General features: G+C 42.7%; 2 long non-coding RNA genes across 5 annotated transcripts; both read right to left on the reverse strand.

Moving 5' to 3' along the window:
- Nucleotides 1-4,341: 4,341 nt before the first annotated feature.
- LOC128328400 (uncharacterized) lies at nucleotides 4,342-32,097 on the reverse strand. 2 transcript variants are annotated; one of them, XR_008309189.1, is made up of 3 exons: nucleotides 31,975-32,097; nucleotides 11,809-11,995; nucleotides 4,342-5,009 (listed from the first exon to the last, which is right to left on the reverse strand). It is a non-coding gene; the product is annotated as an uncharacterized LOC128328400 (long non-coding RNA). The 2 variants fall into 2 exon arrangements; XR_008309190.1 differs by lacking the exon at nucleotides 31,975-32,097 and adding an exon at nucleotides 13,214-13,296.
- A 20,512-nt stretch (nucleotides 32,098-52,609) lies between these two features.
- On the reverse strand, nucleotides 52,610-113,103 carry LOC128328014 (uncharacterized). Of its 3 annotated transcripts, XR_008308949.1 has the most exons (11): nucleotides 112,933-113,088; nucleotides 94,434-94,550; nucleotides 91,662-91,783; nucleotides 86,113-86,173; nucleotides 74,527-74,590; nucleotides 74,070-74,128; nucleotides 70,874-70,932; nucleotides 63,095-63,182; nucleotides 59,268-59,378; nucleotides 55,809-55,958; nucleotides 52,610-52,871 (listed from the first exon to the last, which is right to left on the reverse strand). It is a non-coding gene; the product is annotated as an uncharacterized LOC128328014 (long non-coding RNA). The 3 variants fall into 3 exon arrangements; XR_008308950.1 differs by lacking the exon at nucleotides 94,434-94,550 and having other exon boundaries at nucleotides 63,095-63,136; nucleotides 113,061-113,103; XR_008308948.1 differs by lacking the exon at nucleotides 94,434-94,550 and having other exon boundaries at nucleotides 113,061-113,103.
- Between the last annotated feature and the right edge of the window lie 31,076 nt (nucleotides 113,104-144,179).

The following is a 144,179-nucleotide window of genomic DNA, read 5'->3' on the forward strand; positions in this document are numbered from 1 at the left end:
GCAGCAGCCTAATTTTCATGATTTGCAGTACAGGAATAAAGGGTACGAGCTGGCAAGAACTTTACCCTATAGGAATGTCTGCCATTCACCCTTAACTAGAAACATATCTTCAGAAAGTAATGAAAGAATTAAGAAGTCATAGCCCATTGGGTTACATGTAGAAAATGAGCCTTTAGGTAGCAGATTAAATCATTTTCCAGTAACAATTTGCAGGCCTCGGACAGCTTCCTTGTGTTTTTCCATTGTAATAGCATTTCTCTGTGCTGGTGTGTGTGTGTGTGTGTGTGTGTGTGTGTGTGTGTGTGTAAGTAAAATGGTCTATCATAAGCAAGAGAGCTAAAAAAAAAAATCACTTTTAACAAACACTTTGGGCTGGTTTGAACAATACCACCTGAACTGGGACCCACCAGAGGATTAGGGACAGGATCATGCATGTCCCGCACCTCCATACAGCATGCCATTCCTGGTTTTCTAATTGCATAGGGTGAGTGTCCATACTGCCCCTTCACATGTAATCCAAACAGTATATTTTGGTTACGTATGAGTGGGCAGTTCAAATGAACTTCCCATTCCATGTCATTAGGGACCGGAAATGGCACACTGGGAAGAGGTGTGAGATGAACGCAATCCTGCCCCTAATTGCATGGGGGGTCTGTCTCAAATGGTATCATCTGAACTAGCCCATGAGCCCATTCACATGACTAGGTGGGCAGGTGGCGGGGAGGCAGGGTTCAACCTGACTTCCTCCAGACGATTACTCTTGCTCTGTTGGGCATGCAAGCCGAGAGCCCACATGACCTGCACTTTGGGAACAGTGTTGATGACTATTTGTGCTGCTCCTGACAGTACAGAACAACAGAGGGCAGGACTCGTTTTCCTGGCCTCCACATATCCCACAAGGCACCACACCATGAGTGTGGTGCCTTGAGGGATTCCCCTGTCAGATGGGCACTCTAGGCGCCCGACTCTGTGTCTCCTTGGCTCCATGGAGCCAAGGAGACACACGAACCTGACAGCCTGGTTAAGAGAGTGCTTGCTGCTTAAGCTCAGCTAAGAGCCGGGTTTAGGAGCGGGGTTAGTCTGGGTGGGAGTGCCGGGATGCTCACACAGAACCTGGTGCTCCACACAAGCAGCCTAGCCCAGGATAGGCTGCTCAGGAGAACAGCCTCCATAATTGTTGGCACTGAAGATACAAAATTACATAATTTTTCTTACAGAAAAGTTGAAAGCAAAATTGGAGCTTCCCATTTAGAATATGGGAACTTTTGATGCAAGATCACAGATCAGAGCTTCTTTTAATCAGAGCTATAAAAATTGCTTTCTGGAGCAATGCTTTGCCATTCTTGAACAGTATTGATCCCAACAAATAATTTTACACAGGACCTGAGCAACTGAGACCAATTTCTACTTTGTACTGCAATGCTTTTGCCTCTTACTTAGTGAAATAATATTAAAACGATAGCATCATTTGGCTTATTGTCATTTGTGCTTTGAAGTAGATACCTTTATCAAATAGTCCTTTGTATGGTATTGGATTTTATAAGGCTGAGTTGGTTTTGGTTCTATTTTCTTTTTCTGCCTTTCTTGCTCTGGTTGTGAAACTGGCATAATTTAAAACAAAACAAAATACAACAGAGAGGTTTTTTGGAAGGAAGGAAGGAAGGAAGGAAACTTTGGCTTTCCTATCATGCCGAGTTTTGTTCTCCTTGGTGACAACAAATATTTATATACAGCTTTCAACAAAAGTTCCCAAATCAGTTTACATAGATATAAAAAATAAATAAATAAAATGGCTCCCTGTCCCCAAAGGGCTCACAATCTTAAAAAAAGAAATATAATATAGACACCAGCAACAGCCACTAAATGGATGCTGTGATTGGGATGGATAGGGCCAGTTGCTCTCCCCCTGTTCACCTTTTCTGTTCTTTTGCTAAACTTAAGCCTGAAGAAGAGTTCTGGGGAGCTCAAATTGTTATGTTTTATTCATTCCTTTAAAAAAGCACCCCCCCCGGGGATTCTTCCCAATGGACCAATATAGTTGCAATTTTTTAAAACTATCTGAATTTCACAAGGGGAGGGTTGCATATTCCTATTCAAAATTAAGGCTGACAGGATGTGCAGTAGTATGGCACTACGGTACACCATTTTGGTGTAAAGCCCTTACACTGCAGAGAATGAGTGGTTGCTGAAAGTGCTACCTAAGGTTGCAAATGAGAGTACAGTAACTGTGGTAGCACTGATTGCACACCTGTTCAATCTCTGAGGTGCCAGGGCTGCCTTAGTGATTTGCAACAGCCCCAATATGGTGTACAGTGGCAACGTATAGAAATCAATCAATCAATCAAATAAATAAATAGAAATCAGATTTCTATACTGATATTTCTATATCTGATTTCTGTACTGAAATCAAATTTTGGTATAGAAATCAAATAAATAAATAAATAGATAGATAATGTGCCGCTGTGCGTCATGTCAGACCTATATTTTTTACTGGACCCCAACTTTGTAATATATTGTAATAAACTTTGTAAAATACAAATATTTTAACTTTACATATCAAAAAGCTTGCACACCCTCACACTGAATGTGGGCTTTTTTTGAAAGAAGGTATCCTATACCATAAAAGCCTTCGGTGTGCGGCCGTGCTGCCCGTGTCTTTTTGGCCCATTCTGGGCATGCGCGGAGCAGAGCGCATGCCCAGATCGGGCCAAAAAGATATGGCCGCCCAGAGACGGGCGGCCATGTTGGCTCTAAGCAGGGAAAGGCGGCGGTGGCAGGAAGGACTGGCCCTGCTGCCGGAGAAGCCTGGCCCTGCTCACGGCAGCGGCGGCCGCCGAGAAGACTGGCCTTGCTGGCGGTGGTGGCGGCCGCCGAGAAAACTGGCCCCACTGGCGGCGGTGGTGGCCGCCGAGAAAAATGGCCCTGCTGGCGGTGGCCGCCGAGAAAAATGGCCCCTGGCTGGCGGCCGAGAGGAGGAAGAAGGGGGGGCCTGATCCAGCGCCCCGGACCGACCGGGCGCTCTACAAACGGGCGGGCGGCACAGCAGCGGGATGTACGCCCGCCCCCTTCCCTGCCATGTCTCTGCTCTGCAAAAGCGTTTTGGAAGGAAGCCTTCTGCGCGTGCGCGCGCAGAAGGCTTCCTTCCAAAACACTTTTGCAGAGCAGAGACACGGCAGGGAAGGGGGCGGGTGGGAGTACATCCTGCTGCCGCGCTGCCCACCCGTTTGTAGAGCGCCCGGTCAGTCCGGCCCGAGACTTAAGGGGGCGGCAGCTGCAGGGGGCTTCAAGCGCGGGAGGGGTAAGTAAAGCCCCCCCGCCCTAAATAGAACCCACCACCCCCATGCCGAAACAAAACCACCCCAAGTCCGGGGGACTGGGCCCGCTGGCAGCCCAAGGTGAGGCTGAGAGCAGCACCCCCCCCACTAGAGCCCGTTATTGAAACGGGCTTAAAAATACTAGTCATTGTATATATTGGGGGTGTTCACATGACTAGCTCTACCCAGGCTTGCACAGCCCTACCGAGGTAATGTGGAGCACCGGGATTGGGACTGATCCCAGTATGGCCCTGCCGGGTAGCCAAGGTTTTTTAGCCCATCACTGGGCTAAAGTGTGATGTAGGAGGGCACACACATACCCTCCTACCCCATCACCCAGTCATGTGGCAGCATGGACTGCCTGCAGCCCTGTTTGGGCTGCCAACAGCCCATGCTACCATAGAGACAGGTGGAAGGAGTGCCCTGGCCTCTAGAATGTCTTCAATACAACACACAAGCAGCACAGTGCATTGTGGGCTTTCTGAAGGCTGGGCGTCCTCCCCTTGACCTCTCTGTTGCTGTGCCACTCTCCACATTGTTGATCATCTGGGAGCATGTCGATCATCCAGGGTGGGAGCAGCAGTCATGTGTGGGGGAGGGAGGACCAATCCTGCCTTCCCTTTGGCCCTCTGCTGGACTGGGAAATGAGGTCATATGAAGAACCTCATTGTATATTTTATCCTATGAGATGAAGACAGCAACAGTTATCTACTGAACTCTATTTTACCTCTCAAGAATAACTTAAGATAAGGAGTGTTGCATTTTATGTATGTATGTATGTATGTGTTTGTTTGTTTATTTATTTATTTATTTATTTGAATTTATATAGCACCTGACTCCAAAGGCTCTAGGTGGTTCACAAAAATAAAGACAATAGAAACAGAATAAAACCAACTTTTAAACAACAATTAAAATTTAAAACATTCAAAGATTGCAATTTAAAAAATTAAACAACAATTAAAAAATTTAAACATTCAGGGATTACTAAAAGCCTGACTAAAAATGTTTCCCTTAAGTGTGTCTTATGTACAGTTCCTAAAGTTATGAACAATTGTATCCTGTTAGGGAATTTCATTGCAACTGAATGGAATTGACACTTATGGAATGTCTAAATATCTCAGATGTGTGAAGAAGAAGAAAGTTGCACAATTAAATAAATGTACAGAATGGGAAAGGATGAACAATCTTGATACCTTGGCAGTGTGTACAAACGGTTTAGACCAGTTCTCACTATTTCATTCTTGAACTGCCAGGGCAATTGTAATTCAGATTTAAATCTCAATAGTACTCATTATTGGTCAAAATGCATGGTGCCCTCCTTCCAAAGGGTGGTGTCATATGTAATACTAGAAATAGGTCAATGTACTTCAGAGTCTGTATCTTGTTGTGTGCAATATAATATAAAGTGGAGTGTTCATATTATATTAGAAACAGATGCAGTTTCTTGTAATCCATACTGATTGGGCCTTTCAATTAGTTTTTTCTTTAGCCTTTCCAGAATTACTTGTGACATTTTATTCACTGGCATAGTAATCACAGGTCATTTTGAGTGACCCATAACTAGCCCCTTGCCAAGGAGGTTTCGGATAAAGTCCATTTTTTCCTTCAATAAATTTCAAGTCTGGAGTAAAGGTTGTCCAGGAAAGGATGAGTTAAATTCCACAGTGCAAATCTCATGAACAGATTTCCATCTGACTGTAAAGATAAAGATAAAAAAATATGGTATATAGCAATAAATATTGGACTCCCCAACAGGATTTTGCCTTTGCTGAGAATTTCCTATTTCTGTTTTGGAACTGGAAACAGAACTGAATAGTAGTTCAGTAGTAGAGCATCTACTTTGCATGCAGAAGGTCCTTGATTCAAGCCTTGACATCTCCAGTAGGGTTAGGAAAGACTCCTCCCTTAAACCTTAGAGCTGCTGCCAGTCTTTGTAGACAATACTGAGCTAGATGGACTCTCTGACTCTCTATAAGGCAACTGCCTATGCTTCTATGAGGCTGCTTCTGAAGGCAATGTAAAGTGCAGGTTGAAATCCTCTCATTTCACCTTCACCATCAATCACCAGACAGATTTATTTATTTATTTATTTATTTGTTTGTTTGTTTGTTTATTTTTAAAACACCTTTAAAATTTGGTGTTTATGCTTGTCAGGCCTTTAATGAGCTGGTTAAATAATTGGTCGGGGGACAATCGGGCTTGTTTGGATGATACCATTTGGCTGGCCCACCCATCACATGGTTAGAAGTCAGGGTGTCCTTCCCCCAATGTGAGTTGCAGAGTAGAATGGTGTGCTGAGTGTGGGGAACATGCATGGTCACATTTCTAATCATATGGTGGGTGGGCCATACTATCCAAATCAACCCATTGACACCTATCAGATAGGGTAAGCTATGTCTGTTAAATTCCTCACAGTTTCTGCTGTTAGTCTATTTGATATACAAGAACATATTTTTTAAAAGTTAACACATTATTTTTTAAAAAAAATCTAGACTATTGTCACCAGTTAAGTAGGCTAGGAGAGAGATTTCTGCTTGGGGGATGTAAGAATGTATCAGTAGCTCTGCTGGATGAGGCCAAGCAACCAAAGAACCATCCATCAAGAAACCATCAAGAAGCCATTCTGCTTTCTCAGTGGCCAATCAGATGCCTCTGAGAAACCCATAAGTATGACCTGAAGGCAACAACCTTAAGAACATAAGAACATAAGAAGAGACCTGCTGGATCAGGCTCAAGGCCCATCTAGTCCAGCATCCTGTTTCGCACAGTGGCCCACCAGATGCCGCTGGAAGTCCACAGGCAGGAGCTGAGGGCGTGCCCTCTCTCCTGCCATTGCTCCCCTGCAACTGGTACTCAGAGGCACACCCTTGAGGCTGGAGGTGGCCCACAGCCCTCTGACTAGTAGCCATTGATAGACCTCTCCTCCATGAAGTCATCCAAACCCCTCTTAAAGCCATCCAGGTTGTTGGCCGTCACCACATCCTGTGGCAGAGAGTTCCACAAGTGGATCACGCATTGTGTGAAAAAGTACTTCCGTTTGTTGGTCCTAGACCTCCTGGCAATCAATTTCATGGAGTGACCCCTGGTTCTAGTGTTGTGTGAGAGGGAAAAGAATCTCTCTCTCTCCACTTTCTCCATGCCATGCATGATTTTATAGACCTCTATCATGTCTTCTCCCATTGTTGCTCCACAGGAACTGGTATTCAGTGCCACTGGCCTATTGCTTCTAAACAAGGATGTTCCATATAGTTGCCGTGCCTACTAGCCATTAAAGACCTATCATCCATGAACTTGTGTAAGATAAAGTGTGCCGTCAAGTCAGTGTCTACTCCTGGTGACCACAGAGCCCTGTGGTTGTCTTTGGTAGAATACAGGAGGGTTTTACTATTGCCATCTCCCACGCAGTGTGAGATGATGCTTTTCAGCATCTTCCTATATCACTGCCGCCCGATATAGGTGTTTCCCATAGTCTGGGTAATCCCCTTTTAAAGTTCTGTGTTAGTGTCTATCACCATACTGCGTGTCAACATAAATTAACTTTATGCTGCAAGAAGAAAAAATGTCTTGTGTCTGCCCTGAATCTGCTGCTAATCAGGTTTGTTCAGTGACTCCTGAGATTATTGCTATCCACATTCTCCATACCATGTATACTTTTATAAACTGCTATCACCTTCTGTCTTAGTTGTCTTTTTTTCTAAACTAAACAGTTCAGAAGTCCTATACTGCTGCTGACTCAACCAGTACTGATTACTCATTGCTTCATACCATATCAACAGTTTCAGCTGTTCTCTTGTCCTTATTAATATGCCATCTTTTGCTATGGTATGATGCTGATCATTTAGGCTGCCAAAGTGTGACAAGTAATTATGCTGAAAATAATAAAGGTTTGGCTTTGTTTGCTGAAGCATCCCTTAAGACTGATCCAAACCTTGGACTTGCAAACATGAAACAACAGAGGAGACTCTAAGCCAAGTTATTCTCACTTTAGATTTTACAAAGTGAAATTCTGACTCGTTTTGATTAATAACATGTTTGTAATTTCATATTAGGCGCTGTGTTTTACATATGTTTTCTTTTAAAAAAATAAGTGTTTGTTCAAAGTTCATTGTGCTTCAATGTAGTTCTATGTAGAAATCTGTGTAGCTGAGTAGATCAAGTCCAACCACCTGCCCTTTGCTTCAGGCAAGTTCATGACATAAAAAGCAAAGACTGCTCCAAACAAACAGGTGTCAACCACTGGCCTGGGCCCATGATTCTGTAACCAGACCGTTAAACACATTTAGAGAAGGTGACACACACACAGGCTATTCACTGCAACATTATTACCTCTCATAAAAGTTTGCAATGCCTCAGTAACTTTAACAACAAAAGAGACCATGCATTACTTCTTGCTACTTGGAAGAAGAGGAAAAATGGCAATCACAATTCCATACTGGTTACCCTTTCTCTAAAATCAAGAAGATTTCCCAGAGTTTTGCGGTCTTACCTAAAATGTTATGTTGGTGTAGTGTATGCTGGCTAACACATGCTCAATTATGCAAGCTCAATTATACATCATATTATACATCACAAGCTCAATTATACATGCTCAATTATACATCACAAGCCTGCTTTAAACAAAATTTACCGTCTAAACATGAGCCTCATTCAGACATTGTCATTGGGGTACCCCACTCTCCCGATCATGGGAAGGCATACAATCATGCTTATAGCCTTCACTTCAATCATACTTCAATCATGCTTATAGCCAATCATGCTTATAGCTCTTCAGGCAAAGGCTGTCAGCGTGAATGAACCATCCAGCAAGGGCCAGGCAAGACTTCCACCTCATTTTCAGTGGCTGTACACAAGTACAGCCTCCAATGATGATGTCTGAATGGGGCTATGATGGCTATTCAAATTAATAGTGGGCCAGTTCTGACAAAATTTCCACCATCACCAATTGGCCCATAGGATAAAGAAGGGTGATGCACCAAGTGTGCTCCCATTCTGACAGTCTTCCTGGACTTCCCAACATCCCCCTGGCATGTTCCTTTATCACGTGGGGAATATTTTTCTTAATTGCCACTCCACATGTGACCCAACTACTAGGTCTGTGCATTGTATTTAAGCAATAATTGGGTCTGAAGGGATGCAAGCCCTATTGGGCTATTTTTCACTGGAAACAAACTATTTGATACAGCACCACATTACATAGGTATTTCTATCAAATAGCACTGGGCTGGGGTGGGATGGGGGCTTAGCTTCCCACAGATGATCAGGCTTCTGTAAAGACATCAGTCACCCACAGTGGAACTGGTTATAAACCCCACATTTCCTTGCCTGGTCTTGCTCTAGAATGCACCAGGAAATGAAGCAATATCATGGGATTGTGTCCTTTTCCTAGTGCATTACTGGGCGGGGAGGGGGGGCTCTTTCCTATAGTTACAGAGCATGGATGTGAGTCAGCCTATAAACTACACAGGAAAAGAAGATACAGGTGGCCTTCGTTATTTACGGGGGTTTCGTTCTTGCCTACAAACGCGGATAAGGAAATCGCAGATAATGAGACCTTGAGGCAATGGGAACTGGGGATTAGGTTTGTGGAGGTGGGAAAAGGGCTAAAAATGCTTTAAAAGGCAGAAATAAGAGACATAGCATTGTACCATGCTCTCCAGGTCTCCAGCTATCCAGCAATGCCCCCCCCCCCGCCAAGCTCACAATTCCACTGATTTTCCGAGAAAAATTGTAAAGGGGGAGATGGGGGGGGGCAGGAAGAGCCACAAAATGGCTCAGTTCAGCAAAATGGTGGCTGGAAATGACCTCAGAGGTCATTTCTGACCACCCAGGAACTGCGGATAGGCGAATTCTTAATATTTTTCAAACCGTGTATGCAAGGTCGGATCTACCTTGCCTGACCACAGATACATGAAACTGCAGGTGCCAGGCCCACAGATAATGAGTAGAGATGTGCACGGAACCACCGAAGCGTGGTCCGGCACTGAGGGAACTGTCACTTTAAGCAGGGGGTGGTAGTACTCCCCCCCCCCGCCGCTCTTCCCCCTTCAGCGCTGGTGATTTTAAAAATCTTCTTGGGGCGGCAGAGTTCCTCCCTGCCACCCCTGCCCCCGTCATTGTCCTGCTAAGCTTGGAACGAAGAAGAGCTATCGGTGCGCATGCGTCCTTCGCGGCGCGCACGCTCGTCTTTGCTGCTGGCGTGCGCGTGCCACGTGACGTATGTGGTGCACGCGCGCCAGCAGCACAGACGAGCGTGCATGCTGCAAAGGGTGCAAACGCGCTGAAAGCTCTTCTTTATTCCAAGCTTAGCAGGATAACGACGGGAGCAGGGGCAGCAGGGAGGAACTCTGCCGCCCCAAGAAGATTTTTAAAATCACCAGCGCCAGAGGGGGAAGAGTGGAGGGGGGGTAAGTACTACCACCACCACCCCGCTTAAAGTGACAGTCCCCCACCCATCCGAACCTCCAGACCGCCGGAATTCCAGACCAGTCCGGAGGGCTTTTCAATTGCGCCGAACCAAAACCATGCACACTACTAATAATGAGGACCACCTGAATCCAAAGTATAGTTTAGATTTAGCTGTGAGCCGGTGATAATACTGAGTCTTGATCCTGGCAGAGTTTTTTAAACATTGTTTTGCTAGCTTTCAATAGTCACCTCTCTGTATGTCTCTAGGGCTGACATTTGCCAGAAAGCCTCAGACAACCTCTGTAAAATGAGGGAAATCCCCCTCTTTTAACACATGTTCTCAGAAACTAGCCAGTTTTCTCTTTCTGGGCCACAGAGTCTTTTTCATAAAGTTTTCCTTTTACATCGCATTATACATAATATAGCTATTTACAACCAACTGTCACACCCTCCTGGTAACCAGTACAAATATTGACTTGACTTTACCTTCATTATAAATGCTTCCTTTCTGAACAGTGCAAATTTAAACAGATGAGATACTGACAATGAGATACTTAGGTGACCACTGGTTCTTTAAATGGCTCCTGGTAAGAGTGAGGACTTCGGTCCCAACTGAAGTTGTACCATTTGAATTTGTGAGTCCATCTGACCCTTTTTAGAAAAACAACCTGATTTTATTGAATAACTATTTAGACATTTAAAATGCACAGGTGAAAAAATAGACATATAAAATATCAAAAAAGCCAAAATGCAATAGATATCTATCTCTAGATTAATGGAACATAGGAATATAGGAAGCTGCCATATACCGAGTCAGATCATAGGTCCACCTAGCTTAGTATCGTCTACACAGATTGGCAGCGGCTTCTCCAAGTTTCCAGGCAGGAATCTCTCTCGGCCCTATCTTGGAGATGCCAGGGAGGAAACATGGAACCTTCTGCTCTTCCCAGAACAGCTCCATCCCCTGAGGGGAATATCTTACAGTGCTTACACATCAGGTCTCCCATTCATATGCAATCAGGATGGACCCTGCTTAGCTAAGGGGACAAGTCATGCTTGCTACTACAAGACCAGCTCTCCTCTCCATATGACTGTCTTTCATCTCCTTCTCCCAGGATAGTTAGCAGCCTCCTCTCATCTCCTTACCACAGGAATTACCTCCTCTCATCTCCTTACCACAGGAATAATGTTCAGACGACATTATCATGTACCATATTTACCCAAATAGAAGATGGCTTTGAATCTATGATGACCCCCTTAAAAATAGATATTAAATACAGGTTATACCTGTATTTTCCTGAAAAGAAGATTCTGAATTTAAGATGACCCCCTAATGTCTAACATAAAAGCACTCCGAAAAAACTAATCTTGGATTCAGGTAATACAGTAGAATGAATGTGGACCAGAATCCTAACCACTGGACCTGACCTCCACACATTCATCAAAATGAACATAGCAGCTACATTGGTTACCAATCTGCCTCTAGACTAGATTCAATGTGTTTTTTGACCTTTAAAGCCCTACAAGACTTAGGATGGGGTATCTGTCAGACCACATTCACCCATACACATCTGTCAGGACCTTTTATCCAGCATCTCAGGCCCTGTTTGTGGCCCCACCATGAACTAAGATTCAGTTGGCACTGGCAGGAACTAGAAACAGGGCCCTTTCGTTGTGTTCCCTTGGCTTTGGAATGCTCTCCCGGAGGACATTCACCATGCTTCCTCTCTTAAGGTCTTCAAAAAAACATTTAAATACCCATCTTTTTTAGAAAGGCTTTTAAATATTTTTATCTTCAGTCCAATTATTGTTGGTTTTAAAATTCTTAAACTTTTAAGCTTGTTTTTAACTGGGTCCTGCTTTTAGCTAATCTTTAAACATATATTGTTATTTTGTTTTACCATCCATGTGAGCTATCCCGAGCATGATTGTACTGGAGGGATGGGATATGCATATTTTAAATAAATAATAAATAAACATCTGAACATAGCCTATGCATGTACAACTAGTACAAAGACAGATTGCATTCAGAGTTACAATGAACATGTGAAGGTTGGGGGCAGGCCATTGGGTGTGATTCCATTCTCACCTACAGATGCTCATTCTGTGATGATACGTTGTTTAACAGGTTAGAGTGATTGCTTAAGAAATAGTTCACAATAGAGGACGGAACAGCCCGTGTCCAATCAGCAAGCTTTATTATGGTAGTCATTACGGCAAGCAACTTGATTCTGGGTTTTCACCCCTGCCTAGGACTGTTGGTTCTTCAGATATATCTGAAAGTGAAGATCAAATAAGACTTATGCTACTGCTTGACCATTTCTGGTCCTTTCTCTGATGTGAGAATTGCAGTGAGTGTGACCCAAAGGCAAAGGAGATTTCTGTGCTGAACTGAAAGGCAATATATAAGGCACACTTTGGTCTTGCTCTCCATAGAATAAAGCATCTTTGACAGTAATTGTGATCTGCTTTCCTATTATTTCTGTTCTGATTTACAAAAGTGTCAAGTGTTTTCCCAGAGGGACATGCAATGTTGCTCTTACTGAAACAACTACCAGGGTTGGTGTTCTCCAAACGTACAAAATTCTGTTGAAATTCCTGAGAGGATATGAGGGAAAATAGACTTTCTCAAGTGCAGCAAAAAATATAGTAGGGGTTGAAGGGATCTTAGTTTTGATTTAAGGTGTAACTGTTCTACAATCATTCAAAAACTATTAAGGTGCACTTTTGTTGCAAAACAAAACAATAAACCAGAAATGTATAACTGAAGATGTTTCTATGTCAGTTGTGTTTCTTCTAGACATGTTCAGTAGTTAGCAGCGTTTTGTTTTTATTTTTTAACATTCTCCCTAGGGTGCTGCTCAACCAAAAAGGGACTTTAAAAAAGGTTAACAGAAGTTTCAGAGAAGTTTTTTTAAAAAAAGTAATTGTAAGGACACGTCGTAGAATATATGTCCTGTCTCTTTAAGATTAAGTTGTGTTTTGTTGGGTGTGGCTTAGCTTTCTGTTTCCTTAGTACAAGCTACCCAGAATTTCTTGTCTGAATAAAGAAGGTTTCTAAACCTGCTATGTCTCCTGCTTCTTCAGACCCAAGGCCAGGCCAACAAAGTGACTGGTTGTGAATATGCCTAACAACCTTACCTAGGGGAAGATACTGCAATGTATCACACAAACTATAATTTAAATGTTATTTTAGTTTTTAGTGTTAATTTAACTACAATTTTAGTGTTATTCAGACTCAAAAAAGGATATTGCTTTATGAAAGGAAACAAAACCTTTTTCAAGAAGCAGAACACAAATAGAATCTAGATTCTACTATCTTGTCAACAGATAAATAAAAAAAGATTTTGCTGCACGGAAACCATTTATCCAAGTATGTGCAAAAAACTCCAGTTCCTCACAAACAGCCACACAATCAGGCACAGTCTCTTCCCCTCTTTCCAAGGCACAGAGCTTCTGAAAAATTACACTTTGGCAGGTTGCTAAGTCACTACCTCAGCAGCCACCACTGGTTTTATTGGCCAGACATGACAGGAAACAGATGGGGGTTGACATTCCAAGTGTGGTCCAATGTTCTCCTAAAATGGCAGGGACTGGACCAATGCTGCAGCTAGAAACACGGGCTGGAAGGAAGAAAAAGGAAAAGTACTTAGATTACTTCCCTCCTTCCACCGCATTACTTTTTGCTTCTACAGAAAGGATATCCGCAATTACTGCTGATCTTTTTGACATGTAGTCCTGGATGATATGTAAGTGAGGAAAAGTTGCTAAAACATAGTCCAGTGGTGGGGGAGTGGGCCAATGCCACAGTCAGAAACAAAGGGTGGAAAGAAGGAAGTGTGGAGACAGGGAAGGGATGGTCTCACCAATCAAGATATTCTACGGTGCTGCTTATTCCACTCAGTTACAGCAGAAATGGAATGGAGACTGGAAGCATCTGAATCGTGTTTGAAACCTTAATGGCCCTACCACTGTGCAAAAACTATGAAAGAATGTAATATATTAGTTGTATGTTACCTAGGAATGAGAAATATACGTTCATCAGATAACAATTTTTATATTCATGCTAGAGTGATGTCTCTTCTAGAAAAGGATGAAAGAAGTTGACAACCTTTAGAAAAATTAAAAACAAGTCCTTCTAAGGCCATGTATATAAAAAAATTGTGTGTGGAGGGAAGCAGGAAAAGGGTGCAAATAGCAGATAATTCAGTGGGATCCAGTGTTCCCTCTAACAGGGATTCCCAGAAGTCATGGACTACAACTCCCAGAATACCCAAGCAAAAGCCATTGTAGCTAGGGGTTCTGGGAGTTGTAGTCAACAACGTTTGGGAATCCCTTTTAGAGGGAAGACTAGTGGCGTCTAGTACTGTAAGATTTGTCTTTGAGATGACTGATTTACTCTCTGGCCTTCTCAAGACACTGAACCTCAAGCTAAGTGTCTCATCACTCAATGATTGTAATTTGGCAGGGAGGCACAACAGCAATTGCAGCAAATCATTTGCTGGAGCAATTTTCAGATGGGTCTGAGGTGTTTTTTTTTAAAATTATTATTATTATTATTTTTATTTTTGCATAGGTCATAGTGGGATGAGAGGATCTTGTGGACAGAGTGGGAATAGAATATGCATAAGGAGTTTGAATAGGCAGAATGTCATGGTCTGGCTGGGTAAGAGAGGCTGTGTTGGGCATCTGCCATATGGAGACCTGGGATCAGATTCCAGACTGGGACACAAGTCAGGACTCAAGCAAGGACTGAAACCAAGAAAAATGAAAGCCAGGCAAAACTTGTGGCCAATCTCTGTGACTGGAGTTGGTTCTAAGAGGAGCTCTCTGCATCTCCCTGGATTGTAACAAACTGGTCATATTCGCACATAATGCACATATCTCCTTCCTTCCCCACAACTCTCCTGTCTTCATTCAGATGAAACAGAGACCAGGCTCTCTACAGTCAGGGAAACTGGCTGTGCAGGTTTCCTTCTTGCTTGAAGGACAGCCTGCAGAGCCAATCACAGCCAGAGCGAGCGAGGAGCTTCCTCCCTCAACTCCAGTTACAGTGAATGCAGCCTTCAGTTCTGCATTTGCTCACAACGCTCCCTAACTTAAACCTTGTGCATGAGCAGCAAAACCCTCAGTTTTTAGTGAGTTTGCTTTGTGAGACCATGCATTGTGCCAAAACATTAGGAGTCTTTGGAACGCTTGGGAAAAAGTGATCTTTTAAAAATCATTCACAGAGAAACCTTGTACTTAGCAGCCTGAGTAGGATTTGAGCAAAGAGATGTTTGGGTACCACTACCAAAGATGTGGCTTGACATTCCCAGGAACAAGTGGAGTAGTATCACAATGTAATAGCAAGATTACTGGGGTTTTTAAAAAAATCAAAACACTAATAAAGCCAGTAGTGTAGGTATAGTCATAGTTTCATTCCACATTTCTACAGATTTGAAACCATATTTGTCTTTGGCATCTGGCAATGTCATTTAATATGTTCCTATGGCCTCGCATGCAGTTAAGCATGCACTGTATATTATTTTATGATGTTTGAATTGGAATCACACTTTCTGGGTTCAAGTATTCATGTTTTTGCAGATTCTTGTGTAAAGCCGGGTAGAGCCTGTTTCCAATTTCATGACCGTTTATCGCTAATCCAAAATGACTGCAGCATTACCTACAGACAGGAAGCTGGACGGGGCTTGTGTGTTTTGGAGACCTCGGGCTCTTCCCAGGAAGCACTGTGAAACCAGTTGTATGCTTACACGAAGGGAAGACATAAGTCAACTAATGGACATGACGGTGCCTAATCTATGTTTATTTTACAAATGTAAGAGGTAGACTCATAAAATCATAGACTTATAGGAAGGGACCTATAGACACAGATGGTCTTCTAGTTCACTGGAGGTCTTCTAGTGCATTTCAGGAAACTGCTACAGCATCCGTGACATGAATAAAGGTTCCTGGCCTCATAGCAATTCCTTGTCAATTTAAGTTCAGCTATTCATTTGCATCTTTTTACAATTGTTCTTAAAACACAAATTCCCGAGAAGCAATGCTTATAGGCACAGGAATGAGGACGCTGTGATTCCCCACCCACTGCTTTCTCCAAATTTTTGTGTGTCTAATGGGCTATCAGGATTAAACTGCACACTACTGAATGGACAGTTTATTGTCAAATAAATCAGTCAAAGAAGTCTTAGCACTCATGTCGTAAAAGTTCTGCAGTGAGGAATGACAGACTCACTGTGACTTAAGAGATTCACTTTTGATAGGCATTGTGTGGAGAGCACTGGTAGTAAACACAGGGTTGGGGACCCCATGTTTGTTTCCAGTGTGTCGTTCCATCCTAATGCATACAGTAGCATGCAACTATAATATTTCCCTGGTTAGAATATGCAGACTGGATTATATACTGCAGTTCCTGAAATGGTCACTGAAATGCTTTTTAAAAATTATACCAGTTCTGAAAGTTCATCAACCCACTGCTGTTGATGAAGCTGTTTCCATTCTGACTGAATACATTTGGAAGACAAATATAGAGACATGTTGTAAGTTAATGGTATTGGGCAAGGTACAATAGAAGCAATCTACTCTATGCACCCTGACAACTCCTTTCACTTACTCAGTGATTTAGTTCTCACTGAGGTGGTAAACTTGTAAATGGGCTGTACAGTTTCAGAGTGCAGCAGTCTGAATATTCCTCCATACAAAACCAACAAAAATCCTTCCTTATTTTTCTTTTAAAAAGGGGGGGCACTATTAGAAGGGTTCTAGCCTAGCCATCTCTGTTTACATACCCTCCAACATTTCACCAATGAAAACAGCCTGTGATGTGTAAGGGGTGTGGCCAAGCAACCTGGGAGGCATGACATACAATCCTGAATACAAGCATGCCAGACATGGAAAGTAAGTAATAAATTTTAAGTATAGCATGAGGTGTGTGTGTGTGTGCGCGTGCGCACGTGCACATGGGGATGGAGGTGCATAATCAAGAACTGGAAAGTATGGGAGGGCTGCCTCATTTCTGTGCCATTCTCAGTGTATGACTTTGGTCTAGTTCTCACTGAGGTGGTAAATCTGTGTCCGGGATGCAGCACGTTAGACTGCAGGCACAATTTTACACACACACACACACACACACACACACACACACACACACACACACACTTTTAAATCAAAGAGAAAACACCCCTGCTCATAGATAACCAGATGTTAAAACATAGATTCCAGCTGTCCCTATTTACCAGGTATAGTCCTTATTTTCTTGAATCGGTCCCTGACAAATCACTGTCCCTATTTCCCCCCCTCTTGATGATGTCTTATTTAACCTATTTAACTGTAGTTGTCACATAATGATCAAATCCAATGCTGGATTTGTCACAATGATCAAATCTGCATATAATGTGGAACTATGGGTCCAATGGACACGTGGTTCGGTGCCACCTTTTCCCACTATCCCATCTGCATTCAGATGTTCAGGAGAGCATCCTCCCTGCAAGCTGTGTGACTGCAGAGAGGGAAGGGATCTGGCTGGTGGGCTTCCTTCTTGCTTGAAGGATAGCCCGCACAGCCAATCAAGGAGGGATAGTGGGAGGAGCTTCCTCCCACAACTCCGTCCAGTTGAATGCAGCCTGCTGCATTCGGATAGCAGGGAGGCTCCCTCGACCCTCGGTTTGGAGCAACTAAACCTCACTACAAACGGAGGGTTCAAGATAGGGATGTCAGTTAGGGATGTGCACAAATAAACTTTTTTAATTTGAATTGTACCTGAATCAAATCACCCTCAATTTGTTTTTGGTCCAAATCTGGCCAGCAAGCACATGGTGATTTATTTTGTCCACACATCTCTCGAAACAGGTAGATTCGGGTACAAATCATTTTGTACCCAAATTGATTCACACAGACAGCAGGTGCAGGCAGTGATTCTCTCAGCAGCAGGAAGGGGGTGGGGGGAAAACTATCTTCTTTTCCTCAATCAGGAAAGCAGGAACAAAAAGCAAAGAGTCCACTCCAGTTGGCAGGCAAGGCAAAGCAAAGCTCCTCTCCCTCTCTCTCTCTCTCTCTCTCCTCCCATAAGGCAGAATGACTGGCTGCCTCCTTAAGTACATTTGAAAATCCCTCCTTAGAACTTCCTCCACCCTTGTCCCTTCTTTGACCCCTTCCCCTAGCCATTGCGCGGTCAGTCAACCCTGGTCCACAATATTTGAATAGAAATGAGCCTATCTGGAACCATGGGGCAATCGCCAGCAAATCTTTGCACACTGTAAGTCAGCAATCTGAAGCTTGGGGAGTGGGATTTTCAAAAAGATTTCCTGACACATAATGGAGACAGCAAGAGAGAAAACCACAAAATCCAAAGGTCCAAAATCTGAGAGATTTGTTTTGGATCCAAATCTGGTCAGCTAGCACAGCGGTGATTTGTTTTGTCCACAAATTGCTCAAAACAGGTAGCTCTGGGTAAAAATCATTTTGTACCCAAATCAATTCGCACATCCTTATTGTCAGTGTGACCTTGGGTCACGCTACAAATGTGATTGGAGTTGGTTGGGTTCGGACATGATATTAAGGAAACCACAAGTCCCTCCAACTCCGGTGCCCCATTACATGTGAACGTGGTCTCTGCAGGATTCAGCACTCCAGTGGCTGTTGGCAATGTCTACCACCTATAGAAGCAATTATCATGAGTGAGCAAAACTGGGCTAAGGGAACCCAGCCTGGTTTTGCTTGCCTGTGAGAACCACTGGGCTTGAGGGTGAGCCCGGTGGCTCCATGACAGCAAGCCTACCTAAATGGAGCAAGAGCTCCGTTAACCTCATTTTTCGGATCATGTGTCTGCCGTGGCTGTTTGCAGCCGTGGCAGACACACTCAGGGAGGAAGGGGATCCCAGAAATGCACCACGCACTTGTGTGGTGCATTACTGGGGCTCCGAGGGCAGGGCACTACGTGGCAGTGCTTTCCTGCACCCAACCCCTGGAGCTGCCGGGTGAGCTGCGGCCAGGCGCGGGAGCACCAGAGGCAAGCCACTACTCGTCTGGGTGAGTAGTCCACCCACCCAGAGCCCATAGGAGGATCGTCTGCAGGAAGGTAAGCACTTTTAGGCTTCCTCCCCGCAAAAGAGGGCAGCCCTTCCCACTTGATCATGGGAAGAGCTTCATAGGATATTTATTATTGCTGACCTGCAAATTAACAAATCACTACATAAGCACTCAGGGTGGGGCAATTTTCACCAATCTTGCCTTCTCTCTGAAGCCAAGTAGTGAGCCTTAAAAATACATCCATGAGAATCATGCAGCCCTCAGAGACATATTTTCAGGGGTCAGAGTAATCAGAGGGGAGAGAGGATACATGAAAATCTGCACATTAGCTGCAGAAGTGCTTCCTTGGTCTGGATGTCAGTGTGTTTTGTTGTAGTCAGTACTTTATATATCATGAACACCAGCCATTTTTGAGCCATTTAAAAAAAAAATCTCCTCTTATACCTAGAAAGAGATATCATAAATATTTGCGATATATTTTACCTAAGTATATAACAAACACATAAAACCCTATAGGATTTCCATATGGCAAAAAATTACCCCCATTATACCCATTTTATTGTCCACTGCAGATAGCTGAATGATGCAGATTGTATTCATTTTATTTTTCTCCTAAAAACTAGAGGCATTTTTACAGATCCCCAGCATATAGTTCACCCAATAACTGAACCCTGTCACAGATGTACTGTAACCACAGCGGAAATGTTTCTCTGGAGAACTCTGACTGCTCTCTCTGTTTTAACACAAGCTCTACAAAAGCTGAAAAGAAAATTATCCCCATCTTTTCCATGGCCCTTTATCCTTTATGTGAGCATCTTACCTCTGAAGGCTCTGCGAAATAATGTGATTAGTTTCAGATGTAATGAAAAGAAATCAACAGCTGTGATCCTGTACATACCTACTTGGGAGTAAACCCCATAAAAATGAATAGAACTGCTTTGAGGCAGATATGGATTGGATCAAGTTAGGAATTGTCAACCTACACATGCTTAACCAGGAACAGGAAGTAAATCACAATGAACTAACTGGAACTTAATTCTGAATAAACATACTTAGGGCTGGGCTCTTTGTATACAATGACATGACACAGGAAGTTGTCATTTTCTAACCAAAATAATAGGAGAAACTCTTCCTATTAATTGAGTGTCATTGTTATTGAGTGATGCCTGTTGTTCTAGCTGGTGTTGGAATCAGGGAGAGACCCAAGAGTGGGGATGCAATGCATCTTTGAGTGCTCAAATAAGTGTCATAATTAATTAATTTAATTATTTATTTAATCAATTAATTTAATTAATTTAAGTCACTTACTTCCCATGATAAACAGTTTTGAAGGCTACAAGTGGCTGGTATCCATTTATTTATTAAGAACATATATCCACATTTAGATATATTTGAATCAAAATTTAGAAATCCAAAATTAAGAATCCAAGTTTAGAACCATCGGTTACTTGCTGTGATGCTTTTAATGATTTTTTCGTGGACAAAATCTCTCATTTGGGCTGAACTAGGTTCTACAGTTAGGGCAGAGCTTGTTATGGGGGTATCCAGCAACTCTTCTTATATGGTCAGACTGTATAACTTTCAGTTTGTGACTCCTAAGGATATGGACAAGCTGTTTTGGATTCTGCGTCCTACCACCTGCTATCTTGACCTTGCCCAACTTGGCTTATTTTATCTAACTATCAGATTATCAGAGAGGGTCTGTTAAATATCATAAATGCTTCTCTGAGGGAGGATTGGATGCCTCTTTGTCTTAAGGAGGCTATCATCAGACATTGGACCCATCAGAGTTAGGCAACTATTAGACCCATCTCTAATCTCCCATAGTTGGGTAAGGGGATTGAGAGAGTGGTGGCTGCTCAGCTCCAGACAGTCCTGAAAGAAAGTGGTTATCCATACTGTCTCCTATACTCTTTAACATCTTTATGAAACCTCTGGGAGAGATTGATGGGTTATTTGCAGACAAAAGTTCCTGTATTCGGGCTGACTTGGACTCTACTACTTTTGCCGGGTCTATGAAGGAGGTGTCTAGCAATTCCTCTTGCAGTTTTAGATTGGATCAGTTTCAATCTGTGACTCCTGAGGATGTGGACAAGCTGCTTGGGGGGTGAGGCCTACCACCTGTTCTCTAGATCCTTGCCTGACTTGGCTGCTTCTATCTAGCAGGGAGATTGTTGGAGATGGCCTAGTTAATATCATAAATGCATCACTGAGGGAGGGTAGGGTGCCCCCTTGTTTGAAGGAGGCAATGGTTAGACTTCTTAAGATGCCTTTCTGGACCCCTTAGCGATGGATAGTTATAGACCAGTCTCCAATCTCCCTTGGTTGGGCAAGGTGATTGAGAGGGTGGTGGCCAACCAGCTTCAGGCAGTTTTGGAGGAAACTGATTATCTTGACCCATTTCAAACTGGCTTTAGAGCTGGCTATGGGGTTGGCTATGGCTATGGGGCTGAGACAGCCTTGGTCAGTCTGATGGAGGACCTTTACTGGGGAATAGACAGAGGGAGTGTGACTCTGCTGGTTCTTTTGGATCTCTCGGTGGTGTTCAATACCATCAACAATGGTATCCTTCTGGATCGCCTGGGGGAGTTGGGGATAGGAGGCACTGCTTTACAGTGGTTCCACTCCTATCTCTCGGGTAGATTCCAGATGGTGGAGCTTGGTGACAGTTGCTCCTCAAAACGGGAGCTATTATATAGAGTCCCTCATACCTCCATTCTGTCACTAATGCTTTTTAATGTCTACATGAAACCACTGGGTGAAGTCACCAGGAGATTTGGTGCTGGGTATTATCAGTATGCTGATGATACCCAAATCTACTTCTCCTTTTCACCAACATCATCAGGAAATGGCATTCATTCCCTAAATGCCTGCCTACAAGCAGTAATGGGCTGGATGAGGGATAACAAATTGAAACTCAATCCAAGCAAGATGGAGGTGCTCATTGTAGGGGCTCAGAATTTGAGGGATGAGTTAAACCTTCCTGCACTGGATGAGGTTGCACTCCCTTGGAAGGAGCCGGTATGCAGCTTGGGAGCACTCCTGGACCCATGATAGGTGCTATGAGTTCTGGATGACATCTGAGCATCTATCAGCAGCATTGGATCTAAAAGAACACTTAAAAAGTGCACCTATTCTTTAAGAAGTTCAAAACCTCAATAATAGGTTGATTACAATTTCCATGGTTTAATAAACCATCCAACAACATATTTTGTCTGGATTGAATTTTGGTTTATTAGCCCTCCTCCAACTCTTCATTGAAACCAAGTACCTCTTCATGACATACATGATTACATCTCATTGGGATGGAAAGGAGAGCTGGAGCTGGGTGGAACTGGCTCCAAAGCTTAAAACTCTCCTTTTCTGATAGTTTCATGTACAGTAGATGATTGTTGGGATTTCCTACCCTCCTCCGTGAGACAGGGTTGTTTACCCAGTCAAACAGCAGTATGCCGGGAGAAGCAGTGGGCTCCAGACACCAGGACAACCCCAGTAATTACCTTTCAGAAGTCAGGAAGGGTTCAGAGAGGCATGCAAAAGCTGCTGGGGGATGGGCAGGTGCAGCCCAAGAAGCAGCAGAATGGTAAAGAGGGAATAGCGTTGATATCAGCTCCACAGCTGCAAACGAGTGTAGAAAGGCTAATGTAGAGGGTGGAGTTGGAGAACAAGTCTCCTTTTGGAGGCCATGGATTGAGTGACCAATCTACTTGCCTGGCCAGGGAAAAAGAAGCAAGGTGGAAGGGAGGAGGAGTGTCCTAAATGTAGGGTTTTATTTAAGGCAGAGGCTACTGAAGATGAAACGATCAGCAGGGATGGGGTTTGTTGGTCTGGTGGACTCCTGGAGAGGAGCTCAGGCTTCTTGCTCCCGCTGATAGGTGAAGGAATGGAGTAAATATACTTCCCTCCTCACTCAACTCTGAGGCAATGCCTGTGCCTATAATTTAGTGCGAGAGGGTGGAAAGATTATTTAGAGAATTCCTCCTCCCTAAACACGGACCATGATAAATAACATGGGTCACATGATAGCCTGTGAAACCCTATTTGACAAGTGCCAGGGAGGTGAACAAGACTATCATAGCAACAATTTCTGGAGGTTTGGTTTTAGTTCCAAATGTGCATGAAACTGGCTGGCCTGATTCGGTTCGAGTCCAGACCAGACATGAATGCCCCAGTAAAGGGGAATATAGTGAGGATTTCCCTTTACTAGTAAAGAGGCAGCGGGGCTTTCCTAAGCCTAGAGGGGGCATTAACGGAGTACAAGTACTATCAGTAGCAGCTGTAATGGTGGCTATGGGGGATGGCAGGGTGTCAGCTCCCCCCACCCCCGCCGGCCTCCCCCAGAATAGCCTGGGCTGCCAGCGGCCCAGTTGTCTGGTGTGGCTTGGGCCTCCACACATGCATGGAGGCCATTTTAGTGAACTCCATGCATGTTAACTTGGCAAAGAGGCACCTTTTAACATGATTCTCTTTATTTAGCAGGGGGAGAGTAACTGGCCCCAGCACAGTACCTCCAGTGACTGTTACTGGTATCTATCTTATGTTTCTTTTTAGATTGTGAGCCCTTTGGGGGATAGGGAGCCATCTTATTTATTTATTATTTCTCTGCGTAGACTGCCCTGAACCATTTTTGGAAGGGTGGTATAGAAATAGAATAAATAATAATAATTTAATGTGCAGAAGCCACTAAAATGCCCTCCACACACACACAGAGGCCGGAACCAAGCTGTCTGTGGCCCTGGCTACTCTGGGTGAGGCCAGCTGGGGTGAGTGGGGCCGCTGCCCCCCCCCCCATGACCAACATCAATGATAGTACTTGTAAGTACTAACTGACTCCCCTCCAGCCCCCTCTAGGCTTAGGGAAGCTCCCATGCCCCTTTACCAGTAGAGCACCAAACCAGTTTGGTTTGAACTGGCCCCAGTTTGGTTCAAACTCAGACTGGCTGAGGCTGGTCCAGTTCAACCCCAAAACTGTTGAGCTGAACCAGTTCAACATTGAGTCCAGGTTGAAATGAGCTGACATGCACACCCCTACAAGAAATATTACATGCTAAATAGTACTGAAAGTCACTGACTGTTGTGGGAGAAGCAACCAGGATACACTTCCATCTCCTGTTCTCCCAGCACAGATTATCCACCAAGGCAACCAAAGATGTTTTCATTCCCAAACTGGGCCAGAAGCCAGATTAAAATTGATCCAGAAAAATCAGTATCATACGGGAAATAAACTTTGGTCACCACAACCCATTCAGATACTTTGCCCCCCAAAAGCAGATTCTCCACTGCTAATGGCTAGGAAAATAGTTAGGGTCTGGGGTGACTCTTTAAGGATTGTCATTGTTGTTGTCTGCTGTGATGTTAAAAAGCTGTCCAAACAGATGGAGCATTGTCCCATTCTACAACAAGCAATAGGAAAATTCCAGTTGAGCACCCATCTGTAACATTGGATCTAAAAGTACCCTTAAACTGTGTCCTCTTTCTTTCAGGAGGTCTTCAATTCCTCAAGAATAGATTGAATACCACTCCTTTGCTAATTCAGTTTGCTAATCACAGCTAATGAAACTGAATATCCTCATGATCCATTGGAATCAACTCGGTGCAAAATAAAGTAGGAACATAGGAAACTGCCATATACTGAGTCAGACCATTGGTCTATCTAGCTCAGTATTGTCTTCACAGACTGGCAGCGGCTTCTCCAAGGTTGCAGGCAGGAATCTCTCTCAGCTCTATCTTGGAGATGCTGCCAGGGAGGGAACTTGAAACCTTCTGCTCTTCCCAGAGCGGCTTCATCCCCTGAGGGGAATATCTTGCAGTGCTCACACATCAAGTCTCCCATTCAGATGCAACCAGGGCAGACCCTGCTTAGCTATGGGGACAAGTCATGCTTGCTACCACAAGACCAGCTCTCCTCTCCTAAGGTAAAGTTGTGCCCTCAAGTCGGTGTTGACTCCTGGCGCCCACAGAGCCCTGTGGTTGTCTTTGGTAGAATACAGGAGGGTTTTACCATTGCCTCCTCCCACGCAGTATGAGATGATGCCTTTCAACACCTTCCTATATCACTGCTGCCCAATATAGGTGTTTTCCCATACTCTGGAAAACATACCAGCAGGGATTTGAACCGGCAACCTCTGGCTTGCTAGGCAAGTCATTTCCCTGCTGCGCCATTAGTAATTACGTCCAAACTATTTCCGTGGGATTTATTATATCAAATTTTCTCTAGATTTTTCTTAGTGTGGTGTGTGCATGTGTGTATTTACTTCAAAATGCTGTGCATGATCACACAGACATTCACACACATACACAAGCATACAAAATCCAGATTTCTAATATAGTTATGCACTTCATGATTTCTAGATGTTCCATAAATGTTCACTAGGGAAGAAAAATGGCATTATCATACAAACCCCTGACACTCATTTTATATGTAGGCTGAAAAAAGAGGCAAAAAAGCAGACAGTTGATCCTTTGACAACATTTCCAGTGTTCCTTATTGTTATCCTATTGCTACAGTAAACATAATGGCTGACTTGATGACAAGGCAAATCAAAGTAGTCCCACTGAAATTAAAAGGACAAGTTAGGCAATGCCTAGCTTGTCTTTTTAATTTCAGTGGGACTACTTTGAGTAATCTGCCTCATCATGTAGGCCAATATATATATTTTTTTTTGTTTTTTAATTTAAACATTTCTACACCTAACTAGATTAATTTGGCTTTCAGGAAGTGTAGAGACCTTCTTCACCTGCTGCTTTGAAAGGAGAGATTTTCTCTGCTGGAGAGTCATTATGTATTTGGAAGTCTAAGGAATGGCTTGTCTATTCATAGCTTTTCAACTCTTATTCTGCATGGATGCAACTGCTTAAAACTCAGAGATCTCCTGACACACACAAAATATCAAAACCCAACACTAATGGAGCTTAAAACCCAAAAACTATCAAGAAGACATTTCAGTCAAGCTTACATTATTTGGCTCTGTAGCATGTGTGGCATTTCAAATATCTCAATGGAAGTTTTGTTTGCAACATCTGATGAGAAGAGAGGGTGTATTTTAATGGCATTGTATGACAATGGGTAGCATTTGTCCATTTGTCAGTCCTACATATTGCCTTGCATGTAAAGAGTCAGCTGTGAAGTCTTTACAAAATGATGGCAAACTCAGTGGCTGCCATCCCAAGGGAAGCTGACAGGCAGCTGTATAAAAGACTTGTGACCAATTCACACAACCCCACAACATGGCCTTGAATGCGCAGCAAATCCAAAGAATGTTATGGCTCTTTGGCATTTTGCAGCCAGATCCCTTTCTTTTCAGGTAGCAGGAATGATAGCATGGACTGTGACCATCAAATCGTTGCTTCATCTGATGGCCAACTATGAGAAGATCCTCCCTTTTATACTAGGCACAGGGCTGCCTCGAAATACAGCAGCCACGTCAGATTCTTTCTTCCCACCACAATGTTCAGTCAGGGTTGCTCGTCTTCTTTCCCAGATCCTGCCAGCAGGTTATGGGATGGGGAAAGGGCTGGGAAGCACCACAAAACAACACAATTCTCTCTAAGCATTACAACAAGAGCAACAACAACAAATATGTATATACCACTTTTCAACCAAAAAGAGTTTCCAAAGCTGTTTACATAGAGAAATGATATAGATAGATAGATAGATAGATAGATAGATAGATAGATAGATAGATAGATAGATAGATAGATAGATAGATAGATAGATAGGGATCCCTGTCCACAAAGGGCTCACAATCTAAAAAGATATATAAGAGAAACACCAGCAACAGTCACTGGAGGTACTGTGCTGAGGTTGGATAGGGCCAGTTACTCTCCCCCTGCTAAATAAAGAAAATCACCACGTTTAAAAGGTGCTTCTTTGTTCAGTTAGCAGGGGTTACAGAGAGACATGGGTTCTGTCTTCACGTTCTCATCTTCACATTCAGCATTGTCTGTGGTTCTGACTAATATGCTTTTAATTCAGTGTATGTTCAGGGCAAAGGTTGGGCCACATAGTGTAAACTGACCCCTCTAACACCTGTATTTAAGAATGCAATACAACAAATATTTATATACCACTTTTCAGCAAAAGTTCCCAAAGCAGTTTACACAGAGAAATAAAAATTAATAAGTAAAATGAATCCCTGTCCTCAAAGGGCTCACAATCTGAAAGATAAACATAAGATAGACACCAGCAACAGCCACTGGAGGGATGCTGTTTTGGGGCTGGATAGGGCCAGTTGCTCTCCCAGTGCTAAATAAAGATAATCACCACTTTTAAAAGGTGCCTCTCTTGTTCAGTTAGCAGGGGTCAAGAAGCAACAGGGGAAATGCTGAGCAGTTATATTTCAGACCAACCCATGAGCAGCAACTCCAAGCATCTCTTCTCGGGTCTTGGGATTCTCTGTAAGCAATGTGTGGATGTCCCATCATGATGAAAGTCTTTCATGTTGTAAAAGTCCATGGGTCATTCCAGAAGCCAAATGGCTGTGTGCATCTACAGGTGAAACTCGGAAAATTAGAATATCGTGCAAAAGTCCATTAATTTCAGTAATGCAAATTAAAAGGTGAAACTGATATATGAGACAGACGCATTACATGCAAAGCGAGATAAGTCAAGCCTTAATTGGTTATAATTGTGATGATCATGGCGTACAGCTCATGAAAACCCCAAATCCACAATCTCAGAAAATTAGAATATGACATGGAACCAAGACAAGGATTGAAGAACAGAACAATATCGGACCTCTGAAAAGTATAAGCATGCATATGTATTCAGTACTTGGTTTGGGCCCCTTTTGCAGCAATTACTGCCTCAATGCGGCGTGGCATGGATGCTATCAGCCTGTGGCACTGATGAGGTATTATGGAAGACCAGGATGCTTCATTAGCGGCCTTCAGCAATTCTGCATTGTTTGGTCTCATGTCTCTCATCCTTCTCTTGGCAATGCCCCATAGATTCTCTATGGGGTCAGGTCAGGCGAGTTTGCTGGCCAATCAAGCACAGTACACTGTATACTTTTCAGAGGTCCGATATTGTTCTATTCTTCAATCCTTGTCTTCTTGGTTCCATGTAATATTCTAATTTTCTGAGATTGTGGATTTGGGGTTTTCATGAGCTGTACGCCATGATCATCACAATTATAACAAATTAAGGCTTGACTTATCTCGCTTTTGTCTGTCTCATATATCAGTTTCACCTTTTAATTTGCATTACTGAAATTAATGGACTTTTGCACGATATTCTAATTTTCCGAGTTTCACCTGTATAGGCATGAAATTTCATTTCTATGCATACAGTGTTATCTACACCTACATCTATATATTTATTATGTTTATATTAAGGAAAGAGAAGGCACATATGTTCAAAATGCAAGTGCATATCTAGCTATCTTATACATAGTGATAGCCTAGTGCAGAAATAACTTCAGGAAATTGAATGTAAAGTCTACTTAAAAAGCAAATAAATTTGGTTTATGGTTTCCTCTGTTCATCTCTGAGGAAGAACTTTTGAAAATCTGGTATCCAGGTATGTATCCATGGATAATGCTGCTTCTTCTGCAAAAAGAGAACAGGAAACCATTTTATGTTTCCTATATTTCCTATATGCCTTCTCCCCTTTCCCCCCCTCCTCTTCACTCTCTTCCATGAGATATTTTATACACTCTGCATCTTCAGGCACTCTCTCCCTTTTAACACAGAGTGTCTAATCAGGAAATGCAAAGCCATGAATAGGTTTTATACGTCAATCCAAAACACATTTGCTCAGAAGGACACACTGATTTCAAGGAAATGTTAGCCTTAGCTAGCTTAAACCCTAGAATTACACTGTAATTGACTTGTGGGCAGGGCTGAACTTTAAACTTTGATGCAACCTTTAATTGACACTCAACAAATTGACTGCAGCTATCCTAGCCAGTGAAATTGGCGAAACACAGTCTATTCTTCTGTCCACCACTGCAGCCAGGACATCCAGACTGAACAGTGGATCCAAGCACAAACACTGTAAGGCTGAGAACATTATTGTAAATCCATCAGTAGGAATCCATATCATCCCACGTCACAAGGCCGTCCAAGCATTTCGTCTCCCCTAGAATAAGTTCCCATTGGTTGCCTGGCTTCCCCACTACCACCACCAAATGTGAAAAGACTTCAGGATGAGTGAAAGGAGAGATAAAGACAGAAGTCATCAGCACAGCAATAAATACATTGAGGCAGAGCACATGCTTCACATGCAGGTCTCAGGTTTAGTTCCTAGCATCTGTTGGTAGGGTTTGGAAAGATCTATCTGGAGAGCCACTACCTATCAGTCTGAAACTGACCTGAAATCCTGAAGAGCTTCTACCAGACAGTGCAGATAACGTGGACCTAAGTAGATCAATGGTCTGACTAAGCATAAGGCAGCTTCATATGCTTATTTAAAGCACTCCAGATAATCCTGACAAACTGCTTTATACACATCCTGAAGATAAACAAAACCATAAGGTATACACTGAATGATTTCTGAGACCCTACAGCAAGAAGACTAGGAGGCCCTTCACATGATGGGTGTGAAACGATGGAGAGAGTGCTGTGGGGAGAGCGGGCGTAGCCCTCTCTCCCCACAGACAATCAAACAGCAGCCCTGGGTGGCCAAATCAGCTGCCCACACGACTGCTGGCTGTGTCACGGAGCTGGCAGGGGCTGTGGAGATCGGGGGCTGCGTGGCCACCAGAAGTTCCAGGATGCCCCGAGCGAGTGCATGGGGCATCCTGAAGAGACCCCCAAGCCCGGGAGGCTGCTTGCAGCCTCCCAGTCAGGGGTCTACTCATGTGTCGCCGTGCGCCGCAGCAACACACGAGCAAAAAGATGAGGTTAACGGAACGCTCGCTCCGTTAACCTCATCTAAGGGGAGGTGTAATTAGGCGGGCTAGCCACCTTGGGAGCATGGGGCTTGCCTGTGAGCCCGGTGGTTCCCACAATCCCTTGAAAGTGAACTAAGCTCCTTTAGCCCGCTTTCCAGTGATCGTGAGAATAGCTTCCCTGTATAAGAATCAGAACAAAGGTTCAGTGTAGGGCAGGGGTTCCCAATCTGTAGCACTCCAGACAGTGGTGCACCTAGGTAATTTTGGCACCTGGACTGCACCTTCCGCGAGGTCCCCTGCCATGACACCCCCCCAAAAAACCCAGCTTTGGGGGGCCTCCTGCCACCACCCCATGCTCGCCCCACCACAGCCCCACCGCGCCGAACCTCCGATTTCCCCCCATATTTTCAGTTGGCTTGTGTGCAGCCAAGGGGTGGCCACCGGGGATGAGCTGGGCAGGCCCTTCCCCCACGGTGGAGGGCAGCAGTGCACGGAGCGACTGCTGGGCCTATCTGTCTGGCCTAGTGGCTCTTGTGAATTGCAAGGCATCCCAGTGCACCTGCACAGTTGAAATAGATCATTGCAAGCCTGTGACATCATGGGCATGCAGCTCCGGTTGCATGAGGGGGAAACTGTGGTGCAAACTGTGGTGAAACTTCACTCTAACTGAAGGTACAGATTGGAGTCTGAGGAGGGAAAGCGTGGGTCCATTTTCTCACTTAACTCCAGTTGCCTGCATCTGGACATAGAGCTCCCAATACCAGAGGTGAAGGGACCTCTAGTTTCATGTTACATGCAAATGTGGCCATAGTGACTTGCCCAAGGCCACTCAATGAGCTTTGTGGCTAAACAGAGATTAAAAGCTGGGTTTACCGCTTCCAAACCTAACCTTCAGTCTCACACCACATTGGTTCTCAGTAGCTCTTACATAGATATCTATCATTTGGTGTATCGTCACCTGAGGCCTAAAGACACAGAGCTGAATTTATTGATTTGATTTGATTTGATTTATTAGCTGCCGTTCCAAAAATGTCTCAGGGTGGTGTGAATGTGTGAACACTGAAGAGGGGAGGGGAGGGGTCAGCAAAATTGGCCATCCTCTGTTGCACTCATGGCCTCAGTGCACCAACATTTAAAGGCATACAGGAAGAGCTAGGACTAAGAACCATACCCCAGTGAAGAGAGCTGCATGGGAAGGGTGGCAGGGACCCAGGTCCACAAAGGGAGGAAAGCCATGTGTATTCCAAAGCAAGACAAGGACAAACTACTGCAAGGAAGAAGAGTAGAAATGGAAGTCAATACTGGGGCTTGTTGGTTGCCATTGGGGAAGAAGGGAAGTGAGCATCCCTCTGATGTGCAGGCTTAAGGAAGAGGGCAGGATGCTTAATGAAGTGCCTGCAGAGAACTGCAATAAAAAAGACTTACCTGCAGAATCCCTGTTGTTCCTGGGTGTCATTGGGGTTGAAGACCCTTCTTCAAAGCTGGGTATAGTGTCTGGGACTCCTTCCTCAACAATATTTAATAAATACTATTCAGTTACTTCCACCAAATTAAATAGCATTTGCCTAATTTGTACAATATGATCATAATGAGCCGGGTCTCATGATCTGTGAGACCCGGTTTTGCAGGGTGAGCAGGCTAAGCCCGCTCTCCCTGCTCACGAGCGGAGTGGGAGCCTTTGGCGGCTGGATCGGCTGCCCACACAATTGCCGGCTCCGTGATGGAGCCGGTGGGGGCTGGGGGGAGTGGGGGGCCCTGTGGCCCCCGGAAGCCCCAGTATGCCCTGTGTGAGCACATAGGGCATACTGGGGAGACCCCCAGAGCTGGGAGGTGGCTTTTTGCCTCCCCTCCGGGGGTCTACTTGTGGGTAGCCACAGCATCGCACCACAGCTACTCACGACCAGATAGTCCGGGTTTGTGGAGCGCTCGTTCTGCAAACCCGAGCTATTATGGGGAGGGCTACAGGAGTGGGTTACCCGCTCTAGAACTACCAGGCTCATAGCCGAGCCCGGTGGTTCTCATAATTAGCAAAAATCAGGCTCTCCTAGCCTGATTTTTGCTAATCATGATAATATCCCCTTTGTCTTGCTCATAGTTAAACTTGCAGAATGCAATTCCTGAGTTATGCAAATTTCGTTTTAGACTTTCAGTAAAGTTAGTTCTCTTTGCTCTGTTATCTGTTGTAATCTATTTAATAAAGCAAGCATTACTATAGGATCACTATTATTCAATAGGCCTGTTCACACAATAATCAATATCAAGGCAGGTTACTCTGGTTTGCATGATTGTGTGAGTTACAAAAATCCTTCCAACCTAGGTTGCTCAAAGCAGGGTCACCCAGTTTTTTTTACCCTGCTCTTAATCAAGGTAGGAGAAGAGGAGAGCTTTTCTACCTTGCTTTTCTGGTCACATGAACCCACTTGCCTCTTCTATACAGCTACCAGACCCAGCAGGCCTGGAAACAAAAGAGAGCTGTGACTACAGGGTCTGCGTCCAGGGACTACAGGCTGCCATCCATGGATGTGCCACTCTACAAAGAACACTCTATGATCCTGTATATAGAGCCACTTCAGCAGGACTAGGCCACCTCCTGCTTCTTCATGACCAATCAGAGTGATGCTGATAATATCATGAGGTCTTCCAGTTTATTGACAGTGCAAATCATGCTGGGAAAGCCTGCTAGGCCTTTAGAGGAATTTCTTAGCTTGCTGCTCCCCATTTCGCCTGGCTTACTCTTTTGTTTCCTGTGTTTGCTGACCCAAACAGAGGTTCTGATTGTGTGCTGCGACTGGGGTAGGAGCTTTCTAATCCTCGAACCCACCTCCAAGTCATCATGAGCAGACCTAATATATAGTGGAATGACTGCATCTGCTGCAATGATAATTGTATCTTGGATATAAACAGCATTCATGGTTAAGCTGCTAATAAGACATTATTTATGATGGGAGGGTCAATATACAAAATTTATTCCTGCTGTTGCTTACTTTTTTCCATCCTTTGGTTCACATTAGTTCTGACACTGCTCATACTCTTGCAACCACTAATTTACATGATGTGTTGTCTCTGGAATGTTGTGGTCATTTCATTTCATTTCATTTTCTTTCATTCTTTGTAATGCTCTCTAATTGGTGATTCACTTGTCTGTCATGTCTGCATCTTGATTTGTATTGTTCCTTTCTTTTTTGCTGATGCACAATATCTTTTTGTTAGCATTAGGAAGAAAATATCATTAATGCCAAGTTAACGAGAATTTATTATGTGACCTGGTTTTGTTTTTCATACTGTATTCATCCTAGTTGTTTAATAGGTTTCTATCAAGGTATTGCTGAACTGAATCTACCTTAGTTTTTGTATCTCAGATTTCATTTGGGTTTTGTTTATCATTATCTGCCCAGATGTTCACTAGTGTAGCAATAAAAATGCAGGGAGGATTATTTTAAAAGAACTCTACTAATTTTTCCCTGGTAGGGATTCTGCCTTGTGAGTGTCCACTTTTCCCCTTCATCCTCCTCTTCAGTTACCTTTTCCGAGATTCCAAAGTATCATATTTCATTGCTCTCAAGACAGTCAGAACTATAGAAAGGATTATTTGTTAACCACATTTATTCAGAAGCAGCTATATGGGCTAAGAATTTGTCCTCTAAAGGGTAAATACCACCACACAAAATTATTCCCATTTTTGATAGGGGGAAAAGGACACTGCACTTTTCTGAGTATTTTAAACACTGTCACAATTACATTGCAGGGTGGAGATGGTCCTGACAATAAAGTCCAGTTTGGCAAAGGGCAGTTCCTGAGTTCTCTTTACAGCAACTTCATTTATGCCATTATACAACATTTCCACTCATCAATCTCCCACCTTCTTTCTTGCAAAAATCTACTCCAGTATCCATTTTAAATACAGCCATTGTGATGGTAACAAAGTAAACTTTAATTCATTCTTGACCTGAGGCTGGTTCAGACATTATACTGTATGAAAGAACAGATGTCTCTACATTTGTACTCATGTTTATGTGAATGACTGTACCTGTGTTTATTTTAAAAGTGAAACTTCAAATGCATGGTACAGATAAGAAATGTACTCCTGAACCTGCGTTCAGCATAATGTGAATGACTGTAGCTGTGTGCACTGAACACTCATTGTATGAGTGTTGGACATAATGTGAGGATGGGCCTACAGATACATTTAGGTGAAGTACTAAGACTGGTTCAGACAAATGAGTGAAGTGGCCCCCACCTACACATGAACGTGTGCATTCATGTTCCTTTCCTCCTCCTGGTGTGCCACTTGCTATCTCATAATCACAAGCAGGAATGGTTCATCCAACCCTAACCCCCACAGACAATTTAAATATGTTTATTTATTATTTATATATTACATTTATATCCTGCTCTTCCTCCAAGGAGCTCAGAGCAGTTTACATGCTTATTTTTATCCTCACAACAACCCTGTGCGGTAGGTTCGGCTAAGATATACATGCATGTAAGGTCCCAGTTTGGATGAATTACCACCCCCTCCCCCCGCCCAATACAATTATGAGAAGGGAAACAGCATAGTAGAAGAGGGAGCAAGATGTGATTGCACACATCCCAAATCATGTAGGTAGGGCCAGCTCAGACATATTTTCTAAACCAGTCCCAGGAGTATTCAAGAAGCAGTAACAATTCCATATTAGTTGCCTAAGGCTGCAACTGAGGCTGCACTAAGCGCCATAACTTTAGACCACAATATTTGTGATCCAGCATATTCTTGACTGCATGTTCTATAGGAACTGGTGTAACCCTGTGAGCTAGAAAGTCCCTAGTTCAGATTCTACTTCAGTCATGACCTTGTGAGGTGCCTTAGGCAAGCCTCACTCTCTAACAGCCTATCACCCCTGCCCCCAATCTTCAATATGTGGAGAATAACATTGACTTACCTTATAGAGTTCTTTCTAGTAGTTCCACAATAGTGTTTGTAAAGAAAATCGATGCCGTTCAAGCATTATATAGATTTAAATAACAATCATAATATTTCCTTTTCATTGAAATCTTCAAAATCTGAATCATTATTTCATGCTCTTCTGTAGTGAGTGCCATTTTCTGTCTACAGCTGTGTATCAAGAAGAGCAGGGTCTGAGTATCCAGAAGGAGGAGGGGAACTAGTCTTGTGGTAGCAAGGATGAATTCTCCCCTTTGCTAAGCAGGGTCCACCCTGGTTTGAATTTGAATGGGAGATTACATGTATGAGCACTGTAAGATATTCCCCTCAGGGGATGGGGCCACGCTGAGAAAAGCATCTAGGTTCCAAGTTCCCTCCCTGGCATCTCCAAGATAGGGCTGAGAGAGACTCCTGCCTGCAACCTTGGAGAAGCTGCTGCCAGTCTGTGTGGACAATAAAGTTCTGAGTTAGATGGACCAATGGTCTGAATTTGTAGAAGGTAGCTTCCTATGTTCCTTTGATGTGTATATTTTATTAATCTTTGTATATATTTCCCAATATAAAACAAAATAAGACAACACATGTATAAAACAAAAGATTCAAAATAAGTTCAACACACGTAGCAATCTGCATTATCATTCACGTGAAACCAAACACCTTTTCAGCTTCAGGATGAATGTTCATAAAGCTATGTACATTTTCTATGTTTGTGTTATGCAACTGTAAGACTAAATATAAATGGTACAGTGCAAATGCAAACAAAAAGAACTTATACACAGCACAGCGATATCTAGAATCTAGATTGATAAAGCAATACACTTTGGAAGAGTGTTTGCTGAGCTGGACAAATTCTGATTCGGTTTAAGGTGATTTTCTCTTGAAACTAATTTGCTTGGAGCCAGAAAAACAGAATTAGTAATGAAATTTTTCCATCACTGCACGATATTAACATTTTACCAAAATAGTGCTACTATTGACCATAGCGATGACTCTAGAGAGTGTGTTTGGAGGACTACAGCTCAGTCATTGCCTCACAGTTATACATGGAAAAGGGAGTATATTCACTGGCTGACATCCTTACTAAATGTAGTCAAGGAAGTCCCATTGAAATTAAAAGAACTCTAGCTGACCCCGCACAGAGCATCTGTGCACTCATTGGGGCCGGTGGTTACCTCTCCCTCCACCATTCTGCCCCAGTCTCTGCTTCCAGGCCCAGCCACCTCCTCCCCACTGCTACTTCTGTCCCCCCACTTTCTTTTCCCCCTCCTGGGCCTTGCATCCACGGCCGGGCTGGGCCCGTCACCTCTGGTCTCCACGGCCGGGCCGCTGCCACGGCAACCAATCCTCCTGGGTGCACATCAGCCAATCAGGTGTGTCCGCCGTCCAGCCTCAACTGGACTCTGGGCTCTGGGACGCACATTCCAAGGCACACCCAGGAGAATTAATAGAATAGAAGTTAGGTACTAAGGCTATTCTCATGGCCGGGTGGGCAGGAAGGGAGGGTAGAATCTACCTTCTCCCCAGATGATATCTGAAATCCTCTTCAGTGTGCTGCCACGTGCCCACATGATCCACGCTGCTCCATGCAGCTTGGACCTCTGGAGACCAGGACTCATCCTGGCCTCCAGGAATCCCACAATGCACCACATGATGAGTGCAGTGCATTGGGGAATTCCCCCAGGAGTTAGGCACTCTAGGCACCCAACTCTGTGTATGCTTGTGCTGCATGCAGCCCAAGCATACCCATGACCCCATATTTGGGGTCAAGGGTGCGCTCAAGCCCTGTAACCCAGGTAAAGGCCGAGGTACAAAACCCGGGCTTGCAAAGGAGGCACCACCGGGATTGGGATTGATTCTGGTGCTGCACATGAGCAGCCCTACCCAGGTAGGGCTTCCCTAAAGGGCTGCTTGTGTGCACAGCCTCACTGTGTTTTTAATAGAACTGTATACTACTAAGGACCAAAACATTTCACATTTACTTGCACATCCCCCGCAAAGTTGACTGACACTTCTGAGAATTGTTGTTCTATATATATTTTCAACAACAAAAAAAGCCATTTACTTAAAAACTAATTATTTTCAAAAAGTCAGCAAATGAACTTTTCAACGAACAGGAGGATTCTTCAGGATTCTCAGTATCTTAACATTTGTGGTTTGCCTTACTATTTTTCTTTTTGTTTTTCTGAGCATAACATAGTTAGAATGGAGAAAAGATTCAACTGGTGAGTAAGTTGTGAGGAATTCTTTCTGCATTAAATTCCCTCTATCTGAGACAAAGAATCCCCTTTCAGGCAAACCCAGTAAAAGGAGCTTTGCTGGTTACAAGAATGCATCAATCACTGTAACCCACACTGGCATCATTGCATTTTCCATTGCAAGCAGAACAGTTCATGCCAACAGTGGTTATTCATTTGTACCCTAAATCTGGTCCTTGTAAACAAGGTTGTGTAAACACAAAGTTAGCAAACTGGCATATTTCTCTGGTTTACATATATCTAAGGACCGTTTCACAAATACATGTACAGCAGTTGATTTCTCTGCACTTGATTAGTGGCCATTGAATGTGTGAACTGATTCAATTTAAAAGTCATGTGTTTGAGGTGATGAGAGATGCTATGAGCATTAAGTCTGGGGCCCATCTGTACATGCAATATAAAGTGATGAGAATCCATTTGTCAACCAGCCTTAAGGAAATGCAGAAATGCTCTGAATTGAAGACAACTTTGTCCTATGAGTGACCCGGGGCCAATTCAGATTTTATTGTTCTTGCCCACGCAGTTAAGGAGTGGATATGTTGAGATCCATCAAGAAGTCCTCCGTGGAAGTCCCAGTGCCCTCCTTTTATCATGTGAGGAGACATTCCCCTGTTCACATCTTCCAGATACTTTCTTAAACAATATTTGTCCAAAGAAGTATTGGGAGTGTGTGTAGAGGAGCCAGATGAACAGCCCCCCACAGATAATAAAGGGACGTGCTGGGAGGGCATTGGGACTTCTGTGGAGGACTTCCTGATGTCCCATCCACTCTTGTCACATCCCCTTCCTAATGACATGAATAGGGATGTATTGTTTGTACCAGCCCAGGACTGAACTTATAAAATGTTCTCCAAATAATGGAATGAGGCATCATATGAAAAGATGTGGGGCTTTGTGGAAGATGAGAATCCGTGAAGGAACTGGGAATTTTCATGACTTAAGGCAATAATCTTATGCATGCTTACCTGGGAGTAAGCTTGAGGGAGGCTGTACTTCTGAATAAACCCGAATAGGATTGCACTGTTAGAGTGTTTCACCATGTCTATGGGTGTCTATTTTGTACAATAAGATCATTCTGAAATAAACAGAGTACATATCCTCTGCTAACTTGGCAAAGAGGCACCTTTTAACGTGGTGATTCTCTTTATTTAGCAGGGGAAGAGTAACTGGCCCCATTCACCCCCAGCACAGTACCTCCAGTGACTGTTGCTGGTGTCTATCTTATGTTTCTTTTAGACTGTGAGACCTTTGGGGACAGGGATCCATCTTATTTATTTATTATTTCTCTGTGTATACCGGCTCTGAGCCATTTTTTGGAAGGGCGGTATAGAAATCGAATAAAGCATATCTGAAAATATGCCACAGTTGTGAGCAATTCCAAAAAGAGGAAGAAACAGGACCTGATAGGTTTCCAGGATGCTGAAGGACAACCTAAATGACCCTAAGCATGACTGGCACTTGAGAAGTATATATCCAAGGCTTCTGGCCAATGAAAAGTGTGGCTGACCAAATTTTTTAAGGGAGTTAGTAAATCTTGTTTACATTCCAAACATGTTGTAGACATGAATGATGTGTACTATAAATGGCTGTAAGTACATTATTTATAAGGAGTCATTTATGAGGATTATAAGTAGTAAGTGCTTGTCAGCTCTTTCTGGACCCACCACTGGGGGTTGTATATGGCAGTATATCATGGTTATACGCCTCCTAATGGACTGCAGATGACCATTTAATTAATGATGGATAGTTGCTTAAATAACTCTTATGCAAACTGTTCCATGTTACTTTTACAACTTTAATAACTCATCGGTTGATTCTAGGGTGCACACATTTTAAAACCAATATTCCGAGGAGGTAGAAAACATTTATTCCTCACAATGCAGAACATGCTATTAAAAAGGGTCTTTGCAGCACTCAAATTACTGATAGGTTAGAAGAAGCCAGACCCCTTACCTATTTTGATGGCCCCTTAGCTACTGTTTTTTAGAATACTACAGGGGATCATGATTTATGTAACAGTGGGGAGAGCTAGGGGGTGGAGCTTGCGGATTCCGTTAAACCTCCCCTCTCCTTTTTCTCCATAATTCAAGCAAGGTTGAGCTATTTATAAAATGGGATGTAAGAAGTACAAATAGTTTATTTACTTGACCTTTTCAGGAAATTAAAATGAGAGGCAAGTTTAGCCAGAAGAATAGACAGTATTCTGCCAGGGCTTTTTTTTTTTTTTTTAAATGAGCAGTTCCAGGGGGAAAATATTCAGTTCCAAAAGAATATTGGTGTGTTCAAAACTTCAAGTCATGCAAAAGTGTACTATGTTAGCTGATGTAAAATGTGATTGATAGCAATGTGAAAAGTAATGTAAGTAGTCCAGGCTACAGGACTACTATCCCATGAAACTGGCTACTATCCCATGGGACTATGATCCCATGAAGCTGATTGTCATGAAATTTAGGACAGACAAAAGGAAGTACTTTTTCACACAGTGCATAATTCTTTGCCATGGGATGTGGTGATGGCCATCAGCTTGGATGGCTTTGCTTAGACAAATTCATGGAGGATAAGTCCATCAGTGGCTATTAGTCTTGATGGCTATAGTCTTCCTCTCAGTTCAGAGGCAAGATGCCTTTGAATACTAGTTGCAGAGAAACCACAGCAGGATAGGGGGCATGCATTTATCTCCTGTCTGAGCACATCTGGTGGGCCACTGTGTGAAACAGGATACTGGACTAGATGGGCCTTGGGCCTGGTCCAGCAGGGCTACTCTTATGTTGCGGCTTCTCTACAACCCCAGATGCTGATCAAGTATACCCATTTCTTCTTCCCCTGCCAATCACATTCTCCGCAGTTTCCACTGTTACTCCACAGAGTATTCACCAATGCTTCCAAGTTGAAGAAAACCATTTTAGAACATGGAGATCTCTTCATTTGAAGATGTCAGTGATAGAATATGAGCTGAAGCCTGAAAGCCTCCTCCTGTATTTGGGCATCTGCTCCCCCCACCCCATCTTGTTCCTAGTTATTTTATTTATTTTTAACACAATATCTCTCAATCTAAGTAAAGTTTTGTGGAATCCATGATGCATCTTGTGTGAAGCTTGGATAACACTCTTCTACATTTGTGCTGTCAAATAATGGATTTGGAGGAAGTTCTCCCAGTCTGTATAAGTTCCTAAATGTCATGGAATATAACTTTAAGCAACAAAGCCTATGCACACACACAAGGAATATAAATGGAACTCTTTGCTTTGTATCCTGGAGATCATTGGTTTGAACTAATTATGTACAAAGACTCATCTGGAAAGTATTGCATTTGGGTTGGTATCAGGTGATATGGAAGCTCTGGAGTTCTATTCACATGTTAAATGCCGCACACATACTGTACAATCTTTGTACATGTCCTATATGTATGTATATGTTTCTATGCATGTATAGTTTGCATTCAATTCGCATTCACACTTTGCATTCAGTGCATGTACATTTATTACACTTCCCAGCTGTACCTTGCAGTTGCGGGGCCTATATCTGGGTTCACTTCTAAAAAGAATGCATTCACACAAAACCATCTGTGTATACAGAGGTATCAGATACAACACAGTATCTGAACTGGCTTTAGTGGTCAGGCAGCTCTGCCCTTGCTCATTCACAGATACAAGCTATCACCTGATATTGCAGTATTGAAGGGATAAAGAGCCTCCTCTATTGCAACTCCCAGACTGTGGAACTCCCTACCCCAGGAGAGCTGTCTAGCCCCCTCCCTAAAATGTGTTTTTTCCAGCAGACCTTTGGCATGGCCAGTATTTGAATGTCCTCGTTCTTTGATTGATTTATCACCTAGAAATTGCCCCTGTTGTTCTCCATAACTTCTGGAAAATATAGGAGAGAGTGGGGTGGAGTTGCTAGGCAGCGGCCTCCATACATTCCTTAGTCTCCTCTCTCCAGGAGTCCTGGAACAGGCTTCATGCAGGCTTAGGCCCTCCAGCCAGACTCCCTTTTCAGTGATCGAACTCCTGGAAACATGCCTGGACCGCCAGCTGTTGGCATCCAGCCTGCTTGGACATGACAGGTATGGAAGACCATAAAAACTGAATTATAAAGGAATGGTCACACACCCTCCTAAATAGCTTTAAGTGCTTGTTTTTACTGCTTGAAGATCCAGCAGCAGGGAGAAGCAAATGCTTCATTGGTGAAAGAGGAGTACAAACCATGACAATGCCTATCAACACTCAGATTATTCAACTTTGCCCATCCCAAAAAGGCTCATCTATATTACTTGACCCCTCGAAGCCTATGTGAAATCCACAGGTGGAATTCAATTTTAAATTCTTTAAGATTCCCAGTTGTACTGTGTGGATTTCTGTAGAAAATCTGTCTGCCTCTTCAAATTTCATTCAGCTTGGTAGATACTGCTCTTCCTTTAATATTACAAATGGTTTACTTTCATTAAAAGTTGCAGATGTATTGCTCGCAATCACAGTGCTTTGTGCGGTTTTTCAAGGATGCATAAACAATCTTTCCAAGCATGTGCATTTTTGTTGTAAGAATAAATACTCTGGTGCAAAAGGCTTTAAACATTCCCAAAATACAGATAGCTGGGCACAAAAAGACCAAAATATTATGAGTCTCTACAGAGGTGAAGCTAGATAATATTGGACCCTGGAACTAATGAGCTTATGGGGCCCAACCTGAAATATAAGCATCCTCTATTTGCATTTCACCAGAAATCCAGAGGCTCTTAAGCCCATCCATTCTGGAAATGTAAGGGTTGGCAAAGGGGGCCATATTGCACTTTTTTAATGAAGGTAAAGAGCTGCATCCTTCACATGGGGGTAGAATGATGGTCGGGGGGGTTCAGTTCCACATGTTTTTGTAATTTTCTGTGATGAAACAAGCCACTTATAGGACTTTTTGGAAGGGGTGTTTTTAAAAAAAAAGTTTACAAAATCATTAAAAATCAACAGATTGATCGATCCACTTCAAAATCAAAACAGAGTCCTACCCACCTGTCCTACATCTGAGCCCAATTTTGGAACTCTAGGCCAAATATAAAATGTGTGAAAAGCGGGGTGATGTTTACCTTTTTTTATAAAGCCAATGGTCAGATTACTCCACTTTGGGGTGTAATGAGGGTCCAAGGGGTAGGGTGGGGGCTTCAGTTCCCAAAGTTTTTGTAAAATGCCATGAAACAAGCCACTTTTAGGACTTATTTGATGTTTTGGGAAAATTCAAAAAATCATTAAAAATTAGTGGATTGACTGATATGCTTCAAAATCAATACACAGTGTCCTGATAACCTGTCCTACATCTGCAACAAATTTCAAAAATCTAGGCCAAGCTATTACAGAGCTATAAAAGGGATCCTCTTTTCCCTTGGGGAAAATCATGGGGCCTTCTAGGAGAGTGGGAACACAGACTTGGGCCCCCAGGTCCATGCCTAATGGTACCTGAGTCTGCAGATATTTATGCATGGCATAAGCAGATTTATTGAAAGCATAGTAGATTTTGCAATGTTTCCCATTTCAGAATGAGAGAATCTGCATTATGGAATCTGAATTCGGTGTCATTTTTATTGTTTTCTTATTTCAATGGCAAGTCAATCCCTCAGTCCCCTTCTCTCACTGGGAAATTTCTCTGTAGCCCAATTAGTTGGAGTCTTGAAAATAATGATTGTACCTGAAACCAGGTTTTTTTAATTGGGGGTTCATTTTAAATTCAGAGCCCTCTTCCTTTTAAGTAAATACAGGTATAACGTCTTTTTTAAAAGGGTTGTCTTAAATTCAGAGTCATCTTCTGTTCGGGTAAATACGATATTTAAAATTGCTTTATCCAGTATTGGGATAGATTGGTCCCCCTAGTTCAATACTGCCCACACTGGCTGACATAAACTCTCCAGATCTTTCCCAGCCCTGCTAGAAAACCCAGTAGTTGGAAATGCCAGAAATTAAACTTGAGAATTATTGCATGAGTAGTATAATGTCTACCACTGTGCTATGCCCCCTTTTGTGTGGAATTCATACATAGGAACATAGGAAGCTGCCATATACTGGGTCAGACCATTAGCCCATTTAGCTCAGTATTGTCTACACAGACTGGCAGCGGCTTCTCCAAGGTTGCAGACAGGAATCTCTCTCAGCCCTATCTTGGTGATGCCAGGGAAGGAACTTGGAACCTTCTGCTCTTCCCAGAGCGGCTCCATCCCCTAAGGGGAATACCTTACAGTGCTCACATATAGTCTCCCATTCATATGCAACCAGGGCAGACCCTGCTTAGCTAAGCGGACAAGCCATGTTTGCTACCACAAGACCAGCTCTCCTCCCTAAAGGGGAGGAGTCAATGCCCCTTTAGACAAAAATCTTTATTGAGATTTCCTACCATAATCCTAGAGGATCAAGGACTTTTTGCTAGCCTGTAAGACAGGTTGGTTGAAATTCCTTAGTAATTTTTCAATTTAATTCCTTTTTTTTTTCATTGCACTTTGGGGCACAATAGAACACATTTAATTAAACAGAGGAAAAATGCTCTAAATAAGTTAGAATAGTAATCTAGATGTCTGATTCAGAGTGCAGATTTCCTCAAGACAAAGATGCAGATTCCAGCTGTTCACTGCTCCACTGCTTGATATACAATTCTCTTGTGTGAGTGAGAAAAAGAAGAGATGGACAGAAAGTCAGGCAACAGTAAGTTCTCATTTAGTGGAAAAGAAGATATGGAAATACATAACTTTACAAATACAATGGCCATAGTTTGGCACAAAGTTAGGCAAGCCCATGCTTTCAGCATCTCTAACTCTGTTGGATTGTGGCCAATACATGTCACTAGAAGTAGGCAAACTCTCCCAGGTTCACCTTGGAGTAACTCAGAAACTATCTTTTTTTAAAAATCCAGATCTCAAATCACTTTTCTGAACCAATTCAAGGCCCAGAAAAATTACCCATCTTTTCTTTTTCAGTGTAATGGAACAAAACTATCACGGTGATGTAATAATATGAGCACAGTGTACACCACTAAGGCATTACATAAGGTTATGCATCCATATCAATGTGCCTATTGTGGACTGTGTAATCCATAATACAGGCATCACACAAAGTTATCCATGTATAATTTTGAGGATCCACTGCATTCTTCCAGGTACAAAATCTATACTTTGGTTGCAATCACAGTGTGATGAAAGTGCCAACTATGAATAATACATGAGGAGCATGCACTGCAAATCAAATGCAGATAAACACTGGTACTGTATTATACTGAGAGAGCTGAATCAAGCCTGTCTTTTCCAAGAGGTTTATTTCAACCACAACAGGCCTGAAGCCTTTCTGATGACATCATCAAGCCCCTCCCGTAGATTGATGATTGACTCTTTATCGGGGCGTAACTACCATTAGGCAAGGGGAGGCAGTCGTCTTGGGGCCCCACTGCCTCAAGGGGCCCCCCAGAGGCACATCATATGACTCCTCACCCACCCATGTTGCACCCCCTATGAATTATGTTGAGTCTCTTGGAGATCGGCAGGAGCAGAGAGCAAAAAAACTAGATGCAATGTGAACTGGATATTCACTGTATTCATAATGGGGATGTGAGTGTGAGTGCACGATATATTGTGAAGTGTGTTTGTGTGTGTATCTCAGCGAGGGGCCCATTTTAAAACCTTGTCTCTGGGCCCCCTCCAACCTTGCTACGCCCCTGCTCTTTATGCTACATCCCCTTTTATTGGGAAACTTAAACCAATGGCAATCAACAGTTCTAACATTAACATTCTTCTTCAAGAAGAGTCCAGGCAGGAGAGTTTGCTGATGCTATTAGAGCTGTTATTTAATAGAATCCAATGAGGCTATTCGCACAGCCACTCAAAAGCGGGCTAAGGGAGCCCAGCCTACTTTTGAGCAGTGGTGAGAACCGCTGGGAGCTGCATGGCTCCTGGCAGTTAGCCCGCTTAATTCCCCCTCCCCTTAAATGAGGTTAGCAGAGTGAGCGCTCTGCTAACCCCATTTTGGCGACTGTGAATTGCCACAACGCGACTCTGCTCCGCGGCGACTCACGAGGAGACCCCTGACCAGTAGGCCCCAACAAGCCTTCCGGCTTTGGGGGTCTCCCCAGAAGCCCACTCTCCCTGCAGAGCCCGGTTAGGCTCTACGCACAGATCATGTGTAGAGCCTCAAAGTCTTTGTGAGCATAGAGAAAGGATTCAGCCACTTCTGACACCATGTAATATATGAGAGGGCTGGGACAAGCCTGTCTTTTCCAGGAGTTTTATTTCAGCTACAAGAACAGGCCTGGAGCCCTTCTGATGACAACATCAAGCCCTTCCGCTAGATAGGGGATTAAGCCTTTATCCTACAGGTACCACCACCAGCAGCCCTGCTCCCCACAATAAACAAATGTCCTAAATTCAACATGTGTTCACCTACAATATGAACGTATGGCATGCTGATGCACTCAGATGGCCACTGCACAACAGGCCAAGACTGCTGTGAACATTCCACCCACAAGTTAAAATAAACCTGGGAATTGTTCCTAGAAACTATTCCCATGACCACTGGAAAGTGGGCTAAAGGAGCTAGGCCCACTTTCCAGGGGTTGTGGAACCACCAGGCTCTCAGGTGCCTGGTGTTCCCAAGGTGGCTAGCCTGCCTAAAACACCCTCCCCTGAGCAACGGAGCAAGTGCTCTGTTAACCTCATTTTGTTGCTTGTGTGTCGCCGCGGTGTGCAGCGACATGTGAGTAGTCCCCCGGCCGGGAGGCTGCAAGCAGCGTCCTGGCCTTGGGGGTCTCTCCAGGATGCCCCGCGCACTTGCGCGGAGCATCCTGGACCTTCGGGGGGCTGTAGAGTCCCTGATCCCCACAGCCCCTGCCGGCTCCATGGCAGAGCCAGCAGTTGTGTGGGCGGCCAATTCAGCTGTCCAGCTGTGAGCGGCTGCTCATCTGCAGGGAGAGCAGGCTAAGCCCACTCTTCACACAGAACTCCCTCAAACACTTGACATGTGTCGTGTGATGTGCCTCCTAGTTTGTTACAGACTATGGTCAGGAATGTGTCCTTAGAGAGGAGAGCTGGTCTTGTGGTAGCAAGCATGACTCATCCCTTTAGCTAAGCAGGGTCTGCCCTGGTTGCATATGAATGGGAGATTTGATGTGTGAGCACTGTAAGATATTCCTGTAAGAGGATGGAGCCGCTCTGGGAAGAGCAGAAGGTTCCAAGTTCCCTCCCTGGCAGCATCTCCAAGACAGGGCTGAGAGAGATTCCTGCCTGCAACCTTGGAGAAGCCGCTGCCAGTCTGTGTATACAATGCTGAGTTAGATGGACCAATGGTCTGACTCAGCATAAGGCAGCTTCCTATGTTCCATAAAGGTGTGGCTGAGGAACATAAGTAGTAAGATTTTTTTTTAAAAAAAAAATACAAACAAGTATAAAACTAGTTCCATGAATCCAAATGATTTGTGTTTGCCTTGAGTAGCAGCTCTTCATGGCAAACAGCTTTTGAAATGAAGTATGAGAGAGTATGGATAATCAACTGTTCAAACGGGGGAGGGGGAGAGTTAAAAAAATTGATGGGGCTAGTGAAAACTCCTTTCTGGACCCTCCTTTTAGATCCTACCTTGTGACAAGGAAATCACGCATGTACTTTTGTAATGTGAAGATTTTGCCTTCATGCTATCTTTGTGTTCTCTCATCTAGTTTAATAAACTATAAATACAGTATGGGAGTTGCAGCATCAACTAAATGACTTCAGAGGAGGACTAGGGAAAATAAGAACCTCTTTACTTTTGTTTAAAATAGAAACTCTAAACTTGCAAGTATATGGCCAAAAGCCAGTTATAAAAAGGATTCAAAAATCAATGGAGTAAAATAGTGTGTAGAGTGATTTGTGGTACCCTGAAATCAGATAGGATCCAAAGACTGCACTACAAGCCACACACAAAATCACCAACCACATTCATATGACCCTGCAAATGCATAGCCTAATTCACAAGTACAGAAAATGAGTGAGCAACACACTAAAAGATTCATGCAAGCACTCACATAGAATGAGGTAGCCTAGCCATTCTCAAAGAAGCTAAGGAGAATGCTGTTGCTTCCCAACAGCCCAGTAAGGTAGGGTAGGTTGAGACAAGTTATGCTCTTTCAGACAATCAGGCAACCAGGGCTAAGAGGCAGTATACGCAGGGATCCTGGTCATGAGAACCAATGGAAATCCCTCAAACCCAGATATCTGACAGCAGGGTAACCTGGATCCTAAACCCTGCTCTTATCAGGGGCATATCTAGGGTAGGGCAGGCAGGGCACGTGCCCTGGGCGCCACTTGAAGGGGGGAGCAAATTCTTAAAATTAATTTTTAAAAAAAAAAAAAAATGGCCACCAAAACCAAAATGGCCACTGCACATGCTCAAATGGCCTCTGTGAGGCCCTAGGCCATGCCGGGCCTCGCAGAGGCCATTTGAGCATGCGTGGTGGCCATTTTGTTTTCAGCAGCCATTTTAAAAAACACACAATTATTTTAAAAAATGGCCACAGCACATGCTCAAATGGTCTCTGCGAGGCCCTAGAGGCCAGCAGTGGGAGGGGTAACCTTTGCAGATGCCCCCCTCCCACGGCCTATAGGTAGCACCCCAAAGGGGCTACAGGTTAAAAAAATTAATTTAATATAATATAAGTCACTGTACACATATTCAGTTTGGCACTATGTACAGAGAATCAGGGCTTGTGAATACTGAGCTGAAGCTTATGAGCTAGGATGGTATTCATTTGCTCTTACTTTGCTTCTTATGATAAGTGAGTTAAATGTGGTGTCTTAATAATATGGCTATTAATGGTGAGTTTGTCTTTGAATCAGTGTGAAATCCTTAGTATTAAGGTCCACTGGGAGTTTCTTGCTCTCTTTTTCTCATTTCAACTGTCTTTCTGAAATACTAGAATATATTCCAAGCAGTGACACAGTTTACCATGCATAGCCTTTAATTATTTTCAGAGAATCTGGGAAAAGCCAAATTCTCCATTTATTTTTAAAACTTATGTAATAGTGATGCTACAATGCATAGTAGAGAATTAGATAGGCGCTTCTGTTTAGTTTTCAGAATACACCTCCACATAGTATTTGGGTATTTCATGAGCCCCAGCATACTGAAATTTGTAGTTTTCCAGCATTATTATTATTTTTTTTTTTGGTCTGGCTATGTCCACTGCTAAATAGTTTTTGAAATTTTAAAAGATTAACGAGCTTGACATATTTTTCAGCTGATATTATAGTAAAATCTGAAAGATGGGTGTCAGATGTTTGGACAGGGGTGCAATTTCAGTGCTTGCCCTAGGCGCTATTTTCCCTAGATACGCCTCTGGCTCTTATCCCAGGTTAGTGAAAAATAGGAGCCCCTTTAACTCAGGTTGCTGCAAATTATCTGTTTTAGGAACTCCTGATGCCAGTGGCCATAATTGTCATAGAGTTCTGTGTCTAGAGGGGCCAGGAAGAGGAGCACGGCAGCAGATCTCCTCTGCCTAGTCCCTGTAGCCTCAGGTTTCTATAATAAAGATGGCCGCTGGTGGACCCAGCTTTGTTTTTTCTTCCTGGTTTGCCGGGATCCTCAGTCATTTGTGGGGTGAGTTAACAGAGTCACACATAGCCTCTGCTTATGTGTTGGGGTCAAGGTTGGGACTCTTCCCTCCCCCAAACCACCCCCAGATGGTTGTGTGAAAAGCCTTAGTGACTTGACGTAATCCAGGGGTTCCCAAGCCTAAGTCACCTATTTATTTATTTGTCTGTTTGTTTATCATATTTCTATACCACCTGACGTGCAGCCTTATTTTAACATAAGTTAAAATACATGATTTTTATGATATAAAACAAATAAAAATTAATTAAAAGCCTGATAAAATAGGTGCATCTTAAGGGTCCTTTTAAAAACAGCCGGAGATGGAGAAACTCTGATTTTAATAGGAAAGTGCATTCCAGAGCCCCAGGGCAGCCACAGAAAGTCCCAGTCCCAAGTAGCCACCCAATGAGCTGGTGGTAGCCATAACCGGACCTCCCCAGATGATCTTCATAGGCAGGAGGGTTCATGACAAAGGAGGTGCTTTCTTAAATACCCAGGATCCAAGCCATTAAAGGCTTTATAATAACCAGCACTTTGTATTTAGCTTGGAAACATATCAGCTAACTGTGCAGTTCTTTGAAGTTTGGTGTTAAAGTATATGGTCTCTTCAGGTTATCCCAGATCCCAGTCTGGCTGCTGCATTCTGCACTACTGTAGTTTCTGGATGACATAATGCACCCCTTTGTTACAGTAGTCAAACCTGGATGTTACCAGCATATGTACCACGGTTTTAAGGTCATCAGCATATTGATAACAAACTGCACCAAATTTGCTGATGATCTCTCCTAGCGGTTGCATGGAGACAAAATTTAGGACCGACAAGAGGAAGTACTTCTTCACACAGTGCATACTTAATCTATGGAATTCTTTGCTATGGGATGTGATCTGTACATGATAATGGGCAATAACAGGAGTCCCCACCCATAGTACACCACCCTGATGAGAGCAAAAGACCAAACTGAGCATGTGACCAGCATCATGTATCATTCCCAAGACCACTTGGGATAGGCCCATGGGATGTGGTGATGGCCACTAGCTTGGATGGCTTTAAAAGGGGCTTAGATAAATTTATGGAGGACAGCTCTATCGATAGCTACTAGTCTGATGGCTAAAGGCCACCTCCAGGCTCAGAGGCAAGATGCCTCTAAATACCAGTTTCAGGGGAGCAATGGCAGGATTGAGGGTATGCCCTGACCTCTTGCCTCTGGGCTTTTCAGAGGCATCTGGATGGCCACTGTGTGAAACAGGAGGCTGGACCAGATAGGCGTTGGGCCTGATCCAGCTGGACTGTTCTTATGTTCTTATTTAGAAGTATGAGTCAGTACGCCCTTTCATCTGTTCATTATTTATTTATTTATTAGGAATTTTTTTGAAGTGTTTAGATCAGGCTTTCATAACCTTGGGCCCCCAGATGTTGTTGGACTATAACTCCCAGAATCCCCAGCCACAGAGGCCATGTCTGGGGACTCTGGGAGTTGTATTCCAACAACATCTGGGGACCCAAGGTTAAGAAACCCTGGTTTTGATTCTTTGGTGTCTTCATTGCACATCTTCATTTCTTATGTTCCTTTTTACCCCACTGCTTTGCGGGTGAGGGTGGGGAATTAGTGGCATCCCATGTGCCAACTACCCCCCCCAACCCGCAAACCACTAGACGCTCAGTTTATCTTTTAGGAATTTTTGAGGAGTTTAGATTCGTTGGTGTGTAATGAATCCTCATAGGGAATCATTATGAAGAAAGGGTATTAGACACCAAAGAGTCTAAACATTTGAAAAAATTCCTAGAACATAAACTGTTTAATACAAGCAGTACCGCACTGCCTTGCGGGTTGAAGGGGGGTGCTGTTGGCACATGGTACTTCCTGCCAAAGAGGGAACAGGGCGGCAGGGAGGTATGCTGCCACCCCAACAGAGCTTTTACTAACAGAGTGCTGCAGCTGGTAGGGGGAAAGCAGAGGGAGGAATAAGTGCACCCTCCCCTACCCTTAAAGTTATCAACCCCCCACCCTGTCTTTGAACTTCCCCCACCCGGCTCCATGTACATCCCAAGCCAGTAAGGGGGAAGGCTATGCACACTTATGTCCCTAATCACATGGAAGTAGGGCCAGCCAGAAAGTATCATGGGAACCAGTCCATGCTGTCTATATGGAATCTCTAGATACAGTCTGTTTTCACAATCACAGCATTTCGTGTTCAAGAATTAGCCAGGATTGCTGAGCTCCACAGAGCTGATTGTGAGTTTTCCCAATCCTGGTCAAACTGCTGTGGTTAAACCACATTTAACCAGGATTGAAAACCAGGATCAGATCACAGCAGATTGACCAGGACTGTCCAGGTTTGGGCAGTGAGTTCTTACAATTAGGTCCTCAGGGCTCAGCAATTCTGGTTAACTCTTTAACCAGGTACAGATATTCTGAATTGGCACTCACTTTGACAGGGGGGCTAGAGAGGAAAATAAAGCTTTTATAAATTACAGGGAGCCCCCTCTCCCCACCGCCCACTCGGCCTTCCTGCCTGTGCTGATGCTGCACTAAATACCCAGGTGGACACAGCTGGGGAAGACTAATCTCTCCCAGCAACCCCGGCCAGGTCTTTGTAAAACAAACCAGGTCAGCCCCTTCCTCCACAATTAAAACATGGATTTTATTCTGGACCGAATAAACTGGTACTGCTGGCATTAAATAGCAGCACCAGCAGGCCAACGGGCAAGTTGGTAAAGCAGCCAGAAACTGTCCTGTTATGGGGACAACTGGAAGAAGGGATAGGAATAAGATGTTGAACCACTCTTCCCCTCTTCTGATGTTAATAAGGCCCCATGCCATACCTTCTCCTACCCCTAGCACTAACTTGGCACTGACTTGGCACTAACCCTAGCACCTACCCATATCCACTCTAATTGAAGCGCCCTTAGCTCTCCCCAGGTTCACATCCTCACGCAGGCACATAATTAAACTGCTAAAACTACACCCAGCAAGCAGAGTAGAGCCCTCGCCCGTGTGGTTCCTAAAGGGGCTCCCAAAGGGGCGACCCCACAGCCAGTGAGCTCACCACCCAGGACAGCATCCTTTTTTTCATACTGCCAGCCCAGAAAACGATGCAGGATTCAGCAGAGACTGCTGAGTCAGCACTCTGAGCCCTCCTGGGAGCTGCAGCTCTGCTACCAACAAAGGCCTGCAGCAATGTGGTCCCAAAGAGAGAGAGCCTCAGGAAAGCAAGGAGGAAGCCCACCAGCAGGAGACGTCTTCTTGGAGACATCTGATTGGCCACTATAGGAAGCAGGATGCTGGACTAGAAGAGCCTTGGGTCTGACCCAGCAGGGCTCTTCTTGTGTTCTTATTCTCTGTCACACACTCTTGCTTGGCAATAGATGACAATATTACAAACTGCCCAAGTTAGTGCTAATGCTGAATTCTTGTATATTTACATAAAAGAATACAAAATGAAGCTATTCCCACAATCACTGGGAAGCGGGCTAAGGGAGCCCACTTTCCAGTGGTCATGGGAACTACCGGGCTCGCAGGCAAGCCTGGTGCTCCCAAGGTTGCTAGCCCGCCTAAACCAACCTCCCCTTAGATGAAGTTAATGGAATGAGCGCTCTGTTAACCTCATTTTGTTGCTTGTGTGTCGCTGCGGTGTGCGGCGACACATGAGTAGCCCCTCGGCCAGGAGGCTGCAAGCAGCCTCCTGGGCTTGGGGGTCTTTCCAGGATGCTTCGCGCACTCGCGCTATTCCTGCTCTCCCCTCAGAACCCCCTCAGGCACTTAACACATATTGTGTGAAGTGCCTCAGTGTCTCATATTTCATAAAGAAATCCTTAATTTCAGGTCTGACTACAATGCCAACTCACTAGGTATCAGATTCAGTATGTATGTGTGTGTTGTATGGTTTCAGCGGGATCAGGCTCAGATCAGAAACAATAGACTGGAGTTATTTAGTTCCCTATTAGTTCCCTATTTAGTTCCCTATTTAGTTCCCTATTTAGTTATTTAGTTACTATTCATGCAATAGTAAAGTTTTCTGGGATTCACTGTATAAATATTCCCCGCCCCTGGCAAAAAAAGAAAACCCACTTTAAACTGGTAACAAGTCATCGCTGGATGATGAGTTTTTCCTATAGGAATGTGTTCGTATGCTAGTCAAAACAAATAAAGACAAGAAAAAACTACTACAATGGTTTCAATTTAAAATCTATCATTTCGGCTTAAGCACCAATCCACGGACATTGCTGAGGTTTTGAGAGACACAAAGGAGGTACAGTCAAGAGTGAGAGGGCTTTCCTGTCTATTACTGCCATCTAGTGGATATAATCTTCAGACTTTGCTAATAAGATCCATAAGGGCAGGAGCAAATACTAAGCTGAATAAATATTGCTTGGTTTCAGCAAATGGATGAACAACACACTCCAAAGAGTGACCTCAGTAGCAATAAAGGTAATCCGTTTATTTTGGTGGGCATATTTTTCTTTGCAGCTTTTATTTTGAGATGTATTCCAGTTGCTCACACTCCTTTGTCATGTGTCATATTGAAGTCTGATATTCTGAGAGGGAAAGAAGAGAAATTTACATACTTTTGGCAGACAATTCATGGATATAAACAGTAGAAAAACATAACATAATAATAATAATTTTTAAAATGTCAAAACAATTCATTATTTTTCTTTTAGAAATGTAGATTCTTCGCTCCTTGGGTATAGTTGAGACCTATAGTAGAGACCTATTTGTGTTATCTGTTTATACTGTATTTTAATTACAGGGGTATCCAGGTCCATTATCTTTTGTTTCAATCTCTTAGCTACTATTTTTCAAAGAAAGTATAGGCATGAGCTGGTTAAAAACTGGGAGAGAGAGAAAGGGTAAGCCTTGTGGGTTTCATTACTGCCCCCTCCCTCTCTCCATAATTCAAGCACTGCACTATGCTCAAGTAACGCACAAAGTGCTCTGATCATACATAAAAGTACCCTGATCATACATTCAGTTGCAGTCTCGAACACATAGTAGGGAATAAGTCTCATTGGTTGTAGTGGCTGACATCCTGACTAATCCGATGCCAGTGCACTGGGAAGACACACCCATGCTGGAGATTTCACTAATCTGTTTCCCTCAGAAGTGCCCTGCACTCTTTGAAAATATTCCCTGAGGGCTGTATGACCCTCAGGGACATGTTTTCAGGTAGCACAGGGAACTTGCAGATAGTGCAGGGAATTCCCAGAAGGAGCAGCATTAATCAAAAATCCCATCCTCCCACCTTGCATGTCACACACTGTAGGGCTAAGAAATTTCTCTGCAGTGTGGGTGCATTTTCCCAGTCAGTATGTTAGCCAGTGGGATTTCCTTCTGAGTTAAGATGCATAGGGTTGCAATTTGGGGTATGTATGTATGTATGTATGTAAAAGATTTGTACCCTGCCCCTCACAACCCTAGACAACTCAGCTGGACGTGAATTTGCAGAAGCAATGTGGGCAGAGAAGAACTGCTTCTTTGCCGTCCGCACTGCCAAAGCATAGATCCTCAAATGAGCTCTGTGTTGCAATCTATTGGATTCACACCGAGTCTTCCTCCACTTGCGCTCTACTCATCTACCTCACCAATTCAACTCCCACAGTTCATCCGAATACCATGAGGCTGACTTTAAAGCAGGTCGGAGAGGATGCTTAGGAGCGATTGTGTCTACCACTCTAGTAAGTTCATTATTCCATATTTGCACCAGAGCATCGAAAGAATCACTAGTAGAGCCAGCTTGAAACTAGGGGTGTACATTTTGGAATTTTCTTGTTTCGATTTGTATCCGAATCGAAACACCCCTGTTTTGTTTTGTAGCTGAATTTTCAGAATCCAAATTGATTTGGATTTTTTTAAAGGGTACCATGGCAAAAAGAGTGGGTGGTGCTGGTAGTGTCCAATGGGTGGAAGCTACCACCCAAATTTCAAAGGAATTAGGCAAAGGGCTGATTTTTTTGTGAATTTTGTAAGTTTACACATCTTTAAGAATTTTTCCATAGGGAATAATGGGGATTCCAGCAAATGTATCGCTTCAAATCAAGGGGAAAGGGATGACCCAGAGTGGAGTGTGGTGGGTGGTAGTGCCCAAAGGGGGCAAGGAAACTTCCAGAATTATCTCAAAAGAATTAGGAACATAGGAAACTGCCATATATTGAGTCAGGCCATTGGTCTATCTAGCTCAGTATTGTCTTCACAGACTGGCAGCGGCTTCTCCAAGGTTGCAGGCAGGAATCTCTCTCAGCCCTATCTTGGAGATAATGCCAGGGAGGGAACTTGAAACCTTCTGCTCTTCCCAGAGCGGCTTCATCCCCTGAGGGGAATATCTTGCAGTGCTCACACATCAAGTCTCCCATTCATATGCAACCAGGGCAGATCCTGCTTAGCTATGGAGACAAGTCATGCTCAACCACAAGACCAGTTCTCCTCTCCATTGGGCAAAGGGCTGATCTTTTGTGAATTGTTGAAGTTTACGTGTCTTTTAAGATTTCTCCCATAGGGAATAATGGAGATTTCAGCAGCCCCATAATTCCACTTGGGGAGCAATGGGGTTTCCCAGAGCGAGGGGCTGTGTAGTGCACATAGGGTGCCAACCACCTCCATACCCACAAGCCCTTGGGGTACTGGGTTTTGTGTTTCTGAGGTGTTCATTGTAGATTTTCTGGTAGTATATGAGATATTCAGTGAAAAACAAGAATCCACTCTCATATGCTACCAGAGAATCTACACTCAGAACATCACAGAAACAACAGAACCCAGCACCCCATGGGTTAGCAACCCTTCCCCTGGCCAATGTGGGGTCAGTAAAGAGTGGGAAGAAGCAAAAGAGCCAATGGGGAACAAGGAGGGAATTGTCAGCAGGTCAGCACATGATTTAGGTCACCAATCAGAAGGCTGGAAGGGTGGGAAATTCAAAGAGATGTCAAACACAAAATGGAGACTGACTCAGAGATCACCACAAAATGGAGGTCTGAAACAACAAAACATTTTTACAAAATTCACAAAAAAATCAGCCCTTTGCCTAATTCCTTTGAAATTTGGGTGGTAGCTTCCACCCATTGGACACTACCAGCACCACCCACTCTTTTTGCCATGGTACCCTTTTAAAAAATCCAAATCAATTTGGATTCTGAAAATTCGGCTACAATACAAAACAGGGGTGTTTCGATTCGGATACAAATCGAAACAAGAAAATTCCAAAATGTACACCCCTAGTTTCAAGCTAGCTCTACAGGGACGTTTTGTTTTGTATACAAAACTTTTGGATCTGGAAAATAGGTGTTTTGTTTTGTCTACAAAACACCCAAAACAGGCTGTTTTGGGTACAAAACGTTTTGTATCCGAAAAGTTTCACACATCCCTACTTGAAACCCTTCCAAGGCTTCGTGGAATCCTATTGGATCCAATAACCTTCTCAGGTGGACCAACCTAATGGGTCCTTCACCCCTACAGAAGTGGGCTGTGGCTGCAAGTCTTACCTTAACCAGATGGTGATCCATCCATGACAGTGGGGAGATAACAGATGCCCGCAGCACTGCAGGTAGTTCAGAACCGCCTGGGTTAGCCTGTGCTAAATGTCAGCTGCTAGATTTTCCAAGAACTTAGTAAGAGTTTATGAGGTGTTTTGTCTAAATTTAAAAACAAACAAACCATGTTTTCAAGATGCAAGTGAAATTGAAATGAATTTTAACAGTAAGCATAAATTAGCACACAAATTATCTTCATAACTAATTACTGTGGAAGATACAAATGAATGTAATCCTCTAAATTATTTTATAAATTGAAAACTCTATTTCTGTTTGAAGCCAAATGACAAACACAAATTTGTCATTTGCAAATGCAAATCTGTGAAATCCAAATTTTTACAGGCATGTAAAATGATGGTTTATTTTAGTTTTAAAATGACTCATGTTGTGTGTGTGTGTATGTATGTATGAACATTGCTAGATACAAGTTCTTATGGATTGCAAGTATTGGAGTAAAGAATTCAGATCAAAATGCGCGCACACACACACACACACACCAGGGTTTACAGTTTGCAAGCGTTCCTCCTGTACCACAAAAAGAGCATGCATGCTCCCTTCACTCATTAGTTGATGACTAGAAGACCTGCTTTGTTATTTATTTATTTATTATTTTTTATTAAAACTTTTATACCGCCCTTCCAAAAGGCTCAGGGTGGTTTACATTAAAACAACATTAAAATCAATTAATTAAAACAAAAATTATAAAACAGCATAAAACAATGATTAACAATTAAAAACATGATAAAACAGCAATTAAATAATCTGAACAATTTAAAAACAAGTTTTAAAAAGCTGAGAAAGCTTGGTTGAAGAGATGTGTTTTCAGAAGTTTTTTTTTTAATGGCCAGAAATGGGGAGGCAATCCCAGCAGGGAGTGCATTCCACAATCTCGGGGCAGCAACCGAGAAGGCCTGTCTCTGTGTAGCCACCAAACGAGTTGGAGGCAACTGGAGAAGGACCTCCTCAGATGACCTCAAAGGGCGGCGGGGCTTATAACGAAGAAGACGCTCTCTTAAATACTCAGGACCTAAGCTGTTTAGGACTTTATAAGTTATAACTAGCACTTTGTATTTTGCCCGGAAACCCATTGGCAGCCAGTGTAGTTCCATCAAAAGAAGAGTAATGTGGTCTCTCCGAGATGACCCAGAGACCAACCTGGCTGCTGCATTCTGAACCAACAGAAGTTTCCAGACTACATACAAAGGCAGCCCCACGTAGAGCACATTACAGAAGTCCAGTCTGGAGGTTACCAACAAATGTACCACTGTTTTGAGGTCATTGCTCTTGAGAAACGGGCGCAGCTGGCGTATCAGCCAAAGCTGATAGAAAGCACCCCCGGCTACTGCCTCAACCTGAGAAACCAAGGAGAGGTGTGGATCCAGGAGTACTCCCAGACTACGGACCTGTTCCTTTTGGGGAAGTGTGACCCCATCCAGAACAGGTAGATCAAAATCGTTTCTAGAGTTCTGACCTCTCACAATAAGTACCTCCATCTTATCTGGATTTAGCTTCAGTTTATTCTCCCTCATCCAGCCCATTACTGCTTCCAGGCAGGCATTTAGGGAGGATATGCCTTCTCCTGAAGAAGCTGACATGGAGAAGTAGATCTGGGTGTCATCAGCATACTGGTAACACCCAGCTCCAAATCCCCTGATGATCTCTCCCAGCGGTTTCATGTAGATGTTAAAAAGCATTGGAGAAAGTATGGAACCTTGAGGGACACCATACTTAAGCTCCAATTTTGAAGAGCAACAATCTCCAGTCAACACCATCTGGAATCTGTCCGAGAGGTAGGAGCGGAACCACCGTAAAACAGTGCCTCCCACCCCAACACCCTCAGACGTTCCAGAAGGATACTATGGTCAATAGTATTGAAAGCTGCCAAGAGATCCAAGAGGACCAAAAGAGTCACACTTCCTCTGTCAATTGCCAATTGGAGATCATCGTTATGAGGATGTAATAGTGTTGCTGCCAAGAACCCTTTAAAATACAAATTCTAGTAGATGAACAAAGATATATAGTACATTTTCCAGGCTTTTCCAATTTCTTAAATGAGTTTTGTGGAAATCCAGCACAGATTAAAATGCAGTGAACTAAAACAATATAGCTTGTTTGTTTCTTCACCATTCTGTAAAAGTCCAGACTTTCTGTCTCTAAAGGTACCTGTGAAAACTTCCAAAATTTGTCAGAAAGCATAATTTCTGATGCATTCCCAATCGGAAGCTTTCCCACATTTTCTGGGAAATTAACAGATTTTTCCAGGGCAGGGGGCTGTTTTGTTTTTTGTTTTTTGTAGAGTAGATGAGGTCTGGAACCTACCAGTGGTTCGGACTGTGGTTTGGTCTTGGAATTTCATGGCAGTGAGTGAGGCCCAAGCAGCTTTAGATTTATCATTGATAGATAGATAAATAGATATATAGAGCCAAGAATATTTAAGAGACCTTCTGCTCCATCAGCCCCACCTCATACTAAGATACAAATACAAATACAAATATATAATGCTTTTCAGCAAAAGTTAACAAAGCAGTTTATTTATACTTCCCTCCAATGTGAAAACTGTCAATTTATTCCTACCCAATGTTTCCTGTCCTTCAACCAGTTACCAATCCACACATGAACCTGTCCCCTTAACCCATGATTACTAAGTTTATTGAAGAGCCTTTGGTGAAGGGAACTTTGTCAAAAGTTTTTTGCACGTTCAAATATACTATGTCAACAGGATCACCTTTATCCACATGCCTGTTGACTCTCTCAAAGGACTCCAGAAGGTTAGTGAGGCAAGACTTGTCCTTGCAGAAGCCATGCTGGTTCACCTTCAGCAAGGCCTGTTCTTCTTTATATTTAACAATTTTGTCCTTAAGTAAACTTTCCATCAATTTACCCGGCACAGAAGTTAAGCTAACTGGCCTGTAATTTCCCATATGTCCCCTGGATCTCTTTGAAAATTGGAGTTACATTCACTATTTTCCATTCTCTGGTATAGAGCCTGGTTGTAGGGACAAGTTACAAATTTTTGCTAGGAGATCAGCAATTTCACATTTGAATTCCTTCAGTACTCTTGGGGGATGCCATCTGGTCCCGGCGATGTGTTAATTTTCAGTTTTTTTAAAGACAATTAGAACATTCTCTCCTGTCACCTCAAACTGGCCCAGTTCTTCAGCCTCCAAACCTGAGAAGCTCAGTTCTGTAGTGGGTATATGGTCAATATTCTCCACTATGAAGAAAGATGCCAATAACTCATTCAGATTCTCTGCAATCTACTTATCCTCCTTAATAATTCCTTTCACGCTCTCATCATCTACATCTACTCCATCTATGCTCAGAGGCTATGTCACCTGTGTACAAGAAAATATACCACTTTCTAGACAGAAGGAAAAGAGATAGACACAAATAAGTATCATTAAAACATACCACAACTTTATAAAAGAAGAGCCAAGGCCAGATGAGTTCATATCAGCTCCTCAGAGCTCAACTGCAGCCTGGAAAGGTGGAGAGAGAGCTTCTGTTCAAGGCCTGTGTTTCCTGAGTGAAGGAAGGGAAAAAAGAAGATATAAGGGTTCATATAGGTTTCCATCCCTTAAAAGAGTTGGGGTTTCAAGAACTGGGGTGGCTTTTGTTCTCTAGGGGGCTCATAAAGCAGAGTATGAATCACTATATACAGGTGAAACTCGAAAAATTAGAATATCGTGCAAAAGTTCATTAATTTCAGTAATGCAAATTAAAAGGTGAAACTGATATATGAGATAGACGCATTACATGCAAAGCGAGATAAGTCAAGCCTTAATTTGTTATAATTGTGATGATCATGGCGTACAGCTCATGAGAACCCCAAATCCGCAATCCCAGAAAATTAGAATATTGTGAAAAGGTTCAACAGTCTAGGCTCCAGGTGTCCCACTCCAATCAGCTAATCAATCCATAACACCTGCAAAGGGTTCCTGAGCCTTGAAATGGTCTCTCAGTCTGGTTCATTAGGAATCACAATCATGGGAAAGACTGCTGACTTGACAGTTGTGCAGAAAACCATCATTGACACCCTCCATAAGGAGGGAAAGCCTCAAAAGGTAATTGCAAAAGAAGTTGGATGTTCCCAAAGTGCTGTATCAAAGCACATTAATAGAAAGTTATGTGGAAGGGAAAAGTGTGGAAGAAAAAGGTGCACAAGCAGCAGGGATGACCGTAGCCTGGAGAGGATTGTCAGAAAAAGGCCATTCAAAAGTGTTGGGGACTTTCACAAGGAGTGGACTGAGGCTGGAGTTAGTGCATCAAGAGCCACCACACACAGACAGATCCTGGACATGGGCTTCAAATGTCATATTCCTCTTGTCAAGCCGCTCCTGAACAACAAACAACGTCAGAAGCGTCTTACCTGGGCTCAAGGAAAAAAGAACTGGTCTGTTGCTCAGTGGTCCAAAGTCCTCTTTTCTGATGAGAGCAACTTTTGCATCTCATTTGGAAACCAAGGACCCAGAGTCTGGAGGAAGAATGGAGAGGCACACAATGCAAGATGCTTGAAGTCCAGTGTGAAGTTTCCACAGTCTGTGTTGATTTGGGGAGCCATGTCATCTGCTGGTGTTGGTCCACTGTGCTTCATTAAGTCCAGGGTCAACGCAGCCGTCTATCAGGAGATTTTGGAGCACTTCATGCTTCCTTCCGCAGACGGGATGTATGGGGATGCTGACTTCATTTTCCAGCAGGACTTGGCACCTGCCCACACTGCCAAAAGTACCAGAACCTGGTTCAATGACCATGGGATTACTGTGCTTGATTGGCCAGCAAACTCGCCTGACCTGAACCCCATAGAGAATCTATGGGGCATTGCCAAGAGAAGGATGAGAGACATGAGACCAAACAATGCAGAAGAGCTGAAGGCCGCTATTGAAGCATCCTGGTCTTCCATAACACCTCAGCAGTGCCACAGGCTGATAGCATCCATGCCACGCCGCATTGAGGCAGTAATTGCTGCAAAAGGGGCCCAAACCAAGTACTGAATACATATGCATGCTTATACTTTTCAGAGGTCCGATATTGTTCTATTTACAATCCTTGTTTTATTGGTTTCATGTAATATTCTAATTTTCTGGGATTGTGGATTTGGGGTTCTCATGAGCTGTACGCCATGATCATCACAATTATAACAAATTAAGGCTTGACTTATCTCGCTTTGCATGTAATGCGTCTATCTCATATATCAGTTTCACCTTTTAATTTGCATTACTGAAATTAATGAACTTTTGCACGATATTCTAATTTTTCGAGTTTCACCTGTATGGTAAAAAGGTGCAGTTCAGAAGGTTAAGGCCTACTATTTCAGTCAGATTGGCTTAAGGGCTACCATTATTTTGCTGCTAACACCAGCCTGAAGGAAATTAAATCAAGCAGGAGAACTGTGAGGTTTATGGGAAATTTCTGGGAAGAGAATCTGTTTTGGACATGGTAATTAAAGCATATGTTATTTTTAATGATCACAACTGAGTTGGGTGAAGTGGCTATCCGTGGGTTGAACATCACTGTCATGTGAGTGCCTTGCCAGTCAGTGAAATCATGAGACCTTTTGTGTGAGTGGGTGTGTTTTAAGGAAAAAAATGAAGTAGAAATTCAAAGTGAACACAAATTACCTGCTTGTTGTTGTGTCATTATTCACTGCTGAATAATCATGATGTGGGATCACACTGCCACTTTTATTGAATCAACTAATTTCATTTAACTTTTTAATTTTGGGGGTGAGGAGTGTGACTTTATCTTAGTTAAAGGTGTTAGAAAGTTTTTGGAGTTCAACATCAGCTTGTGCTTCTTTATAAGCATTCATCCTAGCTTAAGTTCTCTTCCACAACCCATTGCCACCTCCTTGCATTCCCTCAAGTTCATTAGGGTTGCCAGGTCCATATGATCAAAAAAGTCAACATCCATAATAAAAAAAAGTGGAAATAGAGGACAATTTTCACAAAAAAATAAAAAAAAATTTTAAAAACATCTCCACTTTGCATACAATGTGCATCTGTTTGTTGGTACAATATATCCATGTATTGAACTGCACCAGAGATGGCCACAGTGAAAGCAGCACCAGGGAGATGCTACAGATTCATTAGGATTGCAGAACTGCAGAGTGCGATTGGTGTGGTCCTTACCAGCTATATGAGGCAGTGGGGACAGGATGATGAATGGACTTGTGAAGGTACATATGGCAGCAATGAGGTGGCAATTGTACTTACCAGGGAATGCAAGGTGGAAGCAAGATGACCAGAGCCTTGCAGTGGCATATAAGGTGGTGGAAGACTGCCTTTGAACACATAGGTTTTGCATCAGAGGTATACTGCCTAAGTATGGGAAGACTCCACATAACCAGCATGGGTAAACCCTATAGCGTCTGATCAGATTTCCCTTTTTAAAATGCCTAGAAATTCAGGAATCCAAAATTGTTCAGTTTAAGATGAGATTTAAGATGCTTTTCATTTTTAGTCATGCTCTAAAAGGAATGGAAATTGCAAGTTAAGGTACCCATCTTAATTTCCACACCATATATTCTGTAATATATTTTGCACAGTTTGGTATACCATGATGGCTTTAGAAATTAGGCTCCATGCACCCCACTTTGCCTTGATCAAAGAGGCATCAGGCAGAAATCAATCAAGGATAGCTCTAGGAAGTGATTAAGGAAGCTGCACCTGTTAAATGCCTGCCTAGATACATCCCTCCCTAGCCCAGTGTCCAACTGAAAGACCAAGACAAAGTGTGGTTGCATGGAACCTCATTTCTAAGGCCATTATCATATACCAGACTGTACAAAGTCTTTACAGCTTATTTGGAGCGGAAGTTAAGATGGGCATCTTAACTTGCAATTTCCGTTCCTTTTAGAGCACGAGTGAAAATATAAAGCATCTTAACTCTCATCTTTAACTGAAGGCTTTTTTAATTACTGAATTAAACTCTTTGCATGCTGACTATTAAATACCTTAGATGCACTCACTGCATTCATCCAGTACACTGCACCACAACCAAGTTCTGTTGTGCTAACGCAATCCAGATTCTTGCCCTGGCTTTGACAGATTCAGCTAAACAAAGTTTCTACCAGACTTGTAAATGCAATTGCATCATGTGTGCAGGATGCCCAGAAATCTCTAAGAATAACAATATTCTGCATTTTTTTCAGTAAAACATGATAGTGATTATATCAGTCCAGCTCTTAAAACACACACACACACATTTGGATTGAATTTGGCTATGTTAATATGCCTTACCCTATGCTGACAAATTCTCTCCTTCTGTCCTCAGCAGTGTTGCTGCCATATTAGGAGGGTGGCATAAAAACAGGAGGAAATGAATGTGCTGGATGAACAAATGCAATCTGTTAAGCAAGTTCTATACATACACAGTCCTGTAGGGAAGATTGATGTGAAAGATATGTTACACAAGCCTATGCATATCTGTTTGGAAATAAGGCCCACTGTGTTCAGTGGAGCTTACCCACAAGAAAGTGCACACAGGATTGCAGAATTAGTTTGGATTTAAGTAGCCAAACGAGCCGGTGGCAACTGTAGACAAACCTCTCCAGATGATCTCAATGGGCAATGTGATTCATAGCGAAGAAGACGTACTCATAAATACCCAGGGCCCAAGCTGTTTTAGGACTTTATAGTCCTTGGTTATGTTATAACCAAGACCTTGTATTTTGCCCGGAAACCTATTGGCAACCAGTGTAGATCTTTTAAGATAGGAGTGATAAGGTCTCTCCGAGATGATCCAGAAACCAACCTGGCTGCTGCATTCTGGACCAACTGCAGTTTCTGGTCTACATACAAAGGCAGCCTCACATAGAGCACATTGCAGTAGTCAAGTCTGGAGGTGACCAGCAGATGTACTACTGTTCTGAGGTCATCTATCTCAAGAAACTGATGCAGCTGGCATATCAGCTGAAGCTGATAAAAGGCACCTCTGGCCACTGCCTCAACCTGGGACACCAGGGAGAGCTTTGTGTCCAGTACAAGCACCCCCAGACTGCATACACCTTCTGGGGAAGTGTGACCCCATCCAGAACTGGCAGATAAAAATAATCTCCCGAGTTCTGACCCCACACAACAAGTACCTCCATCTTATCTGGATTCAGCCTCAGCTTGTTACCACTCATCCAGCCCATCACTGCCTCTAGGCAGGCATTTAAGGAGGTTATGCCTTCTCCTGATGATGTTGACATGGAGAAAAAGATTTGCACCAAATCTCCTGATGATCTCTCCCAGCGGTTTCATATAGATGTTAAACAACATCAAAGACAATACGGACAATACTTTATCCACATGCCTGTTGATACTCTCAAAGGATACTCTCTTAGTGAGGCAAGACTTGCCCTTGCAGAAGCCATGCTGGTTCTCCTTCAGCAAGGCCTTTTCTTCTATATGTTATCAATAGTGCTACCAGCATTATCATATTTATTCCCATTGTAGTGAAAGAGGAAAAGTCCAGAAATGCTGGTACCATTGGTTGCAGGTGAACTGGAAGCAGTAGCACCTCTGTAGACAACCAGTGGTATCAGCCTTACTGGACTTTTCCCCATTGGCTACAATGGGAATATATATGGTAATGCTGGTAGCGCTATTGCCAGTTCTCTATAGCAGTACCACTACTTCTAGGTCTCAAGTACCACTGCTTCTGGTACCACAGCAGCAGCGCCTCAAGTTCTAAGGGAAAACTAGGTTATTAGTCTGATGACTGTAGGCCACCTCTGCCTCAGAAGCAAGATGCCTCTCAATACCAGTTGCAGGGGAGCAACAGCAGGAGAGAGGGCATGCCCTAACTTCTTGCCTGTGACCTTCTCAGAGGGATCTAGTGGGCCACTGTGGGAAACAGGATGCTGGACTAGACAGGCCTTGGGCCTGATCCCACAGAGCTGTTGTTATGTTCTTAGAAGTGTTCATCATATTGATTAATGTGTTTCCAAAGTCACAAAGAATAGGATCAGAATTACTGCTCATTCAAGAGCTGAGGAAAATAAGAAAGTCTTTAGCTGACACCTAAAATTTAGCAAGAAAGGTGCCAAGCAGTCTCCTCTAGGAAGAGCATTCCAAAAATGAACCACCACCATCAGCATGGTCCTCTCTTCAGTTGCCACTCACCTAATTTCTGGGGGCAGGGGCATTCAGGGAAGGACCTTCAACAAAGGTCTTGATACCTAGGCAAGTCTGTATGTGAGAAAGCAGTCCTATGAGCTAAAATAACTGAACTAAGACCTGAAGTCTGGAGGAAATATTAGGGCAAGGAAAGAAGTTGATCACAGAAAGGACAGGCAAGTAATCATTGCACTACTTTATCAGTTGCCTTTGTCTTCATATCTTCTATGCTCTGACCTTCTGGGAGGCATTACAGCATCAAGTATGTCATTGAAAATAATTTATGAGTTTGTAGTGAGGGCCAAAATAAAGTACTGCAGAGTTCCTAGCAGAGAACCTAATAAAAGATAAATTGGATTTTAAAAAAACCCTAACCACCACTCAGTGCTTTAAAGAGCCCTTTTCCTCAAGAGGTCATTGAAGACAAATAAATTTCATAGGTCTTTCCTAAGCAATATTTTAGGTGCAGTTAATATGTCCCTGAATACTAGTAACAAGTGGATGCAGAGGTCAATTTATTAATATCCTTTCAATGGAGTCTTTATTAAGCAGCAGACCTTGTTCAGGATCCAACTCAATGGGGGAAAAATCAGGGCATCAATTTTGGGAAGGAACCTGCCCCGCCGATTCATACATTTCAGACACCTGGCTAAGCAATATTCAGTTAGCCAAAGGGCCTTGGAAGCTATTTTACCTCTCCCACCACAGCAAGCCAAAAATAACTTTTAGACCTGGTGGGAAGCAGGAAAACCCACACCCTATCTAACAGTCATAGGAAGTATGACTTCACAATCCATGTTTCAGTTCAACTTAAAACTCACTCTTTCCTTACTTTTGTGTTTATGAGTGGTTTTTAAAAAAGGAATAAGGTGGTTGCCTGTCACCAAACGGCATGCAATCTAAAAAGGAACACAAGGGAGACACCAGGAACAGACACTCGAAAAAACACTTTGCTTGGGCTGAATTGGGACAGTTGCTTTCCTCCTAATAAATCTAAGGGAGTCACCAATTTACAAGGTGCCTCTTTGACCAGTTAATTGGCGCTTATGTAACTCCTTTGTTTTGTCCAGCTATCACCATCCTAAAGAATATAACAGGATCTCAAAGTAGCCTTTTAATCAAACATACCTGCTGTACCTTGACAAGTCTGATGGAATCATGTTGACTTTAGAGTGAGAAACACAGGAAATAAGTGATTTAAGATCATTTTCAGACTTATAACCCCTAAACTCCTCAAAAAATCTGTTTCTATAATGTTTCATGTGTTTAGCAACAGTTCAGCTAATCTGGTTTCCTGCCAGCCAATAATTGCACAACATGATATAACTTGCACCAGTGTGTGATTTGTTACATTACATTCAAATTGTAACCCAAACCCTGGCATCTGAAGTCCTTTTGTGCACATATTTACATGCTTCTTCATTTATTTTTTTACATGTGCTTGCCTACAACACTTCTGTGTTGTTTCCTGAAGATGTAGTGTTCTCCTTATTAAGCAGCCTTGCCTTTCTTCTATTGAAAAAAAGTATTAGCCAGACTTTATACTGAAAAGTCTTCATTTAAGCCTTATGACAAGAAAAACAATCCTACATATTCAGACATTCAGAGATTCCATTTCCATAGAGATATTGGCTGCATTCGCACATAACACAAAACCGGAGGTGAAGAGACCTACGGTTTCAGAAACTGGACATCTGAATGCACGCAACTGCAGTTTCAGCAAAAAATAGATCCGCAGTTTCCCTCCCCGGACAGAGATTTGTACCTTCAGTTTGTAGTGAAGTCCGCTGCCTGGACCTCCAGTTCCATGGTGCCAGCATTACATCCAAACTCTGGCACCACAGTCTGCCTGTTTTCCAACTGGAGTTGAGGAAGGAAGCTCCTCCCTTGCTTTGGCTGCTCTTGGCTGTACAGGCTGTCCTTTATAAAAGAAGGAAGCCCACACAGCCAGTTCTGCTGTGAGACTGCAGAGAGGGAGCTCTCCATTTTGTCCAAATTCAGACAGGAAAGCAGGGGATGAGGGAGCACAATCATGGGTCCATTGGACCCACAGTTCCATGTTACGTCTGAAGGTGCCCTTAGAGTGCTATGTTCTCCAGCTTACCCTCAGTTAACGTTATCCACTCTCTCTTGTTATAGAGTACAAGGGGTATGAAGACTTGACTAAGTTTGTATAGAGCTTCAGTTTTATATAGGCACAGATCTATCCAGGTGGTTCAGCCATTCTTAATGAAATCTGTTCAGATAGGAAAAGCTGTCACTGTATGAATCACTGATGAACAAATATTCATAATGTAATGGATTCTAAACTTAGCAGCATACACATCCTAAAATACAAATGGCTGCTGTGAACAAAATTCCCTAGTTAGGGCAACATGCATGTAATACCCTTGGGGGGAAAGCCAAAATGCTACTGACCTGCAATTTGGGAGCAGGAATGCGGGCTGGATTTAGTGCCCTGCTCTCCCTCTTTCTGCCAGGCAGCTGATTATTTGGATTGGCTCCCCCCCCCCCCTCTTTAGAACTAAACTTGCAATTGTTTGGATCAGAGTCAAGGTGTACTTCTAGCCAATTAATTCTAGCCACTGATCCAAATACCAGTTGTAGCTGGTGTCAGCACAAAAGGGGATTGAAATAAAAATATATGCTTCACATCTTACTCCCTGTCACTAGCACTGCTAGAAATGGGGAGCTCTGCAGTCAGTGTAAAATGCATATACATATGTAGAGATTTGGTATAATGGTACTTCATCTTGGATTCAATGTGAGGAGGCAGGGACACATTATCAAAGAAAGCATCATTGAAGAGTAAAGGCTAGCCATTTTTATGAGAAGGGGCCTGGTGAGACACACTTTATAAATGATATATAATACAGAGTGTATTTTATACTACTGCATAGGCCTTGTTTAGACTTTCATTTGGGTAGAATTTAACATGTGAAAAAGGGCTCAAGGTTGTCCCCCACCACACACACATACACACACACCTCCCCCCTATATCTTTCTACCTATCTTCCCAACAACATACTTTTACAGAACCATATTAACCTATATCTGACTGTTGGCTCCTACTTTTAAAAATGGAGATAAAAACTTTTCTAAACAAAGAATCTGGCAGCTTGACAGTATGTTTTGCAGCTGGTTTAGTTGGGTATTTTATTGAATGGCTAAAAATAACTGACTTCATTAAGGGGATAGCAATGCATACAAAAGACATGGGGAACTAACCCTTTTTAAGGTTAAAAAAGGGAAATGAAGGAACAATACAGTCCAGTAGGTAGGTAGGTAGGTAGGTAGGTAGGTAGCTGTGTGTGCGTGTGTGTATATCCCAGTATAGAAAGCCCAGTATGTGTGTGTGTGTGTGTGTGTGTGTGTGTGTGTATCAAGGGATGTTGTTTTCTTACAAATACTATATTTCTGTTTAGTTAATCAACAATAAATTTGATTAACAGCATTCTTCTGGGATCCAAATATTATTTGTATAAAATTCTGTTTGCGGGTATAAAAATAATCTGCCCATCAACTAAAGCTACTTGCATTCTCTAGGATCCAAACATCTCCATTCATGTAGGGAAGTGCATGGAATGGGATTTGCGTTGTTCCAACAGAATGAGCTCAGAACATTTTGAGTGTTTTGAGCCAACCAAGAAGCAAGGAGTCCACAAGCCAATCCGAAGTCAGTGCCAAAAACAGGAAGCAAGAGAAAAACAGCCCGCAAAGATGGTGCTCGGAACGCTCAGAACATTCTGACTCAGAACAGAGCTGTTCCATTCTGAGCTTGCAACAGGCCCTTAATCTGAAGGGCATTCTGTTTTTAGCTCTGAACACTCAAAATGACCTGAACAATTTTCTGAACAAATGGCCTGAAAAGTCGGAACATTCTGAGCTCGGAAAGTTCTGCACATCTGTAGTACAAGATGCTCACAAACAACCCAATGTACAATGCTTTCTTACAACTGTTACTGCAGCCACTGTATTTTGCCTATAACAACAGAGCAACTGAAGAAGGAGGAAGCCAAAAGCCCATTATGTTTCTGTTTAATTAATCAACAATACATACATACAAATACACACACACACATAAAACAGTTTGCAGTTTATAAGCATATTAGCACTAGCACTAGCACTTACATTTATATACCGCTCTATAGCCGGAGCTCTCTAAGCAGTTTACAATGATTTAGCATATTGCCCCCAACATTCTGGGTACAACATTCTGGGTACATATTAATGTCTTATGTTGCTGTGACTCTTGTCTTTTCTTAGCTCTATGAGGTCTCATGACCCATGCTGTCCAGTGGAAGAGTTTTTCCACATTTCCCAGGACATTAATTAATTTGGGTTTTATTATTATTATTTTTCATACTTTGGGCAAGGCCTGACACCTACCTGTGAAAATGGCATGTTTCTATCTTTTGTGGTTTGGTCTAGGAGTTTTATATCAGTCAATGAGGGCTTACAGTTTGCAAGCTTCTTAAGGTCTTATCTCACTGTGACTCTAGTCTTTTTTCTAGCTCTATGAGGGCTCATTCCCCATGCTTTCCCCAGATTTTCTGGGAAAGTAATGAATTTCTGGTGTTTGTGGGGGGTGGGGGTGTTGGTAGTCTGGGCAAGATCTGGAAGCTACCTGCAAAAATGGCATATTTCTGTATTTTTTGGTTTGGTCTGGCCAGGCTCAAATGATCATACTTCGGACACATTATGTGAAAGCCCAGCTCCCGTGAGAAGTCCATAATGCTGGGGAAAGTTGAAGGAAAGAGAAGAAGAGGACAACCAGCAGCAAGGTGGATGGACCCAATTATGATAGCAATGAATGCACCACTGAGAGATTTCAAAGGCCAAGTTGAAGACAGATCATCCTGGAGAGAATTATCCATGTGGTTGCTAAGAATTGATACCGACTTGATGGCACTTAATCAATCAATTCATCAGGGAGTTTCATGTCAGTCAGTCAGTGAGGCCCAAGCATGCATATATATATAGAGTGATGAGATATGCATGTATATATATATATATATATATATATATATATATATATGAAATTTCTATACCGTGTATCTAAAAATGGCTCAGGGCAGTTCACAGTTGTTGTTTTTAAACTGTTTAAAATATTAACAAGAAATCATTAAAAAGCATTAAAACCACTTAAATATGATTAAAAGCCAAGCTGAAAAAGTAGGTCTTTACAGCTCTCTTGAAAGCCACCAGGAATGATAAACCTTTTATTCCCAGAGGAAGCACATCCCACAAGCTAGGGACAGCTACTCCTCTCTTGGTGATCATAATGAGCAATGGGGATCCTTCAGAAAAAGGTGCTCTCCCATGTAACCTGGACCTAAGCTGGGTATCAATTACTAAACAGTAATTTGTGGTACCAAAGCAACAAGTCTGGGCTGGAATACAGTTTGGAGTGAGCAGTAATGGCCATGTCTAAAATGATCCTGCGTGACTGGATGTGGGACAAATGAGACTGCAGTTCAGCCAGGTAAATGGTTCACGTTGAAGACCTTAGGATAACTGGCCTAAAACGTACGAACGACTAAGCCTGAAGCTCAGAGGCAGTAAGTGTTGTGTACTGGCTACAAAAGGGACATAAGCCCCATTTACATGTTATATAAATTTGCCCATTTTCCACCTAGAAATGTCTATATCAGGTGGTATAGAAATATGTTGGTAGATAGATAGATAGATAGATAGATAGATAGATAGATAGATAGATAGATAGACGTTCAACACCCATACAAGTGTACAGTGTATGCAGGTACAGTCATTCACATGTGAACACAGGTGCAGCAGTACACTTCCTATCTGTATCATGTATTTGAAGGGCCTGTACTCAGATTCACTTTTAACATGAACACAGGTGCAGTCATTCACACAAAAACATGTAATGTCTGAATAAGGCTTAATCCTTACCTTATGACACCGTAAATGCTTCTTCCCCATGGACCATTTCCATGTATCTCCAGCAATACCTATATGAAGGAACAACGTGGGTGAATGGCATGGTCCCTTCATATATGAATGTATCTAGTCCCCAGGGAGGGTGAAGTTAGAAAAGGAAGGACCACATCATTTGCCCTCCTCACATGGCTCCTCCATACAGATGTTACTAGAGTGGTGTCGGTAGGAGTAGACCACAAGGAAGCAGTTCTCATGACACAGCAGTAATCAGACATCTGTGTTATTAAAACACCTCTTGGATAACTACAGTAGTCCTGGGTGCTCTTTCTTAGAAAAAAGAATAAAGCAGCTTCAGTCCCTCCACCCCACACCTATGTGTGCATTGGAATCGTGCAGAGCTTTCAGTCGGGGAAGTTGTGAATACATGGGATTGAGAAGTGTGAAAAGTATCAGCCTCTCTGAAAGAAAGGAACTGGATTTTAATCGCTTTTAACCTGATCACAGGAGTATGTGATTTCTGGAACCCTCCAATACTGGACAAATATTTATGGTATTGGACACTGTGAAGTTGTGCTTGACCATTCACAGATCTAACCTACACAAGTATCTTGTTTATGTTGAGATTTGTAGCATATGCCATTCCACAGGCTTGGGACTGACCACAGTAATTTTAACTTATATATCAAATGTTCATTAAAAGCAGATATAAGCAAATTTTTACAACCCTACTCAAAGCGACTTTATTCCTGCCACTAAGCTAGTTGAAAAATAATTATAATGCTATCAAAATCCTCAGACATGGTGGGCCTTAATAGAAGAGCATTCTGGGGCAAGAGTGATCAGAAACATCTGTCTGCACATTCACTGCCAAAGCTGATGCTCAGAGTTGTGAAGGTGGTGCTGTTATTCCATCTTGTTAAGATGGCTGATCTTAAAGATCATGATATCGACAATGGAAGAGATTAGTGATGGGAAATTTCCCTTGATGTGATTTAAAATCAACTCTCTCTCAAAACTTTCTGAAAAAAGCTCACCTTTCCCCAAGAGTTGTCTTCTAGATCCTAATATTGGTGCATGCACAAAAGATGCTGCATACATGGACCTTATCATACTGGCCCCTAGGAAATGTAGTATACTCAAAACAAAATATCAACCACCACTCAAAACAAAATATCTGGGAGAAGTAGTATTCAGCTACCACTCAAAACAAAACATTCAGGAACAAAAGGGTTGCATATGAATGGGAGACTACATGTGAGCACTGTAAAATATTCCCCTCAGGGGATGGAGCCACTCTGGGAAGAGCAGAGGATTCCAAGTTCCCTCCCTGGAATCTTCAAGATAGGGCTGAGAGAGATTCCTGCCTGCAACCTTGGAGAAGCCACTGCCAGTCTGTGAAGACAATACTGAGCTAGATAGACCAATGGTCTGACTCAGTATATGGCAGCTTCCTATGTTCCTATGTTCCTGTTGTCTAGACAGGAGAGTGGGGGAAGAGGAGTCTCGGAACCATGGGTCCATTGTACCCATGTTTCTGTGTTACATCTGAACTGGACATGAAAGTCAGACTGTACCATTGAAGAACTGCACATGTGTGATCAGCATTCAACTACATGTGTGATCAGCATTCAACAGTCACATGTGCAGAACATTAAATAACTTGAGCATATGTGCTTACGCAGCAGCCTGAATACTGACCACATATGTGCAGAATCTCATTTGACTTTCTGAGCCAGAGACATGACAGAGAATTGGCAATATCTGTTCCAAAACAGTAATTGCAAATTTCACCAACTAGAGGAGATATTGAGGCCAAGCTGTTAAGGGCTGAATATATCAAAGCTATGGAGTGGGTTTTCTGCATAGGATCTATTTCTTCCAAGACTGGGAGTGTTTCATACAAAAAGACATCCTAATTATCCAGCAAGAGAAGTTCAGTAGCTTGTCAGATTGCATACAGCTCTTCATCATAGGTTACAGGGATGATTACAAGCAACTAGAGAGGTTATCAAGATTCAAAGAGGAAGCCTCAGAATATCAAACGCCCCATTTGAACTGAGCATGGGCCTTGCTTTCAAAGTAATTCGGACAGGCTTGGTAGCAGGTCTGTGCTTGGTTTAAATCTGCCTGCCATGGCTGCTACTTTTCCCAGAAACCAAGAACTTCACTTTTCTGCTGGAGGGAAAGGCAGTGATGGCACAGGCAGTGTTTGAGGGCCTGCCAGAGCATTCTTTTACCCTGGCGTGTGGGCCTGGATCTATCTTCTGAGAACATGATGCATGGGAATTTCCCACCTTTTCAGACTTAAAATGGAATGACGAGGTGCCTACACAGCCTGGCTACCTAATCACTGGAAGACTCTAAACTGATCCAGACATTATGCTGTACAAGTGTAGAGATGTCTGTACACTCATACATGTGTTAGTGTGAATGAAAGTACCTGTTTTCATTTTAAAATTGAATCTGAATACAGGCCCTTCAAATGCATGATACAGAGAGGAAGTGTACTTCTGTACCTGCGTTCAGCATAACATGTGAATGACTGGACCTGTGTACAGATCTGTACACTCATCTGTACACTGTACACTCATCATATGAGTGTTAAACATAACATGTAAATAGTCTTAACCCTGAAAAGGTGGTCTGAAGCCACTTTTTTCAGGGTGAAAGTAGTGTGACTGAGAAGTCAAGCAACAATGCTGTTCATGTCCCTTTTCGCCTTTTGATTATAATTAAACTAATCACTAGTGAAGGCTCTAGCTTTTGCAAGCATTTGCTTGAAATGCACACAGAAGCTCAACCCTGTTGTGGGATAAACACTGAGATGCACATGCACCCATTAAAAAAGTGGTATGCCTTTTGTGAACCACATGGAGCAGCTGAAATTTTAATATGAGTATTTAAATTACTATTGCAGTTGTCATCGTTGCTTTCACAAGAGACTTGGGCTTATTTGTGAAACCTCAACTGAAGCAACCCAGAGATGCAAATTTGCTACATGTGATGTGCTAACCCTACAGAGGAAACTTCTCTCCACAGAGTAGGCGGTTTGAGTCATATTGCCAGACATATACTTCAAAAACAGCAGAAAGCTGCAAATCAATAAAATGCTGGTGCAGTTTACAAACTTCAAAATGCTACTTTTCTTCAGCAGGGATTATAATTCTTGACACACACAAAAAGCCCAAACCATTCACAAGTCACTCACCACCTGATGTTTAGAAGTTTCTCTGTAATTGTTCCATAGCTGTAGCAATCTGTGGAGAACTGAAGAAACACAAATATTTAGCAGGATGTGACTGCTGTGGGAAGAAGAAGATTGGAAAGCTTAAAACAAAGAGGGTTACACCTTACATTCCACCAGAGATGAAACAACACAACATTCTCCTTTGTGAAATTTGATGCTGAATAATATCCTCTGAGCATTAATGTATCTGCCAAGTCTTTAATATCTGCATCTGATACCAAATGCTATTTGATTTCAAAATTTTAGTACTTAACATGGCTAATGATATACAAGGATACATCATGACAATCACAGCATTTTCAAATTGCCACACTATTCATTAGTGCTGCAAAGTACATCCACAGCAGAACATTTATGACATGAAAAGGGACTGTTAGGAGCTCCTGAATTGTTCATCCAGAGGCACTTGAATGCCTACCTTTATTGTTCCAGTTTGAAGCATCTTTGCTGTGGCACCATTTTGTCTCAAATTGGTTATTTTCCTAGGGACAAATGATGACATTATGCAGTCTATCTGATGTAACTGTATACTGATATATTTGTTCTTAGAGGAAAGATGACTAACCTATCTGGGGGGTGGGGGGATTTAGTGCTGGCAAAACTCAGACTGAACTTCAAGTTGCCTCTGTAGCTTGAATGCCAGGGATTTCCTTCTGTACAGAAATGCACCAAACACTCTGGGATATGGTGAAACCATCCGGCAAAATTCTCTGATGTTTCTCCTTGGAAGAAACCCCAGTATTCCTCTTCAAATGTTAGTTTTTCATTGGAGGAAGCATGACAACTGGCCGCATTTGCACGCAACGCAGAATTGCAATTGAATAGGACTGCAGTTCCACAGACTTTATGTCTGAATGTGGGGAACAGCAGTTCAGTACCATGACAAAAGAGGGTTCAAAATTCAAACTTCAGTCTGAATCCTCAGGTTGTAGTGAGTTTCGTTGCCACAACCTGAGGTTCCAGACAGCCTGTGGTATGTCCGAATTCAGAACCGCAGGCTGCTGGCCCTGGAACTAGAGTTAAGGGGGGAAGTTCCTCCTTCAACCCCAGTGTGATTGAGCACTGTCCTTTTGTCAAGAAGGAAGTATGCACAGTCAGCTGCCCTCCCTCTCTGAAGTCTCACTGACTGCAGAAAGACAGCTCTCCTGAATGTCTGAATTTGGATGCAAGCAGTGTGTGTGGAATGAATTTTGTTCTGGTTGGCAATATCAAGGCAGTGTGTGTGCACATGCATTCAGAGTGGGACCTTCCTGATTCAGCCTGAGCAGGATCTAAAGTTAACTGAGCCGACATCAAAAAACTTGTGAGCGTGCATGTGCACATGCCTTAGAGGAAACACTGGATGGGAGAGCGGGTGTGTGTGTGTGTGGAACCACGTTACATATGAATGCAGCCTCTCTTTCAAATTTCCCCTGAATAATTTTCAGGTCCAACCCTATGGAGATTTGCCCCATTTTGAATCCCTGAAAGATTGGGGGTGGTTTTCACAGCTTGAGAAGGTTTTGTTGAAAAGCATCCCCACTTTCAGCATAGTCACCTTCCATGGTTCTCAGTTTCAGGGAGAGGTGCCTACGCATGATCAACAATACACACATAGGCCTGTTGCAGCTGAAGGAGTGAGCCTGCCACCATGCCATTCCACACACATTCACTTAGTACCCTAAAATCTCCACAGGGCTTGTGGCCTAGAGAATATATCAACATTCCTCTATGACTGAATTTCAGAGAAAAATCAGTAGAAGTGAGTAAGTTGTTTTCTGAGCTTACTGTTAGTCTTTTACTGGTTTTCTCGGTGAGGAATAAGGGCAGTGCTTTCATGAAGTGAGGTGAGGTGATTGCCTCAAAAAGCAGATTATTGGGAAGCCAGCAGGGAGTTGAGATGTCCCCATTACTGACATTAAAGCAGCTCTTTGGGATTGGTCTGACCCTTGCAAGCTTTGCAAAGAGGATTTTTGCTCACACTCCTTGCAAAGTTTGCAAAAAGTACAGGAGGGAAGATGAGGCTTCTGGAAATCTCTCCTCTTCTCCACCTTCTGCTCCACTCTCAATACTTCCAAGGGTCAGTTTTGAAAAGGGACTGGCCCCACCAGGGTTTTGGGGCAAGGAAGTGTTTGCCATCACACCTCAGGTGCTGCAGTACCTTAGGCCAGGGGCGTAACTACCATTAGGCTGCCTGGGGGCCCCCAAGCCTTGAGGGGTCCCCCAGAGGCAAGTCACATGTGAAGTGAGTGTGTGTGTATCAGCGAGGGGCCCATTTTAAAATTTTGTCTCTGGGCCCACTCCAGCCTCGTTACGCCCCTGCCTTAGGCTGTCCCTGCTGAGGACAGTATGAAGGAATTCATGCATTTGATGGCAAATCATATGATGGCAATCAATGGGAAAAGCAGTTAAATACTAATACAATATTTGAAAGTGCTTGACAGTTTTGTCATTATTTCCTTCCTTCCTTCCTTCCTTCCTTCCTTCCTTCTGACGGGCATAACTTGATGGAGAACATGTGATGGTAACAGTAGCTGATAGTTTTATGAGATTTCATATCTGAAATCTTCCAAAACAAAAACTATAAAAAGCCAACTAGTCTAAAGTGTTCAGGCTGGGGTTGGAGCCCATTGGCTCCTGCGCAGGTAGGGGGAGGGCTTTTCGGCACACAACTGGCTGCAGCATTTCCCTCCTCAGTCTGTTCTCAACAAGCATCCTCCCTCCCTTCCCTGGGGTACAGTCTGGGCTTGCTCATCACCATTTGGGGCCGGGCAGGAATTTGGGGGGCGTTCACCTGATTGGCCATTGGTGCACGTCCTTTTTTGCCTGCCCCGTCAGTGCTCTTTAGTTAGTTAAGTTTCCCTTCATGGTCACAATGTGGCAGGTGCAGTGCAGTGGGGAGTAACATCTAAGCCTTGGTGAGCTCCTTCAGGTAAGTGTTTGGAGATGGAGTGGCAGGTCAGATCTCTAGAGGCTTGGCGGATCAGGGAACTCTGATCTATTCCACTCTATAGGATGTGCAAAACGTTTCGGCACAGATCGATCTGTGCCCGAAACAAGCAATTTCGGGTGATTCGGGGCCGAACCGAATCACCCCTGATGCCCCCCGATATTTTTCGGGCCTAAGCTGAATCACCCCTGATTCGTGCCCAAAAAATTTGGGTGATTTGGGATGATGTCTCTTTGAATTTCCCGCCTTTTTGCCTCCATTGATTTCAGTGCAAAAAAGTCTGGTGTGACGTCTGCTCGAATTTTGGGTCCCAGGGGCAAAATAGTGGGGTGGGGTGGTAGTGCCTAATGGGTGGAGGCTACCACCCAAATTTCAGGGGAATTGGGCAAAGGGCTGATTTTTGGTGAATTTTTGAAGTTTTAGTGTCTTGGGGCAGATCGGGGGCATAGCGTGGGATCTGGGCAAAAAGAGTGGGGTGGGGTGGTAGTGCCTAATGGGTGGAGGCTGCCACCCCAATTGAAGAGTGATTGGGCAGAGGGCTGATTTTTGGGGAATTCTGAGTGTGGATTCTATTATAGCAGATTAGAGTGGATTCATGGTGTTTCATTGAAAATCTCATTTGCTATCATAGAATCCACACTCAGAATACCTCAGAAACAACAGAACCCTGTACCCCATGGGTTAGAAACCCATGGGGGTGGTTGGCACCCTATGTGCACTACACTACCATTCGCTCTGGGCCACCCCAGCACTCCCCAAGTGCACTTATGGGGCTGCTGAAAGCTCCATGTATACCCTATGAGGAAAAAGCTTAAAGACGTGTAATCTTCAACAATTTACCAAAAATCAGCCCTCTGCCCAAATCCTTTGAAAAGATTCAGGTAGCTTCCTTGCCACTACCTGGCACAACCACCAACCCCACACTGCTCTAGGCCACCCCTTTGCCCCCCACGTGAAGCTATACATTTGCTGACACCTCAATGCTTCTTTATGGAGAAAAACCTTAAAGATGCGTAAACTTCAACAATTCCCCAAAAATCAGCCCTCTGCCCAATCACTCTTCAATTGGGGTGGCAGCCTCCACCCATTATGCACTACCACCCCACCCCACTCTTTTTGCCCAGATCCCACACTATGCCCCCGATCTGCCCCAAGACACTAAAACTTCAAAAATTCACCAAAAATCAGCCCTTTGCCCAATTCCCCTGAAATTTGGGTGGTAGCCTCCAACCATTGGGCACTACCACCCTACCCCACTATTTTGCCCCTGGGACCCATTTTTCCTACCCGAATTGATTCAGATTTGGATTCAATCCGAATCCGAACCAAATCAGGGGTGATTCAGGAAGCCCATATTCAGGCACAGAACAGAATGGGGGTGATTCAGTTCAGGTCCCGAACCAAATCACCGAAAACCTGAATTGCACACCCCTACCACTCTACTCTGTCAGGCGACAACTCCCAGAAAGGCTTTGCAGCTTCGGTGGGGTGCCACCAAGGGTAGACTCTTGACCTTAGGTTGGCTAAGATAGGCAGCCTCTGTGTTAGAGCAATGGGGCTGTCAGGAGCCAAGGTGCATTTACCTGTGAGAATTAGGTGAGGCTGGCACGCCTTTAGATTCTGCACTGGAGAGCCAATCCCAATTTCCATTTCAGTTGCGTTGAAATTATTAATAAAATTGTGGCCCTTATCACCATAATATTTTGTGTCTCGTGTCTTCTTAGGGTGTGGGTGCAATGTCACATTCCAAATATGAATCCATTTCATTTCATTTCTTAATAAATTTGAAGCATTTAAAAGGGAGTGGGACCCTCTTCTTATTTACCTAAAAACATATTATAAAATGGATTTGTATCAGGCTTTTGAGTGGTAACAAAGATGTTTTAAAAACAAGCCCTAGAGCTGACTTTTGTATGATTTAACGGGGGGGAGAATGATGAAATTACAGGCAAAACTTGGGTACTGTAATTGATACTTGTTCTAATGATGAGAGGGAAGTCTTCCCCCCCCCACCGTGTGTGTGTGGGTGTGTGTGTGTGTCTTATGTTGTGGAAAAATTGAATAAAAAGTTCTTGGCAAATATGAATTCATTTCTTGAATGCAGAATTTCTCATTCAAAATTTGAGAGTTGAAATTGAAAGATTTGATGGATTTCGAGGATTTGCTAGTAAGGATGTGCACTAAATGGATTTAGCATTTCATTTTGAGATCAAAACAAAACACAAATCCCTTGAACATTTTGTCAGAACAACTGGTTGAGCCAGTTGTTCCAATGGAAAAAGCTCAGAATGTTTTGAGTGTTTTGAGCATTCCAAGTGCTGTTTTGGAGGATTGTTTTTCCAGGGAGAGCTGATCTACTGATTGGGGTTGGCGAGAAGACCAGGTCTCCACCCCAGACTTAATGTGTTGGTCAAGCAGATGCCTCATGTGGTGGGTAGACAAGTCCTCCAAGGTGGGACGATGTTCTAAGTCCAGAGCAGAGGCCTGGTCTACCTGTCTCATGCAGTGAGTAGACCAGTACTCTGGGGCAGACTGATGTGCCTTATCCAGGGTGGAGGCCTGGTCTACCTGCCAACCCCAATCAGTAGACAAGCTCTTCCCAGAAAAATGGCACTCGAACACGTAAAACGTTCCGACTCAGAATGGGTCGGAACTTCAGAGCTTGAAATAGGCCCTTCATTTTAAGAGCTTCCCCCCCCCCCCAAGCTCGAAACACTCAAAATGGCTCGTTTCAAGCTCAAAACATTCATGCATCCCTATTTGCTAGTATCTGCTTCAGCTCTAGTTCCAGCTGATTAAATTAGGCTGCCACTCATGCAAGCCACTAAGAAGAGTATTATGCAGATATAACATACACATCAGAATCATCTGTACACACTGAGATAATCTTTCCCCCAATAATGCAAGCCCTGTCTCGTCCCTCCCAAACTATAGACTGTTTTCTCATCTTGGAGAAATTCCTTAGATAATATACACACAGTGGCCACAATCCAGTAAATCCAGTCTGACTCTGCACTGGGCTTGCACTGAAGAGCTTTTTATTTCCCATGTGCCACATCAGAATTTGATTCTGACACACCTGCCTATAATCTACACCATTTGGAAGTCGTTTCAGATAGAGCTGCTGTTCAAAAAGAAAAGAGAAAAGAAAGAAAGAAAGCTACCCACCCGTTTGTATTCACAGATCTTGCTGTGTGGATATCTGAACTGTTGCCAGTCTTGTACACATCTGCAAATGGCTTCATTGGAACAAGACCACAGCCTGACTGTACTGAACGGATAAAGGCTTTGTTGCTTGTATTTGGGGGGAATTCCTCTTTCATTTGGGGCAGATTTCTCCCATTTCCTAGTATTGCTTCTCCCAAGAACTAAAAGCAAGCTGTAGGTTCACACATGCCTGCTGCTGTTTCTCTTTTTGTAATTGTTTCTGGTCTATGAGAGGAAATCAGACTAGGTGACCTGGTTTTGTCATAACTACATTTGAGGCAGCTTACACATTTGTTATGGGAGATCACTGTGAGAAAATTCTATTCATGATTGAACTTATACCCTGCTCTTAAGGATGCACAAGTGGCCCCCAGGCATACACCTCCAGCCCTACTGCTGATGCAGAACTGGATCATGTGAAAACTCCAGCTTCAAAAACATCTTCCATGCTGCAGAGAGTAGAAAGCTTATAACTAACATAGATCTTGTGGTTTAACATCCCTGAGCAGGAAAGCACTGGAATTATTAAGGAGGGTATGGAAAGGAGATGAAAAGCAGAACAGAATGGTGCCAATGGCCCTCTCAGCTTAGAGATCCCTCACAAATAAATGCCACACAAGAAGACTGCGTTGAATAGTCAAGAGAGCCCACAATTATGTACACCGCCCAGATATCTGAACTGGTGCCAGTCTTGTATACATCTGCAAATGGCTTCATTGGAACCTGTACTGTACAGGCTGTGTACAGTTCTGTACTATGTATGGTACTGTACTACACTGTACAGACTGTACTATGTACAATAGATAGCTAGATAGCTAGATAGAAGTCTCCACCTCAGGGGTGTAACTATAATTGGGCAAGGGAAGACAGTTGTCTGAGGGCCCACTGCCTTGGGGGGGCCCCCAGAGGCAAGTCACATGACTGACTCCCCCAGCTGTGCACCCGCCTGGGCTTCCTTCAGTTGTATTCATCCTCCGAAACTGATGTGAGTGTTAAGACCTGGAGCTACCAGAACAGCATGTCTTTCTCTAGTACCATTAAATGATTTGCATCCTCCACAATTTACAAAACCTTTTGAAAAATAATTTAGGATGATGTTCTATTGCGGCACATAAGTGTGTGTGTGTAAACTATGTTTTTTGTTACCACTATTCAGCCTCATTTAAGATTTCTTTACTTCATGAGCTGAGCTTCAGTGACGGGGGGCCCCATTTCAAAATCTTGTCTCTGGGCCCACTGCAACCTTGCTAAACCCCTGCTCCACCTGGCACCAAAGTACCATCTCCTGGCCTGTCTGTCATCTGCCTGACCAGTGACTCGGCCCCATCCTCCCCTCAACTCTGAGCAGCACAGAAGTGAGCAGCACACTTGGCCCTACAGGGCAGCCAACCTTGCCTTTACACCTTGGTCTGATCCAGCAGTACTCTTTTTATAATGCTCTTATTCAAATGCATTCAGACATTTCTTCAGAGCAAGTTCTGTAAAAGTAATTCCTATAAAATCATTGCTGTAATGCCTTCCACCCTACCATGCAACTGAACAAAGCCTAACAGTGTTTCCCTTAAGTATTCATACATTCATGGGGCCTCCAAAAGGGCAAGCAACTTATTTTGTCTGTAATGCAATTCAGTAGGACAGTTCAAAGCCAAATAGATAATGTTATCATTTTAGTGAAATCATGCAGCACATTTCCATAAGGAAATCTATAGGAATAATTACATGTCTTTCTTTCGGCTAATTCTTTCTTAGGGTAAGGAAGGTATGCAGCCAAGTCTCCCTTATTTGCTTTGGAAGGTCAGTTCTGTAGCTCAGCCTATGCGGTCCCTCCATTATAATTATGAGGCATGTTTGGATTCTTTAGTGGTGGGTGGACAATTTCAGATGTCAAACTTCTACTCTCAGGTTGTAGCAAAACAGCATGAAAGGGGAACTGTGGAACTTCAGATTAAAGAGCCCCACATCATATTGGTTGTTCACTTGAAATAACCTGATAGGTCATATTTGTGGGAAAGACCCCAGGAAAAGAAAGAGGTGTTGAATAGGACAAGTATCAAGCTTTCAAGCATGAAAAACATTGCTTTGGCACCAACAAGAGATGGGATGGAGGAACAGTCATTTGCACAAAAATAATAGCCATTATGTGGAAGTATTAATGAAGCTTTAAAAAAGGAAAGTATAAAGACTTTTCCTGACCTTTTCATCTTCAAATGGCCATTCATTGTGTATTTTGACTTTGGTACCAAAGAGAAATTGTGTGGTCTGGAGAAGTCAATATGAAATAACACTGGAGGCCTCACTGGAGCCAAGCCCTGTTTTTTATGCCAAGACTCAACCCCCGCACACGTGAAGTGAGGTTTTAATGCATTTGATTTGGTATTTCTTGCTAAAGAAGCACAGCATCCCAGGCCCTGCTAACACCTTTTCCAGACACGGCTGCTCACACCTACTTTATGGAGCTGTATCAGAATGTAGCTATATCAGAATACAGAACTGAACCAGGCCATTTTATAGGTTTCCCCCCTCTATGTCCATTAGACAGCTTTACATCACCAGGTTCTTTTCACAGCAGAAGAAAAAACTCACCTGCAGGGTCTATTGTAAGCTGCCACATCAACAACTTTATTGTATTACATAGATATATTGCATTGGTTTAGATTTATTATATTTAATATAGCCCGGATAGTTCTTAACCATACAGTTTTATTACTGTTATTATAGTAAAGCATTAGCCTATAGTATTTGGAGTCTTTCTTGATGTCTTGATATTGCCGAATTCAAACAGGGTTTTGTTTTCTGTTGTCTACAGATTCTCTTTCAGATAGTATGGCTATTCACAAATTATGTTGCATGCATGCACAATCTATGTGCAATATACACAGATTATTGATCTATACAGATCTGTACATACAATTCTTCACACAGTGAGCCCTTTCTTGTGATCAGTGAGAAAGGGCTTGGCGTGTACAGGGAAGAAGGCTGTAAAAATGTACCTCCCCCACAGATAATTACCCTGTCCGTTCTGGGTGCGTGGATCCACACAGACACCAGCTTTCCCCGGAAGTGTAGAGGGTCAGAGGCTGAGACACTTCAGTGAGTGCGCAGTGCATTATGGGTATCCCCAGGCGCCAGCCAGGAGCCCCACAGTCTCCCAGCCCCGGCTGCAAGCAGCCAGGGCTGGCAGATAATTAAAAAAATTGAGCTAAGGGAAAGCTTGTTCCCTTAACCCCATTTAAGAGGCTAGCTCGTTTGGCAGGTTTGCCACCACCAGGAGCCACACGGCTCCTGGCAGTTCTTATGATCAGCCAAGACCAGGCTTGACTTTCTTAGCCAGGTTTTGGCTGATCGTAAGAATAGCCTCAGTATGTTTGATGCGCGTACTGTGGTACTACAGTCCGCAACCTACATTCGAGAGGAGTAGTATCCAGGCTCACTTTGAAACCGACACTTGTGCACTGCATTCATTCACACGAAAACATGTATATGTGCTCTTATCTAGTTTGATCTCAACAATTTACCTGGATTCCAGCATTTTTGCTGAGTTTGAAGGAGCATTGTAATGCCTCCTGCTTTCATGCGTGAGCCAACAACGGTTGCAGGAAAATTCAAAGGGGCAGAAGAGTGCTGGTCATGTTGGTAGCAGTAGTCTTCATGGTTGATAAAGCATACAAAACTGTTCAGCAGAGGCAGCCAGAAACAGCAACAGCAGCAGCTACTCATTTCTCTGCTGGCACCATTTTCCTTGCTGAAGACGATTTTATGCTCTAAAAATCAAGGAGACTGCCCCCAACGCTATCATTAAGCTGCCCACAGCCCCTCAAATTTCAGTAGCATTGAAATTCCCACTGAAATTGCCCACTCCCAACAAAAATAGTGGCAGAATTGAGGGGGGCATTTCAATACAGCCCTAGGTAGAACATTTGAGGATGGAAGTGAGGCTTGGCTGTCCCCCCAGGCCTTGTGTCTGCTTCCAGTGTTGTAAGAGATGCTTGCTAGTGATAAGAATAAGGTCTTTTAAGTGGTGGCATTGACTTCATGGAATTCCTTCCCTTCAAAGCTCACAAAGCCTCTACTCTTCTTCTTTCTCTCCGCTGGCTCTTCAAATGTGGCTTTTTAATGTGCTTTCATTATTATTATTTATTATTTATTTGATTTCTATACCACCCTTCCAAAAATGGCTCAGGGCAGTTTACACAGAGAAATAACAAACAAATAAGATGGAACCCTGTCCCCAAAGGGTGCACAATCTACAATCTTTTGGTGGATGATTTTATTTGCCTGCTAGTATTTCAGGGGTTTTTTCTACTGGGTTGATAATTTTACTCTATTTACTTTTAAAACATTTGTCTAGCTTTTCTTTTCCATGCTGTTGCTTCTCATTGCCTGAGGGGTGCTGGCTGAGGGGTGCAGACCCAAAACAAATTGGGGGTGATTCGATTCGAGTACAAATTGAATTTAAAAAAATCAATGTGTGCACATCCCTAGCCAGCATAATGTTAAGCATGCTTGCTTTGCACTGATTGGCCAGTTGTTGGGAAGCAAAGGCAGGGAAAAGGATATGCCTTCACCTCCTGCTTTTGAGTGTCCCAGAGGCATCTGGTTGATCACCGAAATGCTAGACTGGATGGGCATTTTCTGATCCAACAGGGCTTTTCTTATTTCAATTAAATGTATATGAATTAACAATACCAGTTTAAGATAACCTACCAATTGAAATCAAAGCATTCAAACATCCTGTGTAGTGTTTGCCAGCAATTAGATTCTACCAGAGTGATCTGAATATGAGAAACCAATATAATATAAAACAAGGGTGTGCATTTTCATTAGACAAGCACTGGAAGGTATAGTATATTGGCTAGAGACCAGGACTAAGAAGAAATTAATGAAAAGTTATGGTGCCTGAATTACCAAGATACAAAAGGCTTGTGTTTGTTCAAGATTAATAAGGAAATTAATGGAGAAACAAGAAGTCTACATTTATGCCAGTGACAAGAAATGTAAGTTTTAAATAGCTGTCTTGAACTGAGTTAATGTGTTTTTCATAATATGGGGAGGGTAGACTTAAATCAAGCCAGTGAGCATTTCTTCTTCAAAATGAAATTGGGGTCAATTACTGCTGTAAAAACATTGGGAAATGAATGAATAGCAAGATAGAAAAGGAACTAAAAGATAGCCCAAGGCCATAAAGACCTTTATGTTCTTTATAAGGTGATTAAATACACATATGGTGCAATATAATTTATTTAACATTCACCTAATTGCATTGCATTGTGCTGGGATTCATAACATAAAGAATCCTATATAAAAGAACTTTGTATATTCAGCCATATATTCTGCATTATCTTTTATAAAATGCCCCACATTTCTGAAACTTGGTCTGCTCACCTTCTTCTTCTCCTGAACCCCTTTGCCCATGAAAGCAGAAAGCTATTTATCTAAAAACTGAGATAAAAACTGAAGGAGGGGAAGTAGCAAACTGGGTTTGGGGAACCTGCAACCATCAACCACCCCAAGAATTGCATTGGGAAATCTCCTCCTCACTTTGCTCTTTGTTTCCCCCACAGTAGCTAAAGCAGATGATATAATTAGCTAGAACAATATAGCATCTTCCTTCCTTGTTATTCAAGGAAGCATCATCCTCCTGGTTATTCAAAAGGAAAGAAATCCTTTTATCCAGGTTTTCGTGAAACGACTGGCAACCCCTTCCTCCAGGATCATGAAAAAAATTTAAGTCTACAGCACTTAAAAAAATCTTAAGTAGCATTTTTAAAGTGTTGCAATATTTTTCTTCAAGAGCTTGCTCAGTGATCAACAGCTATGGAATCTGAGCATTGTGTAGGCAGACATTCCTAATGCATTTATCATATTTACCAAATTGATTGATTCATGGGCTGAGCTGGAATTCCATCCTTCTCCCTTTGTGTCTTTTGGACTAGAAAGAAAAACAACTTGTAAGGAAGATCCTTCATTTTCCCAGTGAATAGCTGTGTTTAAAATGCAGTCCCTGTCTTCTCCTCTCTCCCCCCACCCCACCTCCCACAATCCCCACCATCCAATCAAGGTTGTTCTTGCTTCTTTGTATCCCAGACCTTCATCTGTATTTACACAAGAGGATCTCAAAGTTGTTGAAGGCAATGTTTTTAGATTATCCATTATATGTGCCATGTAGCAAACACTAGGAAATAAATGTTTTGGGATTTGTCTAGAATTTAAAGAAGAAAACTATGCCTTAGCAATATTCCAGGACTGGCCCTGAAGTCAATAGAGAGATTGCATTTTGTTCACACTTCTCCCCCACCCCACCAATTCTAAAGCTTTGTAGGAATTATTGTGTAGGCTTTGTTTTGAATTCATAAATATTTATAGCACTATTAAGACACAGGTAGCTGTACACATGTGTGAATTATTGTATATATATTCATTTTAAAGTGAACTCGGGCCCAGACCAGTGTATTCAAAGATTAAAATGCAGGGTACAGTTCATGTACTACTATATTTGTGTTGAACATGTGTACAGATCAGTACATGAGTATGTACTATATTATTTATTATTTCTTGTTTACACAGTCAGACAGGTGTTATTGACTGGTTTGTTTTATCCAGACATCGAGTCCTTCCTAAGGACCTGGGATGGCTGAACTTTATTATCAGTATTGTTGTTATTATTCTAGATATCGTTGCAAAATATAGGCTGTTCCCAGTAAAGTTGTTTTTTGTAATTGGCTGATGGTGATTTCTGTGGCCCCTATGGTGTTGAGGTGCTCTTCAAGTTGTTTTGGAATTGCACCTATGGCGCCAATTACTACTGGGACTACAGTCTTCTTCTGCCACAGCCTTTCAATTTCAATTTGTAGATCTTTGTATTTTGTGATTTTTGTATTTCTTTTTCTTCTATTCGGCTATCACCTGGCATTGCTATGCTGATTATTTTGACTTCTTTTCTTTCTTCTCGACTACAGTTATATCTGGTGTTTTATTTATTTATTTGATTGATTGATTGATTGATTGATTTCTATACCACCCTTCCAATAATGGCTCAGGGTGGTTTACACAGAGAAATAACAAACAAATACAATACACACACACACTGTACAGGCATTGAACATAGTGTTTTAATAGGACTATTGGTGTCATGGCATATAGATGTATGTGTATAGTGTTTATGTATTTTCTGTACATGCATAGATAGTTCAGCTCACACTTTGGGGAAGAGACTGCCTTTACACACAATACCGAGAAAACAAATGCAGTACAGCTGCAGTTAAGAAGTCAAAAACAGTCTCACCCTGTAACACTTCCCTGGGATCCTGTTACCAGAGGCACAAACTTCTGGGCCGAAGGACTTCTGGGCCCAAAGGACTTCTGAGCTGAAGTCCAGGGCCTCCTCACTCCCTGGAGCTTTTACAGACAGGGCTATTACCCCAAGTCTCCTCCAAAAGAGTGTATGTGTGTTCACACACCAGCCAAACTTACCCTAAAGTCCATTTTGTTGGGAATTTTCTCTGGTAAGAGATACCCCTACAGTGCATAGAGGCAAAACACAGCGGAGTCTGCATAGGCATGAGTGTATGCTGAGAGTAAAAGAAACTTGGAGCCAGTTCATAATTTCAAATCAATATAAGGAGTCTTTATTGGTGAACTCCATTCTAGATAGTAAAGTGGAGAGATAGGATCTCTAATCTAGCTAGCTAGCTGGGTGCAGAGGGATGGTTTCTGCATCTCTGCATACATGGTGCAGGGAGAGAGGAGCATGTGTGTTGCAAGGGAGAAGAAAGGGAAGATGAAGAGGCAGGCAGGCAGGCAGGCAGGCAGGAAGGAAGTCCCTGAGAGTAGCAATCCACATATCAAAGGGATAGTGACAGAGCAGTAGAGAAGGGATGACCAATGTCTTGACCACTCTAGCCCTCTGACTCACTAATCTGTCCCCCTCTGTCACTGATGCATGAGCCAGCGCAGAGTCCTTCACTTCCAACACATTTGATATCCTTGGAAGTACTCCACACACAAATCAGGCTTTGTCTTCCAAATTCTAGCTTATCTCAATGCAGGAGCATAACTCAGGGAGAAGGGGCCTGTGTTCGCCCTTCTCTCTGACAGCCCGTCCAAGTGAGAGAGTTAATGAAGAAAATAGAGAGGGGAGGAGCTGGGGGCCCTCAGGAGCTGGGCAGGGCCTGGGTTCTTTGAACCCCTTCACTCAATTATAGCTACACCCCTGTCTCAATGTATTTCCGGGTTTTTGAAATGCTGGTTTCAAGAGAGTTTTTCTGAAAACACTGGAGCAAATAGGAAGAGGCACTGATGTAGAATAATTGTGTTCCTATACAAGGAGGCTCTCTCGCTCGCTCTCTTGCTCACTCGCTCTCCATTAGCTAGAAGGAAAACACAGAGGCATGCAATACGAACCTGCATCAAAAGCAAACCCGAGAGCAGAGGGGAGGGGCTGCTTCCCTCAGATGCCTCGTGTGTAATTCGAAGTGGCTTCGCTCAACATTTACCCCACAGCATGAAGTCATGTGTGAATAACTCCCTGGGGGCCCCCAAATCCTCCTTAGTCTTTCCCAAGTGGTGTGGTGTAGTGTGTGGTGTGTGCAGGATAGCTGAGCATGACTGTTATCAGCGCTCAGCACCAAGCGTGACCTCTGCTTTAGAGTCAGAGGTGGGAGTGGGGAAAGAAATATGGGGGATGGGAATATGTTGTGTGTTGAAATGTTTCAGCTAATGCATATTTGTATAAATATACCTGGTTTATATTCTCACATTCTTGTGAGTTCAGTTGCTCTTTGTGCACTCAAGAACCAATGTTTTAAAAATACTCGGGATGTGCACAAAATACTTTGGCTACATCCCAGGGAGCAGGGAGGGGTTCCCTTAAGAGGAGGCAGGCAGGTCCTACTTGCCCCTCTTGTGAGCCTCCACTGTCCCATCACGGGGCTGTTCTCTGTAAAGGTCCACTGTGAAAGCAGCAGCCCGTGCTGCTGTCTCCTTTCAGGTGCCCACCACAGCGACAGAATTCTGTTCCAGCATCAGCGTCTGCATGCAAATGGCGTCAATGCATGCTCCGATGCCATTTGCATGCTGATGCCACAGTAGGGATGCTGGGAGCAGCATCCTATCACTGCGGCGGGCACCTTAAAGGGGATAATAGCACAGTCTGCTGCTTTCACGGTGGATCTTTATAGAGTACTGCGATGGGGCAGCAGACACTTGCAGGAGAGGCAGGTAGTACCTGCCTGCCTCCTTTTAAGGAAACCCCTCACCAAAAATTTTCGGCTGCAGGGAGCCAAATCATCTTCAAAGAGGTGCCAAAATGATTGGGTACATCCCTAAAAATACTCTGTGTGTCACAGTGTGTGTGTGTTTGTAAGGGGATGTTTAACTTGCGGAGGTGAGGGGGGCGGGGCTCTAAAGGCTTTTAGGTCCAGGCTCCAAAATTACCTAGGTGCACCTCCCTAGAATGTTAGCCAGCAAAATCTGGAGAGGAGAAGTTTGAGCAGAAATTTTTAGAGAAATGTTTAGATTCATTTCAGCTTACATGCTGAAATCTGCACATGATCAGATGTGCAGTTATACATTACATAAGAACACAAGAAGAGCCCTTTTGGATCAACTAAAGGCCCATCAAATCTAGCAACTTGTTTCATATGGTGGCTGGTGACTCATTTGTTAAATCACTTGTGCAGTGCTCATTGCACATTTGTGGAGCTCACATCTCCTCCCCACTGTGCAGGCTCAATGGAAGTAGAAATACTTTTAACATTTGGTCCAGTAAGTGTAGATGTTTTTCCTGCCTCTCACTACTCTTAGCCTTGCACCCCTTCCATGTGAACAAACTAAATGTCCCATGATATGATATCCTGTGGCCCAAAAACCAGAGCACTGCACCAATCCACAGAATGAGAAAAACATCCAAAGGCACCATAAGCTAAGTTATCAAATACATTTTAACTCCTGAGCTTGTTGCACTTTTGCTAGAATCCTATAATTTTCTTATGTATTTTTCACTTCCCTGAGTGGTGAGCAGTTCCAAGAGCATGTTGCGGGGTTTACATTCCTTTTGATGACAAAGCACTGGGGACTTAAGGTGTCTTTGCAACATGTATTTTATTTAGAAATCTATAAATAGACCAAAGTGAGGCACACACAGGCTACACACCCCATTTCAGCCAACTCTAGTCAGAAACTTTGGCTGATATTCCAGGCAAGGGAACATCAATGTTAGGCAGGGGCGTAACTACCATTAGGCAAGGGAAGACAGTCGTCTCGGGGCCCCACTGCCTCGAGGGGCCCCCCAGAGGCGTGTCACATGACTCCCCACCCACCCATGTCGCACCCCCTATGAATTATGTTGAGTATCTTGGAGATCAGCAGTAGCAGAGAGTAGCAGAGAGTTAAAAAAACTAGATTCAATGTGAACTAGATATTCACTGTATTCATAATGGGACATGAGTGTGCGTGCACTATATATTGTGAAATGTGTTTGTGTGTGTATATCAGCGAGGAGCCCATTTTAAAATCTTGTCTCTGGGCCCAATCCAACCTTGCTATGCCCCTGATGTTAGGGACCCACCAGGACTGCTGCACAACTTGAAAGGCAGCTCCAACAGTGCAGCATGACAGTAGCACTGTGTGATGGCCTGGAAGCAGTTTTAAGTTGATTCACACCATCAAGGCTACCTTCCAAACACCTCAAAGTAGCCTTTTGAGCAGTAGCCCCAGCAAGTTTCTAATGTTGATCTTCCACTGTGTAGATAGAAAATCGGGTGCTACACACACACACACACACACACCTGTCCACTCCCCTCAGCTTGAGAAGTATCACATCCTCCAAACTCTGAATGGGTTCGTATGCAAAAACACAAAGAGGTTCCCAACTATCATGAGATCTATCCTCTCATTGATGAAACATCAAGCAACCATCTTGCACTACCAGATCCTGAAACAACATCTGAAACATCAAGCAGCCAGCAATCTGCCTAATAAAGGAATGATCAGTCAGAACCTGAAACAATACACAGATACATATAAACACATTCAGATGATGTAATATATTTCTATTAATATACAAAATGCATCCAGTATGGAACAACATCCCTATTAGCTGAATACCCTTTACAGAACTTACTACTTCAAAAAGTATCCACTTTCATCCATTGTCCTTCTTTTTCTTTAAATCTTTTCCACCATCTATCTCACAGAAGACCACCACATACAATTCACATTATGCATATGACATGTTGTTCAAACAATTTCCTTTAAAACAATATTTTTCTAATTTAAATGAATCCCCATTTGTTTTATCATGAGGAATCCAATCTCAAAAGAAACTTTAAACAAAAAGAGACCTTTATTTGAACAATATTTCTATGGAATGCTCTTAAATACAATACTAAACAACTGAACAGAGAATACAATTGACTCACATTCCCTCTTTCAACTCTTTCCCAAAATAGCAAAGTTCTTCTTTACTTTCTAACTGTTCAATTATAGGAGTCCTTCTTTAGTACAGGATTATCTCCATCCATTTCATAACAGGAACTTTGGCCTGCAAAACATGATGAATGAATAATATCAAACACTACCTTAACTGGGGGTTAGTTTAGATGATACATACGCCGTTCATTGGCATGACCAAATGCAATAAGGACCTGTTCACATCAGGGGCATACATGTAATTCCCCGCTCCTGGAGCACATCCAGGTGTGCCAGCATGTCTCTCCCTAATCATGAGGATGGGGGAGTATGTCTGAACTGCCCCTCTACATATATCACAGTTTAAAGTAGTATTTGTACATGTATTATATATAGGGGCTATTCACATGATGGGGTGGGCAGGGGAGTGGGCTGGTGGGGGTAAGGCTGTGCAAATCTTACCTTCCCCCTAGACAATCACACACCTGTTTCTGGGAGTGCAGACTGTGCTCCCAAATGGGCAGTGCTGCACTGAGCAGTGCACAGCTCCATACGCAGCTCCAGGTGCGTCGTTCCAGCTCCAGGTATCCCACAATGCACCAAGTGCAGTGCATGGGAGATTTTCCCAGGAGACAGACACTTTAGGTGCCCTTCTCTGTGTGTGGCTGGGCACTGTGGCAAGTGGCAGATCCGGGAGCGGGAGGAGGAGCCTGTGATGGTAAAAGTCAGTTGGAATGCAACTGTTACTGGTCAGAAGATGTTCTTGATTGTAGAGAAGAGGTGTATAGATATAGATATAGATAGGATAGTGGGCAGGGGTCTGTGAAGAAAGGGGTCATGAGAGAAAAAGAGCCCCTTCAGGAGAAGGAGGCTGCCACTGTGTGAATTAGATGAGGAAACAAGATGGACGAGATCTGTTAACTCAGGAATGGAGAGAGAGGGCAGAAAGACAGAGGGGAAGTGAGAGTGAAGAAGAAAGAAAGAGAAAAAGAAGGAAGGGTGAGGGATGCACCCAAGCCTGTCAGTGGCCTGAGGGGAACGAGCAGCTATGACAGCGGTGGCGGCAGCAAGGAAGGGCCGAGTCAACCACTGCTGCTGCTGTTTGGGGCTACCGAGGCCATTGGCAGAGGGAGGCAAGCAGGTAAGGAACAGGCTGGGCCTGGAAGCAGCCTGAGAGGAACGAGCAGCCATGGCAGTGGTAGCAGCGAGGAAGGGCCTGGTTAACCGCTGCTGTTCCTGTGGGGAGGAGCAGGAACGGGGCTTGGGTGAGGAGGTCTCTGGGGATAGGGGGCTGCAGCTTGGCCAAGAGGCGCCAGCAACGGTGTAGCTGCAACCTAGAGGGGCGAGGGGGATGGAAGCAACGGGATGGAGGAGGAGGAGCAGGAGTGCAGCTCAGGTGAGGGTGGAGAGATCTCTGAGTTGTGGGGGGCTGTGGCAAGGGGTGAGGAGAGCAATCAAGGAATAGCGCGCAGATGCTCTACAAAGGGTTAAGCTAGTAGTAGTTGTTGTTGTTTGTTGTTAACTTTTACTCTGGCAGCCTGTAGAGAACTTATTTTATCTTTTGTAGCTGTTTTCATAGAGGTCAGATTCTCTGCATCCTTTCTATCCCTGTTAACTTACTTCAAGTTCTCCTCACTGCCTTTATTATTTATTTACTCATTCCTCCATTCATATACTGCCCATCCAAAAATGGCACAGGGTGGTTCAACGTCAAAAATAAAACCATCTAACATATTAACATAAAACTCATTACAAAATAATAATAATTAAATAAATACTATTCAAAGTCAAGCTTTAAAAAAAACAGGTCTTTGTGGCTCTTCTGAATGCTTCCAGGGATGACAGACCTCTTTTTCTCAAAGGCAGCGTGTTCTACAATCTAGGGGTAGCCACTTAGAGGGACTAACCTCATGATCTGAATAAGCAGGGGGCTAAATATGATGCACACATCCAACTGAGGTGCTGCACAACCTCCAGGGACAAGTGTTTGAAGGCAAAGAGCACCTACGGGAATAAGGAAGAGCAGTGTAAATTGCTCCCCCCCACACCATCCACCCATTTGCTCTGCCACACTCTGGCTGAGCTCAAAGCAGCTTCCCTGTGCCGGCTGCACTTCCAGCATGTCACAGTTTTTCTGCTCAGGATGTCAACCATTGTGAACATATCTGTATGGTTTTGATGCTGTTCTTCTCAGTGGCATTTTCCTTCAATGCCTTTTCATCCATCTGACCATGGTGGCTCATGAGATCTTGGTCAATGATGTCACAATACTTCCTCTAATCAAAGGATGTCATTAATGACCATAATCAAAATAATGTCATTTTCATCAGTCAATGCTCATAAACAGAAGTTGGGCAAATATGGCCTAGGACAAAGAGGGCAAAGGAGGAGAAAAGAGCACTAGGAGTGCTCTTGAGAGGCCAATGTGGTGGGGGTTGCTCAAAAACATGGAAATAATGTGGATGTTCATTGACATTCATATATATTTTTCACTTATCTGATTGCAGTGAATGTATTATTCCAAAGTGAATCTTGTGCTCAGATAATGTTTGCGCATCACTAATGATAATTCAAGTAATGCAATCAGCATACTTTGATGCTGATTGCCCTGGATGATAATGGCCTCCCCCCACCCCCGCCAAAAGCAGCATAGGATGCTGATAAGAGACCTGAAGATCTGTCAACACTAGCTCTAAAAGATGCATCAATACAATACAAAATTTACTACAGTCAACAAGCCCATAGGCCTTAGTCCATATCCACAAACCAAATAATTTAATTACCCTGTTTCGTTCATTCCACTCAGATGATGTTCTTCCATTTGATACAGTAGACTAGATGAACTTTAGATGAGACAAAGTGGGATGTATGACAAAAAACGTCACATCAGAACTGAAATCCTGTGTTATTTTTGTGAGAAAGAGTCAGAATAGTAAATAGATATGCAGTAGGAAGGTGAAATATAGGATTGCATGTAGGGGCTAGAGTGTTGGACTAGGACCGGCGAGACCTGAGTTCGAATCCCCATTCAACCATGACACTCACTGGGTGACTCTGGGCCAGTCATATGTCTTTCAGCCTAACCTACCTCACAGGGTTGTTGTGAGGATAAAAATAACTATGTACACCGCTCTGAGCCCCTTGGAGGAAGAGCGGAACATAGTGTGGAAATAAATGAATAAATAAATAATGTAGGACTGAGAGGGCCTTGTCAGAATGGTTTTCTTTGGCGTGGTTCACAAAATCATTTGAATCTAAGTTGGAAGTCAGTAACCAACATTAGTTTGATCATGTGAATCCATGCCAATCTAGGAATATCAGATTCATCTCAGGGCATAAACCAACATGGGTGATAGGTTCACACAATCACTAATGTTGGTTACCAACTTTAAAGCTAGAGTCAAATGATTGTGTGAACCTGGCTTTGTTTTCGTGATTGGTACAGAGTGAGGTCGTACACATGACCCGAATCACCAGCGGGGGGGGGGGGAGGAGGCTGGTGTGGGGAGGCAGACAGGAGCCTACCTCCCCACACATGATCTCCCTTCCCTGCACATAATCTCTAATTTTTTTAATCTATGTGCGGAATGAGTTCTGTTCTGGGCAGCAGCATCAAGGTAGCACATGAGTAGCACCACCATGTGCTGCAGAATAGGGAGCTGGAGGAGGCAGAGCTGGGATGCCTCCAGCATCCCTTGCGGTGCATGGTGCATTGAGGGATCCTCCCTCATCTGGGTGTTCTTGACACCTGACTCGCAGTATGCTCGGGCTGCATGCATCCAGTGCATACACACAACCCTGGCACTGGCTAAAGGCCGGGACAAAAAGAAGAGTCAGGCAGAGTGGGAGCACCAGAATCAGGAGGGATCATGGCACTCCATACGAGTCTCCTAACCAGTGTTCCCTCTACTTTTTTCATCTATGTGCGGAATGAGTTCATTTCTGGGCAACAGTATCAAGGCACTGTGTGTGCACATACACTCAGAGTGGGGCCTTCTTGATTCAACCTGAGCCGGAACAAAAATTAACTGAGCCGACATCAAAAAATGTGTGAGCACGTGCACAAACACACACCTTAGAGCGAACACTGCTCATAACCCAGGCTGGGTTGCCCTAGCCAGGGTTAGGCTGCTTATGAGAACAGCATCTATAGTTTGTTGCTTTTACAATGTAATCCCCCTTATTTTCTTTTTGTTAAGGTTTGTTTCTTTGTTGTTTTTGAACGTCTTCTCTTTCGTTTTGTGTTTGGCATTTTCTCCCCCTTTTTTCTTTATATAGCCTGGGTCTTGTGTAACTGTTAAAGCCACCTGCCTCCAGCTGTCAATGGTTTCCCTTGCTCTCCCCCCACCCCCAATTCCTTCTCTCACCCTCCTCCAACAAACTTCCAGAGTTATTGGCTGTGCCTGCTGATTGACTGGAGGAGAATAACACCCTTTTGGAACCTCAATTTAAACATACTGTGCTGCAAAGTACTCTCTGCTTCTTCAGGGGTGGTGTTTGGTTCTGAGGAGTGGTCTAGGATTCCCCCCAAGTAACATTTTTGGACATGTGGTTCCTCCCAACACCCCCAAATGCCCCCCTTAACAGGAGCTTGAGGAGGCTCTGTGCCTATCCACGCACTCCATTAGCAGTCAGCAATATATTAATAGATTCTCTGGCCACAATAACCCAACAACATCATTGCTAGAAATCCAATACTTTAAAAAAATCACAAAAATAACAACAACAACAACAACAACCTCTATTTTTCTCTCTCCAAAGCATCATTGTCCATAACTCTTTGTCTGGAGTACAGATCTGTAGAATTTCACTTTACAAGAACTGAAGCTTCTGTCTGTGACCTTTATAAAGTCTTCCCAATTTCAACTTGCGGAGTAATGCTACAGCTGAATAGCCAGAGGGGACTATAAGTGAAATGCATGTCTTTCCTATGGTATCATGAACCGTGCTGCTATAATATTATTGCTGTAGGTTAATGTGATTCTTTTTAGACTCTTTTTTCTTCCTTTCCTTCCACAGTACTTTATTTTCAAAAAAGCAAAATGGTGTGATTTGAATTGCAAATCCTATCACATTTTTAGTTTTATTCTTTCGACTCAGGATGAGTGACAGTGCTATATTAGATTTAACAAACCTTACCCAGTTTTAAATACGTTTCTGGTATTGAAAGTTAACAGAGCTGAAAACTGAATGGGTAAAGGCTCTGTTCTGGTATTCACTCCTTTATTGGGGCCTTGAAAGGACCGTATGGAGGGAACCTGATAGAAAGTTTGTGGCATGGCTAAATAGAACTCGGTCCAAGGTGGTAAAATAAAAGGTTAGCTCGGCTGTCTTTTATAGTACCATTTCATTAGTGGTGGCCAACTCTTTCAAAACCAAGGCCAGGGGCTGTACAGACTGTTTGATTCAGCTGGGCCGAGAACTTAATGGAGTACAGCCCTCGAAGAATCACTGATCCAAGCCTTTTGAACAATTCTGTGTTTCCAGAATGCAGCTCCTTCCCAGCGCATGGCAGCAACATAAGATGAAACAGAGCCATAAGAATGTGCAGTATGCACCGTGTAATACTGACTCAGGTAGCCTTATATAGACAGTCGGGGTGTCAGGGGATCCTGAAAGACTGCTGTAGCCACCTCTTGTATATTATTTAGATTTAATTGAGTTTTTATTTATGTTTTGCAGATTCTCATCCCACATAAATATACAAAGCTTCCCGGTCTCTATCTGGCAAAAGCAATACAGGCAGAACACCCTTCTCCTTTTCCATCAAAGGACATCCTTTCATTTTCTACAGTGTTGGGAAAAAAATTCCAGTCTGCTCATCCACTTAGCCTTGCAGACGTCTGTTAAGAGGATCTAGGAATGGTGCTGATAATGTATCTGTTTTTACAATCGAAAATCTAGGTCCTCTGCGCCTATGTGTTCAGGCTAAGTTAAAGATTATATTCTTCATTCATGACATGGCGATGGCAATCCTATGTTAAGTTCTCCCTCTAACATCACACCCCTTATTCTGGTGTCATCACATGCATTTCCCTACCACCACTCCACAACATGGCTGCTCCTGTTGGGCTTTTTCCAAATTACCCGCTACGAGAGCTGTAAAATGCTTCGGCTTGGCAAATCACATTCAAAACGTAAATAAAGGGTTGAAGCTGATTGTTGCACAAAGCCACTAGGAGGGGAGCAGTCTTTTCCAACTTGTGCATAACTCCTACGACGGGAAAATACAGCTGCTTTTTTGCAATGCACATGCAAAGTTGTAGGGCTGTAATGCAGCAATAAAATCTGAAAAACATCAAAAATGTGAATGGCACCTTGCTGACAGTGCAGGGACTATGACGTTGAAACACAGGCAGTATGGAAGCATACTTGGTGGACACATAGTGACACTGCTATAGTGGGTAATCTGGAAAGCCTCTTGGAGAGAAATGTGCAGTATTATGACATCACTACATGTCATAAAGCAAATCTAGCCTGCTCATCCATTTAGCCTCACTATTCTACACATTCTGGGGGATAGCTAATACCATCTTCGTTTCACATACGAGATGTAATTCTGACTGCCAATGTGATGAAGCTGACAGAGTAACAGATATGAGCCAGGAAAATGAATTTAAACCTCACTCAGATGTGAAGCTAATAGGGTGACCTTAAAATAGTCATCATTTATCAGCCTGACCTACTTTTCAGGGTTATTGTGTTGACAACATGTGGGAAATGCTCACTCTGAGTTTCTTGGGAGGGTAGGCAGGATGCAGATGTAATAAATACATGTGTGTTGCTTTCAGATGCAAGATGGAACGGAACGCTTGGATGTTGTATGAGGTCCTCAGGCTTCCCTTTGCTAGATGGCGATAAGAATGTTTGTTTTCCAACTTCATATTGAATTTACAATCTATTTATCAGTTGAACGGGTCTAAATTGTACTTCAGTGCAGCAGCAAGGAGGACTTGCAGAGCTCAAGCTGCTCACAGGGGGCCCTTACACCTATTTCTTTCACTGACCCTGAAGGGCTTGGACTGAGTCAGCAAGTACCATCTCTGGGTGCAGCCCTGCTATAACACAATGAGGCTATTCACATGCACATGCAACACTGAGCTAAGGGAGCCCAGCCTAGTTTTGCATGTGCATGTGAACCATTGGGACCGGGCCCAATCCTGGTGGCTATACACTAGCAAGCCTGCCTAAGCAGCCTCCCATTAAAGCCAGCACTCCCCTACCCTCATTTTCCTGATCATGTGTCAGCACACTTGGGGAGGGGAGGGGGGACTCACACGGTGCATTATCGGAGCTCCAGGGGGCGGGGCACTGTGCGACTGTGCTTCCCTGTACCCCTATCCCCAGAGCTACCAGCAGGAACTGGTGCTCGTCTGGGCAGGCAATCCACCTGCCCAGGGAAGGGTAGGAGATCCTCTGTGGGGAGGGTAAGTATAACCTGCTCCTCCCGCAGACCACCCCGAAGCTCTTCTCACTGACTGTGAAAAGAGCTCCCACATCTGTTCATTTCAGTGATATTTGCAAACTCCTGTTATTAGCTTCAGCAAAACCAGTGCTATAATGACGAAGAAGAATGTTTATATACCGCTCTTCAACCAAAGGTCTCAAAGTGGTTTACATAGAAAAATAAAGAATACATAAATAAGATGGCCCCCTGTCACTAAAGAAACACAAGGCAGAATACCAGCAACAGCCACAGGAGGGATGTTGTGCTGGGGGTGGATAGGGCCAGTTGCTCTCCCTCTGCTAAATGTAAGAGAGTCACCACTTTAAAATGTTTCTGTTTACTCAGTTAGCAGGGAGGTAGCTATAACCAGTCTGTAAAATGCATACAATGTGGCAATATAATGTGGCAGTTGAATGGCTGTAATCAATTAACAAATATAAACAGACTTGGGAAGGAGATGGGACATATAAAACAGAGCCATTTAAGCTGTGATAGTACTTGGATAGTGTAGTATTTCTTAATTTCCATCTTAATGTTATGTCTGGAAAAAACAATAGAGTCATATGCCATAGCAAAATGAAAGTTAGACTCAATTTACCATCTACAGAAAATAAGTACAGGTTGAGTATCCCTTATCCAAACTGCCTGGGACCAGAAGTGTTATGGATTTTGGACTGCAAAAGTGCATGGAAAACATCACACAAAAAGAAAATCAAATGTATGCTCACATTAAGATTGCAAGTTTTGCAGTCTTTTAGCAATGCACATGTGCACATTAGTAATGTAAAAGGGGAAATGAGCTGCATATGCTCCAAGTCCAGAATTAATTTTAGAAACTCTCTTAAATGCATTAAGTGGTATTGGAGATGGAATGCTTCCATCTCCAACAGGAAGACTCTTGTAAGGCAGACAATAGATGCAGTGATGGAATTGTCTCACACACTCTGTGCTTCTGCTATACTTTAACACTTGGTAAGTGTCTTTGGCTTCATTTCACTGCCTTCTGCAGGCTGTGAAATGAACTAAAATGCAGAACTAAAATCTACATGATCATGTGATCATTACATGGATTAAGCATTCAGCATGCTCGCCAACACTTCAGAACTAAAATTAGATACACTCAGGGCCATCTGCCATGCTACTTTGAAATACATAAAGGTGTTATCTGCAGCCAAATTGATCTGCTAAGCCATATGAAAATGTGTAACATCAGAGGGCATATGCATCTGCCTGTTTCATAGAGCATGCAGTTTTGGAAGGTAAGGTAAAGCTGTGTGCCAGTGAGTGCACTGCAGAGTCCCGTGAACCAAGAACATGGCATCCTGACTTACAAAAGTATTCTCATGTAAGAGAAATGGATCAAGGGCTAAAGCAGGACCCCTGCTAACCTGGCAAAGAGGCACCTTTTAACTTGGTGATTCTGCTTATTTAGCAGTCCACCCCCAGCACAGTACCTCCAGTGACTGTTGCTGGCATCTATTTTATGTTTCTTTTTAGATTGTGAGCCCTTTGGGGGACAGGGACCCATCATATTTATTTGTTATTTCTCCGTGTAAATTGCCCTGAGCCATTTTTGGAAGGGTGGTATAGAAATTGAAATAATAATAATAATACAGAAAAACATTTGCCACACAATACACCAGATATAACTGTAGTCGAGAAGAAAGAAAAACAAGTCAAAATAATCGACATAGCAATACCAGGTTACAGAAGAATATAAGGAAAAGAAACAGAAAAAAACAAAATATCTTATGTATCTTTTTAGATTGTGGGCCCTTTGAGGACAGGGATCCATCTTATTTATTTATTATTTCTCTGTGCAAACCGCCCTGAGCCATTTTTGCAAGGGTGGTATAGAATTAAAATGAATGAATAAATAAATAAAAATAAATAAAGAGAAGCACACTAAACCTCAAAAAAGAGAATGAAGCTGGCACAAAGAAACAACTATATGGCACTTGGCTTTGAACTGAGTTTTGCTAAACTTCAGGATGAAGCCAGGGGCGTATATAGTGTAGGGCAGGCAGGGCACGTGCCCTGGGCACCACTTGAAGGGGGGCACCATTTTGTAAATTTTTTTAAAAAATTTAAATGGCCACCGAAAACAAAATGGCCACTGTGCATGCTCAAATGGCCTCTGTGAGGCCCTAGGCCATGCCAGGCCTCATAGAGGCCATTTGAGCTTGCATGGCAGCCATTTTGTTTTCAGTGGCTATATATATATATATGAATGGCCACCGCACATGCTCAAATGGTCCCTGTAAAGCCCTAGAGGCCAGCGAGGGGAGGAGGAACCTTTGCAGACCCACTCCACAGCCTTTAGGAAGCCCCCAAAGGGGCTATAGGTATTTTTAAAATTTTAATATAATATAAGTCACTGTACACATATTCAGTTTTGCACTATGTACAGAGAATCAGGGCTTGTGAATAATGAGCTGAAGCTTATGAGCTAGGATTGTATTCATTTGCTCTTACTTTGCTTCTTGTGACAAGTGAGTTAAATCTGATGTCTTAATAATATAGCAATAGCAGCAATAGCACTTACATTTATATACCGCTCTATAGCCGGAGCTCTCTAAGCGGTTTACAATGATTTTTAGCATATTGCCCCCAGCATTCTGGGTACTCATTTTACCGACCTCAGAAGGATGGAAGGCTGAGTCAACCTTGAGCCCCTGGTCAGGATCGAACTTGTAACCTTCTGGTTACAGGGCGGCAGTTTTACCACTGCGCCACCAGGGGCTCTGTGCCATTAATATGGCTATTAATGGTGAGTTTGTCTTTGAATCAGTGTGAAATCCTTAGTATTAAGGCCCTCTGAGAGTTTCTTGCTCTCTTTCTCTCATTTTAACTGTCTTTCTGAAATATATTATAGATATATAAAATAGAATATATTCCAAGCAGTGACACAGTTCACTCTGCACATCCTTTAATTATTTTCAGAGTATCTGGGAAAAGCCAAAGTCTCCATTTATTTTTAAAACCTATGTAATAGTGATGCTACAATGCATAGAAGAGAGTTAGACAGGCACTTCTGTTTAGTTTTCCAAGTACAACTCCATATAGTATTTGGGTATTTCATGAGCCCCAGCATACTGAAATTTGTAGTTTTCCAGCACTTTTTGGTCTGGCTACACCCACAGCTAAATAGTTTTTGAAATATTAAAAGATTAACGAGCTTGACTTGTATTTTTGAGCTGATATTATGGTAAAGTTATCTGAAAGATGGGTGTCGGATGTTTGGACAGGGGGCGCAATTCCAGTGCTTGCCCTAGGGGCTATTTTCCCTAGATACGCCTCTGGATGAAGCACCTTTTGCAAGCTGAGCAAGTTATGACCATCGCCTTCGGATTCAAGCAGCAAGTAGTGACATGCCTATAGCAAAAGGAGTGAGGAAGAGAACGGGTGTGTTAGAGCAACAGACACTTGTGGGCAAGGTGTCCTAAGCTGTACCTGAAATGAGCCGTTACTAGAAAGAATTGCCTGTATGGAGAAGAATTCCAAGTATTGTCAGAAAACAACCGATTTATTTCCCTGTTACAAACTCATAAATGCTGCATCATAAATGCTGCAGGACAAAATCTCCACTGGCATATTGCAACTTTAGCACTGGACACCATTCAGCAAGATGTAATGCTGAGATGCAAATGCTTTGCTTCATTGTTCACATATTTCTGTTTGGGGAAGTACTGGAATAAGAGCTGGATGAAGGCACTTCATGCAATTTCTAGATGCCCAGGAAATGTTCTAGGAAATATTAAATGATCGTTGGATTTCCTTTCTGAAAACATTCTTATGGCAACTAGCAGCTATACAGCAAAGCATTGAACCAGTTGCGGTTGCTTTACCATTTGACATCAAGCTAAAATGCGAGACTATCAGATATGTCTGATGTAACGCCTTCTTACAGCCTAATCATATGCATGCTTATTCAGAAGTACAGTAAGTCCCACAGTAATTCACTATGATTTGGCACTGTGCAACTGCAGCTGCACTGTTTTACGAAGCTGCACAATTGCCCTGTTGAGCAACACTGCCTGGTCTGTTTTTTACATGCGCAGCAGCAGCCGCCGCCAATCAGTAATGCCAGCATCGCATTGCTGCACATCATGTGCACATCATGTGGGCCAGTGTCTTTAGGATTACAGCCTTAAAAGCCTGGGGATGGGGGGAAGGTAAATATTATAATGGAGAGAATAAGAGAAATGGAAGTTGATTAATGGAGAGCTATATGATATTCTTGAGGACTCCATGGAAATTAAACATACAGAAACATGAAGAGCTCAAGCAATAGGGGCTTAAGGTACAGCCTTCCTGTACCACACTGCGTGGCTTCCTTGGCTGATAAGTCAGTGTCTTTGTCTTCAAAGTCAAAAGGAAAGATTGCAGACTTTTGTCCCTCTCTTGGCTACAATGTATCTTTATAAAAGTGGTGGGCAGTGAGGGAGGTGCTGTTGGGGGGCAAGAGGTACCTTTAAAAAGTTATTACCAGCAGTTCCGCCAGCACCTGCAAACTCCTGGGAGCAGCAGCACCCCATCTGGCATCCTGTGTGGCGGCTGTAGCTCTAGCACTCATCTGGCCTCTGCACATGCACAGAGGCCATTTGTGTGATCAGAATGGTGCTGCGGGCCACCGAAATAGCCCCATGCCTGAACAGAGGCCATGTGAGTGCTCGAGCCACAGCAGCCATTGCATGGGATGTCATTCCCAGATGTTGTTGACTACAGCTCCCAGAATCCCCAGGTGCAATGGCTTTTGCTTGGGGATTATGGGACGTAGTCAATAACATCTGGGAATCCCTGTTAGAGGGAACACTGCTGGTGGGTAATTACTTCTTAAAGGTATATCTTGCTGCTAGACCCCCAGCGCCACCCCCACCAGCCACCACTGCTTTATGTTTCTAAAGCTTTTCACCCCCAGTGCAAAGCAGCCATAAACCAAAGCTAGTTAAGCAGGATGATTTCTCTTTTGCTTCATCAGCACAGCACAGCAGAGCCCAAAGCAGCCAAGCACAGCATGATAAATCTGCTCCCAGACAATCGAAATTCGACCAGTCAGTCTTTCCAAACTGGACTGCATTGAAGCTCGAGTTCTATAAATCCAGATGATGGGCCAGATTTGTGATTTATTCTTGTAACTATTGAAATGAACAACTTGATCACTCTTCCTAATGAATTACAGCAATACTATATGAATGGAAACTTGTAATCATGATCAGCTGTAAAAAGTAGACATCTGTAGTTTTAATATATATTCCCCATTAATTACGTGCTTGCATTGCAGCCTGATCCAGCATTACTTGCCTGATCCCATTACCTACTTTTGCAGCCTGATTCAGCATGTTTGCCATGCAAAGAGGGAGAGAAAAGCAATGGGAAACATAATGAGAGACAAAATTATGAACCAAATAGCCTTGGGAAGCACAAGAACTAGTTCAGTTCTTGGATAGTATCTTGAGGTCCATTGGAAAACCTCCCTCCTCTTCAGCTCCCCTCAAGGACTCCAATTGTTCTGTTGTAGAATAGCTCCAATAGTACTACTGACATGTGGTTTGGAGAGTGGTCATATAGTGCTCTTATTTCTATAGAACATGGTCCACAACACCTTTATGTATGCACAAAGCTACACAGCTGCTCACTGGAACTTCTCAAGGAGAGAAGAGAGAGCTCAAGGAGAGAGGAGAGCTGGTCTTGTGGTAGCAAGCATGACTTGTCCCCATAGCTAAGCAGGGTCTACCCTGGTTGCATCTGAATGGGAGACTTGATGTGTGAGCACTGCAAGATATGCCTCTCAGGGGATGAAGCCGCTCTGGGAAGAGCAGAAGGTTCCAAGTTCCCTCCCTGGCTTCTCCAAGATAGGGCTGAGAGAGATTCTTGCCTGCAACCTTGGAGAAGCCGCTGCCAGTCTGTGAAGACAATACTGAGCAAGATAGACCAATGGTCTGACTCAGTATATGGCAGCTTCCTATGGAACACGGAAATCCTAATATGTAGGTGAGGGGGAGATGTGGTGTGTGGAACAGGGCCATCATCTTTACTCACACAATCAAACAATACTTTTTGGTCTTTGACAGTTTAAACAGAAATTGCTATTTATTTATTTATTTATTTATTTATTTCAGTTTATCCTGTCCTTTCTCTTAAGTAGCTCAGGGTGGCTTTCATGGTTCTCCCTTCCTCATTTTTATTCTTACTATGGTCCTGTGTGATAGACTAGGCTGAGGGAGTACAACTAGCACAAGGTCACCCAGCGAATATCATGGCTGAGTGGAAATTTGCATGCTGGGTACTTCCTTTTACTTCTGGCCAAGGAGGACACCGGGGTGGCAGGGAGGTACTCTGCTGCCCCAATGGAGACTTTTTAAATGGAGCAGTAGTGGGGGAAATGTGGTGGGAGGGGTAAGGGAACCCTCCCCCACCCTTAAAGCTATGCCCCCCCTTTGAACCAGGGAAACTGCCAGTCTTTCAAACTGCTTCGGAGGCCCATAAAGGTTCTGTTCACATCCCTAGTGAGTTTGCCTCATGTTTCTCATTATGTCTGACACCCTAACTATTACACCACACTGGTTCTCTAAGATTATTATCTCAGGCATAACCTAATGCCAGAAGGATGAAAACCATTTCCTTAAAGTCCTGATCAAATTGAAATTATAAGAATGATGACTAATATCTGAAACATATACTTAGTCAAGAATTCAGCAGATGGAGATGGACTCTCTTATGATGGTAAACATTCGGTTTGCTTGAGTACCATTATTACTATGAAGCTTTATATACTACTTTTTGACAAAAGTGCTCAAAGCAATTTACAGTCATATATAAATGGAAACTTGTAATCATGATCAGCTGTAAAAAGTTGACACCTGCTGTTTTAATACACATTCATCATTCATTGCCTACTTGCAATATAAAGAGAGCTTCCATTTTCTGTATATGCTTATCTATATAATTATTTCACTAAGCCAGTGCGTGGAGGGCAGAAATGCAGGGCCAGAAATGCATGCGGATGCGTGGGGATGTGGGGATGCGTGGGGATGTTTGGTGGGATGAAATGCAGCAGCAGAGGCATCGCCGGGGGGAGGGAAAGAAAATGGGGGGGACAAGAGGACGGTGATGGGGCGGCGGCAGCGAGGAGGAGGAGGTGGTGGTAGTGAGGAGAGGTGGCTGGGCCCAGCTGGGCAGGCAGCGGAGCCGCACGGGCCTGACTCGGGCTTGCCACAGTGTGGAAGTGGCGGCGAGGAGGAGGCAGTGGCAGTGGTGGTAAGGAGAGGCAGCTGGGTCTGGTTGGGCGGGCGGCAGAGCCACGCAGGCCTGACCTAGGCCGGCCACGGTGAGGAAGTGGTGGCGAGGAGGAGATGGCAGTGGTGGTGAGAGGCAGCTGGGCCCGGCTGGGTGGACAGCAGAGCCGCATGGGCCCACTCTGGATTGGCTATGGTGAGGCAGTGGCTGGGCCACCAGGAAGAGGTGGAGGGTGGTGGGCGGCAGAGGAGAGACTGAGGCAGAAGGGGGGAAGGGGAAACCACTGGCCCCAAAGAGCACACAGATGCTCTGTGCAGGGTCGGCTAGTTGATAATTAAATCCTTTTGCCTGCTCTGAACCTTTAGGGACAGGGTACAACTCAGATATAATCATTATGCTTGGCTATGCTGCAACAAAGCATTAGAATAATACAAAGCATTTTTCCAGTCATCTTATGTTTATAGAAACACATCAGCCTAGCCACTCCTTTAAAACAAAAAATTAGGCTCTGAAGTTATGTGGACAGGAAAGTAATTTGTGTCAGCCACACTCCATGTCTCTTCTTACATAGGAACAGTTGATACTGCTTCCCATTCAGTAGGAAGTGACCCATATGGGAATCAGGCTCTGTTAAATATTTTTTAAAACACACACCCATTTAATGATCTCCAGTCATTTCTCTCAGTGAAGAGGAAAGTGAAAACGTTTCCAACCTTTCCTTCTCTTTCCTATCCGTAACATTTTACCTATCCCAGCTGACCTATCACATGAATATTATGAATGACTCCACTTGAATGAAGATGGCTTTCTTATGCAGAAGGAACAGGTAGCTTGTTTTTATTTGGTAAGGAGAAATAGTGAGCTTCCTCTAAGGGAACAAAATTATATGGAGAAAAGGAAATTTTAGACTAGGGAGAACGAATTAAAAAATATGCATAATGTGAGAAAAGGGACTTTTTATTTGTAGATGTAAAGAGTATGGCACCAGCAGACTCCACTATCCTAAAAAAGGCCAGTGCTTCCAGAGTTAAGGAGGCTGTGCATAGACATCTTTATTTAGGAAAAGTAGAAACACCTCAGCAAGAAGCATGAGTTGAATCCAGAAGAAATAAAGAACACAACGGTACTGAGTAGAACTCCTCAAAGCAATTTAGATTTGTTACTCTGTAATAATCACAACTAGGGATGTATGAATCAATTCGGGTACAGAACGATTTGTACCTGAATCTAGCTGTTTTGTGCTCAGTTGCCCAATTCGGGTCCAAAACAAATCACCCAGATTCAGACCTGGAAAAATTTGGAGATTCGGACCTCCATTTTATGGCAATCTCTCTTGATCTCCATTTTGTTTCCCTGCAAAAAAAAAATTGGGAAAAAAATGAAAATCCAACCCTCCAAGCTTCAGATTGGTGACTTACAAGTGTGAATGATTGGCCGGTAAATCCTCCTTGGTTCCAAATTGGCTTGTTTCCATGGAAATCTTGTGTTGCCAGGGATAACTGTGCCAGCATTGGCTAGGGGGAAAAGACGGGGGGGGCAGATGGAGGACTGGTGCCACCATGGCCCAGCAGCACCCATCCATCAGAGGCTGTGGTGTGGTGGGGCAAGCAGGTGGGGGGGGGCACGGTTTGCTGCAAAGTAACTTGCATGCTGATATGAATTGATTTCATTGATTAATTGATGCTGATATGAATGATGAATGTGATATATGATTGATGATGATGATGATTTGATTTCTTTCTTTGGATTTGTAATATGGCTTTGCACTTGTTTCTTTAATGTTTGTATGTGACTTCGCTTTGCTGTTTTTTTCCCATGGAAGGACTGTGACTGAAGCAGCACATGCACACATGTACCTCCCCCCCCCACCCCCCACCCCCAGCCATGGCCAAGGATGAGCTTGCTGCTGGTGCCCTCACATGTGTCTGTCATGCAGAGGACATAGCATTCTGAGACCATGGCAAAACATAACCTAAACTCAAACCCTAACCCTAACCCTTTTGCACAGCATGGACTGGTATATGGTCCCCCCACTTCATAATCACTAGCAGTATATGCAATTGTTGTGCCAGTGCCTGTATTTTGGTAATCGCATGGATGGGCACAGGATGGGGGGGGGCGGGGGGAGAGTGCATTTCATTGTTTCACACTGTTGTGTAGATCAATTACATTTATGTTGGCGGGAGGGGACACAATGGATGTGGTGTGTATGATCTTTGGAAATCTTTTTTGTAAAGCGTTATATAAATATTATTTATTGTTGATGTGCACTGCATCCACTCATTTTGGACAATGGAAACATACCGTGCCCATTTATGCCTATGGGTGCCTCCTAGGAGTGCAACAGTGATCAGGTGGTAGTGCCTAATGGGTGGTAGCTACTACCCAAATTTCAATGAAATCGACCAAAGAGGTTATTTTTTTTTTCAAATTTTTAAAGTTTGCATGTCTTCGGGGCAGATTTGGGACAAAAAAATGGGTCTGGGGTAGAAGAGTGGGGTTGGTAGTAGTGTCCAATAGGTGGAAGCTACCACCCAAATTTCAAAGTAATTGGCCAAAGGGGTGCTTTTTGAAACAAATTTTAAAGTTGGCATGTCTATAAGGTTTATTTATGACGTTTGTGCATCTTTAAGGTTTTTCCAATAGGGAATAATGGAGATTTCACTGGCCCCATAACTCCACATGGGTGGCACCACAGTGGGCAAGAGCAGGTTGTGGTGTAGTGCACATGGGGTGGCAAACACCCCCTAAACCACAAGCCCATGGGGTACTGGGTTCTGTTGTTATTTTCAGTTTTTTAGGTGTTCTGAGTGTATTCTTTGATGCAAAATGATAGTGGATTCTTTGGTCATTCATAATTCATTTTGCAGATTCAGATTCAGATTAATTTGGATTTGAATTTAATCCAGGGTGATTGGGGGGGGGGGATTCGGACCCCAAACAAACCAGGGGTGATTGGATTTGGGTACAAATATAATCAAAAAAATTGATTTGTGCACATCCCTAATTAGAACTACCCTGTAAGGCTGGTCAGCAATATTATCCTCATATTATATATGGAGAAACTGAAGCAGAGGGATAGTGGTTCAGCAAAGGCCACCTAGAGGTTTTATATATTGTTTTGATCCATTCCAGTGAGTTCCAGCCCAGGTTTGGAACTGAAACTGCTTTGATTGTCCAAATGAATGGCCTGTATTGGAAGATGGATTGCAGTGGGGTAGGCATGGATGCAATACTTTTGATCTTCCTAGACTTTTCAGTGGCTTTTGATATCATCAACCATTGTATCCTTCTAGGCTGCCTTGCAAGGATGGGGCTCAAGGGTCTCTGTTCTGTTGTTATTTTTAAGGAAAATTATATTGGCTGACATATAAAGCAAGGATGCACCATTTCAGACTAATCTAACTTAACAACTAACTGCACTGGTGCATCAGGGAAGTGGCAATTTTTGACATCCTTCCATTCCCCAGAAAGCCCCCTGTACCATCTTAGAATAGGTCCCCAAGGGCTGCACAACTCTCAGTGACATATTTTTTGTGTGGCATGGAGGCCTTCCTGGGGAATGAGAGGGCATCAAAAATCACTCCTTCCACACTGCTCTGGTACAATTAGTTGGGAATTTTGATTAGGCTGCTTTCTTGCTGCACCAGTGCATCCTTACTCCGTTTGTCCACGACTTTGTTTTTAGATGGTGCATATATGTTGCACCTGGTGCCACCTTAGAAGATATATTACCTTCTTAGGAGAAGCATGCCCTTCCTCTGTAGGATTGTGCCTTCCATAGGCAATTACAAATCCTTACACGAAAACGTGTTTACATGCCCACCACCCACTGAGATCATCTGGATAGGTCTGTCTGAATTTGCCACCAGCTTGTCTGGTGGCCACTCAGGGATGGGCCTTCTCCGCTGCTGCCCCGAGGCTTTGGAATGCGCTCCCTAGTGCAATAAGAGCCTCCCCATCTCTGGCAGCTTTTAAAAAGTCTTTAAAGACGCATCACACAGCCTCCACCCTTTAATGCCTTTAAAGCCTTCACCCAGGCTTTTAACTGATACTGTTTTGATTGTTTTTAATGTTGTTTTAGAGCAGGGATGGGGAACCTTGACACTCCTGCAGATGTTGGCCTACAATTCCCATAATCCCTAGCTATTGGCCTCTGTGGCTGGGGATTATGGGAGTTGTAGTCCAAAAACAGCTGGAGTGCCAAGGTTCCCCATCCCTGTTTTAGAGCATTGTTTTAAAAAAATTTAAATCATTGTGTTTTACATTTCTTGTTTTGTTTTTAACTAATGTTGTTTTTATCTGTTGTAAACTGACCAGACACATAAGTTTTGGGTGGTATAAACATATGTAAATAAATAAATATGTGAGTTCTATTTAATTGGGAGTTTTTAAAAAAGGGCTTTAATCAGTCACTCTAACCAATAAAGTATATATCCCAACTTTTAAGGAACTTTAAAAAACATTTTCATATACAGTGTAGCTCAAATCCCTTGTCATGGAGTACTCTTGCAGAATTAGAATACTAAGCATCTCCTAGAAAAATATTTGCAAGGAATGAGAAATACCCTCAGGAAGTTAGTCTGACACTCTTGGAATGCAAAGATCAAGGGTCTTCCCCCCACCCTCCCTTATTTTTATTCTAAACAAAAGAACCAAATGCAACTACAGTGGCATTACTGTGGGGAGGGGGTAATCTGAGGGGAGACTATTGGTGGGGGTGACTACAGATAGCCTGCCTATTCCCTTCCCACTGTCCTGATATAATATTCTAAACCAGAAAGTTTAAAGGGTGATTAATACCACCACTGCTTGTGAGGAAAGTATGTTAAATTTAAAATAAAGTTTATTGTATGGCAAAGTCAACCAACAGGGCACAGTTTCACATTCTAAAGTTTAGAAGTGCCAGCAGTAGAAACAAGAAATTCAGCATCTCCACCTGTGAGCATATGCAGACTCTTGCTTCTTTACATATCTATTAAGAGTTCCCAGCAGCTGCCAAGATTCTTTCCACTTGGTCTCATCCCTTCTCTATTTTGTATGACTTATTTACCAACACAGGATTATTCATGTTCCAGGAGAAAAGTCAAAGTGCCCGTTTGTACCTTCAGAGGCCTTCTCGCACAAGAGCAGCCATCAACACCACAATGCCAGGTCTTTCAAAGCCTTCCACAAAGTGATTTCACCAAGACCATCAACTCGGGCAAGGAAGAGAAACAATTTTGCATGCTACTTCAGACCTCACCCCTTTCCCATATCTCTCAATCTGACATGGGCCAAACGGGGGACAAAAGATGCTAAGTGTGGGACACAAGCTCAGAGTCATCCAGGCATCTTGAAATGTCACAAGGTTAATGTCTTTTGCACACAGGGCATTGTTGGGATTCATGGTGTCAGGTTTCAGACAAATGATTTGTTGTACCCAAAGCAGACGGAACAGTGTCTCAACTGAAAGAAAATACACTTCGATGTAAAGTGAGGCCTACTCTAAATAAGCCCTTCAGAATAATAATGAACCATTGTTTTTTGTTCTTCAGAAAGGGCTCAGGCAAAGGAGGGAGCAGAAGTTGGTTCCTTAGAACTTTAATAAAGTACATCTATTTAATGGCTACATTCCACAAAAGAAAAACCAGACTCAATAGACCTATATCAGAGCAAGTCTGACAGCCTCAAATCATTTATGTCTAACGACAATGTCAAAGACTACGTCAAACCTGCATATTAATTGTCTTGGTATAAGAACACACATTTGTCATAACATCTGATGTGTGGTATGATCCACACCACCACCACTTTCGAATGCTTCAGATAATAGAGGGAACAAAGATCTTCATCTTTGGAAATTGTTTCCATATAGGAAAACCTGGGGGCATGCTCAAACCTACACTAAGCACATGGAAGTCCCATGGGTTTCAACAGTAGATTGTTAAGCTTGACTTTCTCATTGAAATCAATAGGACTTTTATATACTTGACTTTGGCTGGATCATGCCCATAATGTAGCATAGCTCCAAATATTAAATTTCAACTTCCTTATGGATAGCTGTGTTAGTCTGCTGCCACAAAAACAACAAAAGGTCTTGTGGCATCCTAAAAATTAGCAAAATTATTTTAGCATACCCTTTTGTGGGTTAGTTGCTTTAGCCTAGTTCTGCAAAATAATAAGGCCCAGGGGGCAGATCCGGCCCAAAGGGACATTTTTGCTGGCCCAGAAAACCCTGCAGCAACAGCAGAAGCCATGACGAGCTCTTGGCCCATCTGGTAACAAGCAGCAGCAGCAACATCTCAATCTATTTGTTGGCTTGAGACCAGATGTTCCTCACTGCCTTGCTAGTCCCACCCCTGGGCTGAAGCCCACTGACATAATCCCTTGTTCCTCTTTCTCTTCTCCTTTCCCAGACTCCTTTCCCAGACTCCTCTGCCCCCTCACTTTCATTAATTTTTAATAATTAATTTTTGTGTAATAGTTAATGTGCTGAAAAATGACCTCCGCCCCTGCACACCAAGTCATGGTTGGTTCCAGCCCACCAGGACATTTGAGCTGTGCACACCAGCTTTATCCTTAGTCAAAGCCATATGCAAGTAGTCACTACTCACATGATGCTGCAAAGCTACATTGCATTGGGTGGGGAGGACATGGATACTGTCTAAACTTTTGCCGCTGCCAGCCCATCAGAAATGAAAGACACCTGCATCTGCCACCATGGAAGGGAAAGTCAGCTTACCCAGCCAGAAACTGCTGCTTGCTGGCTGGTCTTCATCCTCCTGAGGGGCTTGAAACAAGTGTCAGCATTGGGCCCCATCATAGTGCTGGGTGCATAGCAGCTCTCCAAAGGTGCTTTGTGATTATGATGGTCTCTGTGATGATGCTGGCTGCTACCGCAGCAACCAATTGGAGCAACAATCTTCACTGAGATGTAAAAGATCATTTGGTAAATTCATAGCGATATCACCTGATAAGGGAAACACTCTGTTTTTCTGAGTGAGATACCCATCAGATCTTGGAGAACGCAACATTCCTCCAGCTGAGGGAAGGGAAAGAGGTAAGGGTTGTGTGCATGTGTATGTGGTGAGAAAGAGAGAGTGCCAGGGTGAAGCTCTAATTGGATGGGCACATTGCAAAGGTTGTCTGAGAGACTCCAAACTTGACTTTGCACAGGATATTTTGGGTTGGACTTCTTGAACCCTTTTGGGGGGAAATTGGAGCATTTTGGAACTCTAAAATGGTGATGAGAATCTGCTCCTCCACCAATCGTGGCTTGTGTGGGGGGCACCTTCTGGCACATCGGTTTCTTCCTGCCAGCCTGCCCATGCATTTATTTTTTAAATTTTTCAATGTATTTTTCCTGCAGTTGTACTCACAATTTAAAGTGAGAGTGGTAGATTATCCAATGTTACACGACTTCTCCTGAGATTCTTGGATTTTAGATCACTTTTATTGTGCATTTTCTGTGAGAATGATTTTTTGATCAGTTTTAAAAATTAATCTAATATTCCATAGAAAATTATTCTCCAAATCCCCAAATTCTCAACTTTTGAATATTTTCACAAAGGAATAATTTGAATTTGCGTATCTATCCATAGATGGCTCCTTGGCATTTTAACAAAGAATTCAGAATTCCAGAATATTTAAAGAGAATACTTTGGGATGGGAACAATCAACAAAGACTTCTTATTCTTTTAAGCTGCATAAGTGGCTATTAGAGTCTATTTAATGAACTAAATAACATTTTGGGAAGAGCAGAGAAGAAAAGTCTGGACTTCCTGAGTCCAGAGGCCTAGATTTAGGACTTTGTTAATTTGCAAACCCATGCTGTTCCAAGCACCCATAATGCCTGCTTTTAGCAAAACAAAAGGGGTCCTTATGAGTTTTTGTTTTGGGTCTGTGAAGAAGGAGAATTCGGAGAGAGATCATTAGAGTAACCAGATCTCTCAACTTGTTTCAAGGATATCCTTTGATAGTATACAAAAAAAAAAAAAAAGATTTATACATTGTAAAGGTTATCCAAGGCTCTCTACTGTAATTGGTTCAAACGTAAAGATCAGTTTAGTTCAGGATTATCCCTCTAACTGTTTTCTATTTTCCTTTTTTCTAAGGAATGAAAATAAGCCTGTTTGGGGCTTATTTTGTTTTCCAGAAAATACCATTTGTGGAAAGGATAGCATGAGAATCATTCAGTGAATATTCAAAGAATATTTTAAAGCGCAGCAGAAAATTCTTAGAATTTCCTATCTCGTATCCTCTCACGGAGAATCATCAGAGAATATTTTGGGGCACATTCATCCCAAGTCTAATCAACTTCCAAAAGCACACAGCTTAACTTGATACTTGGTACCTCAGAGTTTCTGTCCTGTTGTTACTCTTTTCCTTTCTTTCCTTCCATATGAATGTTATTTGTTTATTTTGCATTGCTACATATGAATTATTTTTGGACAGCATTTAAAAAAATAATGATGAGATTTTAATATATTATATAAAGGATGATTAAATTATTTATAGTGGCTAACATTGAGAGTAACACTGTGCCAGTGCAACAATGTTGCCTAAGCACCAGGATGTTTGGACAGCTAGTCCTACTAAGTCAAGACCTTTCATTCCAGGCCAGTATAATACTCTAGTGTAATGCTGTTGTGGCACAGTGGGGAAATGCTTGACTAACAAGCAGAAGGTTGCCGGTTCAAATCCCCACTGGTATTATATCAGGCAGCAGCGATATAGGAAGATGCTGAAAGGCATCATCTCATACTACGCAGGAGGAGGCAATGGTAAACCCCTCCTGTATTCTATCAAAAGAAAACCACAGGGCTCTGTGATCGCCAGGAGTCAATATTGACTTGACAGCACACTTAACCTTTAATGCTGTTGTACTAGCACAAGAACCTAGTGCAGGGACACTGTGCAAAGAAAGGAACACCTTTCCTTTCAGGGGGAAAGGGCAGGGGGAAGGTAGGATCAATCCTACCTTCCCTCACACGACTGCTGCTTGCCACACTGTTCACCATGCTCCCACACAATTGCCACTGAGGAGAGCAGCACATTGAGAGAGAGGCTGAGGGAAGGACACTCACTCTCCAGGAAGCCCAAAATGCACTGTGCTGCTCATGCGGTTCATTGCAGCCTTTCTAGAGGCTGGGACGCTTCTTCCTCCAGCATCTATGGTAGCACAGGCTGCCGGCTGTCCATGCTGCCACATGAACGGGGGTGGGTACGAGGGTGTGTGTGACCTCCACTTTTAGCCCTCCTGATAGAAAACCCATGCTACAAGGTGGGGCAGCACTAGGATCAGTCCAGCGCTCCACACAACCAGCCCTAATCAGGTAAGGCTATTCAAGGTGGGTAGGGCTGGTCATGTGAATAGTCCCTTTGTAGTGCAACCTGTTATATATTCTGGAGAAGGTCTTCCACTAGTGGTTGCACAACACTGAAGAGTATCACAACTCTTATGTGATGCAGCTCCACAACAAATGTAAGTCTGTAAAACATTGCTGATTGTGTTAGCACAGAGTTAGTCTGGATGTTAGCCAGAGTTAACAGAGTTAGTCTGGATGTTACATTTTCTTTACCTGAAAATGTAAACAGAAGTTTTTTCTAGCCATGTTTGAACTTTGAATTGAAAGTTCAATGAGAAAAGTAGATTTATGTGTTTTGCTCAATGTTGGATGTAGACGAGATCGTAGGCTGCTTCTATGTCCCTTCCCATGACTGCTAATCATTAGTTTAAAGAAATGCATTAATGTTTGAAATGACACTTCAGTGGGAAAGGACAGCTTGTGAGAAGGATAGCAATGGTATTCAACTAGCTGGAAATCTAAGTTAAAATAAAATCTGAAATGCAGCTTCTTTGTGAAGCTTTGTTACACATAGATTTATTTTGAGTTGTCTTCTCCAGTAAGTGCGTTGACCTGGGCGTTGGACATTTTGATTTGGAACAGCCATTTCTTCTTACCACATCAGAAGATTGTTTCCCTTCATTTTTGACATTTTTCTTTCTCTATATCATTCTTTTTTAAAATATAAACACAGTAATTTTACAGTCAACTGTGGTAATTCTGAATATAGAATGGCAAGATTCATACAGCTTAGTAAAGCAAGGTTCCTAGAGAGTACTGAAACTTGGCTTTACTGAGCTCTATGTGGCCTGCTATTCTCTATTCAGTATTACCATAGTCCACTGGTATATTACTGCACAGTTAAGGTCCACTGAAATTAATAGAAATTAAACATACATAACTGTGTGCAGGACTGAAGGCTGAAGATGCAATCTTAGCCTTTACAAACAGCAACTGGGCATATCAGACCTGTTCACCTAATCACGAAGAGAGAAGGCTTTGGAAGCTGTGGGTGCTTCTGGTGTTTGATCATCTGCTAGCAAACAACTAAGCAGGAGGAGGGGGAATGATCATCTGTGAGACAGGAGCTGAGTAGGGTGGCTTTCCTCCTACCTCATTAAAATGCTGGGTACAAGAGCTAAATAGGATAGTGCCATCCTAACCAGCTCTGGTCTCACAAATGATCACTCTCCTGTCTTCCTATCTAGCTATTTGTTAACAGATGGTCAAAAATCAGCAGTATGCACAGCCCCAGCAGCTGGGTAGGATGTTTGTCCTACCCTCCCAGTGATCGGGTGAACAGCCATATTGATTATCTTGGGCTGAGATTGGGACAGTGAGGAAATATTTGACACTTTTGATCAGTAGCAGCCGGTGTGGGCACCAGCGGGGGGCACATTTAAGCATACATTAGTATGTGCTTACCTACACTCCAACTGCACCTGCAAGCTGGTCGGAGCAGCAGCTGCCACCCAGCACCCCTTGTGGTGGAGGATTGGCTCTGCTGAAGCCAGGTGAGTTATGGAGCCGATCTCCCACCACAGGGAGCACTGGGCTGCTGCAGGTATGTCCGGAGCAGAGGTAAGCACCTACTAATTTATGCTTAAAGGTGTCTCTTGTCGCACACGCACACACACCACCCAGTGGTGCCCACAAGAGCCTCTACTGCTTTGGATTACAGAAAACACAATAAGCCTGATGGAGTAGAGAGAATGTGTGGAGAGGAAAATGGGAATGCATCAGCTATCTCTCACTCCCCCATGTCAGCATGCTCCTTGGTCACCTGGAATGGTGAGGTATATTTTATACATTTACACAATTAAATAAAATGGCACATGGTCCATGCATAACACCTGAATTACCCCCTGCTGATACACCGTGCTGCTTTACACATGAAGGTAACCTTGATATAACATTATAGTATACATTGCAGTACTATCCAGCTGCTGGGACTATTAAGTTCTTTCTACTTGGCTATGTCCCTATATGTCTGTGAACTTTTGCTTCACTCTGTGAAATGTAAAGCTTTTCAGTTCAGTCACTCACAGGCAAAGTAAGCAGAGAAATGGCTCTCGCAGCTCCCGTCATCTATGCCTCAGGCTTCTCCAGCACCTCCAGACTCTCTGTCTCCATTCCCCAGGGGGTCCGGGTTCTTACAGTATGCTAACGATGAAAGTCTTATAAATTAATCCACTTTGTGAAAACAGCCTTTGATTTATATTGTCCTGTGTCCTGTTTTATAGCTGCTTCCCTCATACACACAAGGAAATGTTAAGTAGATTTAACTAAAGGTTTATCCAGTGGCAGCTCCATTTTCTCCTTCTTTCCCTCCCTTTCCCTCTTGACTCCTCCCCACACACTCTTCGGGATTGGGACTAATGTCCAAACAAACTGCAAAATATTACGGAATAGAATACATGTCCTTTAAAAAAAAACCCTGTTGTTTCATTCTCATATCACATAAGGATATTGTGACTAGTCAAATGGTTGCATAGAGCCACTGTACAACGTTATTCACCTTTAATATTTTCCATAGGCTCAAACTAATTCAAATATACTTTTACAAGGCTTTTAGGCTATTTATGTATTTTTCTTAGGTGAGGGTATATATGTAAACAATATATGGATTTCTGATCAGTGGTAAGCTACATAAATGCGTGACACAGTTTGAAGATCTTTTTCAAATGCTCTGTTTCAGGATGCAATAGTTCTTTATTCTATAGCTATTTTGCTTTTAAGAATAGCTCTTCGGTCTTGCCCAGCCTCAGAACGCAAGTTCACTTGAGGTCACTTGAGCTTCCCTACTTCGGCTCCAGACTCCCAGCTGAGCTGACCCTATAAAAGAAAGCAGGAAGATGCTGCTAACAGCTCTCCTTAAAGCTCCTTGATTGTGCTTTGAGGCTATTTGTGCTTGGGCTGTCTGCTGATCAGGCTCCTGTTAAAGGTACAAGAGTGAGAGCTAGTAAAACAGTTGGTGATCCTAGTCATAGTCTACCCACACAATATTTATTTAATCCCGCACAATATTTATTTAATTTAGTTACCAAGTCTCAGAGAAGAGCCTTCTCTCTTGCACAATTTAATGCATTACCATCAGCTGTAGTAGAGGGCAGATATAAGAAAATCCCAGTTAATAATCGGATCTGTCCCTGTGGTCAAAGTGTAGAATAGGTGGCTCATATTTTACTATATTGCTTATTTTACAGGGATATTCATGTTGAATTGATTTCCCCCTTTTTATTGAATATCCCTGGTAGAACAGAGGATGGCTTTTCTTTTAGCAGACTGCAGTGAACATATAACACTGAATGTGGCTAAATTATGTGCAGCAGCAAGATAGATTAGATCCAAATTGGTTGAGTAAATGGTATTAGAATGATTTGGTTAAAAAATATTTTCTTGTATCTGTGAAATGAGCTGTATTGTTCTGTTTCTGTTATGGGTCTTTGACTGCAATAAAGATTCATTAATTCGTTTGTTCATTCATTCATTCATTCATTCTAGTCATAATCTATAGAGCCCCTATCACCAGTCTTTATTTGGATATGTAAATAAGTAAGTAAGTAAGTAAGTGAGGTTTGCATCCATCCATTTCCTAAAGGGCAGTTTATCTCTTCCAACTTAGGTGACAATATACGATGAAAAGGGAGAGGTGTGTGTGTGTCCATCTTCAAAATGAATGGAAACTGAACTGAATGAAGCCCATTCAGGTGTCATTAGAGTTGCCATGCCCCCCAAAATTCTGGGTTTCATCTAGATTTTAAGCGTCTCACTCAGATTGCTTAGCCCACCCAGATTCACCCAGATTTCAGATTTCTTTCTTTTTTAAAAGCTAAGCTCTAGCCCTTGTCAAAGTAGAGTTATGGATCAAAACGTGCAATCACTATTCTGCTAAAAATATATATATTTTCAAGCCAATTTACATAATATGCATATTAGGCACCCAGATTTGGAAAGCCAGAATATGGCAGTCCTAGGTGCCATATGTTCCAAACTGAGACCCATAACTTTGCTTTGCAGCTCCCGATGCCATTGATACAAGTTGTGGCAAAAAACAGTAGAAGTAATACTTGCATTAATTCTTAAAAAGAGGGAAATGAATGGGGGACTTGAAAACTAATCAGGGCTCTTCAAATAAGTCCTGAAATGAATGGCACTGGCAAACAAAACACAATAGGAAGCCCCAAAACAAACAGGACTTCAAAACAGTGTATGTATTCTGTGTGTGTGTGTATGCGTGCACACACATGTGCATCCCAGCAAAAGGATAGGCTCAACAACCTCCTAAAAAGAAGGCATCTGTCCTATTTCTAATCAGATTTCCCATGATAAGGTCCTTAAAGCAGTCCTCATGTATCATATGGACATATGAAGATGCCTTATATTAAGTCAGATTATTGGTCCATCTTGCTTAGGAATATCTACTCCATCTGGCAGTGCCTCCCCAGGACTGCTTTCATCACTCGCCATCTGAACCTTGTTGCCAGAGGTGGAATCTGGCCAGGAACTGAATTGGGCATTGCATGCTAAGCATGTGCTATGCCATTGAGCCGTGTCCCCCACCACCTCATCCAACCCTCCATTTCCCACCCACTTTCCCTCTCTTCATTGATTTTAACTTTTTAGAGTCAAAATTATATATACATCTATTTAAAATATTTCTATCTTGTACCTTCACAAAAAGTTCCAGGGTGGCTTTAAAAGGTTAAAATTAAGAATAAAACTGCCAACAGTAACAACATATCTAAAAGCCAGGGTGGATAAAACTATCTTCACCAGCTAGCTAAAACAGGAAAGAGAGGAAGCCCACCAAGCTTCTTTGAGAGAGCATACCAAAGCAAGGGGGCCACAGCAGAGAAAGCCCTACCCCACATGGCCACCAAACAAACCTTCATTGGAGGTGGCATATGCAGGAGGCACTCTCTTCAAGAGCTTATCAGGTGAGGCCCTCCCCTGCTAACCAAACAAAGGGGCATCTTTCTAAAGTGGTGATTCTCTTTATTGAGCAGGGAGAGAGCAACGGGCCCTATCCAGCCCCAGAACAGCATCCTTCCAGTGGCTGTTGCTGGTGTCTATCTTATGTTTATTTTTAGACTGTGAGGCCTTTGGGGACAGGGATCCATCTTTGTTTATTTTTTATTCCTCTACATAAACCACTTTGGGAACTTTTGTTGAAAAGCAGTATATAAATATCCGTAGTAACTGGTGAGCAGATTCATGTGGGAGAAGACAATCCTTCAGGTACTGTGGTCGTAAACCATGAAGGGCATTAAAGATAATCACCAACACCTTAAATTGCACTCAGAAACAAACTGGTAATCATTGTGGCTCCAGCAAGACTGATGTTATATGGCCCATGAATCTATCAAGACACTTGCTGCTACATTTTGGACCAGTTGAAGCTTCCAGAAGGCCTGGAAGAAGAGTGTGTTAGAGTAATCCAATTAAGATGTAACAAGAGCATGTCTCATTCTAGCCAGGTCTGAGTGATCCAAGAACAGGTACAAATATCACCATCTTATGAAAAAAATTAGGGCATAATTCATCTTATACTAGTCTACACATAACTTTTTAATCACCACAACTGTGTTGACTTAGAAACAGAAGAATTCATTCCATTGCAATTGTCCACTCTCATAAAAATGTGGTTATGCTAGAAAAGAATAAGTTCATCCAGCACGACCTTACTTCTCTAAACACAAGAAACAGAATATGTGCCCTTAAGAAAGATTTGATGTCAGCATATTTGTGCCAGTTCTGATGGAACAAAAATAATATTATACCACTGTCAGAGCTGTGTAAAGAAAAGGCTTTATTAAAAGGAACAAATTTCTGGTAATGAGAGAAATTCAACCTTTGCATTGTTCAAATGCTTTGAAACAACTACTGTCACTATTAACCACACCAGAAAAACAATGGAGATCTTTATATAATACACACAGGCAATATCCTGGAACATAATAGAATCAGATGATGCCTATGGTTATCATTTGATACTACTGTGTTCCAATTTGAAAATAAATCATGGCTCAATATTTTACAACTGTTTTCTCTCTTCGGTCTGAAATGATTTTGGCTGACTTAAAAGAAAATCAAAACTTATGGTCCACTGGATTACAAGGAAGGGGTGGAAAGACACAACTGTTACAAAAAATAATTTATATGACTTTTTGTATTGACTACACATTGCATTCTAGTTGTGGGGATCCTAAAGTTTTACAATCAGCAAGGGATGGATCATCAAGGATTACTATATTGTTTCTCAATCATTTTGAAATTGTACCCCTTTCTGTAATGCATATGCTTTTCAAATACCAATTAATTTAGGTGCTGTTTTAAATGTAATTATTTCAGTTGTAACATATTTTGTCATTACTAGTAACTGGAATGTTACAATCTGTGTTTAAGCCAATAATTGTTTCATTAATTTCTAGCTTCTTTAGAAGAAGGGAATGCTTAATTTGGGATATGATATTCTCTGAAACTGTGTCCAACTACTGTCAGACCAGCTTTAACCTAGTAAACTCATTCACCTTACCTGGTATTTCTACATTTCAGTATACTGAGGTACAAGTTCTTTCTAAGCAATTTACCATGGCAGACAGGAAGAAAAACAACTTAAATTTGTGGAGGGAAGGGCCTTACTTTCTCTGTAGAAACTGTAATTTCAGGAAGCGCCTTTGTCAGTCCTAGTAAGATTTTGACAGTGATGTGTAACCTCTGTCACTGACCCGATAAGTCTGAACTGCATTTTAATTGTTCCGTCTGCAGAGCTATGAAGAAATTCTCCTTGTGTACTGTAAAGTAAAATATATACATTTCATAAAGCTGGGAAACAAAATATCTTCTATTCAGAGCAGCTGGCAGCACAATAGAACGTTTCCCTTGTAAAACACTGTGAAGCCATCCCACTTTTTCCAGCCCCAAAATTCAGGTGTGCTAGGGAAGCCAAAAGTCTAAAAGTAAACATGAGGAGGGCATAATCAGTGGAAAGCTTGAAAGACATAAATCATTCTGAGCAGAAGTGCAGTGTTGGGTGGAAATACTGCTAGCCTGATGGGTTCCTTTTTCTCTCTCAATGCAGGCATTGACCAATATGACTGAATGAAGGCTGAGATCTAACTGCCTACTACCATTTTAAAAAAATCTTGGTTTTCAGAATTATCTTAACTTTGCTGCTCTCTGTTTTGGTCACCAAGACTAGTAGCAAGGATTGAATGAACTCCCCGAGTAAGTTCATAATTTAAACTTTAGCACTGTAAAGGGCGCCACTCAAATGAAAAACTATATATGCGCAAAGAAACAGAAAGATTGTGGGAAAGGCTTTAAAAATATACTCAGCTTACTTCCCCTCTGCTACAGCTCACCAGCCATTTCCCATTCAAGGTAACAATCACTTCATTTACACAGTGTGGCTTTGGGGTTGTAAGACCTTGACTTTTTTTTTTTTTTTTAGGTATTTAAAAGTGATAAAACTGGGCAAAGAACTGTGTTTACCTTTTCACATGGACAAAGATCATAAGAAGTTCCTTTCTGGAGCAGACCGTCTAGCCCAGCAATATGTCTCCAATGGTCAATGAAGCTATACATGATTACAGTGTCCTCACGTCACATAATGCCTGAACAAGGCTGTTGAGTTTGCCTTTTTCATCACCAGAACACGCTGAGAGGTGAATGATGCTGAATGCTACAAATTACAACAATGCTTTAGTATTTGCTACAAATTGCTTCTTTGGGAGCAGATTGCTGCTCCAGTTGGTGATTTTTGGGCCTCCTCGTACTGAGGGGAAGTACTAACTGGGGTGGATCTAAAACTGAGTGGCCCTGTTCCAAGAACATGGGCCACCTTGTCCCCATGGGGAAAGGGGATTCAGGGTCCCATGGGGAGGAAGCTGCTACAGGCCTTGTCATTTGCCGCACCTGCAGTGACCTGCCGTTTGCTGCCTGCCTCACAATTTGCGGCCTGTCACCGTGGGCCCACCTGCCACTTTGGGTCTACTGGCTAACCCTCCTGCTGTCCACTGGACTCTGCAAGCACATCTTGAGCCACAACTGGCCATAGGGCAATATAATGATGTCATGGCCCAGCAGCACTGGAGACCAGTGGCTGTGGCAGTGAATGAGCATGGAAATTGGGGAGGGCAGTATTGGCCAACTTTGGTACAGGCTGCCACCAACAGTGCTATGCCACTGGTACATGGGAACATAGGAACCTGCCATATAGTAAGACCATTGGTCCCTCTAGCTCAGTATTGTCTACACAGACTGGCAGAGGCAACCTTCTCCAAGGTTGCTGGCAGGATTCTCTCTCAGCCCTATCTTGGAGATGCCAGGAGGGAACTTGGAATCTTCTGCATGCAAGCATGCATATGCTCTCCCCAGAGCGGCTCACACATGTACTCTCTCATTCTTATGCAACCAGGGCAGACCCAGCTTAGCAAAGGGAACAAGTCATATTTGATAGCACAAGACCATCTCCTCTCATAGGCCAGCCCATGACTAACTTCATCCAAGGTTAGTTATGCTCTCCTCCTACTAACCTCCTCTCTTTTGGAAATGAGGTTCGCTAAGGATTCTTCAGCTATGGTTTTCTGCCCTTGTGGCTCTGGCCTCCTGGAAACTGTTACCCATGTTTTGTTATATTGCTCTTTGTATCAAGGTGTTAGAGAAGAATTTATTTTCCCCATTAGTTAGATTTCCTGGAAGGTGCAAGCTTTTTTATACACAATATTGCCTTGTATTATTATTTCTTGTTTACACAGTCAGACAGGTGTTGTTGTTTTTGTTGTTATATTGTATTATTATTATTATAATTATATTATTATTATAATGTATTAATGCAGATACAAGCTGTGAGATCACAAAAGTGGTGGCCAAATTTTTTTATATTGCTATGAGTTGATTTACTGTTTTTAAAGTAATCTGTCCTGGATGTTTGTATACTGTTTTCATTGTGTATATTTTTCAGTCACTATTTGTGTATATTAGTTATATTTGTTATTCTGATTTTTATCTCTTGGCTGGCCAACGGCTGTAATAAAAACCAATTGATTGATGTGTAATTTTGCCCCGAACTTATGTTGAAACATTTTCCATCATGATCCCAAGATCTCTTTCCTGGGTAGTCAGAGACAATTTAGACCATACATACATACATACAAATGTGACGATAATACTTTTCCCCAACTTTATCCTTCTTTAATTTGAATTTCATCTACCATGCTGTTTCCCAGTCAACTTTGGAGAACACTTTATTAGTTATTTTTTTCCATAGATTTCTACCCTGCCTTTCATGTTGATTATAGTCCAAGCAGTATGCTTCTGAATAACAGTTGCAGCTGAGCTATCGTGAGAAAGCAGGTGTGCAAAAGGGTTTTTTTTAATGTATTCTTTGCTGACCCTTCCTCACTATCTTTTATCTTGTTCTTGATTTGTTTATGGTGAGGCCAAACACACGCCTCCCATAAGCCTTAGTGTTAAATGCAAATTAGATTCTTTTATAGCATTAAAAGCCACCCTTTCAGGTACATAAGAACATAAGAACAGACTGCTGGATAAGGCCCATGGCCCATCTAGTCCAGCATCCTGTTTCATACAGTGGCCCACCAGATGCCACTGAGAGCCTACAGGCAGGAGTTGAGGGCATGCCCTCTCTCCTGCTGTTACTCCCCCACAACTGGTACTCAGAGGCATCCTGCCTCTGTGGCTGGAGGTATCTGCTGATGATCTCAGTCTGAGTTGTGATTAGTGTTCACAGCTTGAACAAAAAAAAAACTGATAAAATTTTAAGGTAATGTGACTATGTTTATTATTACTTAACACATTTTTATACCACCTCGTACACAAATCCCACAGTGGTTCACAATCTAAGTGTGATATCAGTGACCACTCAAGGCCTCTGTGTCCCTGCGGTGGGGCGCCAAATGTTGTCCTCCCATTCTTTCCCTTTTTTTTTTTTTGAAAAGTGAGGCTCAGGAGAGTATCTTGTTGCCACACTGGTGTCCCACTCATCTGCTGCCTGAAGTAACTGCCTCACCTCACCTTATGGAAGGACCACCCCTGTTTGATATGGTACAAGCAGCAATGATATTTTAAAGTTTTATTTATGGTAATTTTAATCTGTTTATATGATTTTTAAGTTTGTTTGATTATTTTACATTTATATTCTGCTCTTCCTCCAAGTCACCCAGAGATGTATACATGGTTATGTTTATCCTCACAACAACCCTGTGAGGTAGGTTAGGCTGAGAGATACATGACTGGCTGAGAATAATCCAGTGAGTTTCATGGCTGAATGGGGATTTGAACTCAGGTCTCCCTGGTCCTAGACCAACACTTGGACCACTACATCACACTGGCTCTTTTTGTTGTTGTTTGGATTGTAAACAGCCCTGAGACTTTATATAGGGTGGTATACAAATAAATAAATAAATGCAAATATGTTTTGAGCTCTTGGGGCGGGGGGAGTTATTTCAAGCATTCTCAGGTTACTCTCCCCCTGCTAAATAAAGAAAATCACTATGTTAAAAAGGTGCCTGCCCAGTTAGCCTAAGACAACCTATTTTTGTAATCTGCTAAGTATTCTTAACTGTATCTAAGAAAACTAGAAAGCCTCCGACAGAAGCAGTCGGCAGTCCTTGAATAAAACTGTTTATAAAGTCTTTTCTTTTTACAAGCCTCTCTGAGTTGTTTCTTAACTCAGGGAAAGGGGGCTGAAGGGGGACATCTCTGGTGCAATTACATCCTCAAACAGTCAGAAGCTATCAGTTTTCTCACCATGTGTAGGCTTGCATGCAGAAGCTTTTGTTATTTTGATAGCAAAATAAAGAGAGTTTTCCCTGGAATTCCACCCCAAGCCCAGGGAGGTTCAAGCTCTGTCAATAAAATGGATGGTGGTGGCAGCCTTTTTGAACCTACTGGTAATACAGAATAGTTTTAGGAGAAGCCTAGCCAAGCAGTTCAGCAGGGATGATTCAGCATTTCTTTCCCTCCCAGGAGTATGCTCTGAGACAAAGGCTTTAATGTTCTACACCAGGGGTGGGGAACCTTGGCCCTCCAGCTGTTTTTGAACTACAACTCCCATCATCCCCAGCCACAAGGTTCCCCACCCCGTTCTACACAGTGCTTTACCAATTGGAGGTAACAGAGCAGGAGCACCATGGTGATTGGGCAGTGGGAATTCCATATGCAGATTGGGAAGAGAAGCCTGTGATGGTTATGGTTAGTTGGAATGCAGCTGTTATTGGTGGGAAGATTGTAGAGGAGAGAAGAAGCTATCTATCTATCTATCTGGATAGTGGGATGGGGTCTGCAATGAGAGTAGGGATGTGAGAGCAGGTTCGGAACTGAACTGGCTAAAAGTTGAACAGGTTTGGTTCGAAAGCTTGGGGTCGAGCTGAACCTCCCCCCCACCCGGTTTAACTCGAACCCGGACTGAACCACCACCACCCTGGGCCATTCGGAGGGTTCACAAACATTTTATTGTTGTCGTTTTTAAAAATAGAATTATTTTTCAAACTTACCCCCTCCAGGAGGGTTTTCCCAGGTGGTGGTGGGTCCACGAAGGTCCTCCCACTGCTGGCCTTCCCTCATTCACAAACAGCCCTGTTCGGCCGATCTTTGGCCCATTCGGGCCTTTCCCCTGGTGCGGTGGCCATTTTGGAGGCCGCCACACCTGCGCAATGGACTTCTGCATGGCCTGGGCATTACCACAAATGAGAGAAGGCCAGTGGGGGAGAGGGAACCTCCGGAGACCCCACCACCACCTCAGAGAACCCCCCTGGAAGGGTAAATTTAAAGACATTTTAAAAAGAAATTTAACCAATAAAATGTTCACAAATCCCACCCCCCACCCCGGACTGAACCATTCCAGTTTGGGTCTGATTTAGACTCGAACCGAACCAGACCAGCTAGTTCCATGCACACCCCTAAAAGAGAGGGGTTCTGAGGGAGGAAAGAGTCCTTTCCGGAGAAGAAGGCTGCCACTATGTGAATTAGATGAGGAAACAAGATGAACAAGATCTGTTAACTCTGTAAAGAAGAGAAAGAGAAACTAAGGAGGGAGGGAGTGGAAGGGAGAAAGAGGGGAAGAGTGAGTGGAGGAGAGAGAAAAAGAAGGGAGTGGAAGAGAGAAAGAAGGAAGGGCGAGGGATCGGCCCAGGCCTATCAGCGGGAACGGGTGACCATGGCGGCAGCGGCAGTAGTGAGGAAGGGCCAGGTCAACCGTCAGCACTGCTTGGAGCTACAGAGGCCATTGGTAGAGGGAGGCAAGGAGGCAATGGATGGGCCCAAGCCTGTCAGATTCTTGAGGGGAACGAGCAGCCATGGTGGTGGCAATGAGGAAGGGCCCGGTCAACTTCTGCTGCTAATCCTGCAGGGAGAAGCAGGAGCATGCTCGGGTGAGGGTGGGGGTGGGTCTCTGGGATTAGCGGGCTGAGGCTTGGCCAACCGGCAATGCTGCAGCCACGATTAAGAGAGGTGAAGGGATGGCGCATGGGCTGGAGGAGCAACCAAGTGGGGTGAGGGGATGAGGGGGATGGAAGCAATGGGATAGAGGAGGAGCAGGAGCACAGCTCAGGTGAGGGTGGAGAGAACTCTGAGGTGAGGGGGCTGTGGCAGGGGGTGAGGAGAGCAATCAAGTATTAGAGCACAGATGCTCTGTGTGGATTAAGCTAGTATATTTAATTTGTTTTGATGCTCTTAACTGCTTATTGCTATAAACCTACGTATTGAAAAAGTTGTCTTTTTTAATTTTAAAAACCCAGAAATTCTGAGATGAATTGGAGCTTATAGGACAATTTCCTATGAATTATGCCCTTCAGTTGTTGCCTTCAGCTAATCAGACATGGGTAGCAACTTCACTGTTAAACAAAAATCCATCTGAAATTTCCTAGATCATAAAAAATACAAAAGCTAAACTGCAAATAGAGTCTTAATTATAGCAAGGACAGAATAGGTGATAACACCACCATCATGCCTCTTGTTGGGACTCATTTTCTGTTGTCCAATTATACAGGTGTAAATCATTTATAATTACATTCTTTTCATGGTAATGAGGAAAGGAAATCAATTCTTCCACTTCTCCATGAAAGCGCAATGTTAATTAGATACAGGATTAAAAGAGAACTTGAGAATGAGTTTCAATTTTTTATTTATTGGGAGAGGGGAGAATGCCTCCCAAACTACCTGGAACTATATTATACCATTTGCTTTGTTGTATCAATTACAGAGCCAGCTGTTGTGGCCAGATGTCAATGAATTGTTTTACATAAGCCATGCTTTACAATTATGTATTCTGCATTTATCACCTCAGATGGGAACACTTAATTTGATGATGAGTGTTTTGGTTATTAGCCAGTTCTAGCATTAGCACTTGGTTTGGAGATCAGATGTTTGACAAAACAGCCTCCAGTGAGAAAGCTGCAATTTACTACTACACCTCAGAACTTGCACACAGGCTTTAGGCTTCTCCGTATGGCTTTTATAAATATGATCTGGGGTATAAATATTTTAATGTACTTCCATAAGAGATAGAAAGTTGAATTTTGGGACAGACATAGCCCAACAAACCACAATTCATTTGAATATTTTTTTTTCTTTTGGATTTTAAATTTTTATTGGCTTTTACAATAGCTTTCAATTAAGTAAATATTGACTTCCTGCTTACCCATCTGCGCGGTTCACGATAACTATACATATAAACCATTGCTATAATAATTCAAAACATACATACTCCACATTGCTACTTGATTTTACCCAACCCAACCTGCTGTTATTACTATATTTCAAACCCTGCTGAAAAGTCTATATTAGAAAAATAGTTCTTTAAGTAAAGTAAAAATGGTTCCCAATCTTCTTTGAAAGATTCCAAATTTTCATCCCTTATAAGTGCTGTAAGCTTTGCCATCTCAGCATATTCTAAAATTTTTATCAATCAGTCTTCTTTTGAGGGCATTTTAGTGTCTTTCCATTTCTGCGCATATACTATCCTAGCCGCCGTGGTTGCATACATTTAAAATGTTAAATTTCATCTGAAAAACTCTCCTTGGGTTATTCCCAGCAGGAAGGATTCTGGCCTCTTAGGAAATGTCATTTTAAACATTTTCTTCAACTCATTATATATCATATCCCAAAAAGCCTTTGCCTTCCTGCATGACCACCACATATGGAAAAAAAGTTCCTTCACATTGTCCACATTTCCAACATTTGTTTGAAACATTTTTATACATTAATGCTATTTTTTTCAGTGTCAGATACCACCTATACATCATCTTATAATAATTTTCTTTTAAAGTATAACATGCAGTAAACTTTAAATCAGTTTTCCATATTTTTTCCCAAGCAGCCATATCTATATTATGACCCACATACTGAGCCCATTTTATCATAGTCGTTTTAACCACTTCATCTCTTTTCTCCTCCAAAAGCAACAACTTATACATCTTAGAGACTAATCTTTCAAATTCATTTGAATCTTTAAATGGGACTTTACCTATTTCACTTGAAATGTGATACATCAAGCCAGCTGCATAATACAGAAAAACCTCGTAGTAAGTGAGTTCTAGATCTGTAGTTTCGCATAATCACGGGTATCTAGTTGACACCTGGTTTCATTATCCGTGGATACAAAAGAGTTAAAACCCATGTATCTGCAGTTCCTAGAGGGCTGAAAGTGACCACAGAGGTCATTTCCGTCCACCATTTTGTCTGTGGGAACCATTTTGTAGCTTAGTTCATTTTTAAAAGGGGAGGATCCACAATTTGGGGGGTCATTTGGGGGTCATTTCTGGACACCAGGAAGCCTGTGGAGCACCGTAGGACACTTTATTTGGCCCACCTATGTGGGAGGTTTTTTGGTGTGTGTTTCAAGTCTGGGAACCTAATCCCTGCATTCCCATAGTCTCAGTGACTCATTATCCACAGTTTTGTTATCTGTGGCAATGCGGGAATGGAACCCCCATGGATAATGAGGTCCACCTGTACTGGCTAGCACAGTAGAAACAATCCACACATAGAAGGAGAGCTGGCCTGCAGTAACGAGCATGAATTGTCCCATTGCTAATCAGTGTCCACCTTGGATTGTATTTGGATGCGTGACAATATGTGAGCCCTATCTGCTGTAAAAGATTCCCTTTTGGAGATGAGGCTGTAGCTCAGTGGTGGAGCATCTACTTGCATGCAGAAGTTCCCAGGTTTGATGGCATTTCCAGGTAAGGATAGGAGATATTCCTGCCTGAAACCTTTGAGAACCACTGCCAGTCATTGTAGACAATACCTAGCTAGATAGACCAATGGTCTGATTCAGTAGACTTAAGCTTATATCCCTAACACCTTGTCCTTTGTAAGGAGCCTTGTCCTTAGGCTCCTTAGATTCATACCTCTGTAAAGCTCATTGTTATAAAGGTTTTATTTCTATATCCCAAGAAATGTGTAGACTATACTCGCCAAGAATATGGAGATCACAAGTCTAGTGGGTGAAGAGAAGTTTGGGTTAAGTTTTTTGCTGTGAATATTCATTCAAAGGCAGGGTCAGCCTGTCCACTAGGTGGTCCTAGGTGGTCATCTAGAGCAGGGATTCTCAATGTTGGGTCCCCTGATGTTATTGGACTTCATCTCCCATAATCCCCAGCCAAAGGCCACTGGGCCTGGGGATTATGGGAGTTGAAGTCCAATAACATCTGGGGACACAACGTTGAGAATCCCTGATCTAGAGCACCCAATTCTTGGGGGGATCGGGACCAGTGCCACCACCACCATAAATAGCTACCCTCTGTGTGGTGGCAGGGACAGGGAGAGCATTGAAGGAGGAGAGTATACCTTTAAAAATCTGTAAAACAGATTGGGGCAGCAATAAGCTGACCACTCAAATGGTTGCCGCTCATGCAAATTGTCCAGGTGAATGATGAAGGCAGGGCATCTAGTTGGCACAGACTCTGCTCGGAACTGGGCAGCAGCACAGGGTGGCAGCTGTGGTCTTATGGGTTTTAAAAGATATAATCTCCTTCCTCACCACCCCCACCCACCCACCCACCCTAGCCACCACATTCAGCCAACCAGTGCCAGCCACCACAGTCGGTTAAAATTATATTCTGTATGATATATTCTATATGTGAGGGTGGACACCAAAGTAATACTTTGTCTAGAGCAGCAAAAAACCATCCTTCTGCAAAACTGAACATAAAAGAGCTTGTGAGGCTGCTGAAGGAAAGGGGCAAATTGACTCAAATGCTGGAGGTAGTATCTATATATCATTTTCTGGCAGGTCTGTGTTATGGGAGGACATGTGGAAATCTTCCAAACTAAATTTACATTACCCAGTTACTACTTAGTCTTGGTAACCCCTTCATTAAAATGGTACTTATTGGTGTCTGGAGTACCTTTTACAAAGTTAAGACATGCCAGAAACTTTCATAAAAGCAAAGGAATTTTGAATAGGTAAATTAATGTTACCATGAAGGGCTCTCGGAGTTTATTTATTGGAAGCATTCAAAACATATTTCCGTGACTAACATAATTATTATTCTTTTTAAAAAAAGGCTGAAAGCATGACATCTTATGCAATGTTTTCACCATAAACTATTTATGGAGGGATTATAGAGTGAGGGTTGTATTTAAAATTTAAAAAGAAAATATTCACTTTGGATAAAGTAACTGCAGAGTGAGTGAAATTTAGCTGAGTTGTCATCCTGTCTGAAGTTTTAATACCATTCTTAAAGAATATATTTTACTTTATATGTAATAGGAATATGCAACCCCCACCCCTACCCCACAAATTTCACTAGAATTGTTGAAATTCTTTTTCAGTTTCTTCAAAAAAAATATTGATTTTCTGTTCCAGAAAGCACCTCCAAAAATTCACCTCCAGTTTTCACTTTGGATTAGCAGCTTAGGGGTGTTTGGCAAAACAGATCAATAAGACGGAGACCTACCTACACATTTCCCTGTGACCATTTCAAAGTTGACCATAGCAATAAAGTAAAAGTGTGCTGTCGAGTCAGTGTCGACTGCAGGCGACCACAGAGCTCTGTGGATGTCTTTGGTAGAATACAGGAGGGGTTTACCATCGCCATCTCCCACACACTATGAGATGATGCCTTTCAGCATCTTCGTCTATTGCTACTGCCTGATATAGGTGTTTCCCTTATCTATCTATCTATCTATCTATCTAACTTATATACCACCCAAACATTCGTCTCTGGGCAGTTAACAGTGACATAAAAACAATTAAGACAAATATAAAAGGTTGAAACAGTTTAACAATTTAAAATAGTTTAGCATTCCCCTTTAGAATTATCCCCAAACTGGCCTGCAAACCAGTTTGGCGCAGTTTGATTTCTGAACCAGACCAGGCATGGGCTGAGTCGGTTCAAATCTAGTCCAGATTCAAACCAAACCAGCCAAAGAGCTGGATCATACATCCTTACCCTGGGGGACCCCTCAACTTACTTACCTCCATTTAGAGGGGATTGTTAATATATACCTTCCCTCTGTTTCCTATCCTTAAACCAGTTACCAATCCACACATGAATCAGTCTTTGATGAGGAACATTGTTGAAAGCTTCTTGAAAATCCAATTATACTGTGTCAACTGACTCACCTTTATCCACACACCTGTTAACACTCTCAAAGAACTCCAAAAGGTGGTGAGGCAAGATTTACTATTACAGAAGACATGCTGGTTCTCCTTTAGCAGAGCCTGTTCTATATGCTGAACAATTTTACCTTTCCATCAATTTGTCTGGCAAAGGCATCAAACTAACTCGCCTGTGATTTCCTGGATCCCCCCTGGATCCCTTTTTGAAAATCAGTGTTACCTTGGCCATTCTCTGGTACAGAGCCTGATTGTAGGGATAGGTTGCATATTTTTTCAAGGAGGTCGGCAATTTCACATTTATGTATTTATTATTATTTATTTACTATGTTTTTATACTGCCTTTCTGCCTTGACAAAGGCACCCAAAGTGGTTTACAATATTAAAAGAAGCAAATTACCGAAGATTTTAAAAAGTTGTCTCAGGCTGCCAGTCTTTTCAGGAGCTGAGGACAAGAGCTCCCTGGCCTGGGTGCCTCCTTTCTTGCCTTCCTCTCATGGCACACTGGTCTTTCTGTAGTCCTGGGAAGGTGGGGGGAGGGGCTGCCCCAACAGTCCTTACAGGCCAGAGCTGGTCTCTACGGGGGCCGATGAGTTCTTTAAGGACTCTCACATAGATGCCATCTGACCCTGGTGATTTGTTAATTTTTAGATTTTCCAGACAGTTTAGAATGTCATCTCTTGTCACCTCTATCTGACTCAGTTCTTTAACCTCTGTCCCTGAGAAGCTTGGTTCAGGCACAAGGATATGCTCAGTATCCTGTGCTGTGAGGACAGATGCAAAGAACTTATTTAGCTCCTCTATATGCTCCATATCCTCAGTATATGGAGCATATTCCCTCATCATCTAATGGATCAACCACCTCCCTGGCAGATTTCCTGCATCTGATGTATTTAAAGAAGTTTTTGTTATTCCCCTTGATGCTTCTAGCTAAATGTTCCTCAGACTCTCAGTATATATAGACACCATCTGATGTACACAACCTTCACACCAGGTAGGCAAATCACTGTGCAGTCTACATGCAGATCACAAACACATCTCTTTATACCCCTAATGCTCAAATTGCCCACTACTAGGAGGCCTCAACCCTAAGAGGAGTATCTCCTGTGCAAGAGGATATTGAGACCTGGCTAAATAAACATTATTTTTTTTGCCCCATTTTTCATTCATTATTACTTGCAGGATTGGGCTCATCAGGTTTCCTAAGGATGGGATCCACATAAATTATACAAGACCTAAGATCTGTAACAAATGTGCCATTGGCTTGCAAAGGAGCTAAGTGGGCTTGCTGAGTGCTATGCTTTCACTGAACAAACTCCACCATGTAGATGTTAACTGCTAACAACATGAATTAGGAAACTTCAGCAATGGTGAAAGTGACCAGCATGAAGGCTGGATTTCAAAATGGGTGGGAGTCTGCCCTAACATAATTTCTCGTTTACTAATAACATACTTGGCACGTCTGAAATGATCTAGCTGCTAGAAGCTCTATAGAAAACCAAGCATGCATTTATTTCTGGCTCCATTTTAAAAAAACAACAATAAACTTAGTATGTCCATACTATAAAAGGACTGGAGCTATGCATAATTTTAAACATTTGCAGTTATCACAATGACATTAAAATTTAATAGGCACAATTCACCTCCCATTGGAGTCATTTTTAAAAAAAATCCTCTCATTGATAATAATAGATATGAATTGTACCTAAATCCTAGACATACTACATTATTTTGCTAGACTGAGCCCTAATGCACATGTTGTGGTGGTATATTATGATCACAGTGAGCAGAGATAAATGCGGATGATGGCAACATTTAATGTAAAATTGTACTATTTAATAGCACTGAACAAGGAAAAAATGTTTATTTTACTTCTAAGAATCCTAAGAACTCTGCAATTCAGAGGGAAATTCTACTCATAACAATAAAAATGAAAAGTCTGTAAAAATATTTCTCCCCTTCTTTCCTTTTACTTCTATGGCAGACAGATTTATAGAAGCCTGTACAGTTGCCAAAGAAAAGACTGGAAATCTCAACTTTACTATCAAGCCCAGAACAAAAATTAGCTCTGATTACATGCAGAAAAGAGTAATCAAAAAAGATAAAAGCTGATTTTTAATATTAAGCAAACTTCAAAAACAAATCTATGTCAAATGCATCAGACATCCGCTAGTTTATGAAACGTTTACCCAGCCACATGGTACATTAAATAATAAAAATGTCTCATTATTGTAGCTCTTCTTTTGCAGTGTACTATAGGAAGACTAGTTCCATATAGCATTATAGATAGCTACCAAATGGATATAAGCAAAAATGTAGAATTACTTGAGATGTTTGTCGGTTTCTGAAGCAACATTTTGAATGCCTTAGTTTCATATGGCCTTATTATAATAGTTCAACCTTCTCTTTCATCATGCACTTTACTTGTACAACTCAATCCAACTAGGGGCCATACATAAGCAGAAACAGACTTTCGCACACATATCCCTAACTGGATAGAGCAAATGGGTGCTGTACAGGCAGTTCCCTAACCAGTCAAAAAGCCAGAGCTTTACTAAGAGCCAAGATGACTTTTTAGCCTGTACCAACTCATATAGGCAAACTGAATACACAATAAAGTCCAGCAGCCACCCTTGACCCTTTGTGCTCACTTCTCACTTACTCACTTGTAGCTTCCATCTCCTGATGTTGTCTAGTTGGTGAACATCAACAGAGAGCCAATCTGAGGCACAAGGCTCAAGCTCTTTGTCATCTTTTCACACCCAAAGAAGGCAGACGTGGCCATAAGGGAAGGAGAGAAGAAGAGATTGGATGGAGAAAGTCAAGAATGATAGGCCTCAACCAGCATGTGTTTAATTGATATTCTCATCTGCCCATTCATTAAGCTGGCTCAAAGTTCTGTGAAAACTCTTTATGTTATGTGTGCCTGTCTTAAATGACTGTCTGGGCCTGAGCCCAAATGGGGTTGGAAGGGGAGAGGGAAAGAATAGACAGAAAAAGCCAAGTTCATCTTCACCTGCCAGTTTGTGAAGTTGACTCAGGCCTCAAGCAGCATTTGGTTCACTGATATGCTCATCTGAGTTCATGCAGTTGGGTTCAGCTGCTGTGAATCCTCTTTATTCCTTAAATGACTAAATGACCTTAAATGACCTGAGCCCAAATGAGGAATACCTTTTTGTGAAACATTTCATTTCCCATGAAAAGCAGGGGCCTGTTTCAGTGATCTTTGGGGGGACATCATGAGCAGCATCAAACCAAAGCACATGAATGCCCTACTTTTTAATTGAAGGAATAAGTCACCTTTTATTTGATGCTGTGGACTAGCTTTGCTGCCCGTTTGTAATCTAACATTCTCTCTGTAGCTCTTTCAAATGTGTTGGAGGCAAATACAGGCATCTGTGTGCTTCCTGTACTGTTCTCGGCTTGCTAATGAATTTAACAGCTTCCCAAGACAGGTAGTAGCAGATAGAAGGAAAGGGGATTAATATACATCACTTTAAGTATTTATTAGCTTCATAACTATATTATACTCTATCGGGAACTTCTTTGAAGCAAGTCCTAGTTTCAAATGATTGGAAATGTACAACAGTTTTTGTGTGCACCTCCCATTCATTTCAATAGAGCTTGAACTGGAGGAAGTCCTAATGGATTGTTTCCAACAGCAATAAGAGAGGGGCAGATGTACTACAGGATCCCTATGGTGGCCCTTCTGCAACTTTTATCCCCCTTTGGGGACTAAGAATACCCTAGTACTGAATCTCTTCTTCTTCTTCTTCTTCTTCTTCTTCTTCTTCTTCTTCTTCTTCTTCTTCTTCTTCTTCTTCTTCTTCTTCTTCGTCATTAATATCCAGTGTCTGGAAAGGAATCGCATGCAGGGGGGAGCTGGGAGTAGAGGACAGAGACCATATTATACTTGGCACCGACTACATTTCTTTAGCACACAATGATTGTGGTAGGAAGCATTAACATTGAGATCTGAGGCTCTGAATGTAAAAAAAAAAAAAAGTCTGAAAAGACATTGCCTCACAAGAATAAAATGTTGCACTGCATTAAGGTTTCAGGGTTGAATTAAAGCTTTCTGGAGCAAATGTGAATTATCAGCAGTTTTGAAACTCAGATCTGATGCATATGGCACTTTTTATTGTCTTAGAGGTGCAATCAAAGGATACTTGAAATCTTTCTGCTGGCAGCAGAAGCCATTGGTGAGGTTTACTGATGATTTATTAAGAGTCCAAAACTCCATACTGCCTCATTCTCCTGGGAACTGTGGCTGCTGGAGTGATTTTCAAGTTCTACCTACTGAATCTCTCTGGAAAGTTATCATGATACAGAGGCAGAAGTTAAAATCAAGGAAGACACTTATGGAAAATCTTTTGTGGGTTGTGTGTGTGTGTGTGTGTGTGTGTGTGTGTGTGTGTGCGCGCGCGCGTGCGCACTTATGGTTCTGACAGTTGCTGTCAGCCTACTGTTTCATAGAAATATCCAAGCGGATCCATGGGATGTATGTGTGTGAAAGGCAGAACCTTTCTTGTAACCAGAATGACTCAAGATGGACCTCTCTTTGCCTCTGTGTTTTCTCAGTTCCAAGTGTGCATTTTAAGAAATACAGTATTAGCGTAGGACTGTTTGCACAAAGCCAACCAGGACCACAGTTGGAGCTGTGTGAGGTATTGTTGCTACAAAGGATGAGTGAACTTTGAATAGAGTTCCATTACACCCCAACTGAACTAAACATTCCACTCCATCAGTTTAATCTATATCCAGGCCTCCCATGGTCTGCCTTGGGTCATTCTGAACATAGCCTAAGCTTATGGAAAAAGACCAGAACTCATTGTGCTACTTGTCACTGTATTTTTTTTTTTAATTGGGCATGGCCCAGTTGCCTTAGTCAGCATATTTCTCATCTGGTCCAATTTTGAATACACCTCTGCTCCTTCTAGACCTGCTCTTATTGGCTGTCGTACACACTGCAGATTTTTATAGTCTTGATTTGGCTCTCATTAAGCTTCTACTTAGGGAAGAATGAAACATTTGGGAAGGAAAAACGGAGCTCACATAAACTTGACAGATTCTGAATGGCTGAAATGAAATCAAACATCACCCTGTTGCTTTCAGAAAAGGTCCCCTCATTGTATGCAGCTGCAATATCCTATAAACTAAATGCTTCTGTGAGTGATATTGTATCACATTCCTGGTTTCATTCATCTTGGTAACAATTAACCTGGGTTCATGTGTTTTAAAATCCTCTACAGAGCAACCGCATCAGTAGGGATGAGCTGCAGCATCAACAACAATACTTGACCTCCTGAAAGCCCCATTCACACAATTTATATCACATGAACTGAACCTCCAAGAAATCAAGCAATGGCACAGGAGCCCTCACTCATACAATATTTCTCCTTCACCAGCAGTGTGATGGGACAGTTTCACACTGGGGATTTCAGCAGGGCTGAATCAGGGCAATTTGCTGATTTGACCACGAATTGAATCACCCCTTAAATGAAGGAGTTGATTCAAGGTTAAATCAAAACAGCCTCAATTTGGCATGAAACAATTAGTGTGATTCGAGCAGCCATCTTGGCATGCTTTCCCCACTCTTTGATTGGTTTTCTGGCACTGGCTTCCAATTGGCTTGGGGTCTCCTTGCTTCTTGGTTGGCTTGTTATACAAATCAAATGTCAGCATGGACAACCATGCCCCCATTAGCTGGGGGGAGAGAGGGGGACACCTTTGGAGGGAATTTCAAAATGTATATTCAGAGTTACTGAGAGGCAGAGAGAGAGCTCTTATGAAGAAGAAGATACATCAGGAGGAAGGAAGGAGGTAGGTAGGTTTGATTTTGTTCTTTTCTTTTCTCAGCACTGGAGAAAATATGCTGTGCTATTGCTGCTATAACTGTTTTACTGTATCACAGACTGACAAAGGAGGAACCAAAAAAGGAGGGAATTTCAAAATGTATTCAAAGGGACTGTGAGGCAGAGAGAGCCCTTACATGAGGAGAGGAGAAAGGTTTGATTTTGTGGCTTTCTTTTCTCAGTGCTGAGTATAATGCTGTGCTACCTACTGCTGTTATAGCTATCTGGTTTTGATGGATCTCAGATTGACAAAGGCAGAACTTGCCTTCCTTCCTTCCTTCCTTCCTTCCTTCCTTCCTTCCTTCCTTCCTTCCTTCCTTCCTTGAGTTTTGGTTTAGTCTATTTGTGAGATGGTGTTGTGATGAGAAATGGACAGTGGCAGATCAGGTGTGTGTGTGAGAGAGAGAGGGGAGAGTGGACTAATGTGCTTCATTCATGGCTCGGCTCTGCAATTGCTTATGGCTATGCTGCTGCTAAGAGTGCTGCTGTACTGTGGTAGCTGTTGCAAGTAGGACAGAACTCATAACTGTGTGTGAGAGAGCAACTTGTACCAATGATGTTACTGCAGTGTAGGCACTGTGGCTGGCAGTGGATTCTGGGTCAGTGATTCCTTTTTTTAGCCATCTTTGGACTGTATGTTTGGAAAAATTTGTTGTTCTGTGTTGGGAGGGATTGTGTGTGCTTCCGTTCTGCAGTGTTTTTCAAAGCAGGATTACAGAATGTGTGCACACTGCTTGTTTCACCCATAGGGAACAATGGGGAACTCAAATCAACCCATTGCTTCCAATGGGTAGCTTCTAGGGACACCAGTGTAGTACAGTGTGATGGGTGCTACCTATCACCCAACCCAAAAAACAATTGGGCAATCAGGTGATTTTAAATAAATTTTAGAATTATCTGGGTTAATAGGTCAAAGACCTACATCATGTTTTCTGATGTCTCCTTCCATCTTTCTTATTGATAGCTCTCTGTTGTGTTCTTTGACAGCCGTGGTGGTGCTATTCTGAAACTTTGTGCTATAAAATGGCAGTTGGGGAAGGACCTACTGACACAAATAATTCAAAAATTTATTTAAAATTGCCTGATTGCCCGATTATTCTGTAGGTTGCATCGTAGGTAGGTTGTGTCATGTCCTAACAACCAACCCACTTTGCTGCCCCTAGGACCTACCCATGAATTCCCCATTGTTCTCTATGAGCAATTTGTGAATTTTTCGTGAATTTCTGATTCGATTTGTTGAACCGGCCAGCTATGTCCAGCTGGTTCGATGAATCAATATGATTCTTTGCTATTCAATGTGAGGTTGAATTGAACTACAAAAAATGCCTAAAGCCTCTAATGCAGATAGTCACATGTGACGATCTTACACAAATTGCCTGCAAAGGGCAATCATTTACTTTGTAAGCCTCCCAGAAAACAACAGTTATGGGACAGCCAATAAATAAATAAATTGTTGTCATCCAATACTTCATGGAAGTTAGATCTTGTGGCAATTAATAAGGAATATAATAGGGAGATACCTTCAGGGCACTGATGAGGAAAGAGAGAAAAAGTTACCATCATATGGGCCATAGGATATAGAGCCATTGCATCTCACCTATACTGTGAATAGGTTAACAAAACTCTCCAGTTATCTGAGTGATTATAGAGGAAGAATGCCTCCCCCACTAGAAGCAGTAATAGGCTCAGTACTACTAATGGTAGTCAATGCTATTGTCAATATTCAACTTTTGTTGCCCTGAAGAAAACAATCTGTGCCAAAATGCATTTGATTTAAACACCAGTCATTTTGACAAGTACTTTTACATCATGTGTTTTTCTCCTGTGCTGTTTAGGTTGTCATTCCCCTTTTTTCCATATAAATGTGGTAACACTGAGGCTGGGATACAAAAAGCAATTTTAGGCACGTCTCACCTTGGGATTAATTGATCAATGGATTGTTTTTGAATGGCATACTCCCATGGCATTTATGAACTGCTTATGAAACTGTCCTCAGTTTCAGAAGACGTTTGCCATGCAGCATGGGGGTTGCATCAGTCATAGCGCCCTTGGGTATTCAGAAGTAGTTGGCTCTGGTATAAGTGTCCTTCTGAAACTCTCTCACTTAAGTTCTGCCTGCAAAAGCAAATATTATATGCATTCTGCTGCAGACTGACTAGAACACAATGCTTCATTTTAATTTACAGGAATGATGTGAGATGGGAAAATATATCAGACCAGCTTTTTAAGTGAATGTTTGAAATGGGTTCCAGGTATGTCACTTGAAACACAAAATGACAATGCTGGAGAAAAAAAGAAAAGAAAAGAGGAGGAAGAGGAAGAGGAAGAAGAACAACAACAACAATGTTTGTTAGCCACCCCATAACAAATTGTTCTCTGTGCGGCTCACAACACAACATTAAAGCATCCAATAAAAATACATAGAACACCTCAAATCACAAAACAACAACAAAAGATACAATAGAAAAAAATTGATTTTTAAAATCAATTTTAAAAATGAATTTTTAAAAGCCTGAGTGAAAAAGCCTGAGTGAACAGAAAGGTCTTCACCTGGCATCTAAAAGAACAAATTGATGGTGCCAGCTGAAACTCACTGGGGAGGCTATTCCATAAACTGGGTGCCACAACCAAAAAAGCCTTCTCCCTATAGCCACCCACCTCACCTCATTTGGCAGGGGCACTTGGAGCAGGGCCTCTGAAGAAGATCTTAAGGTACAAGTCAGGACATATGGGGCAGGGCACACTCTCTCAGGTAACCCAGTCCCAAGCCATTTAGGACCTTAAAGGTTAAAGCCAAAACTTTGAATTGAGCCTAGAAATGGACTGAGAACCAGTGCAGTCCCTTTATGTATCAGCTTGAACCGCTCATATATTTTAAAAACCCTTATTGTGGCAAGAAGAGTAAGGAAAAAAGATTGATCTTTTGGTAAGAGCTAATGACAGGGGGACTAAAATTTCTGTGATCCCTGGAGAAAGGATGAATAAAGATGAATTCCAGCTACCAAAGAAAAAAATGTCACCCTCTGGCTTTCACTGAACTTAATCCTGTCTGGATAATTCCATTGTTCTTGGGAAGAGCAACTGATGAGAAAAATATCTGTTGAAAAAATGCAAACAATTCTTCCAACAGACTGCAGAGCAAGGAAAAAAGAGTGTTTGAGATTAGGGTCATAAATATGGCCTGTTTGGAACCATCTTTGCAGAACCATTTTAGTCACCAACCCACCATGCTCTTGGGTGTCTGCTTGCCATCAGCTTGCGAAACAGTTGGCTTGTCACATTTTGAACAGCAGAGCATTGCATCACTTTTTAACAGGTACAATAAAACAAAATTGGTACTTTGAATAGGTTTTCATTTCAGTCATCTATACGAACCTGTCCCACAGTGTGTGATTCTGTGTCTGTCTGCAACTATGGGGAGACAAGATAGAGATAAAATTTTATATGGTGTAGAGAGAGTGGAGAGATATAGGTTTTTCTCCCTCTCTCACGACATTAGAAGCAGGGTCATCTGATTGCCAGGAAATTTAAAACCGACAAAATAAAGTACTTTTTCACATGCTGCATAATTCATCTAAGGAATTCTCTGCCATGGGATATGGTGATGGCCACCAGCTTCAATGGCTTTAAAAGAGGCATAGAAAAGTTCATTGAGGACAGGCCTATCAACGGCTACTAGTCTTGATGGTTATAGGCTATCTCCAGTTTCAGAAGTAGGATGCCTCTGAATACCAGATACAGGAGAGCCACATCTGGAGAGGGAGCTTCCCAGAGGCATCTGGTGGGCCACTGTGTGAAACAAGATGCTGGACTAGACAGACCTTGGACCTGATCCAGTAGGACTATTGTTATATTCTTATGTCTCTCTACAATCTATACTGAATTGCTTTTGTGCTTGAGATATACCATTGGAATGCTGGGGTGGGGCATAGATTGTGTTGGGGAATCTGAAACTTTTCACTTAGCAGAAAGATTCACAAATGTTATTTTCTTCTAGGTAAGCAATGAGGTTTCCCACTGATTAGGGAGGAATTTGTGCCTTTATGATATTAAGATTCAATGACAGTGCTAAACTTGAAGAAAACAAATGATATTCTACAATGGAGAAAACAGAAAACCAGTAAACTCATTACTCAACAAGTTGCCCACCATCTGAGTCAGAGTTGCCTAAACATTCCCAATTTATTCTGGACATCTCACTAACATGGCAATAGGAATGGGTTACAACTAGAGATGAGTGAACTGCTCAATTCAGAACTAGCTTGACATTTACAAGCTCTTTCTCTTATCCTAGGTTGAGCCAGGATCTCTGCCAAGGTGGGATTTCAAGTACAAAACAGACATTGGAGAGTTCCTAAGGCAAAGGAGTCAGAACCTCAGCTAGCTTTGAGCAGGAACACAAGGGTTGGGTATGGTAACCAAAAAAAGGGGGATGATGTTCCTCCTTAATAGAGATGACTGCTTTTTTTTGTTTTTGTTTTTGATGGCACTGCCCAGGCAGAGTGAATTGGCACCATCCCTTCACTAGGAAAGACTCTACTACTAAGATTGGCAGGTCTTCAGGACTCTACCAAGTCAGAGTACACATGTATTTTATCTATCAATCTGTCGGGGTTTTCTACCCTCCCCTGTGAGACAGGGTTGTTTACCCAGTCAAACGGCAGTGTGCCAAGAGAAGCTCCAGTCACCAGGACAACCCCATTAATTACTTTTCAGCAGTCAGGAAGGGCTCAGAGAGGTGGGCAACAGCTGCTGGGGGATGGGCGGGTGCAGCCCAAGAGGCAGCAGAATGGTGGAGATGGAATAGCGAAGATAGCCTTGTGTGGAAATGCTAATGAAGGGGGTGGAGTTGGAGAACAAGTCCCCTTGGGATTACAGGGATTGGGTGGCCAATCCACTTGCCTGGCCAGGGAAGAAGGAGCAAGCTGAAAGTGGGGAGGAGTGTCCTAAATGTAGGGCTTTATTTAAGGTAGGGGCTGCCAAAGATGAGAGGATCAGCAGGGATGGGGTTTGTTGGTCTGGTGGACTCCCTGAGAGGAGGCCAGACCTTTGCTCCCACTGATAGGTGA

This window comes from Hemicordylus capensis, chromosome 5 (assembly GCF_027244095.1).
Source record: "Hemicordylus capensis ecotype Gifberg chromosome 5, rHemCap1.1.pri, whole genome shotgun sequence".
NCBI lineage: Eukaryota > Metazoa > Chordata > Lepidosauria > Squamata > Cordylidae > Hemicordylus > Hemicordylus capensis.